Source organism: Sylvia atricapilla, chromosome 3 (assembly GCF_009819655.1).
Source record: "Sylvia atricapilla isolate bSylAtr1 chromosome 3, bSylAtr1.pri, whole genome shotgun sequence".
NCBI classification, from domain to species: Eukaryota; Metazoa; Chordata; class Aves; order Passeriformes; family Sylviidae; genus Sylvia; species Sylvia atricapilla.
This window is the reverse complement of record NC_089142.1, coordinates 62,018,548-62,162,726: the sequence shown is the minus strand read 5'-3', so window position 1 is coordinate 62,162,726 and position 144,179 is coordinate 62,018,548. Positions and strand designations below refer to the sequence as shown.

The 144,179-nt window shown below is 37.6% G+C and overlaps 2 protein-coding genes and 1 long non-coding RNA gene across 6 annotated transcripts in view; all 3 read left to right on the top strand.

Moving 5' to 3' along the window:
• Positions 1–427, top strand: part of VTA1 (vesicle trafficking 1) — a 113,301-nt gene extending 112,874 nt beyond the window's left edge. Inside the window, 1 exon segment of the mRNA XM_066315574.1 lies at positions 1–427. This exon segment is cut by the window's left edge and continues 1,750 nt beyond it. The gene's annotated coding sequence lies outside the window, so the exon portion shown is untranslated.
• Positions 428–31,690: 31,263 nt separating this feature from the next.
• LOC136358440 (uncharacterized) lies at positions 31,691–32,577 on the top strand. Its single transcript, XR_010743100.1, has 2 exons — positions 31,691–31,844; positions 31,972–32,577. It is a non-coding gene; the product is annotated as an uncharacterized lncRNA (long non-coding RNA).
• An 896-nt stretch (positions 32,578–33,473) lies between these two features.
• Positions 33,474–143,899, top strand: ADGRG6 (adhesion G protein-coupled receptor G6). 4 transcript variants are annotated; one of them, XM_066315572.1, is made up of 25 exons: positions 33,474–33,698; positions 39,320–39,420; positions 76,321–76,662; positions 82,296–82,916; positions 87,624–87,692; positions 90,662–90,745; positions 97,928–98,013; positions 99,262–99,314; positions 99,395–99,448; positions 108,289–108,431; positions 109,117–109,231; positions 112,336–112,397; positions 113,066–113,273; positions 113,742–113,907; positions 116,914–117,054; positions 120,128–120,244; positions 121,363–121,408; positions 123,109–123,215; positions 125,986–126,113; positions 127,424–127,692; positions 129,260–129,359; positions 130,388–130,671; positions 134,505–134,606; positions 136,706–136,858; positions 141,113–143,899. In XM_066315572.1, coding segments are annotated over exons 1-25 (3,732 nt in total). In that variant the 5' UTR covers positions 33,474–33,696; the 3' UTR covers positions 141,292–143,899. The 4 variants fall into 4 exon arrangements, with proteins under 4 accessions (XP_066171669.1, XP_066171667.1, XP_066171666.1 ...); XM_066315570.1 differs by lacking the exon at positions 90,662–90,745 and adding an exon at positions 139,025–139,071 and having other exon boundaries at positions 141,113–141,188; XM_066315569.1 differs by lacking the exon at positions 90,662–90,745.
• Positions 143,900–144,179: the final 280 nt, after the last annotated feature.

The following is a 144,179-nucleotide window of genomic DNA, read 5'->3' as shown; positions in this document are numbered from 1 at the left end:
AAGATAGATCTCTCACTTCAGTATTAAACTGAATTGCTGCAAGGTCTTCTACATATGTAATTGTTGGTTTACACTGTGGCACTGCTATAAAGTATATGCAGCATTGCTATAAAATAGTCAGAAGTTTCTTTCTTTTCAGGATCATATTACTGTTTTTTAAAACGAGCTTCAGTCTCCAGAACTTGTAAGAAGAAATTCAGTTTTCCTATTTCTATTTATAAAATGATAAAAAGAACTTTGGGGCTTGAATTTTACATGCAAAAATAAGTAAGCTATGATATAATGTTGTCTTGATTTGAGGCTTTTAAATTAAAGTTCTTGTGGTTTTTTTGTGATTGAATGATCTGAAATGGAATACGTAACTATGCCTGAAAATGAAAATTGAAGTATTTCTTGAAGTGTATAAAATATTTTCTTTTGCCCCTGATTATGTTGTACCTCTCTCTGTTGCTCCAGGGAATCATCAGTAAAAAAGTGATAAGCAATACAAAAGTCATAAGCAATTTGCTTGAATGATCATTTACACATCGGTTAACTTTCTTCTGCCTAGAAAGAAATTAAAGTTAGTGTTCCTGAGGGGAATAGAGATGAAAATGCTAATACAATAGTTTAAGAATTTCTTATAGAAGCTAGCAAGACATTCTTTCTGAAAATAAATTAGTGTTTAGAAGATTTACTATATAAATTTCTTGTAAAATGGAACATATCCTAACACCAGCCTTCAGACCACAATACCTGACATAGCCTTTTGAATTTATTTTGTGTGAAGTTATTTTGCTCTAATCATTTATTTCTTAATTGAGAAGTTTTGTAACAGCTCATAAAACCTGCTTTAAACCCCATCTTTAAGCTGCTTATTTTTGATGTAACAGACTGAATATTTATCATCTAAACCGATGGCTAAAGTAAATTATAGCAAAGCATTTCCTTTCCATTAAGTATAGCCTCTGGGACAGCTTTTAATACAGCAGATAGCTCAAAAGTACAAACTAGTGTTGCAGAACAGTTCGAAAAGTGTACATATTTGAAAATGTCAGGAGAATGTAAATACATAGGCTGTAAGTATTCCAGATTGGAATTTGTGACAAGCACTGACATTCATAGCCCCACTGTTAAATGTTGTGTGTGCTTTTAAGTGTTGACTGATTCATTTTACAGCCGTTCCGAGTGATAAAGTATCAACACATAGCTTCTCTCAAATGCTTCCCCACACAAACAAGTACAGTATTAAATAAAGGAGAGTGCTGATGTTGTTCCATGCTGCAGTTAACAACTCTTCCTTTTCAGTATGACTGCCACCTACATACTTGTTGGCCATTCTCCTTTGGATTGTGAGTTCTCAATCTTCTAAGTCTTGCTTAAGAAAGGACAGGGAGGCATCTCTCAGAATTTTATCAGGTATTCCATATAGTATTATAGTAAATATATAGTGTATATGTAAATAAATATAGTACATATATATGTAAATAAATAAAATACATAAATATATAGTATTTATGTAAGCTAGAATTTTAGTCAATCTGGGTTTGTTACTTAAAAAGCTTTATGGTTTTGTGGTTCTTTGTATTTTTACTTCTCTCTGAGGAAAGTTCCATAATATACTTCAGGATTCCTACAGAAGTCTTTAAAAAGTGTATTGCAGAGAAGGTCATCCTTTATGAAACAGTGAAGATTGTTTCAAGTGAATTGGATTTATTAATACCAGAGCCAGTGTTCTCAAATTTTTGAAGTAATTTCAGATGGAATATTTAATAGTGTCCTTTGTAAGTGAAGTTTCAGAAGCACAAACCTAAGTATGATTACATTCCAGAATGTGATTTTACCAGTAATATTTGAGACTGTATAATAGTGACCTACAAGAAACTAACAGCAGAGAAACTTCCTGCCTTAGAATTAGGGGGTGGAGGTGGTTTGTGTGCAGATACATCAGTGCATGTATAATATAATGCATGGAAATTCAATGGTGGGCTGTAGGAATGCCTTGAAAAAACAATTATTACCTTGTTTATAAGTATTGGGAAAGTGTCATATATAAATACACAGATACTGCTGACAGATGTTCTTAATGTGAGGTTTTAAATAAGCATAGTTCCAAAAGTTAGCATTTAATTGCGTGGTATTCCAAATGAATGATCTATGGTTTTCTTCTTTTTCATGTCAACTGTAAAATAGGAGCCCAGTACAAAAAGAATGAGAACACAGATTCAGAGGAGGTTAAAATTACTAACGATCAAGTGTAGTTTCTGTTATTGTAAAGTCTTTGTGCTAATGTTTTGATTGGGATTGGAAAGTGCCCATGCTTATAAAGTGTAATTCTTGCGTACTTTTACAATATCCTTTGTCGTGCGGTTTATGGAATTAGAGCCTGAGCCAGGATATCTGGAACTAGGAAAACCTGGACTTTGATGCCAAGTTTCTGAACCACCAATGCATCCTGGTACTGACAGCAGCTGTTTTTCACAATCACCTCAGTACCTATTTTTAAACATTGGAATTTTAACCAAGTTTGTTGGGAAAAGGAGTAATACTTCTTTCTTACTGCATCATCACCTTTCAATGCACAGCTGTAGTAACAAGAGAACTGGAGAAAACATGAATTTCCATTAGATATTTCACTATCCATCAAGAAAGGAGTATTAGTGCTGCCAGCAGAGCTCTCCTTGGCTCACAAGAGTATTGGAACAGTCTGATTATAGACACTGTTGTAATGCCCTAAATTATCTCAGAATAGGAAACTTATTTATAAGAGCATTGAAAACAAACCTGAAAAAGGGAAGACACGCGCCAGGGGAGAAAAAGAAATTGCATTCTCCACAGAATGAGAGAGTGCACAGAAGTGATTGCAGAAGAAATACTTAAAATCCCACATGGAATGGGAGCAGGACAGTGACTGGAATGAGTAGAGTTGTCTGATTTCTTAAGAACCGTGAAAGTGATGAGAAAAAATGCTAGATCTTAAGGCAGAAGATTACAGGGGGATAGGAGAGGTGGAAAGGAGCACTAGAATGACAGGGGAAAAAAACATAACTTTTTTTTTTTTAAATGCAGACTGGAGCTAATGTGACTGACAGCACAGGAGAAAGTTAACCTAGTTGACAAAATGATAGCAGAATCTTAAGTCTAGCTATAAAAGGGAAGCAAAAAAAAAGTACAAGTTGACAGCATTCTGAAAATGGCAAGTAGATCCTGCCATCCTAAGAATCTATGCTTAATAAATATGACATATTTATTAAGTAATTAAAATTTACTTGATGTGCCGTTTTGGAAAACTTGGGAGATTGCATAAGTTACTGCCTGGTATCTGCAGAGAACCACAGAGATCTGTTTGCCTTAAAATGCTATCTGCTGATTTTTGTGCTGTATTTCCTGTTTGATTTGCCTCCCCATTTCCAGTGTCTGTATTCAATCTGGTGTTCCCATAGGTGGGAGGTGGTTGCTGTAGTTTAATACAGTGCTAAATCTGATTGATAGTCTGCATGTTTGGGCATTCTCAGGTAATTTGCGAAGATTATCAGGTCTGGGTTTACCTGGTATGTGCTGTAAAGAAAGAGGTACTGATTGTACTTCTCTGAAGAGTTTCAGGGTCTCTTTGACAGCAGTATGACTTCAACATCTAAAGAAGGATATATGGAAATTATCTCTACTCAGAGCTATTTCACAAGTCAGAGCCCAACAAACTAATCTGTAGAAGTTTGGAGACTTCCAGCTAAGCAGTTGATGCAGTTGTAAACTTTCCTTTGCCTCAATTAGCCCATCTGTAAAATGGGATTATTTCGATTTAACACTTATTTAATATAGTCAGGGTTTTAGTAATTCTGACAAGTAATGAGAGAAGGGCTGATCATTGTAATAAGTGCTGCAAATAAATAGAATTTTTAGGAGAGGCAGAGAAGGTATTATTTTTATTTCCTTATCTCAACCCACTAGTTGTTTTCCATCTTGTTTTCTCTCCCCTGTCCCAGGGGAGTGGGAAGGGGAGTGATACAGTGGCTTGGTGGGCACTGGTGTCCCACCAAGGTCAACCCACTACAAGAAGAATGGAAAAAAAACTTGATAGGATTATTTAGGGAACAATGGGCAGAAATGAGAAGATTTGAGATACGGAAACATTGTAGTTGTAAATGACAGGCAAGAATTTATAGAATGTAAATGACAGGCAGGACTATATAAAGTAGTAGCATCTAATGCAAATCTTAAAATGTTGACTTTATTGGAGGTCCAAAATAAACTTCATTCTACAATACTGAAATAAGTGTAAATTCAGTAATAAGAACCTTTAATTGAATTAAACAACTGTACTTTTAAAAAAGTTGTGATCAACTTTAGACATCTTATTTTAACCACAAGACTAAACAAGAGATGACTTCAGATGGTGAATAAAAGTCTTGGAAGTTCAAACACAAGTATGATAGCATATCATGTTTCCTCCTTGCCCTTTCTTCCCCTCGCCCCAAGTGGTTTGAGAAACTGAGTTTTTAGAAAATGAATGCAATTAATTTAATTTACCTAAAATGAAGTAATCCTTGATATAAGGCTCTAAAAATACTTGGATGGAAATAGATTAACATGAGAATTGAAAAACAGATTAAAGCTGGTGGAAAAAGAGATTGCAGTAAATTGTAAATTATTTTCAGAATGGAAATGGAGAGAGATCAGCCTAGAGACATCCTGTTTCATGTATCAGGGATTTAGGTTGAGGTCACCATCTAAGTATGACATAATTTGTGGATGAGATGAAGTTGGGAGCTATGATTTTAACTGAAGGATTAGAATGGAGTGAAACTGAAAACACAAAACACAATGTAATTCACTTGTTCTAACAAGACAGTGGTTTTTTTAACAAAAACTAGGATACTGGAAACAGAAGCAATACTGATCATAATGTGAATTTTGTATGCATTGAATGAGGTTGTATCAGTACAAAAAGTACATTGTCACTTACAGTACTGGGTTTGATTCTGATCATTTTTGATGAAAGTTATTTACCACTATGAGATGAGAAGAAAAGCTGCTGAGATGATGAAAAGCTTATTTGTTGAAAAAAGATTACCCATGGGTACAGAATGGCTTTCTTAAGGTATTAATGATGAAGCTTTTATTTTAAGACATCTTGATAAATTTGTGGATTGGATTGCAAGACTGAAGTGATTCTAGGGTTGAAATTTCAGTTTGTCAAGGGCTTTTGGGACATTTTTTCTGGCTTCTGCTAAACCCTGAGTAATGGTCCATCTTCCAAAATAACTGGAGACGTTACTTTTAAAAAAGTTATTGCAGAACTTGAGACATTGTGATGACTTGATTTCCCCTAATGTTTTCCTGTGGGAAAATGTTTTACACAAAATTTTATCTTTATTAGGCCTAATATTTGCTACAATGCATTGTAAGCATTTTTGTGAATAATAGTGAGTGTGAGGTAGAATGAAGAGATATTTATAGATTGCATTAATTCAATGCTTAATGTGTGTTTGCTTGTGACTGTGAAAGAATATCCACAGTCTGCATACTTCTCAATTCAATCACCTTTTCAATTTGCAGTATGAAAAGCTTTTCCAAGATTGAGATGTATAGCATATTGTTAAGATATAGCACTGCTCAAGCTAGAGCCCATATCTCTTTGTGTGAATTCAGCTTTGCAGGAATGAGCCCATACTGAAATCTCTGTAAGCTGTTGTTTTCTTCTGTGCTGAAGTTCATCAAGTCTTGGGAAAAATACTTCATTCAGTGTCAATACTGAATCTGTGTTTGTAAAACAGGCATGCAGGTACTCACAACTGCACTTCAGCACTTCAGCTGCACTTCAGTTCAACGACTTTTGGTAATAGAAACCACACACATCCTACACTTACTTGCCTGAGTAACTCCATCCATTTTAATGGTCTTAGTGAGGCAATAAGAGTACTCATGTACGTAAGTGTTTGCTGTGTTCAGAAAGCTTTGCTTGCTGTTGAGTAAAATACAGCAAGAACAATGGCCAATGACATTAATGGATCCAGGTGCGGTATGCTGATAGCTCTCTAGAGTGGAGGTTCTAATCTCATAATCTTTATACTGACTTCTTTTTTTCAGCCGTTTTTCTAAACTCTCTATTAAGACTTAAAGTAGTTTCATGAAACTTAGGCATCAAGCGGCAGAAGTACTTTGCAAGGATAGTATGTTTCATCAGTCTGTATCTTGGTAGCTTCTTCCTTCATCACTCCAAAACAAAGGTCCTGCTCCCTGGGTCTCACTAGGTGGCAAGGTTCAAAATACTCAGAAAACCAGGAACTTTAACAAAGAGTACAAAAGAGTGCTGAAGAGGCTTGTTCTGTTTGTGTGACTTAACTGCTGAACTGAATGGCTTTGTTTCTATTAGGACCAGTCAACCCCTTGGTAACATTTGAAGACTCACTAAATAATTTCTTCTGGCATTTGGTAGAAAGCAATTGTCATGTGACTCCTTGGGCTTCCCAGGAGAATACCAGAGCACATGCATTAATGTCTACTCAGTGTGCATCCTGATTCCTGAAGAAAATTTATCATGCAGTGAGAAATCTTTAGGACCCATATAGTGAAGTGGTCACTTTGGTAAGGATAGCTGCTTGATACTTTTTGTCACTAGGAGACCTCCCTCCACTCTAGAAAATACTAAATCTGATCTTTTTGTTGAGTGCAACTCAAATTGTTTCTTTTCTGTGTGTTTTGACTTTGATCTAATGTCTTTTTGGATGCCATTTATCTCCAGTGTTTGACACCTGGTGATCTCAGACATATTTGAAATTATGAAACAGTTTTTTTCTTTGTCTGCTAGAACTCCTCCCACAAGACCCCCATTCTCCTATTAGACTTACTAACAGAATCAGGGGTTCATCGTATGTCATTACTAAAACAACCACAGATATTGTTCATGAAGATGCAATGTAAATTACAAACTTAATGTACATGCAAAATACAAAATGACAGAAAATTTCGGGGGACTATTCAGAGTCATCGTTTTTTTCCAGCTATGCTCTGGCTGTGCCCAGTAAAAGGACTTTTTATGGAAAGCACATCTCACACAAGAATTTCCACACAGAAGTGGACGGAAGAAAGGAAAAATTAACCCTAGATTCTAAAATAAAGCAAATGTTGAAAATGTAACTGCCTACATCTTCATTGCCACAAGTGTTTGGAGGGACATGCATGCTCATTTCAATACTGTGAGCTTCCAGTTTTAATTATGTGTGGGAATATGTGCTTCATGTAAGTGTAAAAGAAGTTAAGAGTTTTTAATGTAATTAATATTTCTCTCTGGCAAGATATACAAAATATTATGTATTTGAAGTCTCTCACTAGTAGAATATAAATCAGCACTTTCAGTAAGTATGTGGAATTCTCTGCAGAGAAGATTATGCAATAGGAATATTTATGTAGAATGAAAATTATTTTTCCTCTTCTGTTTATATTAATAATTCCTATTATATTTCCTATTTACCACTGTCTGCCTGCTTTCAATTACTGTTCCATGCATGCAGCCAGCATTGACATGTGTCATGAACAAGTCACATAAACAATTTTAAAGCAACCAAATCCCACCCCTACAATGTGGCAACAGGAATGGCAGGTACTTTGGACTTGTCAGTAGGGTTTTTTTACTGACATTGTGTTGTAGCAATTGTGTGAGTAGGCTGGTGAATAACTTGCTTTATTTTCTTGAGTTGGAGCACACTCATACAAATGTGTGCTGGTTTATGAGTTGCTGCAAACATGATTTCCTTGAATCCCTATAACTGCAACAGGAATGGTGGGTTCTTGGAGAAGAGACAGATACTCTTTGGTGATATGTGATTGCAGAACATGTAAAAGAGAAGAGAGGAAAAGAGATATGATTTGAGGATGCTGGAGAACTTATATCTAGATTGACTTAAGTGGAAGCAAAGATGATTAAAACAAAAACATACTCTTAAATACAGTTCAGAGTTTAAGACTTAATTTGTTGTGAAGACTTTAGCTCTAAAACTGTCCTCCCAAATGTTTTAAGACAGGTTCAAAGTCTAGAGAGACTAAATGTCATCAATGATCATCATGATTTTGTCCATTTCTTTTACAATACCAGGGTCTGGTATCTGTGGAGCACATAGTATAAAAAGAACTATGTGTATATTTAAAAAGTGCTTCTCTGTCACGTTTGTACTTGTACCTGTATTTGCCATTTCTGAGATTTGCTTGGGAATGGAAGTTGAATTGATAGGGGCTCTTTGGGCACTTGTGGAGAGTGCAGTGCTCTGCTTGTGCCATGACATTGGCATGCTCCAGATCTACTTTTTCATCGGATACAGGTTTCCACAACTTCTCGCTTTTTGTTTCAGGTTGTCATTCAAAGCAGCCTAGCTTTTACTGGAGTGATTAAAAGTCAGCAGACTAACCAAATGTGGGGGTTTTTTTCTCTTTACTGTATTTTGCTTGAACATCTTATACAAAACAGGCAATTCATAAACTGCAAGGAGAAAACTGCATCACTGCGGGTAATTTTTTTTTAATACAGCCTTATTCCACTTCGGCCAATACTATTTTTTCAGTTGTTCCTTCCACTGTAATTTTGAGAATATTATTTCTCAACAGGACCACATCATTGTTTATTTTCTCTTATTTCAGTTTAGGATGTGAAACTTAACTAATTTGCCAAAGTGACAATCCAGTGAACTCATTTAGGGGAAAGGGCAAGAATTGGTATTTTGCGGTGCAGATTCCATTTTGATTTGGTTTGGCTTTCTTTTAGAAGATTCTTGGATAGCAAATTCTGAGGTTCCAAACCCCATTTACCAAGGAGGGGGTTGAAAACAGGCCATTGTCTCAAGCAGCATCCCTGAACTTTGCATAGCTCTGGCTGTTATTACCCTACGTAACTGCAGCCTGCTTTCTAAATAAAGGATTTATCTATTCTACAGGTGTGCTGCTTTTATGTTTTGGGATTTGGGGTTTGTTTGATTGTTTTGTCTTTAGTCTGGACTAATTTCATTCAAACTGGAGTGCTATTTTCAAAACAAAATAAGATTTAAGGATTTATTAATTTAATCTTGGAAGCTGCTCTGATGGATATACAATAGCAGCATTTCTGGCCACAGTATGATGCATTGCGAAATTAACAGGATGTAAGCATGCCAGAGATTTACAAAGCCCTCTTTTTTAAAAATGGGATAGTACAAATGTGCTGAAGTATATGCAGTGTCAAACTACAAAGGAATGGCCATCCCTTTGCAGACTAATGATACTTCCTACTCTTGCCAGTTTGGAGTCAACAGTTATTCTGTACTGCTTCCTTGGCAAAACTAGGAGGCATGCAAAGAACAGGATCAGACAGAACCTTGACTTTCCTGCCTTCATAAAGGATCTGAACTTCTAAAGAGAGAGAGCTGTGCATTTTTATGTGATTACAAGTGATCACTAACATGGAACTAGCACCAAAGGGGGAGAAAGAAAAAAATTGCCCTTTACTTTGTTTCTATGATGGATCTATATTATAATATTTAAAGTTTTTCTTTTATTTTATGCTAAGTCCTCATTCAAGTACTGACCCTTCATCTATTAAACATGTTTTGTATTTTCTGTAGCACAAGCTTAATGAAACTGGTAAATTTCAAGAAAAGTTTCTGTTGAGGGGAACCAAATTCATAAAAGGTTCAACAATCAAGTGCTTCTTGCTTCACCTGATACAATATATTAATCATAAAATTCATTAATGGTGAAGTTCTAGTATATTTTACTATATTTTACATTCCCATAGGAACATGGCATTGGTGTACCAAAGATTATGTTAATTTGTCTCCAGAAAAGAGGGATCACCAAGCATGAAGAAATATTTATGTTCTAATATGTACTTTATATAAATGCAGGACCTTTGATTCTTCAACATACTACTTGCAATAATTTAGACACAAATTATGTCAGCGGTGAAGAAGGGAAAAACTGGGAACAATATATTCCCTCCAGGTCATTTGAGGACAGGATATCTGGGTAAATTCTTCTTTCCTTAACCTGTCATGGGTTTTAAACCTTACAGACGCACATCTAAAAACTCATCATTTCTAAGGGACTATACAGAAGACACACAGCTTGTTCCACGTGGCATTTGAGTTATCCAAATGTTAGGAAGAGAATCATAGATCATAGAATCATTCACCCAAGACTGCCAAGTCCATCTCTAAACCATGTCTTTACCATTCAGGCAAAAACCATAGCATGAGATTTGTGTCCATTTAAAAGCTTGCTTTATAAATGTCTTTTTTTTTAATAAACCTGGCACAACTGCATTAGAGACCAAGTAATCCATGCCTGGAATTAAATTAATATGGTTACTCCTCAAAGCCTAAACCAACTCTTCATCAATGTTTGTTCTTCTAACTTCGTACTGAGGCTATGCTCATGCTTCGAGTTTTAGCTGTGCTATTCAGGCCTGGCTGAGCACAATGACACAAATTAAGTGGAAATTATCACAATGAAAAATATGTAAACAAGTAAATGAGTGTAATAGGAACAATTGTATTGTCCAAGTGAAATAAGGAATGTCAGATGATACTTCTTTGACTCTATAGAATGACAATATTAAAATTGCATATTTTTAACACACCAATTCTGGACAGATACACAGAAACATAATCTGAGAATGACAACAGGCAGTGTAACGATTGCTTTTAAATGAACCAAATAAATGGGAGTTTTAATTGTCCTGCAGTTTCTCTCTTCCATGACTTGAGAATTTCATTACTATTTTCACTGGGGAGAATTAGCTTTAGTGACATGTCATAAGGTCAGACAGTACTAAATTTACTACACTTGTAAGAAAAGGATAAATTGCAAGGCCATAGTGTGAATTCTGCTGATGGAACACAGTATGGGGCTGTGTGGAATTTCTGGCATGTTTTCACCAAGAATTGGACTCATTTTTGTCATTGTTCTTATTTCCACCTCTTCTTATATCCAAGTAGTAAGAATTAATTATTCCATATATGACAGTATGATACAGTAGAGAATAAAACTTTAGAGTCATCATAATTCATTCTAAAATGCCCACAGAGGAGCAAAACATTTGCATTTCCCTGGTATGTACTATTAAAGCTTCTCTGTTTGCAAAATACCGGGCAGATTCCAGTTCAGTTTAAATTGCCTGTCTGCCCAGGTTGTTCTGGGGACCAGCTCTCATGTACCCCTACGGTTCTTAAGACAAAGTGAGGAAGCCTCAGCTATGTGTGGTTTATGAGAAGTGGAGTTGTGAATGTGTAGAATTTAGGGAAAGAGATTTATTTGTAAACTCTAGTGTCTTCTCAGTTACTGATCAAACACTGTCCATTCCAAAGGTAGCCTCCTGGTTTGATATTAACATTCCCTATCTCATGATAGTTTTAGTTGGCACTGATAGCTTTCTGTAGATAAATTCCTTGCATAGTGGTATTCTCTGATATCCCCCTTCAGTTGTTTCACCAGAACTGTTGCTGTTGTCATCTCACACCATAATCTTGCACAAACATGTGGAGAATAAAAATCAGTTGAGTAAGTGAGAACCTGATCTTTAAAATATTTCTCTACAGATGACTTGAAATAGATTAATGGCTCTGTTTGTACACATATTTTCTCTGTTTAGTATCAAATATAATAGCACTATCATTTATGAAAAATTATTAAGTGAGTACTTGTCATGTGAATTTACATCCTGTTTCCCTGCCACTTATCACAAAGCTGGAGGCGATACGCCATTTCTGGTGTTCTGTTCCCAGAGGAGACAGAGGTGCTATAGCTGCAGCAAATGTAAACCTGGCAGACGCTGGAGACAAGGAGGGGGAAGGAAGTACATTGAGTGCTGAAAGGTGGGTAGTGTAAATATCATTTTCCCACTCGCCATACTGTTGAAATCCCAAATACTTAGACAACTGATAAAGCCAAAAGAGAGCTCTTTGTTTCCATGCACAAAGCAAGGGTGTTTGAAGGCTGCTTAGCTTCAAGTGAGGGGCATTATTGCAGCAAAAGTAACCATGGTTTAAGTTGCCTTAATACTTCTAACACAGAACTGTGGCAGCTTGGGTTTCAGTGAGGCTGGTTATCCCTCCTGGCCTGAGAGGAATATTACAATATTCATATCTGTGTGTTACTGTTTATATAGTCAGATTATGCTTAAGTCATTAAATTAGACAGGTTTCTCTGAACAGTGAAATAAGTGTCCTCAATTACTCCTTTGTCTGTCAAATTAAGCATTTTGGTGATGGCTATTACTAAAGAAAAGCTGATTTTAGGAATATTATTTCTGTTACACTAAATCTGCATTTTCTACCAGCAAAGAAACTTTAATCGCTGATCGTGCTCTGTTTTTTCCCCTCAGATCAAAATGGTGTTTTTACTGCTATACAATAATAGTTAAATTTTTAAACTAATGTGCACTGGAGCACCTTTGGAGCCATACCAAATCCAATTTAGCTGCCCAAATGTTTCCTGTTTTTTTCAAAGAGTGTGTGCAAAAACACTTCTAACAAATAATATGTAGAAAATTATTCAGTATAAGCTATTTACTTCTGTAGTAGTTTCAAAATTGAACAGTTATTGTATAGCAGTAAAAACACCATTTATCTGTCACAGCTAGCTTTATTCCAGAAAGGTGAAATTTCTGAAAGTACATTTCTAATCCTTAGTTTCAGGTAATATGGGTGCCATCAGCAATGAAGTTTGAACCTGGAAATTTTGCTGAAGCTGTATCCAGTCTGCAAGAGGTGCCTGATTACCTGTTAGGCAAAGAACGTAATTAATTCTAGAGCAAAAGATTTTTGTTTTCTTTTTTTTTTCTAAGTGAGAAAAGATGGGGTTTAATTAATAATAATTAGGATGATAATTTGACTGTTACCTGAAGAAATGGGGAAGAGAGAAGATTTTGCCAAAATAAAAACCTCAACAAACCAAACCAAACAAACAAATCATTCTGTTCATATTTCTTCTAGGTGTTACAGTTCTCAGCTGTATTTTTTAAGGCTGTTTAGAAGCATGCTTTACTTTTCAGTGTAGCCTGATTCCCTTAGTTACACTGTTAGCCTTTATTTGCTGTCCTTTGAATTAAAGTTGAGTTTAAACTGGCTTTGTCTAGACTGCAGCCATCTCTTTATAACCAGCACATTAGTACTATAGTTTTTAGTTCTAGAGAAGGTAAATAACATGTTAGTTTCCAAGGAAACTGTAAAAAGCAGTAAACACAAATACTTTCATTAATGGCAGTACTCTGACATGAAAGATTTATAAACAATAACTGGAAATAGTAAATTAGGCAAGAAAAATAAGTCCTTCCTTTAAACTGCCTCTATGCTGCTCCTTAAGTCTCTTCTTATTGTGGGACTGCATGTTTGTATTAATTTAATAAAATCTTGGTGCTGAGGGCTCTAACATTCCTTGTTAATGACAGACAATAGTACAGACTTCTCTTTCCAGTATCCTGGCTTTACATACAGTTTAATATTAGGAGGAACAGTGTATCTGTTGTCCTGGCTCTGGATTTTATTGACTAATTGCTACATCAAATCCAGTAATTCAGTAGCTGATTTGTGTAGTTGAGATAGTATTTGGTAATAGCATTCAGTGACACCAGTGTCTGTACGATTTCTGGTTTTGGCAAAACTATGTAGGGAGTTACATCGACTTAATACCTTTTAGGAGCATCAATAGGCTTATCTTCTAGCATCTGGAGGGAGCCTGCCCTCCAGGTGGATGTACATTATTTCAGCATTAGCAGGTGAGGCTAGGGTATGATTTACCTGTTGCCTCAGTTGACAACATGCAACAATCTTTTTTAGGGGTGTTTTTTTGTTGTTGTTTTTTGTTGGTTTGGTTTGGTTTGGTTTTTTTGTGGTTGTTTGTTGTTGTTGTTGTTGTTTTCCTCCTTTTGAGTATTCTTTACCTCTGGAAATATCTTTATATTTAATTTCCCTCTTTTTTTTTTTTTTCCCTATCAAATCCTAATGAATAATACTGTGTAGTGTTTTTAAGTTGCAGCTGCCAAATAAACGGACTGGTATAAATTGATAGTTGAATCTAGCCAAAATAAATGTCTTTTACAATAAAACAAAGAGCTAAATGAAAACCAAGATGTGGACATGGATCCTAAATGTCCAGTGGAATGCAATGAAATCAATGAAATAATTAAATATTGCTCTTTCCTCCATAAATTGTATTTCTTATGGAAGCCAAGCAGTACATGCATCTATGAAATAGACTGCACCAGGCATTCCCAGCAGTGGAAAAATTCTCATGTGCAACAGGGAAAAGAACACAAATGCCAGAAGGATTGACTTGGAGCAGTATGGAGGAATAAAGTCAAGGAAGGGTCTAAACATGGACAGAAAACGATAGCTACTTACTTGCAAAAGTTATACTTGACAAGTATATTTTAATCTGTTGCAAAGTGAAATACTGTCACCTTTAAGAGCTTGACACTTGAGTACTGAAATGCACTTTATAAATTGTTTCACATGGCTATGTAATGTCAGTAAATAAAAAAATGGCCCATCACTTAGGTCCATTTTAGGTGAGAATTAAAAACTTAAATTCTGAACAGTGAAGTATTGGCAAAGAATTTTTTTTTTTATAATTTTATGTACAGAAGGATAGTTGAGGACTTCAGCTTACCAGAAGTCTGCCGGAAATACAACATAGCAGAAAGGAAACAGTTTGGAAATAGCTATCAAAAACAGTTAGGTTTATTCTGGCATATTCTCACACTGTCTTTCAATTTCAGCAGTATTTACATTTATTGCAGAGAAAACTATTTGTATTACAGGTTTATAGTCCTCAAAAAGGCCTCAAAGACAAACCTTCCTATCTCAGCCTTGCTATATTTCACACATTTTATTAGATGTATGTCTGCTCAGTGGGAAAATGTGGTCTTTGCATGTTAGTTCCACCATCCTTCAGCTGGAAACCTGACTATTAGCAGGCTACCACTTTGCATAATGGAAACCTGAGATATTTCTCCACTATATCATTAATTTATTTCCAATTAAAGTTGGAGGGAGAGTTCTTGCTGATACAGCTGGTAAAAGACAAGATAGAAATGCTCATCCATACCACGCAGATTCATTCTGTTGCTCATACTAAGGGGAGGGTTGTGTTGTAAACTTCGGGTCCTGCTGACAAATACATCCAGACAGAGGGCAGAATCTTGGCACACAACAGAGAAAACAGAAAAATAATTTCCTACAGTGGCAGGATAAAGTCAAGTAAATTTTCTATTCCCATGTGCTAATTTGTCATCTGACAAAGCAAAAAAATCTTCAGAAGGAAGCCCAGAAGTTTTAGAAGCTCTTCTGCAAGTCACCTAGACTGGAGCAAAAGTCTAGAAAATTAATCTCAAGAGAAAGACAATACCAAGAGTTTAGCCTAGAAGGAAGGATAATACAGACTTTCATTCAAAATATAGCTCTAATTTCTTAAACCACACATTGTATGCACATGCCTGCCATCCCATTACCCCTGGAAAGACCTGTAAAGACAGTGTCCCATTCATGCTTTTAGATACTGAAAATAAAATTTTAAAAAATCTGAATTTTTGATCATTCAAATGCATATGTAAAAGAAAGATCCTCTGATTTCCCAATAGTGCTTTGTGCCATGGCATTTTTTGAGGGGGCTGTGGCTGGAAGGCAGAAAAGGGAGCACCTTAACTTCTTGTCTTGTCCTGGCTGTCTCAGGCCTGAAAACCTGGAGGAAGAAATTGAAGATTGCACCATTGCTTAAAGCAAGCAACCTTAGCAAGGGCAAAGAATTTTCAAATGTTTTATTCTTTTGCTAATTTGTCTACAAGATCCCACAACCTGTCTTCAGAGTCATCAGGTTGTAGACTGTGTTTGCGAATGCCACTATGGGTAGAAGGTCTTATTGGGTTGTTGAGTACACTCACTCCCAGATCCACCACGGAAGTTTGGGCTCTCTTGAGATCCCATCATGGAATCCAACAGCTATGTCCTACGCAGCTTTCAGTAAATGTGGCAGGACTGCTGCATGCAGTGAAAAACCTGTAACAAACATGTTTCAAAGGCACTTGGTAGATAGAAAGATTAGGCAATATGCATTCCAACTGAAGAAGGAAGTGAGATTCAGTATGAGAAGGAGAGGTAAGGTGAAGAGTTAAGCCCTGGTACAACCCCTGACTCATGTAATTGCAGCAGCAGACTCTAGTCAGGAAGGTGGATGTAAGTCTGTGAGGGATTAGATGAAAACCCACTTGGCATCTAAGTGAGCTGGTGCTGTGTTAACCTGGAAACAAGTGGGTTTCATGGTGACAGAGCAGCTCAGAAAACCATTCAGATCCCTAGGAGCAGTGAGGGGAAAGAAGCCAGAAGAATGCAGTCTGAACAATGCATAACTTCTTTTAGGGAATAGTGTTCCTGAAGACTGAGACTTCATTCACTGTTTAGGAAAAGGGAAGTGAGATTGAACGAGGTGGAGAGAGCACTTGTACCTTGAGTTTTGAAACTGTGAAATAGGAAATTGAGACCAAAGGATGACTGCCAAAGCCATTGTGGAGATGGATGTGTTATTGTCTCCACAGACGTATTGTTGGCTTACTGTTATACTTTCCAAAAATGAAAGCCAGATTCCTTCTTCTCCTCAAATTTTCTTTGTTTAGATGCCAGTATCATTCTGAAGAGAGAAAGGAAATACAGCAATTGTGTGGGGTCTGTTTCCATTCTTTGCTTGCTGTGATTGAATTAAGTTGTGGTCTATTCTCTTTTTTGGTAATTCTTTAAAGGAATGAGTAGAAGTGGACAAACTAACAAATATTATAAATAGTCATTACAAGGAGGTTTTCCTTCTGTGATTTGGTGGCCATTTAAGAGAAGTCTAGTCACTTTATTTCTGTGCAGACAACACAAACTGCCCTTGGCTACTGAAAGGATGTGAAGAAATATTGGCTACCCATAGACTATCAACCACTTTAGAATAGTTTTTCCTGGAGTAAAAGGAGCTATGTGACTCTAAGAACAATAAACTCCATGACTAAGAACAATATCATAATAAGGGTGTACACACAGAACTTGTGAATCATTGGTTTATGATCATTCTGATTAGATTAAGCCTAAAGTGTTTGCACCAGGAAATTGCATTTTCCTATCTTAAAGTTCATAACAGAGTATGTCAAGAGTTATATGTCAAGTTCTTTAGTACTGTATTTAAGTATTCACTTCACATTTCACCATCTTATATTTAAAGCGCCATACTGTATAAAAATGCTACTCATTATTTTGAAAAATGACCAATAAAAATGATAATGCCGATTGCATAATAGGAATTTGGGTTTAGATGCTTATATATATGTACATATAAATGTAACTGGATTTTCATTAAAAGGAGCCTCAGTTTGCATGGAAGATTTTGCCTATGTTTTCTCAGTATGTGAAATTCAACGTGTTTATCAGTGGCATGCACACAGTTAACAAAATCAGTAGTAATTTAGCCACTGCAGGAATTTCTATTTGGTAGATTTAGTTAAGGTCTCAACTGTACCTGAAACTTTTTGAAAAATGCTTGGGATTATTCCAAAGTAGGGGAGAGCATTCTTGCATTCTTGCACGAGAAATAGAAGGGTAAGATGTAAGAAAATATTTACAGTGGCTTATAAATAAAAAAGGACTCTAAAGCTGTCACAGACAAAACAGTGCCAAATTGAGAGCTGCTCTGAGAAGGGCTTTGTTGGTGGATGAGAAGCTCAATGTGACCTGGCAATGTGCTCTTGCAGCCCAGAAAACCAATTGTGTCCTGGGCTGCATCCAAAGCAGCATGGACAGCAGGGTGAGGAGGGGATTCTGCCCCTCTGCTCTGCTCTGCTCTGGTGAGCCCTCATCTGCAAGGCTGCATCCTTGGGGCCCTCAACATAAGGAGGACATGGACCTATTGGCAAAAGTCCAGACAAGGATAATGAAGATAGTCAAGGAGCTGGAGCACCTCTCCCATGAAGAGAGTTGAGATTTTTCTGCCTGGAGAAGGCTCTAGGGAGATCTTACAGCAACCTTCAAATACCTAAAGGGAACTACAAGACAGCTGGAGAGAGTTTTACAGGAGCATAGAACAAGGAGTGATGGCTTTAAACTAAAAGCAGGCAGGTTTAGGTTAGATATTTGGAAGAAATTTTTTACTGTGAGAATGGTGAGGCACCAGCTGGGGTTGCCCAGAGAAGTTGTAGATATCCTATCCCTGAAAGTGTTCAAGGTTAGGCTAGATGGGGTTTTGAGCAACTTGATCTAGTGAAAGGTGTTCCTGCCCATGGCAACGGGACAGGAACTATATGCTCCTTAAGGTCTCTTCCAACCCAAAACATTCAATTATTTTTTTAAATTGCTTGTTAACTTAAGTTTCTAATAACTGATTTAACAATTGATTTTCCTTCCTCTTTCCTAGGTTCACCTTCAGTCAAATATAATTTCTCTACTACTCCTGGTTTTAGCTTTCCTCAATTTTCACCACCTGATACTGTCCCAGACTCTACAATGAGGCACTGCATGAAACTGGCATTGGTGAATAATGGTTTCTTTCTGACACTCCTTTTTTACTCTTTCTCCTCTACTCCACTTGCTGTCCTCTGCCCCAGTGTGAGCACCTTCATTGTTGGAGCACCTCCTCCCAAGAGTGTATCTCTGGCCATGTCCCAGGCAATGTCTCCATCTATTTCTTCCTCTGTTCCTCTTTCCCCTAGCAGCTACTGCTCTTAAATGTCTGGGCATGGGTTCTGAGTGTTCCCTTGCATTGGTGTGAAATAGGCTACCCCACAGCTTTCAGAGCCAGAAGGAAGGATTGTCTATGTGGGTTTAATAAACCAGATTAATACACCCTTCCCAAAGAACAGCCCACAGATTGGTTAAGTTCTGCCAGCTACCTTTCTCTCAGCTGGCTTGTGCCAGCTTGCCTCCTGCATTTAACAGATCTACCTGCAGAGTCTGAGGAGGCAGTGAGGCAGGCTGGGACAGAAAGTGTGTGAAGGAAAAGAGATGCTGTGGTCTGAAAAAAAAAGACAGTATGGGAAATCACTTGCTCCAACAAAGAGGAAAGCAGAATGGGAGAAAAAGAGGATTTAATGTTGCATTTCCCTAGGCACCTCAGGGAAGAGTGCTGTTAATTGGGACATGAAGGAGGCTGCAGGACTGGGGTCTCCACAGTGCAGCGAGGGTCACAGGAGGAAGAGGTTTTGTGAAGAGGAATGCTGGAGATAAGACCATACTGTAGGTATCAAAATGTTTCCTGACCATTTCTTTCACTGTTGGGTATCAACACCATGGGGAGTGAGTCCTGCATCTGTCAAACAGAAGATGATTTTGAAATTTTAGTGCTTCATGGCTGTAAGAAGAATGATTTTAATCATTCTACATTTTCCATGGTTCAGGCAGCTCAGAATACAAGGAGAGATAAATAGATAAAGCATTAGCTGAAGGAACATAGATTATTGATTAGACAGTGTTACTCTCACTTGGATTCCATATCTTAACAATTGTCTTGGTAAATTTACTCACTGGGCTGTGCAAGACTAGATTTTATTACATCTGTAATTTAAGTGAGTAATTCTATCATAAGCTAGAGCAAACAAACTTGAATATAGTTACATCCATAAAGACACAAGTGGGTTCTTAGTTCCTTTATTAAGGTAATATTTTACTTGAGCAATACACATATTAGCAAGATGTTTGTCTTTCCACGTTATTTTCAGAATACAGCACTTCTTTTATAGTGTGCATCTATGAGTTCTCAGTCTCAGTCCCTACACAGACAAAGGATTAATTAGTTATTATTAGTTATTACTCAATACACACATACATGTATATATGCATGAGTAGTTAGTACAAAAGAGTTCCTCTTCAGAGAAAATGTGTGTTATGACCAAAATATATTCACCTATATCCTATACACACACACATATAATACACACATGGACTTGCTTTTTCTTATGTAAAGCAAGTACAAAAGGCTTGGTGAGTTGCCAAGGAACTCATGGGAAAATAAATCCAAAAGACCAGGCATTCAAATCTACTATGCATTTCAAGTAAAAAAAAACCCATTCCATGCTAAAAGAAACCCAAATCAGAAGACCTGAAGTGTCATCAACTCTCATTTCATCAAGCAGAATACAAAAGCTTGCATCCAACTTACCTGCAACTACTTTTGCATTATTAATTAAAATTGGACTGAATTTGGCCCCATGCTTTAATAATCTAATTGTACAGACTTTTTTAAGGCATGCCATGATAAGGCAACCCTACTGTACCACCAAAATATTTTCCTGCTAAATTTGGCTTGGGGTGTGGCAAATGGGTTACAGTCAAGGGATTTTTTAATTGTGCTTCCTATCTGCTTTTAAGTAATTTTCACAAAAAAAAAAAATGTTGGTGGGAAGCTTAACTTTGTATTTTCTGAAGAAGAAAGCCTCAAGGGCCACATTTTTTTCAGAAGCTTAGACAGTAATGTGTAAATTGCACGTATTTGCTGACACTGGGAAAGATGAATGTGCTTTCTGGCTCAGAAAAGGACAAATGCTTTTCTCTGCACTGAAATTTCAGTCTTCAACTTCATTGCTTCCCTGTACCAATTTTTATTGAAACCTGGTTTTCTGGCAAAAATTATCTCTTTGTTATTTCTTAAAGACATCAGTATGTCACATTAATACAATAAATTTAAATTTAATACAGTGTCCACGTGTGCTGGTATTCTCTGAAAATTGGCTTGAGCAGAAAATGGTTGAAGACAAAAATTCATTGGTGGTCTAAAGAATACAAAATTTAAGAACTTAGAATGCCTAATATGGTTATTTCTATACATAGCCAGCCTATAGAATCATAAAATTATTTTGATTGGAAAAGACCTCTAAGATCAAGTTCAGTTGTTAAACCTGCACTGCCATGCTCATCACTAGACCATGTCCACAAGTGCCACATCTCCATGTTTTTGAAAGTAAGTCAGTGTGCTTAATTCTAGTCTAGTACAGAAATTGCTTTCAAGGTGCTGACCCCCTCTTTGTAACAATTTCAGAAAACATTAACACTTAGATTATTTAGAAAATTTGAAAACCAATGGAAAATTAAGAGAAACATTAGTAAATATAAATTGGATTTTTTTTTTCTGTGTCCCCACACAAAGCTTTTAGAAAGGTGTCTTACTATAATCTTATTAAAATGGAGCATTCAATAAGGGGATATTCCTTGGTCCTTAATATTCCCAAAATGGATAAAAGGGAGGGGTAATATTGGATATTGTATTGAAGAGGATGTCCCAGTACTTATGGTCAGAGTATTTCCAAAGAAGTACAGACTAGATGCTGATGGGGAATTCTCCAGTGTACACTCTGACACTGAACCCAAAACTTTGTTTATAGGAATTGTCCGTGGGTTCTGACACTGACTAGATCATACCTTCCTATATTTTGATTGTTGTTGCTGTGAGTAAAGAGTGTTTAAAACAAAACGTTTCTCACAAGTGTACTCACATTCTGTTGAATGTTCGAGAGCGTTCAAAAAAAGAAAAATTCAGTCTTTTCTCCGGTTTCTTTCCTCCTGAACTTTTTTTTTTTTTTTTTTTTTTTTTTTTTTTTTTTTTTTTAATTTTGTATGGGGGATAATTAGAGCTAAAAAACAAAGGATAGAAAACCTCCTCTCTTCCAAGAACAAAGCATTCTGAAATTCCCCATCTCTTATCTGGCAGAGCCCCAGATTCTGTCACCAGTATTTACCCTGCGCAGATCCTTATTCACAGCTTAATCCAAAGCCTGCTGAAGTCAGTGGGAACCTTTCCCTTAACCTCAGGGGGAATCACTCTGCTTGTGTAGGCAGAGCAGTTTCAAATTATTTCCACTGCTGATTGCAATATAAGTACTGGTTGAAATCAGTAACCTGTCCTGAGATCCAATGTTACAGCTAAGCTGATGACATCTTAAGATTCTATTATGTTCTTTTAGCTGTGCTTTCAGAAGCTTAAGTACTAACAGCTGCCAGAAAAAAAAAATCCCCAACAGATAAATAACTGAGAGCAAAGAAATTAAGAACAATGTTACAGCTTCAAAAGGCTGTCATCAATAACCATCACTGGAGACATGATGATTCTTCTTGTCTTTTGAAATGTCTGTGTCAATAATACAAAGTTATTTAGTTATTATAACTCAGGAAAAAAAAAAAAAAAAACCTTAGTTTTTTGTCTGGAGGTTGTTTTTAATGATAGAGGAAGTTCTTCTGATACAATATAAAGGGGGAAAATATGGAGAGCTACTTAATAGACACTCTTCTTACTGACTACATATGAATTTGAGGTGTTCAGACCTTTATGAATCTGAGCTGGCTATTTATGGAAACTCTACAAAAAGCGCCATTTAAGGTCTTGCTGACTATCGAACTAAGTGGTGTTGGGAGCCATTCCAGGCAGACTACTGCAAATTCAGCTCCATTTTCCTCATGAGCCTAATGGAAGTCTGCATTCAAGTTCATAAAAAAAAGAAAGGAATGAGAAATGGAAGGAGAATGTAATGATTGTAAATTCATGGCTTTTAATGATTTAGATTGTTCATCTTTACAATAGTATAGTGTGTATTATCTCTACACACACATTCTCACACGATATGTGTGATACTGAAGAATAGTGGTCTGAAAAGTGCATTTACAGTTACACTGTTAAAATATTTCCAAAAATACTTGGTTGCAGTGTATGAACTTCAAGTTTTTGCATATCTTTTTTATTCCCATTTTATTTTTATCTCATAATTTTAATTTTAATGAATTTAATGCTTGTTTCTTTTTTTTTTTTTTTTAGTTTTTCTGATTTTTCAGTTTAATTTATTGTTCTCCTTCTGTATCTTCTTCAATCATCTTCCATTCTCTCCTCACTGCAATGTCTCTTACCTTTTTTTACCCTGTAGCTGTATTTCTACTTATTGTCTCGCCATTATGTGGCCCTGCCTATGCTTCTTCTGTACCTATTTGGTTTATCCATCCAATCTTCTTCCACCAATTAAATTTCATTTTCCCTGCATCTTCTTTTTGAAATTCCTGCCTCCATAGATTTTCTGTATCTTCTTAGTCACCTTTAGGTGTTTGTCTTGTGCCAACTCATGCACTCACCCTTTTTCCTCAGCAGTGGTTAGGGGTTTGCACTCCTTTGTTTACATGTGCCCTAATTGCTCCGATGCTGTGGGAAATTCCAGTGCAGGGTGGAACCAGTTGCCTATTATTGAGCAAGTAGAAGGTGGAGGTGGAGTGCTGCACACTTAGGGTAAGGAAGGATGATTAGGAAGCCCCTGTGGGGTCTGTGGACATAGTGACACTTCCTTTTTAATCCTCCAAAAAGGCATGAGGAAGGGCAGAGAGAGTCAAGGGAGGAAGCCTGTTTCACAAGAAGACAGAAAGGGCAGTGCCCAGAGGAACACCCACTCTCAATATCTAAATGCAGCCTTTTGTGGTAGGATCATGTAGTGATACACAAAATAACTCTTCTAATGCATTAATATTTCTAGCACACTACTCTAAATCCTACGTTCTAAGGTGGTTATTTGAAAGTGGGATTCCAGCACTGAAGACCTTTTCATAGAAGCAGTTTGGGGCTGACACTGGTGCCTCCCCAGGCCATGGAGCTAACGTGTCTTGTCCCTAAGGTAAGTGGTATATGCTTCCCACAGGAAAGATGTTGGCCCAGTCCCGCTCACCTCTCCGCTGAGACTTTAAATTGAGATCCCAAGGCAGATGTTTGGAGCTATGACGCGATGGTGGTAAAACCAAGTCATTGAGAGCTGGCCTCCAACAACTTAGGACATAAAAGAACCTGTATATGAGATCATTGCTTTAGGGACATATTTGAGCTGATGAGTCATTAACTCAAACTGGTTTGCCAAATACCTCTAGTTTAATAAATTGCTATCTATACTTGTGTTGTGAAATTAATAAGCAGCACTAACATTCAACTGCCTGAATTTCCTTTTCAATTTGAAAAAATAAATAAGTACATTCAGGATAGATTAGACAAAGGTTAGCTGCAGGAAGACATTTCAATATCATAATGAAAATGGTGAACTTCAAAAGAATTACTGTATGTTTTTTAGTAAATCTTTGAGACTTATCCAAAAAAAGATTATTAAATTAAGTTCAGATAGTTTCATACAAGGCATTTCTTTTGAATTTGTTCTTTAACCCTCTGCATTCTCATGACTGCCTATTTCTAATGAAAATAATTTAAAACAGTAAAATAAGAAAGTTAAATGGGAATTATGTTCAAACATCTCTATCTGTGAATCTTGAATGTTTATATTTGTACATATATTTACATTATTTGTAGTGGTTTCTCTCTGTCACTGTTCCTTGTAATAGATTCCAGAGATTAAGAGTGTATATAAGTAATCAGTAATTACTATTACTAAGAGAGATTTTGCTCATTTCTTTTTATCTTGGAAGTACAGTAACCCCAATAAGTGCTATAATCTAAGATTTAGAGCATGTAAGAAGAAGCAACTCTCATGATTTCTGGTGAAATCCAGACCTTACATGTGAAAAACGAAGCAAGCCATGGGAATACTGAAGCATCCCCAATTCCTGTGCTCTGGGATCTGTTCTCTCCTCTGGTGTCCTGGTCTGTGGGCAAAGCTTGCTCCTCACTGTAGTAAGTAATGGGTGATTTCTTGCCACAGGCTGGAATTTGCTGTAGGAAAGCCATCATCTCCTACTGCAGTTGTTTCATTATTGAGGGCTGTCCCGTGGGCTGGGAAGAGGGTGGTGTGGGGAGGATTAAACTGCCAGCTACATCTGCACTTAAACCTCTCCTGGCAGTCAGGGGTCCAGCCAGCAGGATTATTTTGTATGTCCATATAATCCCTGATACTGCCCCATATCCCAAATGTTTAGGAAGTAAACAGTCCCCAGGTTCTAGGAAAAGAGTACAGGAAGCACCTCTGCTGAGGCTAGGACTGGTTTATATTTCCTAAACAAAGGAAAAACAGCACTTAAGAAATAAGAAAACGTTAGAGGTAAGGGTGGTTTGTTGTTTTTTTTTTTTTTTTCCCTCACACAGAAGCTTTCACTGACTGTTCTGGAATACAGTTTGTTCGTTCTATGATGTTTGGAAAGTTTCAGTACAATTCAGGGAAATGACTGAATATACCTAGGTAATACAAGCTTGGAGTTTGTGTTTTCAGGGTTTTGGTTTTTTTTCTCTTCAAACTTATATTAATCTTACTACTTTTCAAAGAAGAACAATTCAAAACACATGCTACTTTAAAACATGCTACTTTAAAAGCTATGTGTCATATTTTTTCATTTAAGTAGGTCATAATATAGAGTGAAGTTGAGTAACTTTTATTTTGGATACTCTAATTGAAGATCAACTGTTTGTAGGGGAAAGGTGCAGGGAAGTGGGGGAAAACAAGGTGGAAAAGAAGGCTCAAAAAATTTATAATTTTAAGAATAAACCACCAAAATTTCATACAGAGTTAACTGGAAAAATATGTTCTTTTCTCTTTGCATATTTTCCTGTGACTTGCCGAACACTAATTTTGAGTTAGGGAACTAGACATTCTTTATTTCTTTCCCCTTTCCACAAAATTTTCTATTCCTCAGTAAGGAACACAACCTCAACTCTTCTTCTCATGCACTCTCTCTTGAATTAAGGGGAAAAGTATTGATATAACCATCCAACATATGCCCCATAGAAATAACACTATAATATCACATTAATTCAGTTCCTGAGACTATATTACATGATGTTTTGCTATGTCTTACTATACAGTAAAAATATAAGAAAATGCCTGAAATTTCACACAGGATTTAAAATATTTCAAAAAGAAAAGTAAGTGTGACTTGGGCTATGACAAATAAAAAGAACAGCCTACAAACATAGTCTTAATTACCCCCCACTAAATGGAAAATTCAGAGGCCTGAACATTGACATTGCAGTAGGAATAGATGAAGTCTTGTTTCTATGATGAGACTCACAGCAGTGTTTCAAAAGAAAAAAATCAAAACCATGCATCTAGCTCAGCTTTCACAATGAATTGAACACGTTCAGATGTTAGACTAGGTCTTCCATGACAATTCTGAATTAAGGCTGTCCATAAAGCTTTGGTGTCTGTTTTTTCACTGCTGACTTTCTTTCCCTGTTTTGCAGCTGGTCTGTGGAACCGCTGATAGCTCTCATCCCCCACAATCACAAAAACATACTCCTGTTCCAGTAGCACTCTTGTGCCTTTGCTTTTCAGGGTTTTTTCACTGACTTTTACCTTTAGTTTCAATTACATTCTGCCTGTGAAAGGAAAAGAGAAGACACAAAGAAGAAATATCCAGGAGGTTAGCAGAGGTATGTATTCCTACATACAGAAAAGTTCAGGTTTAGGTGAGGCAAATAAACATTAACCTAGTGATTCTGAGCTCCTTTTGGCTCATCTCAGTGGTATTCCACTGAGTAAACAAAACCTGTTTCAGAGTAGCAGCTTTCCCTCACAGCTTTTTCTTCTATAGTTGCAGGATGTTGTATTTGTGTCAGGTTAACTTGGAGTATAGTGGCTTAACTGGCGGTTCTGGAGGTGGGTGATCCAGTTTCAAGTGGAGCTCAGCAAGCAGGGCATGGTTAAGTAGCCATTTATCAATATATATTGTGATACAACTTTTCAGTTCTCACCACGCCCTCCTCAAGGTTCCAGCTCTGTTCACTGATGGGAGTCTATACGTGCACCTGCAAGAATCACAATTATTTTTAGAATTTGAGATGCCCCTTCACTGCGTGCAACACCTGCAACCAGCAAGAAAAGGGGACGGACACATGGGAAAGGAGCTGAAGGCAGACAAAAACCATTTTAAGGAAGATATGAAGAACTTGTTCCTACTGCTGCCATAGTGTTTTTTAGATTGAAAAAAAATAATTACTGACACACTTCCACTTCCCTATTAATTTTTACTACAAGGAAGACTGAGCTCTACAGGAATGCATTTTTTAAAAAAAATCAGAAATGTTATAAATATAGCACAAAATTCACAAGGGAAAATAATACCTTAAGACTTTTAGGCTGGACGCTTATTATGGGGGTGCTTTTCTGTAATTTGGCCCTTAATCTCTCTGTCAGCTCCCTTTTTGGAACATTACAGTAAATCCATGCATTCACTCAAGGGTAATCAACCATTCAGATATAATGGTGAGGGCAATTCAAAATGTACATTGAAAAGTTCAGGGTTTGGTCTGTTTTTCTCAGATCATTCTTTTAATGGAAAGCACTTTTTAATTTACATTAACTGTTCTCATACTGACTGGGGCCTGCGACTCCAAAGCATGGATTTAATCACTACTCTGAATTCACACTGGAGTCTCTCCTACTTAGTTCAGCTTTTAAAGAATTCCTAATCATTCCATTTGAGGAGCTGAAGTCTGTCGGACAAAGTGTTACTTGTATCACTCCGTCACCTTCTTCAGGCTCAAGAAACTGTCTCATTTCTTCCTCATCTTGTGGAAGAGATAGTACATGCTTCTGTTATTTATCATGATGCACATGAAATGGAACTCAAGTTCTGAAGGCAGGTCAAATTTTCACATACTTCTGAAAAAATATTGAGTAGTTTTGTTTAGTTGGGTTTTCTGTATAATTTATTGAAAACTGAAATTGTGAGCACTTTTACTCATGTATCAAAAAAAAAAAATGACTTTGCAGTAATGTTTTAAAACATTGGTGTGAAATTCCTGCAGTTCAGCTTGAACGCAGTGAAAAGTTTCAAAAGACCTGTGGATAGCTAGTTAATCACAAATAATGTTAGCTCACTTTTTGTTTCGTTTTCTTTAAAATTAGAAAGGGGTTTTATATTTGTACATTTTCTGCTTTCACCCCACAACTCAGCTCTTTGAACCCTTCTTTTAATTTAATGTTGCTCTTGTGTTTATCATCTAATTTCCATTCTGCATGGAAGTATATTATTTTTCATGACATAGGAAGTAATAATTTGCTTATGATTAACATGCAATTGTTTCAATTTATATGTGGTCCCATGATTTTTAACCACTTGTGCCATTATTATAACGAGTGATGAATGAACTTCATGCAGTTCCCTCTGGCTTCAGTTCCGATAAGCATCCAAATATTTCAATACTTAAAACTTATCCAGAGTTTCCTAAGCTCTTGAGTCTGCAAAACTAGTCTGAACACTTAGTGAAGGGCTTTCCTCATGAGGTTTCCAGCTGTTCCACTAGTGGAACCTGATGGAAATACCATGAGGTCAGCTTTTCTTCCAGTTGTTCCAAATATTTAACATCTGGACAGAAAACGGAAGTGAAAAATGCTGCCCAGAAGTTGAATTAAAGGAAAAGTTGGGTTCTAAAAATAGGTTAAGAATGACTGTTTTTTTAACTTCTCCAAACTGGCCAAGGCATGACTGAAAAAAAGATCAAGACTCTAGAATTAGCAATGAATCAAGTCAACTGGCACCATAAAAATATAGCCTACTTAGCTGAAACATGTTGCTCCTTAGAATTTGGTTATTCATGAAGCAACATATGTGGAGAAAAATTAAAATTTGGTGCCATTTTAGAATCTTTCTGTCACGAGTATTTATTGCAGTCAAGTATTTGTTCATTAATGAGTAGGCTGTACACAGATCTTGGTGGAAAGATGGTCTTGCAAAAAATTATCAGTGTGTTTCTTCCCAGTACCAACACTCTGGGAGAAACTATAGCTATCAGTGTTGCCTTCTCTAAACAGCTCTAATTTCAGATTTGATTCAGATGGGGAAGTTTAGGTGGTGATGAACTCAGCATTGAAACGACTTGTAGCCACTAAGGCACATTTTTAGACAAAATAATTGGATAGATAAATTATTTTACCCTGTTGGTTGGTATCTATTAAGTTCAAAGTGTACTTGGGAGAGATGAATTCTCTCGTCAAAGCCCTTCTTTTCACTACTGAGCCTCTAACCCCCGTGCTTTGTATCACACCATGAATGACACATTCCCTTTGCATAACCTCTGATTATACGAGCTCACTCTTACAGTATTTACCTTGCTGTTTGAACACCAGACACCAGCTCAGATTCAGGCTGCTGATTTTTCTTTACTGATAACTACAGAGTCCTTTATAATAAGAGTGCATCACCATGCAAAGTGAGCACCACTCCCAAGTTCATTCATCTGAAGGCAGAAAATAGTTATGAGGTTCCTGTTCCCCTTTGCAGAAATGAAAGTTCAGGAAGCATGGACCTCCAGCATCTTCCCACCCCCACAGAAATGTGTGGAAGAACACCAGTGGCAGCATGCCCCAGCAGGCTGAGGTTCAGGACCCCTGGAGTGTTTGATCAACAGTAAGGAGCTGAAATGGGCTCCGAAAACAAGACACTGATCAAAGACATGAAATGGTTTCTAAAAACTATCCAAATTAATTTGCTGCCTGATCTGTCTATTGCTTTGTTTGAGGTAACAGACTTGACAGAATTTTATGGAGGGCAGTGTGTGCCATGTTCTCAGCACTTCATCAAAGACATCTCATCGGGCACAAAACACAGCACTCTAGCTGGTGGTAACCTCCCTGACAGGAAATATTTCATAGCCCAAGTTTTATATGCACATGAAAGCACATAGAGAAAGTACCAAATGAGATAAACATACGAGTGTATGTTAGCCCCTGAAATCCTGCACATGCATTGTAGAAATACATTAGTTACAATTCACTTTATGCTTATTTTCAGGAGACAAAAACTTAAATTCAAGAATATATAGGTCAGTACAATCTATAGGCAGTTACACCACTTATAAACATTAGTCAATACAGTCCTCACAATTCCCTTGTCTCCCAAGTCCTTAGAAAACCATGCTGGCTTGGTACTTGGTTAAGCATAGAAACTGTGTGTCATGTCCCCCTATCTGCTGGGTTAGCAGCCTCTAAAACATGCTCATTCACCCAGCATCCAGTCATTCCTGCCCAGCACTTAGGTGTAACCACTGCATCAAGGCCCACAGTGAAAATTTAATTGACACCTCTTCAGAGTCCTACTAATGAGAACAAGCCCTGTCTGGATGGCATTTTAAATCTGAAAGGAAAACATCTCTCCAGGAAACAAAACAAAACAAAACAAACAAAAAAACAGCACCAAAAAAGCCCCAAAAAAATCCACCACCAAAACCCTAACAAAACCACTAAATAAAGAAAAAGACACTCCTGATCCTGTTTGCACTGCATTTACACATGAAACAGAAAGGTAAGGCACTTACTGTCTCAGATAAGGGAAAATAAGGAAACATGAGCTGCTTAGAGACCTGAAAGTAGAAAAGCCAGGAGGTTTGGTCAGATTGTCAGATTGTCTTTTGGTCAGATTGTGAAAAATGGGTTCAGCTGTGACCCAGAGAAGGGCAAACAAGGCTGATTGGTGCTGGGAAATCTGGGAGCTATTTAAGTAGTCTTTAGAGGGACAAAAGATTTTCAAAAAGGAAAAGCTGCAAGAGAGATTACTGTATGTAATTTATGAGATCAGTTTGTCTAGAAGCATTGTAAAAAAGAGCTATGATGTCAAAAGTATGAAGAAATTACTGGATCAATGTGAATTCTTGAATCCTTTAAATTGACGTGAACTGTTGTTACCAACAATTCACATCAATTCTGCTACTTCACCTTTTAGATCCATGCCCAAACTTCTCAAAACCAGCATTTGGGATCTCACCTTTGAACTTTCAGACTCAGCTGTGAGTATGTAACATGTTTTCTTCAAGATATGAGAATGACCAGACATAAAGCCAAGAACAGTTGTAGAATGCAAAGCCAATTTTGTTTCCCTTGGAATTTTTGAGAATGCATATGACCTTGAATTTTCTTCATGAGCTTATGGCACTTTTAATGCACTAATATTTTCAGCTTCCTTTTCATTGTTTCAGGTTGTCTTCTCTTTTACAGTGGTGCAGCCAATAAAGTTTCAGTATTTGCCCTTCTCTAGAAAATAAACACAGATTTTCCTAAATGCAATTAATACGAGACTTTCAAAACAAAAGTTCATTAAAAAATCATGTGTCTCAAATATTAAAATGAAGTATCCAGATATAAAATTTGGTATTTCATGAAACATTCTTTAACATTCTTATAAGATATCTAAAGGAATTGATGCAAAGTTGCATGAAATATAAGGAAATCACCCTAGCTGTAAGTTTATAGAAATACGTGAACAAAGCCATAAAAATAGGGGCTTACAAACTCATGCAAAATATTTCACTAATCATCTCAGAATATTCATGAACCATTCCTCAATATTTGAAGAATATGCTACCCCTGTACCAAAGAATATTCAGATCCTACTTGCTTAAGGTGAAATAAAAATAAATGTAAAGCAACATTGTGATCACAGGTGTGGTAAGAAAATAATAAAAGGAGTTGCTTGACTTTCTGCGGGTGTCACTCACTAGATATGATATAAAGAACCCTTCTGGTTGTAGCACTGCTTCCCAGACTTCTGTAATTATTTTTGCTCTTAATCACATTGTGCAAAAGACAGCCTGCAATGTTAACCTGAGTTGGGTGCTGTAATGTAGCCTGCGGTTTCTCATGCTGAAACAGAGATCTTAAAATTACTGTGATCTACATAGAAACTCTCAGTCTTGCTAAGCAGCAGCCAGAAATGTAGCCCTCTCAAACTACCCACACCATGCCAAGTTGTTTCACTATTGATTAAAGGCAGATGTGGCACAGTGAGCTGCTGCCAGATAATGATCAGCATTTTCTCATTAATGATTGGGTTCCCTTCACTGCTCCGCAGCTCTAAGACCATCTTCAGAAACATGCTACTTCATTGTCCAGAAGATCTGCTCTGCACATTATCCCCACTGGACATCACAAGCATTTCCTGCTGGGCAGTGTTCGGTTTGGGATCCAGAAGCAGCAGTGCTCCTGCTGTGGAGGGGTAAGCAGATTGATGTTTGCAACAATGTATGACAGCAAAATCAGAACAAGAGAATTAACCAAGAAATACCTGAATAAAAACATGACGGGGGAAAATATATATATATATATATATATATATTTTTTAGCTTGACTGCAAGATTCTGGAATTACAGTCACCTATAATGCCTTCCAAGTAGGGAAGGAAGATATAAGTTTCCAACACAGCCAGGAGATAAACACTATATATGTATTGCTAATCTGGGCATGAATGGCAGATTGATTTCTTCCAGATGCTCTTGATTTACTGTGCATATCTCATACCATGTGAGTTCAATATGCCCAGGAGATACTGAGCTCATGTACGGTGAGTCCAGGGCATTCTAGAAACACAGACTTTGCTGTGCACATGAAGAAAATGCAATAATCTCCAGGTGTGCAATAAACTCAGCGGCAAGAACTTGTAGGTTGACACTGTTCCAGCCTGCACCATTGCCCATGTGGATTTGGCTAACCCAGTCCCAGCAGTTCTTGCACTCATGTTCAGTGCCAGGAATTTACAATGAAATCAAGCCTATAGATTTACTGGTATTAAGGACAGAGAATAAAAATTGACCAGAATAAGTGAATATTAATATTCAGTATAAAGTTTAAAAAAATATATTGATTTTTTTAATAGGAACTCTGTGCCTATTTAATGGCCATTGCATGCTGATAACTTCATTGAATGATTCACTGTGCCAGGTTTTTTATTTCCCCATCCTTTCTAACCCTACCTGCTCAGATCCATGAAGTACTGTGGAAATTTTTAATTTCTCTAATGACCTTTTGTTTTTCTCTTTCTGTCATTTCAATGCTTTCCTACCTACCGGTAGTGGAGTCCCATGTCCTACAGATTTTAACTGAGCAAACCAACTCAGGATCATTAGCAAATGGCGCAAACCACATCCTCCAAGAACGCTACCCAGGAGCGAGGTGTGGGCCAGCATTGTGTGGGAGCAGCACACCGCCTTCCACTCTTTAAAGTGGGTCAGAGCCGCATCACCTCCACCCACCTGTCTTGAGTCCCTAGTATGTTCCGTGCTTCAAAGGAAACTGACACACTTCCAGCGCCTTGGAGTCTGTGCCAGCAGCCCTGGGACACAGCGGGACAGTTTGTTTTTCTAGAGGCGGGCAGGAGGGGCTGTGTGCGCTCCCCTCCGCAGCGTGCTCGCTGTGCTCGTCCCCAGGGCCCTGCTGCCACCGGGATGCCGCGAGGTGCCACACGCTCAGGGCGCTGTGACCGCCAAGGGCAGCGCCCCCACGATGGAACCTTCTCGGAATTGGCCCGCGTCCTTTGCGAGCGGCTTTGGGCCTGCGGCTATCATCCCCCCTGAGGGGCGCTTGGGCACTACACACCCCTTTCCCTAACCAGCGAGCCGGGTGGCTGCAGGGCCGTGCCAGCCTGGGAGGTGCCGCCCGCGGAGCGCCTTTCCGGGATGGGCAGGGTGGGCACCCCCGTCCCCGGAGCGGCGGGCCGACGCCGCGCAGCAGCTCCCCGGCGGGGCCCCGTCCTGCCCCCGGAGCACCGTGGGCCGGGCCCGCCCGCGGGGCCGCCACCTGACTGCGGGGCGCGGGGAGCGGGCGGGGCGCCTTCCCTGCGCGCCGAAGTTTCCCCGACTCGTGCGAAGAGAGAGGCAGGTCCCGCCGCGGCGCGGGGTGGGAGAAGCATCGCGGCGGAGGAGGAGCGGATCGGCGCGGGCGGGGAAGAGAGGTGGGCAAGGAGCGATGACCTTAGCGAGGAGCCGGCGAGGGAGCGGGCCAGAGGCAGAGCGCGCGGCAGCGCGGGAGGATGATTGCTGAGACCCGGAGGAAAGCCGCCTCGTAATGTCACCATGTAAGTCTCTTCTGCGGGCTCCGGGGCCAGGGCTGCGGCTGCCGCCCGGGGCGCTGGGGGAGCGCGGGCTGCGCCGAGGGGCGAGGAACCCGGGCGGATCGGCAGGGCTTCCCCACCGCCCACGGTAGGTGGTGAGTAATGTCAGGGCTGAGCCGTGCAGGTAGGTAGGACTGAAAGAATGGGGAAACTGGGAAGTTTCAGGCCGGGAGCTCGGAAAGCAGGGCTGGCAGGGCTCTGCCCCGTCCGGGCTCCGCGTCCGTCGGCTGCTGCCTTGTCGGCTCCCGGGCGGCCGCCGCCTTTCCAGGGCACCCTAACGCCGTCCTTAGGACCGCTCTGCTGGATCTCCCCGTGCTTGCGGACAAGTAGCGAAACACTTGGCCCCGCTGGCCGCCTGCCCTGAGCGGCGGTGCCCCCGCATCCGCCCGGCCCGGCCTCTCGGCTCGGGACCGCGGCCGCTCACTTCGAGGAGCCCTGGCACCTTCACAGGCGGCCTTCCAGGTGAGCTGCCAGCACAAGTAGGGAAAAAGTAGGAGAAGGGAGAGGGAGGGCAGGGCGGACTCCACAAAGCATTCGCAGCCCCGCCGCCGCTGTCGGCAGCGCAGGGAGCGGGGGCAGCGCGGCGCTCCGCCAGGCTCGGGGGGCGAGGGGCGGGCCGGGGCCCCCCTCCTGCCGGGCCGCCACCCCGGGCCGGACCGTGCCCTGGCCGCCGGGCGCCTTCCCTGCACATTCTCCTTTACTGAAGGTAAGGCGAGGCTCTGAGGTTTGGGGTTAGGCGTTCCGCTGGTGCGTTCGCAGCCAGGAGCGAGAACCGGGGGCTGCACCCGAGGGAATCGGTGCAAGTGAAAAGGGAAGAGGTTCTCACACCGCGCCGTCAAGTTGAGGCAGAAATCAGGAGTTCCTGAAGGTTTAGTGTTGCGGGGCTACCGGGTTGGAAAGAGACAGCGGATTTGTCGCCTACAACTGGGAAAAGTTCCCTTTGAAAGGAAAGCCGAAGGACTTAGATGGATCTGATAGGGCTAATGCTGTTTAAATTAAAAGGCAATGTCTTATTTTTTTTTTTCATCTCTTTTGATGAGCATGAGGGTGTTTTCAAAGTTAGCTGTAAGAATAATTAGGAATAACTAGTGCTTAAAAAAAATGAAAGTTTTAAGGGGTATTGTGTAATTAATCTTTCAAGTCATTCATGTACTACAGTTTAAAGCAATAATTTCAAAGTTAAAATCAACTTCTCTATTAATCTCAGGGAACTAAACTGAGTTGCAATCATCTGTCACTTGCAGTTCCACTTGGGAGTGATTAAGCATAATATATTTTTGTTTACAATCTATGTGAGAAAAAAAATTGTGAAATTGATGTTATCTTTCTTTTCATTTTAAAGCGTCAGCAACATTTTTCCTTAATAGCTTTAGACGTATCAAAGACCAAAGAAAGTCACGTCAGTGTGCCTGAGGCAGAATTCACATCCTACTCCAGGGAGCTTTTGACAAAGTTTTGAGCACAGAAGATGGTGTATTCGAATTTGTATTGCATGTTTTGGGCTGGTACAGTCTACAAATGAAATGCTCCAGGATTATTCACATTTTGTGTATGTTGTCCTGCAGAGCTGTATATTCCCTAAAAGGCGATGCTGTTTTGTCTGCTAGCTGGCTGCTGGCATGTAGAGTAAAAGATTTAGTAGTTGGATGTAGCAAAACTCGCAGTAATTCCATCTTGAACTGTGTCAAGTTACTATCCATTTATGGTTTAGATAATTTACATGTCTATTTTGCTCTTCTGGAATGAATTGTGAATAAGCTCATTGTCTCCCTATGTTATAGGAAATGAAAGTAGCTGTGGACTAGAGTGCACTGAATTGGTAGCTAGAGTGCATAGCTGGTCATGTCACACAGTGTCTACACTGGGAAATGCAAGTCCACAGAAAAATTATTACTTCACACTTCAGAAAAATCAGACTCCACAGAAGGCCAGAAGGCTCAAAAATCCCCCAAAAGTGGAGAGGCATTGCTGGTTTTAGGCTATATCCATCTGTAGTAGATGTACTCCTACCATAGATGCCCTAGTAATTCCCAAATATGTTTGGAATATTTTGGGTCTGTGATAATTTAGAGTGATTTCTTCAGAGCTTCTAGTGTTTTACCAGCTTGGGACAGAACAGGGCTTTTTCATTTAAACTGATACAAAATAGAGAAGAAAACTCACTATGAACAGTGTTCACCAGTTTTTATGTGGCCAAAGACAAAGACTGAAATAATCCATATCTCTTCTGAAATCTTTGTTACAGATCCATCCCTTTGTTACAGGGTCCATCCTTTTGCTTCCCTAAACTCATGGTGTGTTCTACTACATTGCTGTTCTAGTATCCATTCCCTGTGCTGTTAATGAATATTAAATGACAGAACACATCTTTTTAATACCATTAAAAATAAGAACACAAGACCAAAGAGGTCTCTTGGGCCGTCAGATCAGTGCTTGCAGGGGGCCGTATCATTCCTTGATAAGCTACAAACAAGCCCAGAACTGTTTGTTGATTTTTCTATTGAATTATTCATGTGCTGCTTGTATTCACTTCTAAACGTTGATTAACACCAGTAACCAAGAAAAAGAACCTTAAGATAATTATGGTGAATAATATCTCCAAATAAGTTGTGTTTTTTTAAAGCCTGGGAAGAATTTATCAGTTATTACAACACCTTATCATAGCTGTCTGAAATGTCAAAAATATAAAAATATCAGGGATGGATTTTCTTGTGGAAGAGGCCTTTTTGTTGGCAATGTGTTATCTGACTTCCATCCCTGACAACTTCTTGCGTGGACAGGAGTGTTGTGCATCGGAGTGTAAGGCTGTGAAAAGTCAGCTTTCTGAATTTTGACTTTTTGTCTCTGCAGGATCCTAGGAACACATAAATAACTGATTTCCTCACTAATTTATAGCACTCAGCTAGTGGTTATGATTTGTAAAACAGTTCTTCAACAATCCTCTCCAAAAGAAACAGATCTGACTCATGGTGTCCACATTAGTGGAGTGTTTTGGTAGCATGAGCTTCTGTGTTCATTCTTGTTGGAGTTTGATAAACCTTCTTGTCAGCTGAGATGATGTGGTATAAAGAGGATTGTTTTGTCCTTCAACGGTGAGGGACAGAAGTGGAGAATACAATTTGCTAATTCTTTATGTATTTGTTTATTTATTTTGGTGGAGAATTGTGTATATTTCAGTCGCAATTATGTAATTATTTAGCTTTTTACTCTGGGGAAAAGTCTTTATAACTACTCCTTTCTGACTTATTGTTCGCACTTATTTCTGCTCTCCTCTGTTGTTGCTTATTCATGGTCATGAAATCTTTCTTGACTAGCAGTTTTTACGTGGGTGAGGATGAGGAAACAGACAATAAACTATCACCCTGGAGTACCTCGGAGTACTGACTTGTAAGCATTACCACAATGCAAGTAAACAGTAACAAATACAAATTGGCCAAATCAGCCAAACCTCTTTCAGACTAATGTAGATTTTTTTTTTTTTTTTCCCAAAAAGACACTAGAGGAAATGTGACTGGATACATTCGCACCAGACCTAATCAGCAGAAGCTTGTAATGTAATTTTCCCTTGAGTATGTCAAATGTGATGTCTTGGATTCTCCAGTCATTAAATGAGCAAAAACTTTGTCTGAGCTCACAGAGATTTCAAAAGTGATACAGAAAATTTATCAGTTTGATGAAAATCAACACAGATTTATTCTGAATTAATAAATAATTGTTTGTTTCCTAGTCTGATAACTGTGCTTGCTCAAAACAAGCCAGCAACAAAAACCTGTGATGCAGCCACTTCTACAGGTTTGCACTGGTAGATTAAGCAGCAGGATGCCATATATCTTATTAGTACCTGCAAACTCTTCTGTAGGAACAGGAAAATTTTTTTATATCTCTTGTGTGTCATGCTGTTAGCCCCAACACTTCCATTTCCCCCCTTAATGGGTATATATATGCATGCTGTATGTGCTTGTGTGTGTGTGTGCAACTGTTTTCATGTCTTCAAAGGACTTCTGTTCAAATTAAATTTTCTAAATTAATATTAAAGGTATCATGGACTTATGAATTATATGCATTGGAAAGTAACAGTTCCAAACCCTCAGCTTTCTGTTGTCTGAGATTTTAATGGAGATTTTTGGATCACTAAGTTGAAGGACAATAATTCTATTGTTTGATAATCCAGTTATTTTGTATGTCTGGCATCATCAAAGAGATTCTTGTATTTCAGAGCCTCATGTTTTCTGAGCTTGTCTTCAACACTTGTTAAGTTTGACTTTACAATCTCAGAAAAAATAATCTGCTTCAGATTCCTAATTTGATACAACTACCCACAAAGAGCTGAACTCCTTTTGTAATCAGATACCTGTGCTGTGTAACACTGCACTCAAGGGAAGCCTAACTGATGGCAGCAGTCTACTGAAGTGCCATTTACCTGGGCCCATTGGCATCTAGCCCACAGGACTGCTCTGATGAATTACCATTTTTAAAGCTGAAATATTACTTGTTCTTTTACAATGGTTTATCTTGCTGCATTGGTTTCCTCTTTGGGAATAAACAGAAGCTTGCACTGGAGAAGGTTTTATATTTGCCCCCAGCTTTTGCTGGTGGGTTCACAGCAATATATGTGGAGCAGAAGGAGGAATTTTGTTCTTATCTATCTCAGTATGGGTAGATATTATCTTACTGAACAAAAGCCAGTTATCATCATCAAATAGGAAAGGAAGGAGTTGATTTAAGTAATGTGTGTCGTATTTCGTTACTCGTTACTTCCTTCTGCTTGCTGCTAACTTGTTGAATAAAATAAGATGTGAATGTAGTGGAGCACCATTCATTTTGGGCACGTGGTTAAAGGTCTGAATAAATTCATTAAGAGTTTTGCTTCCTGTTCTGCCCACAGTGGAGGAAACCTTTTGGTTTAGCCGTTAAATATCCTCTAGGCTTTAAGGGAAAGGAAACTTTAATTCAAGCTGTAACTGATAAGAGACTTTCCTATAACTGCATTTATTTTATTAAATAATCAGGATGTCCCTGACTTCTTTGGCGGCACAGATGAGCTCCTAGATTTTGGCAAGGAAAGTTTCAGGATTTTCATAAAAGTCAGCAGAAAGTATCATAGCTGTCAAAAAATTAGAACTGAAAAATGGAAAGCCTTCTTAAGGGCAGAGGCAAATTATCATGCACCATCTTTCTTTAGGTAATAAAAAATATGTATATATTATGTATAGTTAAATAGAATAAACGTACTTGAATGTGTAAAATTTCATATTTCAAAAAAACCCCTACAACTTAACTCTTTTAGACTGTGCTTCTTGTTTCTTTTACGAAAATACCACCTAGCTGTATCTGCTTAAAGCCCAATGCTGACCAGTCTTCCATTTTGCTGTCTGCTAAGAACCAGACAATATAATTTCTGACCCTTTTTAGCAGACTTTTGTCTCCATTTAAGCAATACTAGGGCCATCCATAATTTTCACTATTTTTTTTTTTCACAATTTCACTTACTGCAGTTTACTAGTTTGGCTAACAACAGAGTCTTCCTCATTTTCTTGTCTTGTAAAATTCTCTGAGTTCTTGGTTGCTTTTCTTTTTTCCCACAGGATGTCACATGTAAGTGAAATGTGGTGCTATCACTGGAAATGGAAGCTGCAGCACTGTCTCTGCTTGTTTACCACATATATTATATGCATGCAGCAAGCAGGTAAGTCAGCAATTTATCTTCTTGCATAAATAAATTATCTAGGAGCCAAAGTTTTAATGACTGATGACTATGCTTATGTATGGCTGAATTCTGTACATTATAACATGCTGATGAAAGTGATGCAGTGTGATCAGTATTTGTGATTTTATGGCTTGGGTCCTGTGTTCTACTACTGCTGAATTTTCTATTTGCCTTTTTTAAAGTTTGCTGTTATTAATTGTTACTATTTTCCCTTGAATTTCTTCTTTGAATTCTTTCATTTTGTTCTTTCTTTGCAGTTACCTTGTTAATGCCCGCCTCTTGAATTTCTTCTGGTTGTTGAAATTCTGTGGGTAATCATGTAGTTCTTCCATTTTCCACAGTACTGTTTCTGCCTGCAGACTGTGTATTTAATAACCCTTCACTGTAGTTCAAAGTTGTTCAAAATACCTGCAGTGTGCTTATTATTTTTAAAAGCTTTTATGACTCAAGTAATAGAAACATTCCTCAGCAAAGTATGTGCAAGTTATATGTAAGATAACTGTACACTGTGAAGAATCATCAGTTCAAACCTGACACCATCTTGATCTGTGGTGACACTTCAGCACAGCATAATGTAACATTCTCACTGTTTTTTTAAACATATGAATAGGAGATTTCATTTAGTAAATGTCTTGTCCTAACCACTAAAGTGCAAAGTATTTTAGGAGATCCAGCTGCTTTGCTGGAAAAAAGATGTCTGGAGTTTATTCTGGAGCATATGAAAATTTTGGAGCAGCTTGCAGTGCCCAGCTAATTCTGTATCAGATGGGTAGTTCTGCTTTGACAGGCTTGCCATTGGAAAAGGATTGTTTATATATAGAAAGGGCTTCTAACTTCTTTGGTAATGTTTTTCTTTTTTTAAAAAGTGCTTTTTAATTTTTAAAACCTACACTTTTGTTTTTTTAAGAGACAAAACAATGTTGTCACTGTGCAGTAGCACTTTCCATATTCATGTCACTTTAATAGGTGTTTTCCATTTCCATTAAACTGTAGCCAGAAATGCATTTACGATCTGCTCACACCTGTGGTTCCATTGGCTGATGGCTTTTGTGTCCCTGTGTTCCTGGTCCGTACTTGATCTTGGGCCACACATCTGCCATTCTTAGCACAAAGTAAATCAGCAAAGCCTCCTAATTTACATCTGTGTGCTGTTACCTGGTGACTAGAAAATTAGGGCACCAAAATTATTATCCTTATTTCTATATCCCATATTGCTGATTCTTCTTCATGACAGGTAGTTGATAACTGAAAGTGCAGGTGACACAGTAGCCTAAGCCCCCTAAGCCAGAGGGTCCCAGCCAGTGTGCTGTGAGGACAGAGAAAGCCAAGCACAAATTCACCCAGCTACTTGCAGCACACCTTGGCTCACTATGCTGGTGCTGAACAAGTAAGGTCAAAAGCCCTGTGCCAAACTCCAAAATACACTTCTTTAAAATCATATATGCCCTTGCCTAACCTCTTCAGCAGTAAAATGATTGGTGCCATTGGACTGGTAAAAGTTCCAGTCTCAAGTGCATCCCTGTGGGGGCTTTTCGTTTCTTTGCCTCCACAGGAATAGATTTGAAATCTTAAAAACTTTCAATAAATGGAAAATATATTTCCCTGTCTGCCTGAATGGTAAGTAGATAAATAGAGTACACTGGAATTGCCCAGGTTCAATAGACAGTTTGCTGTTCAGCAGTGAAAGAGATGATAGGCAGTCTGCTGTTAATACTTGACTGAAATGAAAATGAGACATGTACCTTTACAGGAACTTGTCATTTGGCAGTACTTGCCTGTAGACCTTCAGGGTTCACATTTCTTTTTATGCTGGTGTAAAAGTATAGGCTGTGCTGAAAAATGGAGACTTTTCATCTGCTTTTTCTAATAGAGCAAGACAGACAAAGCAGGAAACACTGCTGCTCCTGCATTTTTTTCCCTGTGTTCTTAAAAGGTATTGGTCACTTTGGCTGTGGATTCATATGATATTCATAATCTCTCTGGCAGCTTAAGCTTGACTGAACTTACAGTAGGAATCTCATAAAAGTCTGACATTCATCCAGATTCTCTAGTGAGCTGTAAGCTTAGAAAGCTATTGGTGCTTATTAAGCTTTGCCCAGAGGAGGTTACATTGCAAGCAAGGGATTAAGATCATCAGGTCCAGGTTTTATGGATTATTTAAGGGGCTATTCATAAGGATAAAGATAGCAGTCACACTGTGACATGGAAAAATGCAAAAGTAATAATTTTATAGTTTAGCTTGAGGAAAACTACAGTACTGGGCCTGCTTTCAGAAACAAAGCTTAGGAAAGGGATTACACAGCAGAAAACTTAAAACAGGAGCGGGATGGTCTGTGGAAAGAATGTTCAACCATAAATTGGTAAGGTACTGACAGGCAGGTGCATAAGTGGGGTGCAGTCCAAAAGCATCGGTCTGATACCTCAAAGGAATCAATGGATGGATTGTGACACTTGAAAAAGAAAGAAATTATTAAGAGAAAAAATTGATAAAAATATAACAGGTCCTTTAGTTAAAATCTCAGTAGCGATAAGGGTTTGGGCATTCTGGCTTCAAGTTCTGTGTTGTGGGTCAGAGTGAAGTTACTGCACAGCTCAGTTAGTAACTTGTCAGGGGTCATTCCTTTCTGGGCTAAATGTCCTTGATGGTCTTATATGGATCATTTAGCTGTGCCTCACTTTCCCTGTGATGAGTGTGTCTTGCTTCCCTTGTAAACAGCTTGCCTATCTTCCAGTGAAAGGGCTGCATCGAAGCTGAGATGTTAGAATGGGGATGTTTTAAACAGAATTAGTTAAATCTGCTTTTATGGGAGCCTCAGATGTTCCTAACTTTTTGTTTGTATGTACATTTCATTAGTTTCAGAGAGCCCAGAAGAGAACAAACGGAGTGAACAGAGCTCTCGAAAACATGACTAGTGAAGGCAGACAGAAAGAACTAAGATTTTTTTGATCTGTAATAGGCAAAAGAACCAATGCATAAGAATTCAAAATATTTAAGCAGGTTAGATGCAGTGGGAAGGGATAGACTGATCTTTACAGCCAGTTGAAAGGGCAGAAAATAAATGGGCTTAAATTACAGCAGGATAAATGAGGGGAGGACACCTCATCAAAAGGTTTAGATAGCAGTGAATTAGATGTCAAGGAAGTCTGGGAAATCCCAGTCCCTGGGAATGTATAGTAATATCTACCAGAAGGGGTTTAAATCTATAGGGCTCCTACCTTTGGCCTGAAAAGTACATTTTATAATTTCCAAAATTCCTTAATATCTATAGATCTTTCTTAATCATTGGCCTGAATCTCTTTTGGTTAAAAATCTGGGAAATGAGCAGACCCTTTGGAAACTGCACTTCTTGGAATATGACAGTACTTCTGCTGTGCCTAAAAAATTGTCTTGGTGTTTGTTCTGTCACAATGGCTTCAATTTATCTGACATAAAGAAGCAGCAGTTCAGTATGGAAAGGAAAAAATCAGGTTGCTTCAGGTGTTTGAAACTTCACAAAAACGTTTGCTTTAGTTCCTCCCCCCCTTTTTTTTTTTTTTGCTTTTCTGCTGTCATGATAAAATGTCTATTGTTTCAATATGGTGCTGTCTTTTGGAGTTGTCAGCACTCTCTTTGGTAACTCAGGAGCAGAACTGGAGTTTTCTCAGTGACCTTAAATGCAGATTGCAGTTTGCGTAATTATTTTCCAGTGTAGTTTTCAAGTGTCTTGTCAGCACTGGACTTTCAGACTTTTGAACACTTGAGCATTTGAGGAGACAGCAACATCCTCATAGGAGTTTTCACCTTCTTATGTCATTAGTAGACTTCTAATTACATAAGAGTCAATAAATATTTTAAGTTTTGACTACTGTGCAACCGTATTTAGTTTTATTCAGAATGTGGAAAACATTTATTTTAATACAGCATTGAGGACATCTATAATTCTTACTACACTATTTCTGCATTATGCCCCATGCTGATGTTATCACAAAATTACTGTAACTATAGCTAATGCCAGAATGAACACTTGTCCTTTTGGTCATTCACCAGTAAAGTGCACTGGTGTCTCTAGTCACATTTCCATGTCATCAGGGCAGTTTAATCAATTCTCAGGAGCTCATCAAAGCATAAATTTCCATTCTGTTACAGCCCCTGGAATCTTAATTTTAGTAGTGATTCAAGCAAAATTTCCTGCTGTATTTAATTCATCAAGGAAAAAAAATCTGAAGGCCAGTCCTTCACCTACATGTCCTATGATGATCCACATTATAAGACCATTTTTGCCAGTTATGCTCCTTAATTGCATCTCTGTCCATAAAGGAGGGGTCAAAGTCCTCCTTTGTTTCTGGGAGCGTTTCAGAGTGAATCTGTGGGTCCAGGAGCCTGATAGGAGATGGGAAGTCAGTATGATGGGAAGTATTGGTCATGCCACCAGCGCTAGTGGCAAGAGTTAGTGACACAGTGAAAACAGATTGGGCTTTATCTGGCACAGCCAAGTCAGGAAGTGGGGGATTTTCACCACAGGTCCCAAGCTGCCTAACCCAGACAGGGGCCAAAGATGCTATCACCGGGCAAATGATGAAATGGTTATCTGCACATTCCCTTATCTTCCTCTTTCTTACCATGTGCAGAGCAAGAACTGAAGTGCCAAGGCATTAATCCAGTCAGTCAGCACAATCCTCATGTACAGCAGGGGGTGGTTTCATGAAGTTCCTTGTTACTGGTGCTTTGTCGAACTCTCATGGCATCCCAGGGGTGGGAGCGGGTGTACATTTATTGCTGAGCAGGATAAATGTGACTGATAGTTCTGTCCCTGACTCAGGCATGGAAATTCTTATTTCTGAAAGTTATGGAAAAAGTCAGGAAATTTAAAAAGTTTGGAAAAAATACTCAGTCTGGCAGTCTCTTTCCTTACAGAGGCGTACATAAATCATGAGTAACTAAGAGATTAGTCAGAAGGAATCTGTGTATTTAATAAATAGCCCCAAGGTTTTTTTAATTCTTTCCTCTTTCTCTGTCAGGTTTTTTATTCATATATATATATATTTGAATTTAGCTTAAATAAAACATATAAGCTTCCCTTCTGTGTTCTGTTTAGTATCTGTTTAGTATTTTGCTGGCTTGAGGCATGGGTTTAGAATTTGTTTTCATACAAATCTTGCAGAGGAAAAGTTGCCAGTCAGCTTTCTTGTTCTTTCCCCTAGTTGACAGTTTGTTAATATAAAAGTAAATTACTGTTGAAATGAATTTTACAGGAACCTGCCTTTCATTACCTCTGTTTACTTTATTTAGCCATAATCTTTTGATGGTGTTGATAATTCTTTCCCCTTAAATGTTTCAACCTCATTGCATTAACCATGACTATACCCAATACTGCCATAAAAGCACTGTCTTAAAAGTGATTTTCTCCCCTCTTATATGCCCTCGCAGCCAAACCGATATGGAATGTGCTCAGGCATTTCTAAGCTGACTACGACCTCATTGTACAGGGTCTCTCTGCACTCCTTTATTAGAACAAAGGCTAAATAACATACCTCTCTGTAAAGAATATTCCTTCAAAGAAAGAACAACCTGTCACAGGAGGTCCAGTCTTTACAACCTACAGTATTTTAGAATCTGTTTATAGGTTATTTTTTTCTCATTTTCTCTGTTCACTGTTTGAAATTAAAATACATAGCCAACAAAAACTTGAATGTTTGTCAATACTGTTTATCACAACACATAATAAAAGTACCTACCTTAGCAGTATATCCAGAAATTGTCCCAAGATGACTTGTGGCCATCTGGACTGTGCTTTACAAAAGGCTGCCCTAATAGAGGTTTTTATGTGAAAAAAATAATTCTTTGTGGTATTTGTCAGTTGCTCTCAATAAAGTGAATGCAAATTTTAGAACAAAATGTGTTTCTGTCTTATTAAAAAACTGAATGTTGTGAATGGCACTTTTTTTCTCCTGTGGATTACTAATGTGAGAAGCTCTGCATCCATGAAGTGAAGGTGTTAACTAGAAATGGAAGTTTTCCAGGTAAAAGTTCCTAACATACAAGTCTAGAAATTGTGTGATGTGCATTTCAGTATGTATCACAATTAATACTCAGTAATTAAAATGATTGATTTAATATCCCAGTGGATCTTTTAGAAGTGAGTAATTACCACTGTAAAGTCAGCATTTCTCAATTAATCTGAAGGGCTGGTCTTGCAGATTTTAGATGCCTATTTTAATGTCTATGGTTATTTTTGCTAGAACTTAGTATTTGTTTACTTAGTGGGATTGCTTAAGTGTTTTGCACAAGGTGTAACATGCAATACTTACTAGATCAAAGCCTCAGTTATCACTTTCTGATAAAAAAAGAAATTTGCGTTTTCACACAATCACAACACAGAGATGTCTGAGATAGATATACAATATTAAAATAAAAAACCCCATATATGATGTTTATTTTTCAAGAATCTTGGAAAAAAGAGAGTTGTAGCTATGATTTAGTAAGTTACTGCAATATAAGAAAACTTATCTGGATAGTTACATTCCTTGTTAAGACTATGTATCAAAAATACTTGAATAAATTTTTCACATGTACTGTTTCTGAATTTCTTTTTCTCATCATGGAAGAGAAAAATATTTCTCCTGTGGGAAGAAAATAAAGTGTTTTAGCTATAGACTGGGAACATTTTCTACAGAGTTAACACAAATGTTAAAGTAATAATGATAAGTTACATCGGAGAAGTACATCTCTTGTTGTGATACACGGAATCAAAACTACTCTTCCTACCCTAGATATGATAATACCAGCATGCATATCAAGGGAAGGGAGGGCTTCCAGAAACGCCTCTTGTTTTGTCTGGGTTCAGTGCTTGTTGGTCTGCTCAGTTCCTGTAAATGACAGACTAAGCTTTAACTCCTGCTGCAGTACAGGAAAATGAATTGTATAATTCAGAGTTAGAAGTCTGCCTATGTGGTCTGGCCTCCAGATATCTTTCAAACACATAAATTTTAATTGACGTCTCTGAAAAGATCAAGCCACTTTCTGCTCTAAATCCAACTCCAGTCCTGTATCTTTGGTGCTATGAACTTGTGCTCTTCTTTTATGACCTTTCGTGTTGTAAGTTTTATAGAGTTTTTTGGTTTATTTTTCCTCTATTGTATGGAGCTATAGCTGCTTGAACAGTATCTTGACTGTTTTCAATTTTTTGTTGGAAGCAATTTTGCTAATTGTTAAGATTTCAGCTCCCAGAGATGTTTACCAATTCCCATTCTGCAAATTTCCTTTTCAGTAACTTCTGAACATCTTTTCAGTTATTTACTCGTTTGTCCAAATTCCAGTGTAGCAAATAGTCAAATTTGACAATAGAGGCCACAGTGGTAACTCAGATTGCATAATCCTCTAAAACTACTGCGATATTAATTAAGATGTAAGACAATTAATATTGTATAGAAGTGTCAGCATGGCATATTTCCAGGGAAATTAATGTTGAAAAGTTCTTGTAGACTGAAAAAGTGCGTGTTGGGAAATAATTCGTGTAAAGAATGACAAAAAGTTAGTTCCTATTTTTGAAACCATTTTTCTTCTGAATATCCCCAAAGCAGTCCAGCTGTCTCCCAGTACACTGTAAAGCAACTGCTTTTTTTTTTTTTTTTCCAGAGCTAAATAGCTGCAAGAGCTTGCCGGGTAGATCCATGAACACAGTGTAGATCCATGAAAAGATTGTCATAGAGCTAATACAATTTTTGAAAGGACACAATGCAGTCAGATTTTTTTTTCTAGTTCCAGCTTTTTTCACTCATGAATATGCTTCTTAATGGGTGTCAGACAGAAAGCTGCAACTGCCTGTCTCGAACAGAGTTTGTTTTGTTCAGATGCATGCTCTGGCTTCTCAGAGCTCTTTTAATTAAGAACTGTGCAGTGACAAATCCATACTATGAAACTCAAGGCATTTTTTAATCAGAACTTGCTTTTTAGGTGGAGAGAAAGACCTCATGGTTGAAGTTATCACAGAGACATTTGTATAAGTGATCCAGTCCTCTGTGACTTTTTTTTAAGTGTGAAGGCAACTGTTTTTTCTCATTGTCCTGAATCTACAGGAGAAGTTTATAAATGGGTTTAAATTTTGAATGCTTTCTTTCTTCTTCTGATTCTGTCTAAATATCTTCCATATCCAAGTTATGATAGTGAAATACTATACTGCACTTTATAGAAATTCAAAGTGTGCAGAGAATCCTGAAATCATTTGTCTGATGAGTTGTTAAAAATATAGAAAGGAATGGTAGTATGTCTTTTGCAATTAAATCTAAAATAACAGAATTTTCATTCTGTGTGTGGGTGCCCACCTATCCAGTGTTTTGAATAACAAATCACCCAAAAGGTGCTAATTTATCTTATGTTGTTTCATGTATTGATGTAATATACACAAAAAAATAAAAGGGCAAAATGCCGATGTTGAAAAATGACATCATTTGTAAAATGGGTTAGAAATTGGGGTGTTTTAAAAAAAATCTGATGATAAAGGTACTTAAAGGAAGTGTCACAATAACAATAATGGGCCCCCTCCGTCACATAGGTAAGCCTGGTGCGTTAGATGTGCACTAGATGCTCTGGTTACAGTTTATTATATCACTGGTTTATAATTTTTTTTTTCTTTGACAAGTCAGATTTTGGCAGTATACCATTTCCATGATGTCCAGTATTTTGATCTTATTTTGGATTGGCTCTGCTTCTGCTAAAATCTTGTCACTGGAACTGGAAAAGGCATTGTATATCACAAATGCCACCAGTCAGGCGGTCCCTCTGTCTGTCTCTGCATATGAGAAATTGCTCTACTGTTAAGTGATTATTTCACTACTTTACAAGTGAATTGTATTTAACCCTTCTGCATTCCTGGAAAGGTCTCTGTGGAACTCAAAAAGGCAGAATTGGTGTAATAATAAATTTCTCCTTCCTGTGACACATGGCAATCAAAAGATACTACTGAAAATTAAAAAGGCAAACATCTCTCTATGTATGTACTCTCGCTAATAAAATATACACATATTTTTCGTGTGGGTAATACCAAATGATAAATTTCTAAATCTCTCACCAAAATCTAGTAACTTAGAAGTTACCTGCATATAGTATCTAACATAGTTGTCTTTAGTTTTGAATGGGTTTCTTTCCCTCTTTATTGGCAATGTTGATGTATGTGATACAAGTATTGTTTTACACAGCTCCTGTGCTTTTCTGACTCTTTTGGCTGTTATCTTCAACAGAAGTATCTGAAGTTGTTCTTTTTTTTTAGAGCTTAACAAAATTGAATTACTGGCAATTTAATCATAGAATCAATAGCTGAACTCAAGATCTTAGGAAAAAAATGCTTGGCTGCATAAATCTTTTCTGTGTAGCACATCATAGCAATGGAATGTAGCAGATGCCAGAAATGTAGCTGAGAAGAGTCCAGTTTTTAAAGCTATTGTTTTCAAAACATTTATCGTCCTAATCCTTGCCTTATTGGCCTAATAATTTTTCTGGTGTAATAAGTATTCTGAACCTGAAGGAGAAAATAACATTAGTTTTAAAATTTTGTCATGTTCTCTCAAAAGCTTTAATTTTCTTAAATAAGTATTCTTTTCAAGAAAGTAAGGGAAATTAACTTACTGATAACATGATTGAGAAAATAATGAAATAATTTCATAGAAGGTGTGCACTTTGCTTTTATGCTTAGGAATGATGAAATTGAGACAAACGTGCTTTAGTCTTCAAATAGTTTTACACAGCTTCTGGACTAAAATATAAGGAAATCCTTCAGTCGCTGTTCAGCTGTGTATGTTCTGGTCGTTCCTCCATGAATTGTGTAACATTCATTTTGTGGGGTCCTACCAAAGTCAGTGCAGGTTTTACTGTCCTTGAATAAGAGCAGAGTTGCATCATTGTGGAGCCCTTTGGAAAATCCCTCCCCAAATGTTCAAACAGAAACTATTTGGAAGTTTGTGTCTTCACCAAGCGAGACCTTGCTCCTGTATCAGAGGAGGCTGAAGTTCTGCCCTGTGGCTTTAAAAGATTTAACTTGCATGATGCTGCATCACTGTTCAGTGTCCAGAAAGAAAAAAGGCTAAAAGAACGAAAGAAGAGTTGCTGTGAACATTCGGTAATGATTATATGTTGTAACTTGTGGGTTTTGTCTGCAGATTACTGTGATCTCATCCAGTGAAATGGAAGAGGTTTTTGTATTCTGTGTTTTATCTGTGTAATCCCCATGTCATGTGAATCCTTTCTTGGTACTTAAGAATTGATTTGAGCTCCATCAAAAAATTCAGATGTACAAACTCTTCTGGAACAACTGATACTGAAAGACTTTTTCTTCCAACACTGTTCCTGCTTTTTCTGGGACATGATACCATTTGTGGGAATCACAGCACCTCAGATTCCCAGAGGTTCAGTGTTAAATGAATATTCTCAGCACTCTCAAAAACTGAGCCTACGAGAAGCCAGCATTTTTGCTCTATCACTCTCTTTTTCAGCTAGATTTACTACATCTGTTTGGGGTTTGTTCAGTAACTCTGACAGTCAGGTAAAATATCATAAGAATCCAGAAATCCACTCTGGTTTTTAATCCTAATGCACAGAGGAAAGCTTTGTTTTTCCTTTTGAAGTGAATTGCTTTTGATTATAGCAGCATGATTTTTTGAGCTTCCCTCTTATTGTATTTTAGTGTGTGTGTTTCTAGTGAGAAGACAGCTCAGCCTCGCCAGAGTTTTAATCTTTAGGGTGAGGTCTACAATGCTGCTTATCTTAATCACCTACTGTGTTTATTCACTTGAAATATGTGGAAATCTGAAGAAAGGTCCTTTATTAGCAGAGATCAAGCCAAACTTAAAAAAAAAAAAAAGTCAGGTCTTTTTGCAATTTGTGGTATTTCAGATTAGATTTTGATTAGTTTTCCTTTGCAGAGTTCTATACAAGAAATGGTATGGAAGTATGGAATGAAAAAATAGTGTTACGCACTGTAATAACAAGAAAAAAGGTCTTAGAATCTGGTCATCAAAACTTGACCATTGTGAGTCACAAACATAAATTACTTAATAGCAGTTGATGAAACTTTTTTTTTCTCTTGCCAGGATGCTCTTCTGTGGTACTTGTAATTTCTTCTTTTACTTTGTCGTAGTTTAATTCTCTTCATGTTTGCGGTTCAGTTTTTAATATTGGCCCTTAAAATGGTTCTTGTCTATTCCTCTTATATCATTCCTCATAGTAATTATGGTGTCAGTGTGTAAACTTAGAAGTGTGTCTACAGATACTGATGGTAACAAAAATGACAATAAAATGTTGTGCAAGTAGACTTTGTATGTCTGAGATGCTATATACATTCAAGAACCAGTTGCTTGGCAAGCAGGGAGGTATTCTGCGCTGTTATACCACTGTTGGGCTGTAAATACCAATTTGTCAACAATTACGAAGAACACCAAAGACCAACATACCCAGTCTAAACACTGATCTGGGAAATATGTTCCCTAATGGACCTTTTTTGGGGTTATGGTATGTGTTGCACATACAAAGCTTTCAGTAAGATTAACAATTTGCCTGTTACGTTTTTAAAGCTGTAATGCAACTCAAAGAGCATTGTCCACCTAAAGTCATAAGATTAAATACCACCATTACCACCATTCCACCACCATTAAATTAAAACCACCAATATTAAATATTAATAATGGTGGTATTTTATTATTTTTCTCCTTGTAACGAGCTTTCATAAGTTAATGAGTACTTGTTAGCATTATCACTGCTGGAGATACATAGTCTGGAGGTAGCATCAACCATTACCCTGTGCTTGTGTACTACCATAAATAAAACTACTGGACTTGTTATTTGATGTTACTTTTAAAAATGCAATTACTATAAGTTATAAATTATAAAAACTACTGATAAAAACGATCCTAAAACATTATATGTTTATGATACAGCTTAAACTTTAACAGAAGCAAATGTTGAACTAACATTTTGTATCAGTTGAAGGACAAATATCCATACGGAAACAGGGTATTGTGTTTATTTGGACTGTGCAGGTGGATCTCCTGTGTGCGCTGACAGATTTATAAATCCAGCCACAGAGCACAGAGCCTTTGTCCACACTTTAAGTAAATTATGTTCTTGAGGATAGGCTGCTTTGGTCATGGAAAAATATATCTGTATGAGATGTGAATGAATAATGGCTTTCAATGTGGGCACCTCTTTATCAGCAGCAATATGAGAGGTTTGAGTGAATATCCAGGCTCCCAATTAAATGTGGGTAATGTCATATCCTTGTAATCTATCTTTTCTAATTATGACACAGTATGTTTATTTCTGAAATGCCACATGCTATTAAATGGCTCTTACTTGTCTGTTACTGCTTTAAGGTAACACAACCTTTTAATCACGCCGGTTCTGACAAAGAGTAAGACATTCACATGTTTTTATTTTGCAGTAATTTCCTGTCTTATGTGGAGGTGAGGAAAAGCTTAGGATTCAGCTAGCGAAACAGAGAATTATAATCTAGAATCAGCAGTTGCTAGTTGAGTTGGTGTGTCAGACACCTGTGTGGCAGACCAGCAGGGAAGGTTTCTTTTTATTGTTTCACTAGGGCAGTTTTCAAATTTTACTTATTTAAAAAAATAGAAGAAAACTTCAGTAAGAAAATATATAAAGAGAAGTACTAAGGCTGGAAAGCTGGCAACCCTGTAATTAGGAAATAAGAGATTTGAAGAATTCAGCTTTCCAATGAATTTTTTCCATTTTCACTTTCATGGTGATCGTGCAGGGTGTATTACAAAGCCACCTGCTTTTTGTCATTTGCCTTCAGTTTTGTGCAAAGTAGACATGCCAGGAGGCTGAAAACAAGCATGATTTTTAAGGTCTTTGTTTAAAGTGTGGCCAGAGTTAAAATATGTACACTGAATGAGGAAGTGGATTGCAAAGAGATCTCATGGCGAGGGTGGCTGAAGGCTATGCTAGAAAACTGAATTCTGTCCTATTTTCTCATACGGGTAGCTCAGCAAATGAATTTGATCCCTGTCTTTAATGTATCTCAGTTTCTGTCACTAATTTAAACCTATAGAATGATTTGCATCTCTGATTGTAGCTGAGGTAAATAGGAACTGTCTTTGACTATATTAACCTCTATATAATGCTGCAAATCACAAGTTGATTCTTGCATGTCTGAGACACCTAACCATCAGAAGGTTTTTCTGATCTTGATGTTCCTCAGATATACTTCTGTAAAACGAGTTTAAGAATGTTTCTTCCGTCACAGCTGTATTGTAAGTTATTTAATAAAATAACTGTTAGAGAAATGTTCAGATGTTATACTAATGAACACCACAGAAGAGCTCATGAGGAAGTCGGTGATAATGCCTCAAGAGAGAGCTGGAATCGCTTCAAGGCTGAGGGTAACACATCGAAGAACAGAAGTAAAGCAGGATACTGCAAAGTTGCTTATTTCATGGGGTTTGTCCTTCCTGTGCACTCAGTGAGATCCTGCAAAAACAGTAGTATGTGATTATGTAAATGAAGATTTTTTTTTCAATTATCTGTGCACAAGGGCCAGAGGAAGGTTAACTCAGGCATTTCCTAACTTCAGTCGTCCTTGATTGTGCAACCCTAATGGTGTCTGACTGTTTCTGGGAGGGGTTTATATTGTTGAGAGGTCTGTGTATATGTAGATAAAAACTATAATTAGAGATACGTAGTTAGAATTCTAATGTATCCCGTATGCAGAGCAGAAAGTTCTCTTAACAAAATGTTATTTACTTATTTTTCTTGTTTCATTCATTCCTACTTAATCAAGATGCTCTCCACTATATTTTTTAGACATTTTAATGAGGCTGAAATTGACAGTGATTGGAGTAATCAAACTACTTCCCTGTGAAACAATTTGCTTAGGACTAGAACTTCCTTTTTCATTTAATTATTTATTTCAGCCTTTGAATGATCCAGTAGTTAGAACATCTGCAATCTGGTTATGTACAACCTATATAACTTCAGAACACAGTATTTCATAATTAAAAAAAAATAGGAACAGAGAGAGATTCTGTTGTTGTACTTCCACCATGCTCATATCAATTCAAAGACTTTCTTTTCACTTCATTTTTCTATTCTGTGCATAACTTCGGGGGAATTTCTGATTACATGCTGGAAAAATAATATTTCTTCATCTTCTCTGGTATTTTCTCCATGCATCTGTGATGCATGGGTGCAGTTTGGTTTGGATTTTGGAGGTGTTTTTTGCTTGCTGTTTTGCTTTTTCGTGGGTTTTTTTTGCTTTTAAGGCAATGAAACTATTGTTTATTGCTGATTGATTTGTGTTGTCCTGTTGGAAATAGAAAACAAAACACTTAGCATTAGGAATAGAGAATTCAATGTTACTCTTAGCAAAAGAATGACAAGAAAATATCTATTAAGTCTATTAAGGGAAAAGATGTTAAGGCTTTTACTTCTGCACTGCTGGTTTCTGAAGGAACATCTGGGGAGTATTTTAGTCTGGATTAGCAGGTCCTGTGTGGACTGAAGTTTGAGGGAGGGTGGCATTTTTCTAAGAAGAGGGGTTCTGTGAATTGCATACAACCTTTCTGTGTATCTGAGGTAATGGCAGGGTGCCCAGAGCTTTGTGGAGAGATTCCTACTTCTTCAGCAATAAATAAAGTAAATAAATAAATATAGTTAGTAAAGGGTAGGATATCTTTGATGTCAAGATAGTCTGCTAGATGAAAGACTGGAACTGGCATGCAGTGCCAAGTACCCCATGCTTCCTTAGTGCCTTTGGTGCCAACATCCTCAAAAGAGCAAGGATCGTAATCCTTAAGACACCAGATTTGAAAAAGGATTTCCTTTAGAGCTGAGGTTGTTTTTATTACTCTCCAGACTTGTAGCTAGTGGTAAGACAAATGAGTCTTCTAGAAATTATGAAACATTTAATAACTGTGTCAGTTTTCAGATTACAGACTATATTAAATATTATTTTTCCTATAACTGGGGACAAGGGCTTGTTGCCCATCTGCCCTTGGAACAGAAGTAGGTCTGTTACTTCTTCAGGATGGTGTCAAACCAGCCCATTGTTCATATCTGGGCGTCTAGAATAGAAGAGTTAAAGCAAGGCCTCTGTACTTAATACTTTTCCTCCAAACTCTCAGTCTTCTACTCTTTCCATTTTGGAATGCAAATCTAACTGAGGCTGGCATGGCATGCTTATTTAGTCTGCAGTGGATTTCTGCCAACTAGTTGCCCACTCCCTTTGAACTCGCACATCCACAGTTGTCAGGCAGGGAGTGCCACGTGTCCATTTCCTGCTGTTTGAAGGACCACCTTGTTCTCCTGACTTTTAACCTGACTTCTGTAACAAAGGGTCACTAAGTGATGACAGTGAGCAGGTACTCCTTATCTCTCTTTTCCCTGTCACCTACAGACCTTTTGCAGACCTTTGTCTGTTCTCCATTACATTGTCTCTTTCCCAGCTTGAGAGTACCTGGCTGCTCTCTGTTTTGCCCTGGCCATCCGAACGCGGGACCCACACCCATGCATCCTTTTCCTGTGGCTCAACAGCTTCACTAAACCCAGGCTGGGACATCCACATGTGTCCTGGACTGTCACCTGGCTGGGAGCAGTGGGAGCTGGGGTGCCCATGGTGGAGGAGGATCTGGAAGCCAGGCTGACCCCGGCACAGACAGGGTCCTCACTGACTGGATACAGTCTCACCCTGTCTGGGCTGGGTTAATTGACAGGGTGAGGTGAAGAAGCAAGTCCAAGATGCATCCAGAGAGTCTTGTTAGGAGCAGACAGAGACAAAGGCCAGAGACAGATACACGTACAGCATGTGTCCAGCAAGAACTGAAAGCCAATTAAGGGCTTTTAGTGCACTCAGGACACTGTCATGCTTATCTATGTTGAGTTTTATCTGTCATTTTTGCCTAGTCACTCTGGCTTAAAAAAGACTAATTTTTCTGTTCTCTACAGTTTACCTTCAAGGTATCTACTGTCTGGAGCAGCTTTCCATCATTAGCAAACTTTGCCTGTATGCTTCTACTGCTTGCCAGATATTTTCTGGATCACTAATTAGTGTGGATTCCAACAAAGACCCTGTGGGACTCTGCTGGTGCCTTTTTTGTGTTTTTACACCTTCACATTTGCTCCAATGCCCTACTTCTGAACCAGTTACCTATCTGCACCAAAACTTCGCTTTTTAAACAATGGCTTCTTAGTGGCCTTTAAAGCTTATGGTGAAAGTCTTTGCCAGAAACTTTCTGGATATGCAAGTGGAATATGTCAGCTGGGTCATATTAACCCACATAGCATAACTGAAGCCTGCAGAGAACTCCAGAGAAGTTTATAAGACAAAATGTCACTTTCCAGAAGTCATGTTGACTCCCCAAATAGATTTTATTTATCCAGGTGTCCACTAATTCTAGCATTTCTTGTACCACAGATCCTTTGTGGTAGCCAAGGTACTGGTCTGGTCAGAGAGAAAAATTGTGGTAAACTGCTTTTACTTGACTGCCTGTTACCAGCAAACTGTACAGGTGTTAACATTATTAGCAAATCTTTAGGATGTATGACTTGTAATTACGCTCCTGTTCCAGTGCTCTAGACTAAGACTGCATCTGGTAAAAATGGGCCTGAAAATAATAACCTGTGTTTGATCATGTTGGCAAGCAATGGAAAGGACTGAGTGGTACTTCAGGTCCTTTATTAAAATGTAATGAAAGCTTCGAGTGGCTCATTTGAGTGGTAATTCCTCACAACTGTGAACATTAGCAGAACAACCTTTTCAGTTGCAATGAATAGCTAGACCACCCTCTCACACCTTGGTGAAAGTGTCAAATGACTGGTTTTCCCTCAGATTGTGAAGAGGTGAAAAGTACCATCACTGCAAAAGGAATGGATTAATTTCTTCTTTCTTCTGAAATGCAGAACAGACAGAAAGAAAATGCGATGCAGAAGGAACCGAGATAGTCTGCAATTCACTTAGTACTATAAGTTCTTTCTCACAAACTAGGAAACAAACCTGTTATTCTGCATAGTCCCATGGCAACCAGATTTGCACTAAAGACTTCTCCCTAAAAGGACAGAGCCTTTCCCCATATCCTCATATCAACTCAGATACAGTCACATAAATAGATTATTTCCTATTGGTGGGCAGTTCAGCCATCCGCTGGTTCAGCCATCAGAGGTTTTTAGACCTTTCTGTTTGAAAGACCATGCAGATGTCTTTCAAACATCAAACTGTAAGCAGAAGATAACTAAGGTTGTGCTGGTTTTGGTTTTTTAGTAATCTAAATGCCAAGAAACTTCTGATACTCTTACTTCCTGTAAAGTAACTGCTTTCTCAGAACAGGGCAGCTTGTTGCTTGTAAATGAGGTAGCAAGGTTTTCATGTGCAGAAAAACAAAATTGGCTTAAAGGGGATTTAATTATGAGACAAAATAATGTTAAATATTTGTACACCGTATTTTTTTATTGTCATCATTTTTCATGAAATAATAACATTTCAGATTGCATCTGTGCTAAGAGTCACAGATTACAACCAGAATAAGGTGATTTCACATTACAGTTGCTGCTTTGGCTTTTGAAATGAAACTCAAAACTTTTGTTAGTGTTGGGGATACAGTCCTGGGCGAAGGACTAGCTTCAGGCATAGCAGAGAGTTGCTTTGAGCAGAAGTCTGCTGTAAGTAGCAGACCTGCTGTTGTCCTGCTACATCACTCAGCCCACTCTGTCCCTTATACTTTCCTGAAGCACCTTCCTCACAACCCTTTCTCTACAGACAGGCAAAGTAAGACCATTCTTATGCTATCAACAAGGTTTAAATATAAGCATGGTTGTATTTAGTTTTGTTGATTTATCCCTGCTTGGAAGGTTTGTATGATCAGCTCTTTCAGGCTGAATTATTTTTATCTTTCTCTGTGTTATTATAATGCATTTGTTTCATCAGTTTCCTCAGAGGTAGTAGCACTTGTGTCAGCAAGCTTGAGAGAAAAGGTGCAATTCTCCGTCTAGCTATAAATGAACTCACTTCTGGCAAATGTTTGCAAGTCATAGGTGGTGAAGAATCTAGGAGCTGCCTGATTACTTACAACCCATTGCCATTTCCATAACTAAAAACTGCTTAAAATTGCTGCTGGCACTACATTGTAGTTATGTTTAGAGTTCAGGCTGAAGCAGACTTTCCAGATGATCTGAAAAAAGTTGTAAGACTGTCACCATTACTACTCTGAATGCAATGTAGTATCTTCAGTAGTGGAATAGGTGACCAGAGTTTCAGAGGCATTTGGATCAGGCTGACATCACCTTTTTGTTTTTATGGCATTGCATACATGCTAGTGGTACCAGAGTGGTTCTGTCAGAAGGAATGTATTCCACCCGACCCTTGAGCACTGCTCTGCAGCTTTCACAACTGGTCCAGACTGAAGAAAATATGCAAGCAGTTACCATCAAAGCTATTATAAGAACTTTTCCTTCATGTAGTTGTTGCAGCCTGATAATAATGACTCAATTACCACATGCTACAAAATGTTGTAATTGCTGTTAGTCCTGCGTGCTGTCAGAGCCTGTTTTGGCTGTTCTGGCTGAATAGTTTCGAGTCTGACTACAGGAGGTGAGCCGAACTGCCGGGATGGAGAAAAGCCAGTGCTCATGAGAGTCACAGGAGAGCTGTCTAGCACACCCAAAAGCTTTTCATACTACAAATGGATCTCCCAGCACTCTGTCTCACCGCAGAATGTGCTGCATAATAACACTTAAGAAAACTACAAAGAGAAAGAAAATATCAGAGTTACTGGGGAGCTGTTTGGATGAGGAATTGAGTTACTGTTATTAAATAAGGTTGGTTTTTCTCCCAAAAATATATTTGTTTTGTTGAAACTTAAAGGCATATTAATTTTAAAGAAAATAACAGGATAAAAATTCTAGCTTAAGCATTTTTATGGAAAGAAAATTGCTCTGAAAATCAAAGATTAAGCAACTGTTTTGAATTTTCTTCAGTATTTAAAAAAGGTTTTCCTAAAGTTTTAAAGGCAATAACAATCAAATTTTTTGACACTTAGCAGAAATTAATTTGCAGAATATTTTTGAAGGAGATTTATTTTTTCCTTTTTTTTTTTTTAAAAAACGGCTTCCCATCTAATTATTCCTACACTACTTATTTTCAGAAGGCTGATTCACCTATCATTTTTTAATTTTTCAGTTAATCTTTGCTGCACCAAATTAATGTCTGGATCAGCTGACCAGGTATAAGGTTCATATTAGGTTTAACACTTGCAGGTATTAAAACATTTCTCAGCTTTTCCATTGCGGGGAGGCTGTACTGAAACTATCCTGAACTATACTGAGGAGTTCCCTGTTGGTTTGCATGCACTGCTCAGCAACTTTTGCTGAAAAACTTGCAATGATTGATGCTAGTGCCAACCACACAGCTACTAAAATAGATTTAATAGATTTCATAAGAACTAGACGATCTGGAATGGCTTGTCTCTTAAGGAAGTAGGTACAAGAATTTTTTATCTCTAGGCCAGCAGTGGTTTTGCAGACATTGGCACTAGGGTCAACTGGAATAATAAGAATAAGAACGAATACTTTCCCTAAGGAGCTCTTTATATTGATTGTAGCTTAATTGGGCCAATAGCTGAGAGTCCTTAATAGAAAAATGCTGAAGAAAAACAGTTAGTAAGTTTTACTGAGTGAACTCCTGACCAAAGTCAGATGACTTGCCTAAAAAATCTGCCATTCTTGCCGTGGGAGTCTACCATAGTTCTGGGCTTAGTCATTGGCTTTTGTGGAAGAGATAATGCTATTACAGGACAATCGCAAGGTGGGTTTAGATGAACATGACTGTAGAGTAAAATGGCTGTTTGGCTATATGCATAGGTAGTGTGAAAGGAATTTTTCAGTTTTTCTTACCCATAGCAATTAGACACCATGGTCAGGGTGAAATGCAAGACCTCCTTTGTTTCCTCATTATACAGGCACTGTCCTTTTTGCTCATGGTTTTGGACTCTTTCTCCTTGTTCCTCTGTGCTTTGACTGCCTGTCCAGCTTAGTTCTCCTACAGCCATGGTGTTGGACTAACTTCTGCAGTGCTGTTATGAAATCACTCATGACTCATTTGTCTCTTGCTTCCATGAGTAAAATATGCCGTCTGAACAAATCTTATGGTATGGCGAGGAACACTTACCAACTTGTTAAGTATGCTGAGTTGTGTCTAAGCAGGTCTATAAAGTGGGTTCCAACCTATGCAGTGCAGCATTAATATGCCCATTTCCTAATTCCTAGCAGGATATAGGATATCATATTCATAAGGAGACACTATAAGAGACAGGGAGAATCAGATACAGCCCTCACTTTTTTTCCCACTAGGCTTTGTCTGCTTTTTTTCTGATCCATTCTTCTGTGAGTGCAATGATATGATGAGTTAGTAAGTAAAGTGGAGTTTTGCTGTGCTTTACCTTATTTTCAGTGTCTGTAGTTTTCCTTTTGGGACTCTGTGTTAGAGCCAAAACTCAACAAACAACAGTTATATGTTTTTAGGCCAGGTCTTGCCTTTTCTGACACTACCTCTATAAAGGTAGCACATTGACCAGAAGAGGCTTTGTACTTATGTTTTTCCTTCCCTCCATAAAAATGCTGTGATCTGCTTCATTATCTTACAGTTTTTATTACTTCCTGCATTCAAGTATATGTTAGAGGACACAAGACAGTGTTGTTGGAACAGTTTTTCAGATTACTTCTTGTTTCCGCAGATTTTTTTCTTCATTGTGTATGCCTGGTAGGGACCACCTTGAATAATGATTCAAAACTAACACTGTAGATTTATTAATAAAAAGAACTAAGAAGAGCTTTCTCCACTTGTTCCCTGCTGTTTTCTGGTTGGATATTGTAGCCACTTGTAGGTAGTGTGATTTCCATGTAAAAACTTGCCATGCTTTAGGTATTCACCTTAAGCAACTTTTATATTTCTGTTGAACTTGGTGTGTGAGGATAGTAAGGTAGGTAATTTGTTTCTATGACAGAAACTGTGCATGACCAGCACTTAGGTCACTTGAGGTTTTGTTATTGTCAGTTACAGTTTTTCATGTTTGAGGCTGTGGTCCAAATCCTGCTGCGAGGACATTTCTATTGAGTTTTGAATGAAGCCTAAGACTAGATGGTCTGGCCAAAGATGATGAAAGGACAAAAGCTTTTAGTAAGCATTAAATGTTGAACTAAAATAAAGATAATTAGATGTATTTGATGTGTTATTTGTTTAATATATTTAAACATACCCGCTTTTTCAAAACTTTTCAACTTATTACCCTGAATTCTTATTTTAAGTGTTCCTCTGCACTTCTGGTAAGATGTCTAAAATATCTGGGTGAACAAAAGTGAATGGAGTTCATGGTAACTTTTTACTTGACAGTGTGATAGGATGCAGATGTGAAGGATAGCCACTGTTACCAGCCAGTCTCCTCAGACTGCTTTTGAGCACTGCACTGATGTGGTTCAGTAGCCCCCGAAGTACTTCTTCTGTGCAGGGAAATGATCACTGAGATAAACACTAAAGGAGCAGAGGTAGAAGTCATTGATGGGTTCATTTATGAGCTCAAGTTTACCGTTTGCAGTTTAATAGTTTATGCAGCATGTGTGTACAAATTAGGAAAAAAAAGAATAAAAAAAAAGAATCCCAAGAACATTGCTTTATTCTAGTGTTGTAGGAGGTGAGTTTAAACACGTTGCTGCTTTGCTTGGTGCATTTTGAAGAGTCATACTGGTAGGAACATGGCATGTACCATAGCAGTGAGCATATGCTTTATATTTTGCTGCATTTTTATTAATTGTCACATATGGCAAATTGCTTTTCTGTTAATCACTTTGTTCTGTAACACTGAATATTTATCCCTGATTCTCCCTCCAAATCTTGCAGTTAACTCTTCATAAATATACCTACTTTTAACTATTTGCTTCTTACTTTTGTTATTGACTGTTATTTCCAAGTAAATCTACATTCAGGAGGCAAAATCCCCTCCCTTTTTAAGAGAAGTAGGCTTATACTCTCCATGATGTTATGTTTCTATCTTGGGGCTTGCACCATTATTTGTTTAAATGATAGTTCAAAAATTATATTAAAAAATAATAAAATATTAAAATTTTCAGTATTTGCAGAATCAGAGTAATTGCTTGAAAACTGTAGTAAAAGGTAAGTGACGTGAAGGCAGTGGGAATTTTAAGCTTTCTTGGAACTTCAGAGCCGAATTTTCAGTATTAGAATTTGATTACTGTCCCTTCCATATTTACTCCTTTCACTAGGTCCAGTTTAGTCTCTGCCAGTCTTCATCACTGGAAGACCCAGGACTTGTTATCCTGAAGGGAGTCAGTCTTTGTGGGTTTGAGAATTTCAACAAAAGAAAACTTACAGTCAAAGTGGGCTTCAATCCTAGAGGTCCAGATAATGTCTAGATACTCAAATTACTTCCATATTGTTATGAGTTCATATTTGGGTGCAGAGACAGAGAAAATTGATAAATGGACTCCAACTCTAAAGAAGAAGATATCTTTTTCATTGTCATTTTGAAGTAGACTTTCCTTGAGAGCAGTTGAAATATAATAATAAGTGGTGTTGGAAATGGTGTTAAAGAAGGAGAGTGCCACGGTCACTGGTGTATGCTGAAGTAGGTTTTGCTTAAAGATTAGCTGAAAAGTTGCACAGTGAGGATGTTAAGTTTTGAGATGATGACACATGTTGGCATGCTTCAAGTTCAGAGCTTTATTGAATACAAAACAATGGCAGAGTTTAATATTTCGGGAAAATATTTTAAAAAATAATCTCAGACAGAAGGAATATGGAAGCAACCCAGTACTTGGCTTTCTTTAATTGAATAGTTAAGGCAGTTAATGTAGTACAATGTGTTAAAGGTCAAGTAAAGGGACAATACTTGGTTGTAAATGTGAGTGTATAGTCATTTTTAAGAACAGTTTGTTCACTTAGTTTCGTAGAAGGATGATGCCATAAAATTTTCTCATACTCACTTCCCGTCTCATTTTAAGGAACACTGTGCACCTGTCATTATGCTGCCTAATCTTTTAAAACCTCCTTTAACAGTGTCTCCAGAGCTAACAAAATACCTTTTTCCTGTCTGCTTTATATGTAAATAACAGATCCATGAAAGAAGTTTCCGTTGCTTGATTGGCTTGGTTTGGTTTCAGAAACTGCAGAGCAAGTCAATTGTAAAACTGCAGTTTCCATTAAATGGCAAGTGCTTTAGATGTTTCCAAATAATGCTGATGACTGCAGAACCATTGCAGAAAATAAATTCCTTCACATGAAAAAAGTTCTGTTAAGAGTCAGAAAGCACTCTTGGTCTTATATTAGGCTGAATAACTTGCTGATTTTGATTTGGGGAAACAAGAAGTTTCCCCAAACAAAAAGTCTATTTTCAGAATTCCTCTTTCAGCTGAAAATTGATTTCTCATGGTATTTGAAATATAAGCTGTCTAGTATTGTGTAACTAAGTGCTGTACATGTTTTTAGACAGAGATCAGTTTAACATTTTTGTAGACATGTTTAAAAACATCCCATCAATATCTGTAAACCTGTTGTTTAAGATGTGGAGTAGATAAATACTAAAAACAAGACAAAGCATTTTAGAATCTAAGAGGCAGGTTTTAAAGACAAATTTAGTCAAGCTTATAATAGTTTTTCTTGCTTAAGGAGAGAATATTTTCAGGTTTTATGTGGTAACTAGTCGTAGTTGCAAAAAAAAGACAGTTAATCAGTTACTTATTTCTGATCACTGTAAATTTGGGGGTTTCTTTCAGTAAAGAAGCAAGATGCAGAAAGGGAAGTGGGGCACATAGTATCCATACTCAAGGAGTTAAAGGCATGTAGTTTGATCAGAATCAAATTCCTAATTTTGAAGTCCATTCATCCATGGAATATTTTTCTTTGCGGAACTGGAAGAAAAAGGCTTTAGTGTTGGAAAAAGCACTGGAATGTGTGGGGAGAATTTTTGATTGATTGCAGTGGGAGTTCAGCATCTAGAGCAGTTGCAGTACTGGGTAGAGGTTAGAAAAATAAATTATATTGCCCAGACTGACAAAAAATAAAAGGTGTAGGTATAGTCACACTAAGATCATTGTAAGTGTAATGGAAGCAATAAGGAGACACTTGGCTGTTCAGTACAAGACTTTGCAGTCTGTGTTCACAAAGTTTTCTTTTCAGCTGTTATTACATGAGGAAAAATACACCAATGTACCAGGGGTGGAAATTAATAATACATCAGTGACAGAATTACTATTTTACTTAGGTATGCCAATCCCTTTCCATCTTTACATATGATAAAAACAATATGATAAGAAAGCACTTTTAGATGCTGTGCAACTTAAATTTTTCAAGATTATATTGAATGGCTTGTTTAAGAATATAGAGCAAAAAACAGCCTTAGAGATATCAGAGTAACATTAAATGTTCAAAATGCACACACTTCCCTAGCACAATAGATATTATTCTGCCATGTTGTACACGGCATTATTCTGTTCTCATCAATGAAAAATATGGAGAAGTAATTTCTGATCTCACTCATACTTGTGTAGCTGGACTACTTCCAGAAAGCCCCTAAATGAAGTAGGAAGGTTGAAATCTTGGCTTAGCAAAGAGGCTCTAACTGTTCCCAGTCGCCTCATCCCTCCATTGAAAGTGTGCAAGAAAATACCTGATATCGTCATTCAGGACATCTTTTCAGTTTGGTCTGGGCAGAACTCATTGAATAAGATGTGTTAACACTGAATATGTTAGTGTCTGTGGAAGCTGGAAGAATGGCAGATTTTCTGTGATGGGGTAGAACAGAATGTTTCTGCCAGTAATACAAAAACTCTTTATTAATTTGTAATGTTAAAAAATCCCAAAGGTTTTGACTTAGGTTGCTACAGCTTGCAGATCAGATGAGACAAATATATTACCAACAGCACCTATTTTTAATAACTTAATAAAAGGACACAGAAAACACTAAAGCACTGAAATATATGTAGCCCAAATACTACTGAAATAGATACTTTGAAAACTCATAGACAGGACAAGTAATAAAATCCTTAAAGTATTTCAAAGGCTCTGTATGAAATCAGTTTTGAGTTGGTGTTTCCCAGTATGTCTAGAATGCCTTGGTATTTTATTATAATAGGAGTGTAAAGTAATTCTTCATAGTTTCTGTAATTTGTTAAACAACAGCAAAACGTTCTTTCAACATCTGCTGCAAGAGATCTGTGTAATTAATACTGGATTTTCTGGAATTGCTAAAAAATTATTTTAAAAAATCTAGACACAAAATTTGGCCTGTAAACAGACAAGGCATGAAGAATTTAATTGATAAACCATACAATAACCCCACTATCTTGTGTCTTCTAGAGGCCTTCATAGGACTTAAAAATGATGCCTATTCAGAATACTGATAGTAGTAGCCAGAAATGACATTTCAACATTGAAGCCTCGGAAAGAAAACTCTGTAATTGGACTATTGCAAAGAACAAACAATTGAACCTTTTGAATGCATCATGGATCAAATGGAAACTACTTTTTGGATAGTGGGTGTGTGTTGGATTTACTGGGTAAAGCGGCTGATGAAAATGCAGTATTTTCTACTTTCACTGCAGAGAGTATTTTGTTATCCAAGGATTTAATTCTTATAACACCTTTAGTCTGTTTCCAAGGTATATGTAGAAGAAATGTGTACATCTGTATGACTGAGGTTTACCAAGATCTCCTGTGCCCGGTTGTAACATTATTTTAACTCATATCTGCGCAGTTTGGTGGGAACTCAAATTCCTACAAACCACTCTTCCTCACTGAAAGATTGTCATCTGTTTTCCCACTCTTTTTTTGACTACTTCCCAGAGACGCATGACATGTTTGCACAAGTGATACCTGAGAATGTATTTAGCCATACAGCTCTTCAGTTTGTGCTGCCTGGTATTGAATCTAACTGCGCCCATTGATTTACTCCAGCTGAGGATGTGATCCTCATTGTAACAATGCAGCAGCAGAACAGCTAGAACAGCAGCAGAACAGCTAGCAGCTGGATCTTCTTGCTGGAGCAGACAAAAGTACAACATTCTTGATGACCATTCCTCTTGTAAATCTTAGCACAATTCGTGACGGAGTGTGGTATGTAGATCCCAGATTGAAAAACATTATGTTACATGCAGCAACCTCACAAAAACCCCCTCACCTGTTCCCCTTTTCTTTCCCTGAATTTTCTTTTTACTTACATGTATGCTAGCTTCTGTGCATGTTGTACTCACCTGTTACTTACTAGTTAGTGCCTTTTTAACCAGCATATCTAAACTGAACTGTCAATACCTTTTTTTGTCCCAAACTTCTGCTACTTTGTGGAAAAAAAATCCAACTCAGGCCAAAACTAGCAAGTCAATTCTGTTATTTTTATAAGATTATCACAGGAATGCCAATGAAAATATTCTTAAGTTACAATGGGTGTAACACAGGATTTTCACATTACCCCCTCCCTCTGGGGGAAATCCATAACTTTGTCTACAGTGTGAACTCCACTCATGGGTCAGGGCTGATTTACCCAGTCAGTGTGTTTGTTTCCACTTCCATTTTCATTGGAACGAAACCAAACAACTAAGGGGAAACAGGCAGTGCAGGGCCCCCACCCTGGCTCAGAATGTATTTTCTTCTATTGTAGCTGGTTCCCTCAATTTCCCAGATCAATCAAAACCTGCTGGAGTCACTGCTGTGATAAAGTCAGTTGCTGTCAGGGGGTAGGATATCTGTGCTAGAGTGATCAAGAGGGGTCAGAGCTTTTTTTCGTAGCGAGGATAACCCACAGAAATAAATACCTTTAGAATTCCAGCATGAAATGGGGCCTGGGGGCAATATGGAATATCTTGAAAGACAGTGAATCTCTAATGGTCTCTGTATTGTGCTGGCCTCCCACTCAAGAGCATCAGCTCTGACTTCTCCAGGACTCTCATAAAGTTTTGGAGATCCAGCACGTAACAAATACTGATGTCAGTACTTGGATGACTCCTTTGAGGACTGGATAGGATCTTAGTCTTGAGAAATCAAGACGCTAGTTCCCTCAAATGTCCTGTCCAAAGTGTCAACAGCTTGCATGTGAATGGTACACCTTAAACCTGTGTAAATTTCCGTCCATCGATGCACCTAATGAAAAGACTAGGAATCAAGCTCTGGTTTATGTATTTATTTATGAAAAACATAGTACACTCTCAGTGTAGGACCCTGCTACACAGTTGTGTCAAGAGGAAGTGCAAATCAGCTTCTGCCATTCTGATTTTAGCGAAAAACCTGCTTCTGGATTTAGTAGTAGGTGGTTACTGCCTGTGCTAATGGTAAATACTTCCTGAGTCAGTAATTTACTATTCTCATGTCTGCTTTTCTAATCTTAAACCTAATTTGAAAATTAAGCTTAGCTCTTCCTGATTTTTTTGTACATTATTACTGTTACTGACCTAAAGTGTATCCTGAAAGATGATTTTGATTATCATGTTAGAAACAGGATGTAATACCACCTGTTTCTCCCAGATTTCTGTGTAGTGTTTGAACATCAAAACTAACAAGAACTGCTCAATTGGCTCCTATGAAAGATACACAAGATAGAGCCTTGTGCTTGGCCTCACATGGCTTTGTCTGCTTTTCCACACATGCAGTGGCCACTTCTACTCCAGTAAATGTGATACGCCCACAGCTGCTATCTGCCTCAGAGGCCAGCTCATGTTGTGTTTCAAGTGCACACAGTTACAAAAAACTAGGTGTCCTGGTTTAGGGCAAAATCGGAAGAAAACCCCCAAATAGGGTCCCTCTGGGAAGCAGACCTAAATGGCCCCTTCCCCTAACCGGTTTGGAAAAGAACTTCCTTGGAGAAAAGTGGAAAAAACCTGTTTGTTTAACAAACAAAGTGCCCACAAGCATAAAGAATGAATAATAAGAAAAAAACAAAACCTCTCGTTCTGGACTGAGATGGCAAATTGAGAAAGTTCTTGCCACGGGTGTAGCTTTGCTCTCTTACTCTCTTATCAGTCCCTCCGGAGGTCCAGGCCCTGGTGGGCTACAGGTGTGAGCTCCCGGTGCTCCTCTGGGTCTTTCAGCCTAGTGCAGGTTTAAACAGTCTTAAGAAAAAGAGAAACAAACAGTCCAGGAAGCTTCTCTGCTTTTGCTAGCTAAACTTACTAAAAGCAAAGAAGATCTCTGTCCTGCGGTCTGTCTGAGCCTTAGCCGAACACACGCCGGGGAAAGAATGCGTAGGAGTCAGGCAGCTTTCTCAAAAACAAACTCAGCGCTTCTCCTTCTCCCCTGCTTCACTCTCAGAACCAGTCTCAAAGGCACAGAACTCAATATACAGCACAGACAGAACACACGGCTGGGGTTACAATCATCATAAAGTCACCCTAGGGTAGCTGTATCCCATTTCCAGGTTACATGCTGGGAATGACCTCTGACCTGTGTTGGCTGCTCAGCCCTACCCAGGAAGGTTTTGGAGAAGACCTGTCTGGGCTGGCCTTTAGCTGCAGCCATATGGGCGGGAGACTGGGATTGTGTCCACAGCCAAGATGGAGCTATTAATACTGTTCCTAGACAGTTGGTTAAAATTAATTTTAAACATAAGCCATGAGGTTTACAATTTTTTACAGTTATGGCTCATCAATTATTTTATGTCTGGAGGGATTCAGAGATCCTATTAGATACTGAGAAAATGTCTGTGCATTTTCGGAGTTTTATGTTCCCTGCTTTAATAGTTTTCAGGTCAGAGTTCCACAGGCTGGCGTTGTTACGTAAGAGAAAATATTGTCTTTTATCAGTTTTCAATTTGCCAGGTATAATTTCATTAATTAAGTGCTTTGTTCTTGTTTTACAAAAGAGACAAAATAATCAGTTCTAATTCCATGTGATGACACATATAATTTGTTAATAAACTGATAAGCAATAAGGGCTAGAGCAACAGGAAGCAGGAAATAATAAGTGATTTCATAGACAACAATTACACTTTCATATAAGTCTCTGTACTAGCCTGTAAGGAGATTTTTTCCGTAACATTTTATTATTTCTAGGTGTGCCAGCTGGTTCATCCATTTAAAGCATATGTTGCAGGACATAATGCATCAGCAAATGATGATGCAAGGCAAGCTGATAGGACTGGCCAGGGCATAGTACGCTCTTTGTCTCCTGGCTTCAGTGGCCAAAACCCAATTGTTGGATTATTTTGTGAGGGCACAATCTTGTCTTTCATTGAATTATAAAAGACACAGCCAGGGTTATGTGCTATTTCCAGTCAGGAATATGGAGGCTTTAAATTCTTCCTGGGTACAGGGAGTGCTGAGAAGATGAGGCAATGGGAATGATGCAGAATGAGAGTCTGGACTGAGGTTTTAGTAGTGCTTAAAATAGTGATTCCTTACAAATCAACCAGAAGAGTCACATTTGCAAATGAAGAATAACACAGATACAAAAGGTTCTTGCTGACTACAACTTTATTGTACTTGTGCTCTGCAAAGTACATCTGATTATGAGTTGCAGAAGAATAATGTAAAGTGTCACTCATATAAAGCTTTTTAAAATTTTATTTTATAAAATACACTGGTAGTGTTACTGATGAGTCTGTGCAGGTGATTCTACAGAAAAGCTTGTAATGTTTGTCCTGTTGGGAATTCTCTGTATTCTACAACTATTAATAATAATTTATAAAAAATTCAAGAATGTTTTAGAAAATTATTTTAATTTTACTAACTGACATTTTTTGATGACCCACATTACACTACTTGGGATTTTTGTGATCTGCAGTTTGACTGTTCAGTGTTTGGAGAAATTAAAAAAATCCCAAGGGTGAATTGAAATATATTTCTCCACACGCAAACTGTTCAGCATCAAAGCCTGCTACTGATGCCTTTGCAAAGCTGAAAGTTAGTCTAACATCCTACTGACAAAGGATGGTGGATGGTTTGAGCCCTACCCAGAGGAATAATGCTTATATTTTTAAGTAGGGAAGCCAGGGAATAAAAGCACATTTTTAGAAAGTCCATGGCTGACATAGAATTAAACCTTGCCTTTCCTAGTCTTTAAGCATAAAGTAATTTGGTAAGGAAATTCAAAGTCCGGAAGGAACTACTTCATTGCAGTTTGGTGTAAAAAATCTACCTCCTTCTCCCCCCAGATGCAATCAGCATTACTTAATTAGATGGTAACCGCATTTCCGTATGCATCCTCTGTGTCTGAGAGTGGATCTCTTTTTCTCCCCGAATGGGTGTTTGCCAGTGATGGTCTAGTTACTACTCCTTTCACTGAAAGGAAAAGAAAATGGTCAGAACTAGAGAGTATGGCACAGCCTTCCTCTCTGCTCGTGCCTCCCATGGGGTTTTCAGACAGCAGCAGTTACAGAGTCATGCTGTCCCCTTCAGCCTTGAGGGAGCTGCAAAGCTTCAAATACAGGACTCAAAGACACTATTGTGCAGGAAAGAACTTCAAACAGTTGCTGAATTTTAAATCCATGCTTAAATTCAAAGCGTATCTATGAGGTTATAGGATTTTCTCAAGACTTTTGGGAATTTAGAGCTGTGCACATTGTAGAAATGCTAAAGTAGATATTGTTCTATATGGTGATTACAAATCTGGGGATATCTGCATTTATTTACAATCACAGCCATATTTCCAAGCAGTAGACCTTAACCTGGTAACATTGTTTGTGAAGGGGTAAACTTTTCTACACATCAGAATGAGTCTCGCTTCCTTTCTATTTGTTGCAGAGATAATCCTTTATTTTATTTTTAAATCTGAATGTTTAAATGATATTTGTCTGTTTAATTTGATAATTACAGTACTTGCAAACATTTAACCAGGTTTGGTGCATAGTATTTTTTTTATCAGCATAGTGTAGCAGAATAAAGATTTATTTTTTTTTTATAGCTCATACAGCTCCTCCAATTCGGAGAGTAAATAAAGGAGCAAAAATAAACCTGCCACATCTCCTCATTTGAACTTTCCCAGACTGCACTCAATCAAAGTATGGGTTGCACAGAGAGCAGAGTACATGGTTTGGTCTGTGGAGGCCCCAGAAGAGTGCTAAGCTTCCTGTTTTGCATAAACAAATTGAAGAGGTTTTATCTCATTACTAGCTTGAATGTGAGTAAGCAGAGCAGAGTATTACTTTGTGTTTGGAGTGAATGATGGGACATTTCTTATTTCCTATCAATTAGGAAATTTGCATATGGACATCTTTCTAGATCTAGAGATTGCCTTTAGGCTCAGAATGGTTTTTAAGGTGAAGATAAGCCTGTGTCCAACCCTGTGCCATAGGATAGCTGTTTTTGGTTTGGTGTTTGTGTCTTGCTGGAATAACATGGGTTTGTTTGTTCTGTAGCTATTCCAGCCCACCCACATCTTGGTGGTTTGGCCCTTCCTTGTGCTTGTCTGCAGGTGTGCCCATTGCTGACCTCATTCACCCATCTATTTGCAGTCATAAATACATCTAACCTAATGCTTGGCTATATTTGTGTTGTGATATCCTTGAAATAGAAAAAAACCTGAACAATTAATTGCTTCTTACACAGCAAAACCTTCTTCCACTTAAGGTTCATCAGACTAGGTGTTTTTTTCATGTTGTGGCACGAAATGATTGTAAAGTTTCTCTTTTACTTTGGGCATCACCACACACTTGCAAGTGCCTCTACTATGTCACCTGCCTCTGCTTTCTTAGTTCAAATTGCCTTCCTTGTTAGTACTGCCTTTTAAAATATATATGAAGTGCTTAAAAGTTCTCAGACATCAACATGAAAGCAAATTATAATTAATTCTGTACTTGTTTTTATGTCTAAAGTGCTAGGAACTCTAGCTAAGATGTGCTGTGGTTTAGAATTGGCCTAATGTTGTCAGGCAGGGGGGATTTTTAAATTCACTTGAGTATGACTAGAGTTAACATAAAATATTTGGGGTTTTTTTCTGAAAATTCATTTCCAGAGCTACATAGATTTATTTCAGGATATTTTCATATAAAAACTGTATCATCCACAGAGACAAGTAGATTTAATTTTTATGCCAAAATGAAATCCGGCAGCATTCTGTTTTATGAGGGAATCTTTTAATATATTTTTAAAAAAATACTTGTAGTGTTAATATAATGCTCCCCAGCTGTCATTGGTACCCTGTGTCACTGCCTAAGGATGTGGAGTCATTTACACTACTTTGGAGTCATTCCCACTAGGTGGGAAATGCTGCATGTTTCAGCTGTGGAAAGAAAGCTCCAGTGCAAAGTGCAACTTAGTTTGAAAAAAACCTGCAAGTATGGGCTTTTTTTTCCCACAGTGGCCTTGTTTTCATTTGATCCTGACCTTCACAAAATTTGAGTCTTTAAGGCTGAAATAGACACTTCCAAACTGAATTGCTTTTGTGCTCTTATAAAAATTCTTAGCCAAACAAAATTTGTTGTCCAGCACTTCACCAAGGCTGGGTAAGTGCTGAAATGAAAGCAGGTGGAGAGGCAGAAGTCAGAACTCATGCCTGAGAAAGAATTGCTGAGTATAGTAGGACAAAAGATGGGGTTTAGGGGTAAACAATGACAGAGAGAAGTATAGAAGTGTGAGAAATTATAGGAAAATATTAATTTTAGCAGAGATTTTGGAGGCAAATGCTGGAATGTGTTAGTCATTCAAGAAATAAAAAGAAGTTAAAAGAGAAGTACAAACTTATGGGATAAGATTATATAAAAAATATTTCCTTCCCAAATCTGCAGTTAGGCATTGTAGCTCTGTGTCTGGCTGTGGCTTTAGCTTCCCACAAATGACTCAGGAAAGTCACTTTTGAAACTGTATTTTTCAGTACTTACAGTTGTCTTGATGAGTTCATAGGATGAAATTCAATCCTGGGACTCTAGAGAGGCAAAATCAGTGGACAGAATGAGCTGGACAATTAGTTTTGTTTCATAGGATATGAGGTCTGTATGTGCACATGACTATTTGTCTGGTGTAATCATTAATGAATCAGCTATGTTTTTCTTAGCCCCTTAGTTTTAGGGCAGTCTTCAGATGATTCAGCATGCTGTAGGAAAGACTAGGATAGGGTATTTTCTGCCTCACACAAGTTAAGAGGTATGTATGTATAATAGTCAGGAAACTCCTAGAAGAGAGTGAACAGTTTCATAGTTAGGAAAACCGGTAACCATGAGAATGGGATTCTATCCCTACTTTTACTGGTAAGTTCTTATTAAAAGTGGTTAGATTGTTTTGACCAAAATTTTCCGTTGGTCACTAAATATTAAATTTTGGATTTGCTACAGTGGGGCCAGATTGTCAAAGTGCCCTCCCAGCTACAGTTTAAAGTCGTTGGTAGTATGCACATATAAAACCCTGTACGATACAACGTATTTAAAGAAAATCAGTAGTTTCATTTCACTGATGAAGAACCTAAAATCTGTGGTAAGTTCTTCCATTTTTGCCCATTATCTCCATCCCATGATAGGAAAAAGCCATTTCCTCTACAGTCTATTCTGCTTTTGAAGTCAATTAACATTTTTGAATCATTTAGATAACTATGATAAAAGCTCTAATTAGCTCCAGAGGAATTTATTAAATTCCCTTTTCAGTTTAGTGTTGAAGTATCACACTAAGTATTTAAATATTCTTTACTAAAGGAGGTATTAGTATGATGCAGGAAAAAAAAATTGATTTTGAAATGAAAACCATACTCCAGTGTATTCTCATGAGGGAAACAAATGAATTGCCCAGTGAAGCTTTCAATTTAAGAAATGTTGAAATTAAGCCCTTGATTTCACTATCTGAAAAGGGTGTTCATTTTGGTTTGGGAAAGAGTATAGGGGGAGAAGGGGAAAGGCCTTTATTGTATAAAATATATTTAGACAGTGAATTTCCTTTGGTCTGTGGTGGTAAAAATTACTTGACAGGCAGATTCTGGATATGTGGGGCTCCTAACCAGGAATATCATAGCTAAATTTGTTCCCATTAAAATCAATAAAATATCTTGGATTGCTCCTAGAAATGTTTGTGGTGTGTATGGTAACAAGTATTCATTCTCCACAGTTCAGAACTGCTCTGGGCCAATGGGATTGCAAAATATCTGTCAGCTTTGGCCGACAGCCTAACATTGCCACAGCAGTTTTTCTCTTTAATGAGTAAAATAGGTGATGTTTATAGAAAAATAACTGTCTCATGAGAAGCTGTGCAAAACATTCCATTTAAAACCATTCTGTTTATATATAGTTTTGTTGTTTGTTTTCTTTTCTTTTTACTTACTACTGTGGACATTTGCATGAAAACAGGATATTTCTCCTTCAAATTGCAGTCATGGACAGAATAGGTACTATGCCAAAATGGAGCCAACCCACTTAAGAAAAAAACCCAACTATTTTACTTACCAATCTGTTTATTCTGTGCATGCAAAGTTTCGAGCACTTATTTTCCTCCCTAAATTTAGGGGCTGTTTTTTTGTATTACTACTGTAAAATCAACAAAGCAATATGGATGTAATAAAATGTAAAATACATTTCTGCAAAGACTAAATTATTTTAAAAATTGTTAATAGTATTAATTTTTTGATATTTACAGTGACATCAGGAATAAAAGTATTTTTGTTATATGTACTGTCTTTTTCTTTTTCACAGCCTATAAACAATAATAAATAGCCAAGGGAGAGAGATAAATAGAAAAGCTGAGTCCTGTTTTTGGTTGCTGATGATCAATAGAATTAATAAACACAAAGAACACCAGAGTTCTCGCTGATGGACAAATTTGACTTTTCCAGTCTCAGGTTGAGTGTAATATTCTAGCAATTATGGGCATACACTTTTACTGACAAATAGCATATTTTCTCTGGTTTGGCAATGTCTTGTAATGCCCTTAAGATTGCTTTAGGTGTCCCAGGCTGGATCAGTGTACATTAACACCTATGTTCCTGTATGTATTTACATCACTTAACACCTTAGTCCCTGGCTTTATGTCCGAGTGCCCAAGGAAAGTTCTCAGCTGCCCAGAGAGCTCTGTGTCATTTATTTCTCTGGCAGGAAGGAGGGTGAGTGAGGTGTGGTGCCAAATCCCCAGCCCCTGTAAGCCCTCATCCTAGCAATTATGATCCTGGACCACGGAGCCATTCCAGCTGGAGACAGCTCCAGCCAGAGCTGTCTTACAGGTGCTCTGCCCTGTAGAGGTTCTCTCACCTTGGACTAGGAGCCTGCCTGCAGTGGCTTGTGGCACAGAGCATGCTTTTCCTGTTCCTCCTCCTCTCAGTCTAAGGTGGTTCTCTGAAAACTGATACCCAGCTGTGCAAAATCCACTGGATGAAGCCGTCATCTGTTTGTACAACTGCAGGATTTATAGTCACCGTACTAATAAGTCAGTATTCCCTCTCTGGTTAATAAATGGAACTTCAGGGTTGCAGTGCAGGTGAGCAAAGTCTTCTGACTGTAAAGATTTTCAGGGAAATTAAAAATGGGCAGGCTTTTGCTTGTACTACACAGATCAAGTTTTCGAATTCCAGGAGCACCACTTCTTCCCAAAGCTGGTTGTAAGTCATTCTTACAATCTTTCTTTCTCATTTGAACAAATAAGCTTCCAACTGAGCTTTCCTAGTGTAACCAGCCTGCATTTGGCTGTGAGAGCCCAAACAGTCTCTTTACCTCCTTGAGGTCAAATGAATTCGTGCTTTGCAAATAAAAATTATAAAAACTGTGTAAAATATACCTCTCCATTCTAACTGCAGATGTAAACTGCAGTTTTGGCATGCAACTTCACAGAGTCGGGATCCGCTTTTTTAGGCCAAACACCATTTAAATGTGACTGAAAAATGTCAGGACCCTGTCTGGAAAGAAACATCAAGGGCTCTTTGGAGAAATTTGTTGCATTTATTCCTATTTTATACCTGTTCTGTATGTAATTTACAGTCAACAACTTTTAAGTTGTTTTTAGTTTGGGCAACTAATAATGCATATTTTTTCATCCTTGTAGGACTTGACACAGGATTGTGGCTTGATGAAATATTTGCAAAGTAATTCAGCATAAATGGGCCAGTTAGTTTCTTTGGTTATCTCTTGCTGATATTCAGTTCCCACCTATTTTGTTCAGGGTTGCTTTGGCAAACTGTTACAAATTTTAGCAGCAGGCAGTTCACGGTAATCATATCATATAATACACTAAGTAAATACATGATAAATGAGCAAATGTTAACCAAACAACAAATGCAACCCTGGGGACTGCAACTGGGCTTGAAATTCTCATGGGTAAACACAGCAGGTGAGCAAGGGAGTATGACAAATAGGGTAAGAATTTCTTAAAGCCTGGCTGCCACAAATATGTCAATGGAGCTGAGTCAGCATGGGAAGAATACATTAATTTACTGTTGATTCAAAAGCCAGTAGCTCACTGCTACTCTTCTGGGTGATGTGGAATGCATCAGCTGGAAATGCAGATGACTAACCTTTGGGGGTTGCTGCTTCTGCTGCTCTTCAGCCCAGCTCTTGTGCTGCTCCTTTCCGGGGACACTTCTCTGGAAACAATAGCATGTCATAGAGCTGCTGGGATGACCTAGAGTCAGCATCAGACTAGCAGCCAAAAAAGCATGTATGATAGCAGTCATCTTTTTAGATTTCGCCTTTCTGAATTGAAAAACATTGCTTTCACTTTGCCTTTATCAGGCCAATATACATGGTAAATATATATATCATGTGTGCAAATCATTGTTTAGCAATATAATTTTTTTTTTTTTTTGCTGTAGGATTCCTTGCATCAAATATGCTTTTGCTATACTATTTCTCCAACATTTTCCCCTCTAGAAACAAGGCCTTTTTCTCCCTTTCTTCCTCCCATCTCTATTTTTCTGCATAGAAATACATTTAGTTATTGTGTTGATGGTTACTTTATGCTTAAGGTACATCTCTGCCTGAACTCCAGCTTTTCTCTGTTTTTATCTTCAGCTTATGGATGCTATGACTGTAGGACCGTGCTGACTGACCCCTCTGGAGTTTTCACTTCTCCCTGCTTCCCCAGTGACTATCCTAACAGCCAAGCGTGCAAGTGGATCATCCGAGCACCTCATGGATATATCATACAGCTAACATTTATTGACTTTGACATTGAAGAAGCTCCAGGCTGCATTTATGATTCACTGAAATTAGACAATGGAGAAGGCCCAATGAACCTTTGTGGCATCACTGCCAAGGGATTATCCTATAATTCTACCGGAAATGAAATGATTGTGTCATTTAAAAGTGACTTCAGTATCCAGAAGAAAGGTTTTAATGCCAGCTATGTACGAAGTAAGTAAGTCCAAAGCATTTAATCCCATTATAGATGTTAGAAGGAAGTGTCCTATAAGGATTAGAATGACGCTTCCCAAAGGAATCAAGTCCTCCATGAGAAGCAAATGAATGGGTGAGGCTGTACTTCACAGAGTTATTCTGTATGTTTTGTTGGCTAACTTATTTTTCTTTGAATCAAAATTATTTTATTCCAGGAAATAACAAGAAGTGTGTCAGAAAATCTTTTCACATGCAAAGATTTTAGGCCTAACAGTTCTCTCCTTGTCAATTTATGCTGGAGGATTTGGAAGCAAGATATGTGTCCTTCACGTCAGCACACCTGCAGAGAGACAGAAACCTAAAGGAGAGCACAAGAGGGAGCTTAGTCGAGCCAGAAAGACTTCTGGCCCAGTGTAACTCCCAGCAGTGGGGAGAAGCTTGTGCAGAAAGCAGAACTTCTCAGAGTGCATCCTGCCTCTGGAACAAACTCCCAGGAATGAACTGATGTTGCAAAATGGCTACCTGTCATTCCAGTTCCTTGACCTTTCTTTCCCTTCCCTGAATATGTAAGAGTGGTTTTAAAGGTTTTAAAAAGATATTAATGCTCTTTACCTAGAATATAAGGGTACAAATAATTTCTAATTGGTGTTTGGCTTTTAGTTTAGGGCATTAATTAGAATTAATTAGACAGTAAATTAGACAGTAAAGGGCAGTGAGGGAACAAAGGGCATTAGGACAGTCACTGACAGGCCTCATGTGTGGCTCACTGTTCATTCCATTTCAAGGTTATAGTTTCCAGTTGCATGCCCTCAATGGACTTCCTTTTTATAGTGGTTGCACACCTTAAACTGAACTCTAGAATTGCATTTAGCCTTTGTATTATTGTAGCACAGTTATGTCCTGCAGGTTGGCTGGCTGTAAAAATGCAGAGCAGAGGAGTTTGGAAGTTCTCTCTTCAGTCACAAGCGTATCTTACCTGTGATTATTTTAGAATATTTATTACACATTTCATATATTTAAAAATAATTAAGATAGTAAATCCCAGGAATCATAAGACAAAGCTAGGCATAATTATGTCATCAAAATCTCTATGCAGTCCAGAAAAGAGCAAAGGTAACATTAGAGAGGAGCTAAAAATACTTCTCTTCACTGAGGTCCTTTGATGCTGACAAAATAATGTAGTAATAATTGTAGGAGCACCTGTTTTATTATGAAAGTCAAAGCAAATTTTCTGAAAGGTTTCTCTATTTGAAATTAACAAAACTCTTGTTGTCCTGTAAGAAGTTGTAAAATCAGGTGGATCATAAAAAATCATATGCAGTCAAAATAATTTATTATTTTATTCTCTAATATTCTAAGTTTTAAGTATCACCGTAAGAGATGAGTTACAATTAAAAGATGCAATGTTGACCACAGCTGTGTTTAAAAAGGAGATGAAAGGTCCACTAACATAGGCAGAGAACCCATTGTGTATATATACCTACAGTACTGTATTGTTATGGAAGCAGGAGTATTACATCCATGACAAATAGAACCTTATGCTCATGGATAGTACCATCAAAATTGAATAGTCTTGGAAGAGAGCCTTTTATTTTGAAAAAGAAGGCTATTTTCCAGTGTGAGTAAAAGTATCGAAGACCTTCACCAGTGACGTATATTTTAATGTTTCATAAATGTGTTCATTCAGAAGCTCTGTGTTAAGGCTTGCTGTTAAGCACCTGGGTTGAGGCTGTGTTCATTTGGTTTCATTACTCCAAACGTTTAACTTTCACCTGTTGACTGTGGATGCTGGGAGAGCTGTCTGTATTCTTCTAGGGCAAATTAGAACTATATTCTACCTATTGCTCACAGTTGTGCGGTTAATTGTGTTACGTTCAGAACATAGTTACAGACAAAGATCGTATTAAACCTCAACCTGGAAATGGATACAGAAAAGGGTCTTGGAAAAGGGATCATAATGTACTGCTTTCCTTTCAAGTTATAAATGCACATGGAAACTAGGACATCAGTGTGCATACACACTTAAATGACAATGCATCCACATGGCACATGTCAGTACAATGCTCTGCTATGCTTGCAAAGAGTTCCCAAAGCCATCCAAAAGATTGCTAACCCCTTCAATTCAGTCATGTGAAAAATTGCACAACCCCTCACTTCATATGAAGTTTCAAAGCTTGTACTTGAGGGTGACACCATCTTGAACTACTGAAAATGTGATAGGGGAGCAAAAGCATTAATTTCTCCCAGGACTAGGGGAATGCTGTTATATATATTTTTTCCATTTCTCAGAAATTATAATTTTTATATAATAATAAAATTAATTTGTTTGTTCCACTTTAAATTTCACAAACTAATGCAAAGTTGGAAAGTAGGAAAAAGCAACTCAAAGACACACAATTTGCTGTCTTGAAATGTAGTTTAAAATTACATTAGTGATACATACATCCTAATATGAATGTACACAAGACAAAATACATGTGAGAAGAGACAGACATACGAGAGTTAATTGTGGGAGGGAATTAGTCTAAGAATAGAACAGCTTTTGTGTGACATCTCAGTTTTCTGTAAGTTTCAAACTGAGTTTTGCAGAGTCATGTTGTCCATATCAAATTGGCCACCCACACAAATGTTTGTTTCCTTCTTGCCAATAGCAGATGGATGGACCATATCCTCAGCTTCAGTAGACCAATCCAGCTATGCCAGTCTTAGGGGAATTATGTCAATTCACACTAGCTAAAAAGCTGTCATGGTAAATAATTTCCTAGTAACACTTAACTGTGTAAGTAACAACTCCACCAATAAGTAAAAGTCAGTCACCAAAAGGGGAGGAAGGAGAGCCAACAGACCTGTGTTAGTACAGAAATGCTTGAGGCAATTTAGCATACAGTTAAGCAGAACTGCAGTAGCCCAGCTTAAAAGCACAATTCATTGAGTGTCTTAGGTTGTAGTGACAAAACACTCCCAAACATACTTGGTATGTGGACACTTGAAGACCTCATTTTAGTTTGACACATTTCTTCCAGCATCAGTGACAAGGCAGATGTAAGCAGGAGAGCTAGAAAGAGCAAAAGGCACCCCCTAAGCACCAAACTATACTGAAAAGCTCATCAGCTGGCAGGAGACCAGTGTTCCCTGCAAGCGATTGTAGAACAGAGCCTAAGGACTCCTGGCATGCTTATGTGTGAAGGGGTGTATGAGATGTGAGACAGTGAGATGCAAGTAAGGCAAGTATTTGTGTGTTATTCATAAGAAAATGTGTCAAAAAAACCCCATGCCCATTGTAATCCAGTTACCATGGAACAGTCTGAGTTGCAAGGGACTCAGAGGAATCAAGTCCAGCTCTGGAGTGAATGGCCTGTATGGGGATCCAGCCCACAACTCTGGCTTTATTAGCAGCATCCTCTAACCAATCGAGCTAATATCAGGATCTTCTTAACATCATTCTGAAAGTATTCTGAAACACTTGGATGAGTATTCCAAGAGTATATGTATATTATTCCTCAGAGAATAACCACTTTCTCTGATGCTAACATTTAAATTCATCAGTGTGATGACTGACTGTGCAACAGCAATCAGGAAAGAGATCTGCACTTAACAATGATGGCAGGATTCCATTTTCTCCATGTGGATAAAATACTTGTCAGTTTTGTCTTTTTAGTGCATGGAGAAGCTACCAGTAGGTAAATCTGTACAACGAATACAGCAAAACTGAGTTGACTTCTTCAGTTTGGGAGCAAAGTCCTTCTCATTTATTTCTCTTTCTGTACTGTTTAAATGTGACCAGGTGGTCCATAACTTTTCTGACCACCTGGTCTGGATAGTGCTCATATGAATAATCTTTCCTCTTTTTCGAGTCTTGGATCCTTACGCTTCTTCTGGAACAGTTTCCATATTACGTAAAGGAGTTTACGGTATAATTAACCTGCTAAAAAATGCCCCTGTTTTCAATGGAGAGTTGAACGCATTTTCTATCTATAAAATTGTTACAGCATGCTTTTTCCCTTGGGAAGAAAAATAAATCTATGAAGTAGATCCAGTAACTATAAAAGCCCGTTTTTTTTCTCTCTTCCCTCCCATTATGCAGTTGCTGGGTTGGCGGATAATGTGCAATGCTTTATGTTATTTTACTATGTAATATACTAGTCAAATGATTTTCTTGTGTATATCCAAATATGGTAGTTTGGAGCTCAGAGTCTTTGCAAGCAGCTGGCAGAGGGAACTTGCAGTACCACAGACAACACAGAATCCTTATACACCGTGTATCTGTGTCTTTTTCTTTTTACTGTGGCATGACAGTCACCCTGCCCTCATGTCTCACACTCTCGTATTTGAAAGGGTTTTATTTCGTTATGAGAAGAAAATATGTGTAGTAATTAGTGTAAGTGTTGTGACATCACTGAAGAATCCCAGAGGAGACTGGGAGTTAACTACTGTGGCAGTTATTCTTCGGTTCTGCAAGGAAGAGTTTCACTTCCAGCTTATACGCTGTGAAAATTTGTGAGAGATGGTAGACATTTGCAGGAGATAAGGGTCTGAGGCAGAGCTGAGGAGCCAGAAGTAAAACCAAGCTCTGTTGCAATCTGTATCAAGACACCTTTGCATGTCTGGTAGATGGAGACTTTTCTGTGGAGAAATCTACTGCAAGAATTGTGCTGCCATAAATGTGCCAATAAAACTGAGCATATTAATATTTTATTTTGAAAAATAATGTTCTCCAAAATACAGTGGACAGAGTTGTCATTCATGTATTCATGGAGAAAAAGTATGTGTCGTAATACTTTCTCATTTGGTGGCTGCCATTTTGCCCATGCAAATGAGAGTACTTAACAACAATTACAGCAATTCTGCGTAGATACCCTTACAACAACACATAAATTGCTACAGGACTATAAATTTCTAGATAATTGTGCAAAGTCCAAAACTGCTGATCCAACTGTTAGCAAATAGGGAACAGTTTGGATAGAAATATTCCTGAGCACATGATTGCAGCGTTCTACTAGAAAGCTGCTGAGGACAAAATGAGAAGATGCCTAATGCTGTGCAGAAATACCCATTAGCTGAATTCAGCAACAAAAGGCTTCAGTTTGCCAAGGAATGTAATAAGGGCTTTCTTCTATTGCAAAATTTAAAAGAAGGAAGGCCTGAACTTCACTGGTGTAATGCAGTCATGCAGACAAGTAATTAAAATATTATATCCTAAAAGCAAGTGTTTTTCACAGTATGAAAAGGATAGTGTGTTTTCAAATAACTGGTTTATTCCATTGCATAATGCATCCTCACTAGATGAATGAGAAGTAATTTTTATTAAGTGAGCTGAAGCAGAGTTGGAAGTCAGTAGGTAATATGTCCTAATATTGCTCTTAACCCTACTTATGGGGTGGTTAACTGGGTTCACACAGCATTCTCTGTGCCATTGAAAGGATCTCTGCATATTTTCAGCTGAGTGCACTCCCATGTCAAATTCCCCTTGACACTGATACATTACAGTGATATTACTATTGATATATTGCAGTGATAAAAACTGCAATTTATCAAACTGATGAATGTTTGATGTAATGAATGCTGCTTTAATCCCTGCTGCCAGTCTGTCTTTATTCCTATATAATGAATTTGTTGTTGTTGTTAATTTACTTATCTGCTCTTGGTTCTAGTTGCTGTGTCTCTGAGGAATCAGAAAGTCATCATTCCCCAGGTTCCTGACATGGATGCTGTGTCTGTGGCAGAGACCGTCTCAGTGCCAGAGCTTAGGCAGTTCACACTGTGCTTTGAAGCAACCAAGGGCAGCAGCGACGATAATGACGACTGGAAGGTTTTCTCCTACACTGATGAATTGTTGAGAGAGCTCTTCAGCTTTGGGAAGACCACAGAAGGCCATTTTCTGTCCATCTCAGGCACACAGTGCATCCTCAAGAATGCATTGCCCCGAAATGCAGAGTTTTTCACAGGAACCTTTCAACAGCTGTGTGTTGTATGGGATAGCTTCTCACATGCTGTAGGTGTATATGCCAGAAGCACCTATCATGTAGTGAACTGTCCAGAGATCTTTCACAGAGTTATCCCTGGAAATGGGAGGCTGGTGCTGGGCTCCAACAGCAATGAAGTGAGCTCTCTAAATGGGGACATTTACAACTTCCGCCTCTGGAATTTCACCATGAATGCGCAAACACTGGCCAACCTCAGCTGTGATGTGAAAGGAAACATTGTAGACTGGGAAAATGAATTCTGGAGTATTCCAACTTCAGCACTGAAAGCAGAAAACAATTTGAGTTGTGGTGAGTCTGCCTTGCCAAAACTTTTTTGCTTATTTCCCCCCCACACTTCTGTATTGTGCTGAACATATCACATACCAAGATAGAAATAAAAAAAAAAAAAAACAGCATTCTCGTGAAAGAAAAATAGCGGAGTCTTACCTTTTATAAAAAAGTTTAGCTCAACTCTTACCATACACAGGGGCTTTGCAAGGATATGGAGTTGATTCCTTAAAGGAAAAGAGCAAGTCCTGTAAGTGTATTGAGTTGCTGCTGGAAATGATCTGCAGATCAAAGATTTCCTAAATACTCCTTATTGGGTCGTACAGAAGGGGGATAATGGCAAGTACCTGCTAGCCTCAAATAAGATTACTGTGGTCTCTGGAAAAAAAAAAATATATGTTAGCTAATTAATTACTAAATGTTTTTGTACCTGCTCTTTGGCCCTTTGATTAGCCAGAGGAGCCCATGCTAGCCTTGTGCTGTATATGCAGAGCCAGCAAAAGCAGTGACAAAAGCAGTGCATAGGAGACAGGAAATTAGAAGAAAATATGTAAGTAGAAGGGGTGGACAGGAATAATGAGTTTGAGCTCAAAGTCATGATATTTTTTCTTCATGATGACAGATCATCAGTCCTTTTTTAACTGGTACTTACTGAGGGTGTTTTTTCCCGTAGATTACTCCAGAAGATAAATTTCAATGCATTTAGCAACCTAATCTCATTTTATGGCTCAGACACTTGATTCACATAAATGTCCTGGAGTATTTTTTGTGTGTGTGACAGAAAATCTGTCAGCATTCTGAGAACTCTTAGTTTAGAGGAGAAGCTGCCATCACTAAGGCATACTAGTTTCTGTATCTAATAGTTCATGAGGGATTAAGGTGGCTAAAAAAGCTGCTTTGCTTGCTTTATTTTACTCACATAAAAGTGTGGGATACTCATTCACAGCTAGAACTACTGAGAAAGATTTCAATATGCCTCTGCTAAAAAAAAATTAAGCAACACCTGTATAAAACCACAAGCAACTAGGCGCCTTCACCTTTCTACCAGAACAAAGGAAAAGCTGATCTGACCACAACCAATGAAGGTGTTCTGGACAAAAAAAAAAAAAAGTTGTTTCTATTTCATCAGTAGAAGCTGATCTATCTGTTGAGATAGATAATAACTGATAGAGAATAACTTCCCAGAAAATCTTCTTACACTGTACTCTTCTTACACTGTTACATCATGTGTCTACCATAACACTTTTAACCAAACAACCTATCTCTGCAAAAGCTGCAGTCTAAATTAAATTTGAGAAGAGTAGGAGTCTTGTTCTTCTTTGTGTTGAAGACTGTACAATCCTAAGACACAAATATAGTATCTCAGCTATGGTCATAGAAACAGTAGAATTATTTTCATTCCACAGCTTTATTCCTTGGGATGTGAGTGATCAGTAGTTTTCCTGCAGCAGAACATTGTTTTAGAAAAAGTATATTATTTTTCCTACTTCAGGCCTGGTATCTGTTCGACTCATTTAAAGTGTATCTACGTATAAACATTGTTGTTGCCTCTAAATAAGCCTATGAGGAAACTGACTCACTAGCCAGCCTTTTTCTTTTCTTGGTATGAAATCACTCTCTGTGATACAGGCTTTCCTGAGCCAGAATATTCCTAAAAGAAGATTCTAGATGCTGTGCCATTTCTTAGATGGTTACTAATCCCAGAGATAAAATTGTTAGAATTGTCTTGCCTTCCTCCTCTCAAGTAAAAGCCTTCTTTGTAAAACCAGCCTTCAACAGGAGAGTTGATGAGTCAGGCTATCAACTATGAATAAACCACTGACACTGGGGAGCTGACTCTGATTAGGCTTCATTTAACAGCGGTGAAAGGATTTATGCAGAAAAGAGTTTTTCACACAGCTCCAATAATGCTTCATCAGGAAGTGGCCTGTAACTTAAAAAAAGTAAACCAAGCATTTAGTGGTGATCTCAACATAACTTTGCCTGAACAGTGCTTACATTTTCAAGGGGTATTATTTTCATGGTTTTTTAGACAAGGCTTTTACAAGTAGATTTATGGAGCATAAAACACTGGCAAATTGTTTCAGATAATCTTTTCATAGTTTTACCTTTTATTAGTTTATTCCTTAGAGTAATGTTTTCATCACTGTGCAGTTGTGGCGAGGTGTTTGTGTAAGACTTGACAGAATTATGTTTTTATTGCCATACCTTCGTGTGGATTGCATTTAAAGGTATGCATACACAGCCTAGATATCTGGACTCATTTTAAAATGAGTAACGTAGGTAATGATAGAAGTATGGCTATTGACCACCAGTTCAGAATTTAGTGCAGGCAAACTGAGGAGCATTTATTCAACTTCTGGTTCTGATTCTGAAGCCTGCACTGCCTACAGCTGTAGCAGGATACCATCTACTCATTTTAAGGGTAATGTGGCCACGTATTTGTCCATGCCTGCAATTGTTTTGTTTTTTTATGTGCGTTTCATAGGCCCTTCATTCCCAAAGGCCAAAGGAATCCTTAATTTCACTCTCAGATTTAACTCAGTGTGGGATGTGTCTGCTTTAGGCAGCTGGACAATCTTTCAGGCTAAGATAATTGCCCTCAGTGCTGTTTATGAATAGTGGAATCCAAAAGGCTATTCCACAGGTCAGTGCATCTCATGCTGGAAAAGATGTCTCAGTGAAGTCAAAGTTCTTTTGCTGTAGGAGTGCTTGTTCCCCTCAACTGACTAGAAGGTCTAGCATGACAAGCAGATACGGATGTCTGAGTTTTAGACATTTGGAGTGAGATGCATCACACAATGTGTCTGTAATACAGGTTCATGGGGTCACAAGTCCTGTCAGCAAACCTGCTCCAGAATGGGCTCCTGTCTTCATGGGTCCACAGGTCCTGCCAGGAGTCTTCTCCAGTGCCAGCTTTCCGTGGGGTAACAGCCTCCTTCAGGCATTCACTTGCTCTAGCATATGGTCCTCCACAGGCTACAGGTGGATCTCTGCTCCACCTTGGACTTCCATGGGGTACAGGGGCACAGCTGCCACACCATAGTCCGCACCATGGGCTTCAGGGGAATCTGAGCTCAGACGCCTGGAGTACCTCCTGCCCCTCCTTCCTCACTGGCCTTGGTGTCTGTGGGATTTTGCTCTCACATGTTCTCACTCCTCTCTTGGCTGCCATTGCTGCTGTGCAGTAACTTTTCCCCCTTCTAAAATCCATTATGCCAGAGACACTACCATTGCTGCTTACAGGCTCAGCCTTGGCCAACATATCCATCTTGGAGCCAGCTGGCACTGGCTCCACTGGACATAGGGAAAGCTTCTGTGAGAGGCCTCTGTAACCCCTTGCTGCCAAACGCTTACAATGCACACTTAATGCAATAATAGTCTTCTGACTTAAATGTTTTTGTTAGTTTGGATTTGACTTTTTTTTTAGCTTCACCAAATAAAATCACAGTCTTGTTTTAAATACTCAGTGAATATGAACACCCGTGGTATTTCCAGCCAACTCTTAGGTAATCTTTCCATGTTCCAGAACAGGGTTGAAACTTAGACTAGGTTTTGATATTGACTGTTTAATGTTAGAGAATTTATTTTGGAAGAAAAAACCCACTTCATGCAGGTACACTCACTTAGAACATCCTTCATGGAGTTCATGAGAGGTATTCCAAGAAAGTGAATTTGCCTCTATCTCTTAATCCATTTTAAAAAATTGGTAAAACTTAACATTTGTTGAAGATCACTTGTTTTAATTATGCCCTACATTTGCTGGCAATACATGTAGCGGTATCTGTGGCATGATACAAATTCTGTGTCAAAGCTCCATGCTTCATTTGTTCTTGCATCACAGGTAATATTTTCTTAGCTGACTTTACAAGCTGATGGGTGGTGCCTGTTTAATTTTATGGAAGGATAGTGTGTTTCCTGAGAGAACCTCATTGAGTCAATATGATTCTGAAGTGGTAAAGCAAAAGCCAAAAGGGCAAAACTTCTAGTGGGTTCACATTTTGCCAGAGCTCTATGGTCCTATTATGTTCAACATAGTGTGCAAAGGCAGCTGTATCTGCAGCTGAACCTCTGGGATACATGTAATTAATGCAGTTGCACCAATTCTTTTTCTGTAGCCATTCTCATGTGCTTTGATTTTGTCTCCAGATCATCAAAGTGTAATGCTTGTTCTTATGAATAATTCTGTAGAGATACAGACTTATAACATTATCTGTTTATAAATCATGCATACCAGAATATTAATCACACCCTCGCCCTGGGCAGAGGAACAAGTTTAATCACCTTTTATCTGGTTGGTGTCTGTCACAGGCAGATTACTCAGAAATGTGTTCTGGGTTGCCTGTGCTGCAGCAGCAGAGCGTAGTTGCTCCTCCAAGGCACGTGTTATTATGAAAATCACATAAATCCCATATGGGGCCATACTGACCCCTTTGCTCAAACCCATTTCATGGAGTACACACAGGCTGCATTCCTTTAATGTGATGTTATTTAGTGAAAGCTAAGAAAACCACGGGAGGATACGTAAGTGACTCTAACTTGCGAGTCAGCAGGGTTTTCACGGATCTCTGAGCTGCAGAGGAAACTGAAAACTTGTAAGTCTTATAGGAAAATGGCAATGCCAGTTTTGCCACTGGGAGAAATTACAAAGAGGAATGTGCATGATATAGTGTGTTTTAGGTGCAGTAACTAACCCTTTCTAAATTATTTGATTTTTTTCTTTTAAAGGCTCATATCTAATTCCCTCTTCTTCAATTGAACCAACCAGTTGTGCAAACCTAGGAAGCCTTTGCCAAGGTAAGAAGTCCTTTTCACAGTTTCATCTTTGAGAAATCCTTATTTGCCTTGGGGTTTTATTCCATTTCTTTTTTATTATTGTTTATAAATGGGTGAGTGGAAATAAAAAATAGCGAGGGAATGAATTCTTTATTCTCATCAAGTATGTGGGTGTCCTGTACATACAATATGTGGAAAAAATGTGATCACTCCCTTGATAATACATTTTCCAAATAGTCTCCATTATATCAAAACTGAATTAACTGACCGCTTTCATTTATTTCTCCACTTCTTTTCCTCCTGCACATTTTCACAGTAAAATATTAACTAGTGCAAGTAGTAGGTAAATCTGTAAAAAAATAAAAGAACTAGCTTTTATTCAGATTTTTTTTCAAAGCTTTTTAGAGAAAGAAACACATGCTAGAACACTTAGTGATGGATTAATAATCTAAAAATCACCACATGTAAAGATTCATTAGGTGCTTTTAAAGATCAGCTCAGTTGAATGCAAGGAATGGGTGAATGCTACAGATTTCTATGTTACATGACTCAATGGGCATACAAGGATGGTTAATTTGTGCTGTTCTGCTCAGATGTTGAAGTTCCATAAAAAGTGCATGATGTGAGCAACATCAACCCATTTCCACAATGCCTTCATGAACACGGGTCTTACAGTGTGTTGGCACACTATATTAAACTTTAATTACAGCAGCAACTGCACCAAAAATATCTAGCTTTGTAACCCCTTTCCAGCTGAATGGTGGAAGAGAGAGACAGGAGAGAATGAAATGTAAGAGGAGAACAAGAAGTCTCAGAACTCTTTCAAAACCAATATTTGTAAGTAAATAGGATTTAGTTTAAAAATAAAAGGGAAAATGCACTCTGCTTGGAAAGCTAGTAAGAGATCTGTGTCAGTTTTCAGTGTACTTTTCCCAGGTTTTCCTGAGGTAAATTTGGTTCAGGTTCTTGGAGCATATTGTACTGGTCTCCACAGGGACAGTGAAATGCCATTAATGTCCATAATCAGATTTTAAACAGTAATTTTCAGGCATCATATTCACAAAGCACAGTATTATCTAAATACTACTACTCAAATAGTTTGGGTAAATGAGGCATCCACAATTATTCAATATTAGTGTCTTTATATGTAAAGGGTACCACTGTGTAAATATCTTCGTCCATTCTTTTGGAAGATGTGTGAGTGTTTTCCTCCATTAAAATGGCATGGTATGAAAGGGAGAGAATATCTTTCATAACATTAGCTAATATGGCTGCAGAAACAGTCACACTTTCAGCTAAACAAACCTACTTTTCTAAAAGCCTCATCTTTTGTCCCAGCTTTATTAACTTGTCTAGTGGTAGATATTGTCTCTGATAAAAGATGCTGCCTTTCAAACTTGCCTTCTTAACTTCTTTGACCATCAATAAAGACTTCAATAAAGACTATGAGTATTTTCCTGAGGGTAATATTTTTTCCTTCTCTAAAAAGTGTCCCTTGTGTTCAGTTTGTCACTTTGGAGTAAGATCCCAGATCAGGTTTATCCCACTCAGCACCATCATAATTATTGTCATAATAATGAAAATCATCAAAATATGTCTGTTGGTCTATTTCTGCCTATGCCACAGACTTTGTCTAAACTGAGAGGCCTGTTTGGGTTCCTTTGTTTCTTGTGTGTTGTGCAATAACAACAGTTAAAAAGTTTGTGGATGCCGGGTTATATCAGCTATGTCTGATGAAGGAACTGATTTCTTCATTATGCTTAGTAAATATTTTTGTTAATTAGGTGCCTCCTTTAGCAGCATTTTCTGGAAGACACAATCTATAAGAAACCTTGTAAATTATTCCTCAGACAACATAGCTCTGAAGTTTCATGGAAGAGCTTTTTCTATATTTTAAGGTGTCACTTTATATGCCTACCTTCCCAGGTAGAATCTGTTTGTTCCAATGTCCAGCTTTTCCTTCTCTTTCCCTAATTTTCTTGTCTCACTGAAACCTGAATATGAACCTGCTCCCTAAACTGTGACAAGTTTGTGATTTTTTGACTCAAAAGGTTAGATAAATCAACCTAGCAAAACATAAAAAGTATGTGATTTCTTGCCCAAAGTATAACTCCTTAACCTTCCTAGGTTGATTTTCGGTCAAAATCTTCCAAAGCCATGTAACACTGGGAAGTTATACCATACCGACCTTCAGATTTTAAAAATGGGTTTTCAGGAAAAAACTTATCAGTGACTGGATTTATATTCTCTGGGAGTCCTGCACAGAATTAAATTATTTTCCAAACCATTATTTGAAAATTTAGTGCACATACTGAAAATTTTAGCACATACAACCTCCCCATCTATCATGGAGGAAATTTGCAGCTTTGGTTCCTCCTTCTAATTTTGAAAAGTGTTCAGCTGGTTTTCCAGGATTTTGTGGAGTGAGTGCTGTTGTTGTCAGTGGGAAAAGTACAGCTGAGTTCCTACATAAAGTTTTCAAAATAGATATTTTACTTCACCTGTTGCAAGTCCTATTTCAATTCTCTTCGTTGTTCTTAGTTCAGTGGAGTTAATTGAATCCTTACATGAGTGTTTTAGTTTTTCATTTGTCATATTCAGTCTTTGAGGAGGGACAAAGACTCTTTAACAAGCAGCATTCTAAATGCATGCATCTTAGAACTTCTCCATATTCTGGTCTTCACACAACCAAGGCTCTCAAGAGCCTCATGAAGATTTTGAGTTTATGAAGGGAGTGCAGGACTGATCCTGCAAAATTTACACTGGCAAAATTCCCACTGAAGTCAGTGCAAGTGAAGATTGCAGGATTGGTGCCTCAGTTTATATCTATTCATCACTTTGTACAGAAAAAATAATGTGTTTTTTTAACATTTACGGCATTGTGTGTGGATGGTTTCATTTTACATTGTCATGCATTGTTCCCATTTTGTCTTACCTTATTAACATTCATATTTCATTCAAGTTCACCTCTTTCTCATCTTTATTACCAGCTACTGTAAATGCTACTACTCCTACACCACCCACTGTCACCACTAACATGCCCGATACTAATAGAAACGATAAGCCAAACAATGGTAAGAAATCCTGTGTTACATTTTTCCTTGTACTGTGTCTAAAGCAAATTTGTTGTATTTTAAGGTGTGTTTTTCCTACCATCATAATGTCAAGGGTCATGTCTCAGTTCTGATCTCATTTGCACTGAATAAATCAGGACTAAGTCTCTGGACCATGTCAGAATGGTGCAAATGAGAACAGAACCAAACTCAGTGTTCATTTATTTCGTGTTTACTTGGCTCTTCTGTGAAAGGAACTAACTTTGTGTCACCCATTGCATTTAACGATGCAAAGAACAAGGGAGGGGAGAGGGATTTTTGGAAAGGGTTTGAGAAGAATCGTGCTGTTAAAGTGTTTCAAGGCTGCAGATTCTCAGACATTGTGTAGCTCCTGCTTGTGCAGCCAGGGTGGTAGTATGCTTGGATTGTCTGTTCCTCACTAGTTCCTCACCATTCCTAAGACGCAGGAGCCAAGTGGAACCATTCCTATGGAGCAAAGCCACTTCCACTGAGTCAACAGAAATCTTTCCACTGACTTAAAGAGGAGCTGGATTGGACTTTACTAGGGAAAATGTTGACAGTATCGGATATCGTTTACTTTTCATTTAGAAAGATTAAGGGAAAAAGTAAGGTAGTAAATGAGCCTATTATTAGCACAGGAATAAAGCCAGGATTTCTTTTGAGGCTTTCTCAAATTTTGTGATATCACTGTCTCCTAAAGACTGAGCATCATTTTGTGAAGTGCTGCTAAAATATTTATTAGTTTGTTAAAGCCGCTTGTTAAACACAGAGATAGATTTTCATCACAGGCTTAAATGTATATTTTTTTTTAGAGATTTATTTTTTCAGAGTACTCCACAGAAATAAATTAGAATCTGGGTGGGGTTTGTGGTTTGGTTTTTAGGTTGCTTTTTTTGGTTGGGTGTTTTTTTCCCCCAATCCATCAGTTGTTACTGTAGGATTTTAAACTTGGAGTATTTTTTCTCTTGGCAGATCATTTATTGTACACTGGCAATCAGGCAGTACAGTACACAATGTGAAAGAATTTATATGAATCCAGACTTTTTTGTTTTAATAAACTGTAGAAGTAAGAAGAAAATGCTGAAAATTTCTTCCAAGTACTGTTTGCTTCCTTTTTGTGGAGCCACTCATGTTCACCATGTTCACTCATGTTCACCATGAGCAGTTAACTCTGATTTTTTTAACAACAGAATTAATTAAACCTTATTAATATTAATATGAATAAAAATTGGACAATTAAGTCCTTCCTCTAGCTTTGAGAGTCAAAAGAAAAAGTAGAATGACTATGAAAATAAGCCAAGTTCACTTATGGTAGAAGCAAATGAAACTTTCACTCAGCTAACAGGCATCATTTTCCACTCTTGGTAAGTTGATTTTTAGACCAAGAACAGACAGCCGAAAACAGAGAGTTAAGTTACATATATTTTCTTTAACCATTAACTATGTGGCTTGCTACACACAGACCTGCAGGAATTCAGACTTCCTGCTACCATTATCTTCAGAATGAAGAGAAATTCACCTGCATTTTCCCATTCACGACCACAGTGGCAGCAAGAATCTAAGATAGAAGGGATTAAAACAATAGGAATTATCTCAACCCCAATTATTTGGCCAGTGAAGCAAAGGCCTCTGCGTTTCAGTAAAAATTCGTCAGATGATAACCCAGAGGAAAAAAAACCATACAGTTTGTTCCTTCCTACTTTGCCCACACCAACTCCTGAGGAGATCGGCAACAAAACCTTGTCCGCATTTACAGCAAACAACATAGATAATACTGTAATCAATCATTTGCCAAATGAAAATACTTTGAATTATTCTAGAAGTCCTTTCCATGGTACTTCTGGTGCAGCAGATGCAGTTACAGAGTCACCTGTGAATGCAGCAGTTCCTCTTCTTCCTAGCAGAAATCCTAATGCAGAACTAGCAAGGACTTTGGCAAGTAGGCTCCATCATTCTTACTCTGGGCCAGCATTCTACTCTCCTGCTAGCAGCAGCAGCAGCAGCAGCACTGCTTACAGACACAAAATAGAAACTCTGCAGATTGCATCCTCCAACAGCGACACAAACAATTTCATGCATACAAGCAATGTCTTGGAGCCTGTGAACTGGTGGAATGAGCCTGCATTTCATCGCCATATCACCTCTGACGTTCAAGAAGACAGACATCATTTTCTTTCTAGCTTGTTTGTATCACCTTCGGATGAGAAACCACCATTCCAAAAAAGCAGGTTAGATTTGCTAGACTTGGCACCTGAAAATTTTTACCTGGGAATGATAGAAGGCAATGCTGACAGGAAAATGTTTTCTACACTAGCAGCAAAGAGTGCATTTCAGTTTAGAAAATCTATGCACATTAAGGAGCATCACTCAGGAGGCATTACAAATTTAACCTCTGTGGAGATTCTACATGCAGAACCAACAAGTTTCTTTCAGAACATGAAAAAAACCTACACACAATTTATGCGTGACAGCCAACTGACAAATTCAGTCCAAGGACAAGGACACAGTAGAGAACTACTAACATTTTCAGCATTTCTGGTAGAACCAGGCTGGACAAGCTCAGCATTTAAAGATGTTGTAACTACCCTGCCTATTTATCAACTGCTGTTGACTGACACATATTTGAAAAGTGACAGCATATATATATATAGTAGTAATTACTGGTCTCATTATTTACAGCATTCATTATACTTTCAAAATCCAAGTGAGACCCTCAGAAATGGAGCACTGGAGAGCAGATTACATGCATTTCATGGTAGTAATGAAAATGAAGAGTCAGCTTTTTCCATTTTAGAGCCAGAGAACATTAATCCAGTTACTGACTCCTGGGACTCAGATTACGTGGAATTTCCAACCAAATATGTAGATATTTCCCCCTCTTTAAGACCAAGCTTCTGGACTGTTTCCCATCACTTGAAAGAAGCATCTCAAGTGTTTTCTGGGGAGCCATCAGAAAATTTCTGGCTCTCATTTAATAAATTGCTTTCTTCCCCAACAGAGGGATTGCTGCCCATTAGTTTATATGCTAAGTCTGACAGTATTTCTGAACAAACCTTTGCCATTAGATTTTTAGGTCACAAAGCTGAAGAAATTAATTTTTCTAATCATATATCAACTTTGGAAGGACAAATCTTTAATTCATTTATTCCAGGCATTTCAAAGGGAATTTCAGAAAGTAATGGCAGGTCAATATCACAATTGCAGTCAACAATGAACTTTGCACACCTAACTGTGACTTCCAACAGTGAATTTTATTTTGATTTTCCTTTCCCTTCCCTGGAAGCACATTACATTCAGTCCACTGTATGGGCACAGGCAAATCCTTTTGATCAGGTACTTGAAAACTCTCCAGATAGCTTGCACATGCAAATTGGAACTGACATAGTAAGTGATAAAACTGACATGACCTTCCTAAACAATGGACATCAGTCTGTTTCTGTCTTTCCAACACATTCAGGAACCCAGCCTTCCAGTTTCAGGGATAGCCGAGCTCTTTTCTTCAACAATTCACTTGGGACCCAGTTTACTTGGATAGTTGATAGTTTGATAGGCAGTACAGGAACACACAGAGTGCCACAGTCTCGAAGTCTCCTGGAGAATAATGCTATAATGAATACCATTGATAAACCAAGAAGTAAAGTTCAAAAAGATACAGGTATTTTTTTAAAAAACATCAGTTCGGTGAGTTCTGACTTTCTTCCAGTGTCTTTGGAATTAAGGCAGCTTCTTCATTCAGACTCCAAATTCAGAGACAGAGTACCCCCTAACAGCTATTCCACACCTCCACTCCCACAAAGTTTTCAGAACCATCTTGATAGAATTTCTCCAAGCCTGCTCCCTCAGTGGGATGTAGAAGAGTTAAACTTGCCAACAAGAGAAGCACCAAGAAATTATCTAACTCTTTTAGGACAAAACTCCATTGAAAATCAAGTGGACAGTCCTAGATACTCTCTCTGGGCAGAACGAGAAATCATCAACAGTAATAAAGACATGAAGGATTTTGCTGTTCTGACATCAACAAAAGTACCAAGGCTTTTTGAAAGGAATTCAGACGGGGAGGTGCATGGATCCTTTATCGGGAACAGAGAAGCAATGTCTATCATTACTGCTAATGCCTTGGATTTTGAAAATGCTGATCATGGACATTTTGCAACTCTCTCTTCTGTTGTGGAGTCATCAAGAACTGCAATAATGAATGACATGGTACCTCTGCCACCTTCATATAGCAGAGTTTTTATTCAGCACAAAGAGACCATCTTGACAGGCACTCTGACAACAGCTGCAGCAGCCATCCATCACTCTCTCATGGAGATCCAAACATCACTTTCTTCTGTGCCGTACCATGAGTCATCAGTTTCAGCCCATGTTTATTCCTTGGCCAATTTACCATCTGGGACAAGCCAAAACAGCACCTCTTACCCACCACCGAAGCATCTGATTAGCTCTGCTGCAGTCCTTTTGCCCTGTTTGTGTGACTCCTTCACTGAGCTGGGCTGCCTGTGTCAACCTGAGTTCCAGTACAGTATGTCACCCATTAAGTTAGATGTAGAAAAACCCCTAGAACATCCTATCTAGTAGATACTCAGTTTGTAGACTACTGAATATAGAAGTAGCTGTCTTTTGTCCTCTAGATATAGGACCATTTAGAGTATCAAGGTGGCTTGGAATAATAATTATTACAGTAGAAGGGAATTTGTAACATCTTAGTGATAGTAAATGTAATCAATGTCTTATTTCTAATATTTGTGTACTTCTCTAAGATAGCTCTCATGAGACTGTAAGGATAATATATTGGTTTCCATGTATTTTATATAATTTAATGCCAAGTTATTGTTTGGGAGTGTATGAATGTTTTTACTGACATATTTTTGAGAATTTCACTTTCAAAAATACAAGTAGGCTTTGGGGTTTTTTTTACTAAATGTTTAGATAATTTTCCAAACCGAATTTTAAAAAATGCTCACATTTAATTGATCATTATAATTTTCGTAGTTGGTGGTGGATATAGGAATCATTGTTTTCAAGGCTGTTTTTTCCTTTTTTTTTCAAATTTTCTTCGGCTAATTTTCACCAATTTTATACTTTTTTATTATTATTATTTTTGCATTTTGAGGTGGGATTTCAAGTGTTTAATTTGAAGAGGGATAAATAAGTTTTAGATTTTACTGTCTGCCACTGCAGTCTCCTGAGAGTATTTTAAAATGCAGATTAGTTCCTGTTCTTTTTTTTTGCCTCATTAAAACGTGCTTTGGGTCACCATCTGGTGGAGATCTTGAAGCTATTGCTTAATTTGATTTTTAAAATACTTTGCATATTCCTATATTAAGGTGATTTTGTCACTCTACATAATTATCTAAGTAAGGTTATAATTATATACGATTTATAATTATATACATAATTATATACGATTTTGTGAGAATATATGTAATGTACACTTTCTGTATCTGTGTATCTGTATGACGCGTTTAAAAGGTACGTTATAGATTTAAAATTGAACATGTGTTTATCCAGAGATATATACATATAAAGGACATTCAGGTCTTGCAAGTGTTTTCAATTTGCCCCAAGGCCAAATTTCCACTTCCAGACTTAATTTCTTAATCTTTTTAAATTTATTTGAAACTATCACAGTAATAATAAACTAAAGTATATTTTCACATTAAAATACGCACCAAATTTGTGTGTCTTCTAAGGAGAATTAAAAAAGAAAGTAAACAAAAACAAAGTTAATTCTCCTCATATCAAAAATTTAATCATAGCTTTCCAAAGAAGGTATCTAGTAAACCATCTTCTTTAGCGTTTTATCATAAAGGAATTTATCTCAATATTCATATAATTAATTCCATATTGTAAAGAAAGAACAATACTCCAACCATTTCATGAATTGTAACCAATGCATGCAGACTTAAATTGGAAAATACTGACTTCAAACCTTTTCCTGATGCCTTCCTTTCAAGCTCTTGTACAATAATTATCTTTGAAGTTGTAAAATTATGACAGTTGCTCCACTTAGAATAAAAGGTCTTTTCTTTAGATTCCAAAATACAGAGCAGTTCTTTTCCAATCAGAGACAGAAGAGGATTTCTGTATAATTATTGTCATTTCCTGCTCACTCCTGTGTAGTGTCTCTGTAAGATTTACATAAGATTATATAAATGCATGTATCTGTGATCAAGACCCACAGCCTTGGTTACAGCCCAAAAGCAAGCAATGTCACAAATGCACATACATGCAAGTGAATTGATCCAGAACTTCTTAAACCTCCCCCACATCCTGGGAAATTTTACCCAACTAGAGCTTACAGAATGTTTAATAGCTTAATGAAAAAAAAACAGAGTTGTGGAAAGTACAGACTTTTAACACAGAGCATAACTATGAGATGAATTGATGTTATTTATTAGATGTGAAATCTTGCAATGCTGCCTACCCACTCATGAGCTTAAAGAGAATTTATATTTACCCAGTGCCATTTCAAAACAGTTTTCTGAATATAAAATTGCACTAAGCCAAGTGTTACACATTTTGTGACTGAAAGATGGTTTGTTCAGCTGCCAGTTTTGTAAAGCTAATTTGGGTTCTTCTACTGTCTGGCCATTGCCAGGCCTGAGAGCAAGACTACTTTGGAAACAAGAGCTCTATATCCCTTCTCACACCTAATTCTGTCCTCAGTTACCTTGCCACTTTTAATTGATGAGCTTTATCTGTTCTCACAATATTTAAACTCTAATCTGCAGTGGTTCAATTCTGGAACTTATACTAATATTATAACAATATGCCTAGGAGCAGAATTTATCTGTGTTTACAGAGTTCATTAGTCATAATAATTTTTTAATTTCCGGACACTGTCATGATCTTGGTTTTACACACCACATAAGAGGCATATGCAAAATACTATTTTGATGTATGTTGTTTGTGAGTTCCCATGTCACATTTCAAATGCCACTGAAAATATGGGGGGGGGGGGGGGGGTGGAATTCTTGTCAAAATCAGCAGGACTAGTGAGAATGGGCCCAAGCCTGCAGGGCTTCTTCATTTCAAACTTTAAATTCCAAGAAGAGTGTGAGGTGGCCTTTTATCTGGGGTTCAGCACAATTTTTATATTAATCATCAAGTTAAAGTCTCATTATTAAAAAGCTAAATTTGCTCAGTTTCTAACATTATAATGCTGTTTTAAATGGACAGGTGGGCTATTCTACCGGATATCTATAGTTGTCTCTAGTGTCAACCCCAACTCCGTGTCGAAAGTACATGATGTTGTTGCAGAATGGGTAAGTTAAGTTTTCTATCCACTGTCATTACATATATGAATCTGGCCCATCACTGTTATCAATTGGGGGGAAAAAAAAGAGAGACTACCTAAAAAAAGCCTTCACATGTATTCTGCTAATATCTTTCTTTTATTGATTTGTGCAGTAATAAGTTCAGGTCTAGATGGGGCTCTTCATCACTAGGGATGAAATTTGAAATGTTTGCACTATACTAGCTAGCTTCTTAAGAAATGTAGATAGTAGGTGAGATTTTGGAAAATATGGAGAAATCATAATTGTCCACCAAAAGAGGAACGTTTCTGAGTTCCAGCATCAGTCTACAGGACAAAAACTTTCTCCAGTGCTAATATGGTTATGAAGCTATATTGTGGCAGAAGTCATAGAAACACCAGGCATTGTTGATTTGTGTGAGGCAATAAACTTTTCCAATTTATCCTAATGTTTGGTATTTCAAAAGGTTGCTGCCATACGTCTGTTGCTGAGGTTTCTAGTAGTTCCTGGGTTTTCAGCCCATTTTAGCAGACATAAACTCCTCTCTGGATGAGGGATTCTTGAAGTTCTTGCCTCTAAAAGTTCTTGTCTGAATAAAGATATTCTCTGTCCTTTTTGACAGTTCACATAGTCCCACTCACACAACTTGTAAAACCTTTTTACTAACTACTTACGCAAAAATATGTTATCATGAAATGCGGCTACTATTCTTTATTTTTCATTTAATTAACCTGGAGATTTCAGCTATCAGAAGCTAAGGAATTCATAAACCAGAATATATATGTAGTAATCTACAAATATGTCTCGTGAGGGAAAAACTGAGGAGCTGTTGAACACTCAGAATAAAGAGTACAAAGGTCTGAAAAGAAGGTCATCATAAATTTGAAGACTTTCAGGTGAAAATTTAACCAGTAGCTTTTTCAGTAAATCTATTCTATTCAAAGTATATCTGAGAATTTAAGATGTTGAAGAGAGGGAGAAAAGTAAAAGGTCAGGATCCCGTGGAGTCACTTATTCATTCTGTTAAGATCTTACGCAGATTTCCTTCTGTCTACAAAAAAGTCACATCTCTCACTACCAGTTGTACAGCAATCACCTCACTGAAAAGTGGGTGTTCTCTTTGCTTTGCAAAACTGAAGGGGATTTCTTAAGGGGCAGAAAGATTAAATTCTAACACAACTTCTTTGTAGCTTTAAGCTACAAAGAGCCCCATTAACATCTCGCCATTCATGTGATCAATGTCTTCCTGTTTTTCAGCTGAACCGTACTTTCCAGAACTGGAATTACACTGTGTATGTGGTCAATATCAGGTAAATTAAGGAGGAAGATATTTATGCTGTATTCTGTTAGAGAACTAATCCACCCTAACTAATGTCTGTTTCTTTTATAGCATCCACCCTGCCTCTGTCAGAGAGGGAGCAAGACAAAAGAGAAGTATTAAAAGGTAATGTTTTGAAAGACATTTTCTCAATATAGGTGGCAGCTGCTATTGCAAGTGGCTTTACAACAGGCTTTATTGTCTATTATTGGATTCATTGCCTGTTATTTGGCATATGCTGCAAGTCTGTAAGTATATGACTGCTAGCAATCTCAGTGTTCTGAATGTTCTTAGAAACCTAATACTGGTTATCATGTTTGTTTTGGTTTAAACCTATTGAGTTTTAAACCCCAACAGGTAATTTTTTCAGAGCTCAGGTTTCATCTGTCACAAAATTGAATAGATACAGGATATTATTTAAGTTGTACAATACACCCAGCTTTCTTTAGCAACAAGCTTTGGAACACTGCTATCTGTCCTTTGTCTCTGCATTTGTTCTCTTGAACCAGACACTCTTGAGTTAACAGACATCCTACTAGGTGGAAAACACTGAAAAATCATGCTAGCATTGAAAGCTAAACGAGTGTGAGTTAAACTGTTTACCATATGCTCTCATTTCCTGACTTCTGCTGGGCTTGGAGGCGCTGGAGTTGGAACAACCTCAAAGGCAGCCACAGAGTTAGATGGGTCACCCCCCCTGAAAATCTGGCCTCCATGGGCTTCTTTGAAAGCAGCAGGCTAATTTCTGAGGGATGTCTGGGGAGGGAGGGAATTTTAGGACCAAATTAAGGTGAGGAAACCAAAACATTATTAGTCTTACGAGGATGGGGCAATAAGTGGTTATGGGTTGCATCTGTTTGCAGTGCAGGCAAAAGTCCTGTTAAGAAAAGACTTTTAACTGCTGACTCTTGAGAACTGCCATGATAATGGCAGTAAAAGCTGGACTTTTTAACATCAGAGATAGCCCAATATTCCCAATTTACCATACGGAAATAGTGGTGCTTCCAGTTTTCAAGAGTTTGCCTAGATGTGAAAAGATCTGTAGAGAGGTAGTATCTCCTTCCCACATAGCCACAGCAGAAAGACAGCTTTTATTGGCAAAACCTTTTAACTGGTACACTGTAAGCCCAGTCTCTGAATGGGCTATTTTGCTGCTTGACCTACATTTACAGTAGGGTGTAGTGATGTGGGTAGGATTTTTTTTCACACTTCTAAATGATATGGTGATGCCAGCAAGGCCTTTTAAGTGGAGACCACACCTCGGGTCTTACCAACAATCCAAGACTGCTGAGGCATGTACAGCTTTCCACATCCTTATTCCTGTGGTTTTTTATGCATCTAGCAGCTGAGCTGTACACCTGATTTCTTCTTGTCTCACCTTCCCACCATCATGCCTTCTGGGGCTTTTTTCTTCTCCATAGTCTACCAAAAAAAAAAGGTTGAAGGGACAGAAACTATTTTAGTAATTTCTGTTTCGCATCCCTTTCCTTTCCCTCCCTTTTTGACATAAAGTGAATATGCTACTAAATTACTTCTCATAATGTATTACTCTTATGGGGAAGTAACCCCATCTCTATTGCTTTTGTTCATTATGTGTAATTTCAGGGGCAATGCAATTACATGTTCATAATATGTAATTTTTCAAGGGAGGTCTGGTCTAATGAGAAGTTAGTCTTCTCGTGGGCTCTAGGGCACTTTTTGTCAAGGTCAAATGACATTTTTTCATTATTCTGAATAATTTAGTATAAATGCTGGTTATGTCACACCAAATTTTAATGCTTTCCAAATAATCAGGAGTGTCATCCTGTGAATGTTTTCTTAGCAAACAAAGAAAACCCGAAAAGACAAGTCAAGATCTTGCTCAACCTAGAAATCCAGATGGGTAATGCAAGGATAATTAAAAATTCAAGTGAGCTACATTATATGTGACTAACAAAAATTACACTTTTTACACACTGTATATGTACATACAAATATACAGAAATAGATATACACATGATTTTCTGCCTTTTTTCGTATAGCTTTCATGTCTTGAATACATTTTTCATTTACCTCTTTCAGAAGAAACATTTAAGAAAAATTGGTTGAAGCATCTTTAGGTCTTACGTTTTCTGTGTGTGTATACATATATATGCTTATGCATCCTTCTCTTCTGAAACCAAATCAGCTTCCCAGTAGTCTTCAGTGTTCCTGGGTTTACTCACCGTTCCTTAATTCTTTGAAGTTCACTCATCTGTTTCTGAATTTTGTGGGAAAGTAATCTGTTGAATTTCTGAAGATCCATAAAGTAAATCTTTTTCCCTACTACTGTCAAGATTCTTTGTTAGACTTCCTTGGATTTTTCCTGGGTAGGATTATTAGGAAATCCTACAAGAACCTAGGGTAATGCTCAAGAGTATAAAAAATCAACAGTTTGGAGGTTAGAAATTCTAAATACCTGATGGAAGTACTAGTAATTCCTGATTGCCTAGGTGATTCACTGAAATTTTATGGCTGAATTCATGTAAGTTGCTCACAGTGTGATTTCATGCAGTTACTATTAATTTAATGTTCCTATAAATTATTTCTGTGAAAAGTTGCCCAAATATTTTCTTATATCCTCATTTTGGATAGTCAAGGATAAGTCTGTTGCAGACTTAGGCATTGTACTATTTCCCTTAGTTTTTAAATAATTCTTATTCTAATAACCTTTATGTTCATCTAAACAGAAATTCTCATAAATCCACAGTTAAAATTTAAGATCTAACACAGAAGTATCATGGCTTTAACTTGATCTTTTACAGAAGTGAACATAATAGTCTTAACTCTTAACTCACTAAGCCTTATTTCTCTTTTCTGAATTTTCTGCAAGATGTTTGATCTTTCTACAAGACCTCTGAAATAAGATTTCTTATTTCCAGGGTAGTATAATAATTCTTAAAAATGTTCTTTGAGAAGGTTCTTCTTCTCTTTACATGAATTCAGTCTTGTAATTTAGATTGCATGTTTTTTGCATTCCTTTTGGATTTGTATTTTATACATCAGTTAAAAAAACACCTCAAAACCAACAAAACAACATCCCTGAGCCTGTTCTATGTATTTTGCTTTGCTCCACCCTTATTTACCACACTGCTTCCTCATCAAGGAACTTCAGCTGTCACTCTCCCCACCTAGTCTTCTTGCATGTGAAAGAGGAAGAATTGGTAAAGGGAATGATTCAGAGAAGAAATAGTAGCTGGAAGTGGGAGGTAGGAAGCTGGCTTTTTTTGTCACATCAAAAATAGGTGTTTTCCAAAAAAATATTTTAAACTACTGCATTCTGGAGAAGAGAAAAACAAAACAAAATTATTGAAGTGGATTGTTGCTCTTTCATTGCTGTGTTGTATGAGCTGCAGAAATCCAAAGTACACTGTGCTTTATGCAGCAGTGATAAGAGACAGTGCCAAGTCCAAAAGTGCGTATTATTATCAGCATCTTTAATACTGTGACATCTCTGGATGATGGCAGTATATATCAGGTTAATACTCAGGTAGTTTATTAACTACTTTAATTGACAGAATTTTATCAAAGCTATATTTGACTTCATGTTGCTGTTCAATTTTTCCTCTGGTTGTACTGTTTCTGCCTCTTAACGAAAGGGCAACTATTCAAAATAGACAAGAGTTCAGCATGGATATAGCTATTTCTCTATCCCCATTATTTTTGCACAAACCTTTGAAAGTGAAACCAATTTGTGAATTTTATCCAAGTGAACTAGTTTTGTGGATGAACTATAAATGTGTTTGTTTCTTTCATTAATTCTTTGCCTTTTATTACTCTGCTTTTAAACTTTCTGTGACTGCTGGTGCTGCTTTTCTCAGACAAGTCCTACTGAGCCTAGGTTTTGTCAGATGACTACATAGGGCTGCCTCACAGCAGGGAATTAGTCTTTATTAAAGGTTTCAGCTCCCTTGCTTCTCCTTTCTTTTATTTTGCAAGCAATTTTGAGAATTCAGGCCCAAATTAATTTGTGAATTTTTCTCCATTTAACATACAATAAGGTTATGCTTGTTCCAACTTCCACTGCATGATTGTCATAATTTTGGTCTATTTCCAGTGTTAGGTTGCTCCTTTTTGGGAAACAATATTAATGTTAGTATGGTTAAACATTACATCCAAATTAAAAACCGTCTGCGTAAAAACTACTAAATCTAAACAGAAATCCCTTGTCTTGGAAATGAAAATAGAGAGGAAAGCAGGAAATCAGAACTAACCATGCCTAGTTCTACTCTTTTGAAGTCTGTGGGAGTTTTGCCACCAGTGTTAGTGAGGCATATTCAGGCTCCTGCATGCTGTGTTCTTGGATGTTATTTTGCTTAATGGAAAGTTTAATGCACTTGGACAAAATGTTAATTAGATTGTGTAATAGTTTTATACAAGAGTTAGCAGAACTAGAACAGCATAATTTTGCTAATAAAGTATTAGGCTTTTTACATTCTTTGTAGATCACTTCAGATTATTTTTTATGAAATAACTTCGCTATTCTTGTTATAAATGAACATACCTGTAATGTCTGTTCCTATTTGAAAAGTTTTCTGGGTTTCTAGCGGTGAGGTTTTAGGAAGGACTTGGACCTGGCCCACCTCTACTCCCCATAACTTCAACTTCAGTGTTACTGAAGGTAGTAAGGGACAGCCTTTACTGGGGCTTAGAAGCACTTTAAAATGCCACATAACATGCACATTATATGTAATATTTCTATTTGAAAAACCAACAAAAAAGCACCAAGTGAAAATCCTCAGGTTTTTCTGCAGCACCCTGCTGGCATCGTGTGTCCATGACCTGTGAAGAAAGCTTTCATCACAGATGGAAGAATTTGGGGTTTCCTTTTGAGTGACTGAAGGATGATCCCTTCTTAGTCTCCTGCCGAAGCTTTCTGCTCTTTTCCAGCTTCCAGTGACTTCCCTTGTCTTTGCACTGACTTTGACTAGATTTAGTGTAGATCTGACATTGTTAGATGCTGTTTATAGAAAAGCAGTGCATTGGGAAATAGGGAATGGGAGTTTTCTTCATTGTTCCAGAACATAGTGCAAGTGTAACCAAAAACTCATTTCAGCAAAGACCAGCTGTTCCATGTGAGGGATTCCAGTCCTTTCTGGTTTGACTCTGCAACATTCTCTAGTAATGAATAGCCTTCATACCAAATTAGCACATATTATAAGTGCTTTCTGTTGAAAAGCTGTAGTTGATTGTATTCCCACACCAGATCTGCAAGGAGGAGCAAGACTCAGAGACACAAGCCAAGGCATGAGGCATGACCACAGTGCTTGCAAAATTGTTCTGCTACAATGGTCATTAACTTAAAAGGAATACTTTAGATGCTTTTATTTTTAGTAGTCCAAAAAGTAGCTGCAATTTTTAGCTTTGTGTCATGAAGTCTCAGATTTTATATTCTAACTATAACATCACCTTCTCCAGGGAAAGGAAACTCTTCATCCTTGACACTTCTTTGAATGTGTCTGTTATGTCAAGTCATATGTTTTGTACTCTGTTTTGAACATTTTAATGTATTGCAGTCAAAATCATCGCAAGTAAAAGATTATTCACAACTCAGATGCCTCTGTGGAATGCTTTTAGTTTCCCTCTGCTTTACTTTTGTCTTACTCTGTTTTCTAACATTTTGTCTGCTTTTGGTATTGCCTCTTCACTGAGTGACTTAGGGAACAATCAGCTCTTTTTTGTCTTTCCAGTTAATGTGAAGTAGTTAAAACCTCACAGGGGACCCTGTGGGCCTACCTGTGCTGCCAGTCTTTAGTTATAGCTACCCATCACCACCTATCTTCAGAGACAACATAACCTCGAGATTAGTAAAGAATTTAATGTTGACATTTGAAAACTATTTAAAATATGCCAGGATAGTCAGCACTGAAATTCCCAGTGACTTTTAGTAAAAATTTAGATTCCGTAAGTATTTAGGTTCTTTAAAACTAGTTCTTTACATTCTTTAAATCATGTTATACTAACTCTGAAAGAAATTAATAGTGATTTGTGAAACAGTTTGACAATGACAGTAATTCAGTGTTAGTTCAGTTTATCTAATACAACAGAGAGGAGAAGTGTGCATTGCTAATTATCACCTGCATCCCTCCAGGTGCAAGGCTGTGTGTGCTGCAGGGTTGGCGTGGTTTGTTAATCCTTCCTTGGGGCTGTTCGCAGGGCGCAGCAGCGAGACCACAGCCCGTGTGTAGGCACACTGTCCTGGAATAGCTCTGAGTCACGCTGCCCGAGAAGAAAGCTGGCTTTGTGGTCCGGGCTGTGGCAGCACAGGCTGCACCACCGCCTCCTGTGCTTCTGATCAGGATGCAGCTTCGAAAACTCCTCACTCTGAGCCAGCCTAGCTCAACAGACCAGGACAAAGTGGGATAGACACTGGTCTTCCCAAGCTTTCCTGCTTGCTCCAGCTGTCACCAGTTCAGTAAAAGGAAAGAGAAACATACTAATTGCCGTTGTATTTACCTACACCACTGTCCATTTTTTTATTGTATCCATGGCAGCAATGTTGGCAGTACAGGTTACTGTAGATAATGTGTAATTTGTAATTGATTACTGCTGTGAGAATCACTCTGCCTTTATATGTCACACAGTAAAAGGTTTGAAGTTGGATGTAGTAAATCCAGTGACACTAGCAGTGCACGGCAGCATTGTCATTTATTTCAGTGCAGACCTACTGTTTCCCAAACTGAGAATTTGCTCTTCACCATTATAATGTTTTCTTTCTGGGATCTGAGTGTGACAAAAGTGGAAGGAAGCATTCAACTTCGTATTGCGTCAGCTGTCAAGTTAAAAGGTATTTATTTACCCTGGGAAGCTAGCATGAGTCATTCTGAAAAGTTTGTGGAAATTGTTTTCATCATATTATGGAGGAAGCTCTTACTATGCAGTATACATGACTTGTGCTCTAAGAGTTTCTCAGAAAACAAGAGATTGGTTTAAGGGATTTTTTTTTTATCTGTGCCTCATAGTCAATACTTTTCTCTGTAATTTTTCAATATAACTGTAACAGGTTCTACCTCATCTATCATTATCCCTTCTATTTTGTTGGCAGTATCCTTCTTCACAGGTATGGATACTAAATATCATTTTGGTTAGTTGGGAATTCTGAAACAGGCAGCTGAGCAGTAGTGGTGACTTTCAGAACGTCTGTTCTGCAGCCAAAGTGCTGAGGTAGGGAGTGGCATCAGTATATTAAGTTTTCCTCTTCTGAAGTAAACGGAATAGGCAAATGAAGCCAGAATCTTTTAGGAAAGATGGTTATGTGCCAGGAGACTCTGGGGCTGAAGTACTGGAGGGCTGAAGGAATTGGCAATCCCGTAGGCAATTTCCATACTTCTGCTAAAAATAAATGCTGTAATAAATTTGTGCTTCTAACATATCTGAGGTATACAGCAAAAGCCTGCTAATGCATATCCACCCTACTGAGGCTGTTTGCCATATACATATTAAACACTCCACAGAGACCGAAGGAATGTTAGGAGGAGCTCAGTATCTCTGGGAGCAGGGAAGGGGTGACCTGGTCAGAGATAGCTGGAATTTCTCTGCTAAAATACATCCACTGGGAAAAGAGAAAGCCAAACCTGCAGGTGGTCACATTTTTATCTTTCTTCTCCAACATGTTACCAGTAAAACAGTGAATATGTCAAGAAAATTAGGCACATCTGGAAAATGCAGTTCTGAGCTGTCATCATGGGGATGTCTTTATGAAAGATTTTTTTAATTGGTGTCCTGGTCTGTCTAGGAAGAAGTACCTGAAAACCGTACTGTCCCTCTTCATCACCCCTACAGATTTTTTTTCTGCTACACTTCTTCCTGTAGACCTTCAGCTCACTGTTGCTTTCTTGCACAGGAGGCCACAGGTGAAAGCACCCCTGATGGGTGTGTGCCCTGCTTACTGTATGTGTGCTGGCAGTGCCACTGTTCCCCAGGCTGCCAGGAACAGCTCACATACTCCAAAGGTCTGTCATTATTCAGGCTGATGGGTATCCAAGGGCAAGGCTAAGATGAAGACAGCCCAAAGCATGTTTGCTTTTTCCTTTTTTCAACATTTTGGCTGCCATGGACATCCAATGTTCCATGCTTTAGTGGCTTACCTCCTACTAGCCAGAGCCAAGCAGTGCTCTTGGGTACCAACATACTCTCATCTCCAACATTTCCCTTTGTCCCAGGAGGAAATTTCTGTGCCTTCCACTCTGGGTTTATGTCCTGTGTCTTGCTAGAACTGGTTTGCTGTTCATGATTTCCCTTCCAGAAAAGCTATGTTTTTGGACAAGGGTGGGGATTGTTTTATTTTGTTCACAGGAAAGAGGTTTGGGCACTTTGAACTACTTCTTATGCCCAAGAAAGTAGCAGTGGGCTACAGTGTAGAACAGCTATTAGTGCTCAAACTTTGATTAGTCATCTGAGGAACTCGACTTTCCTAATTATGACTAAATGCTTCAGAAGTATGTCAGGGTGTTTTTCTCTCCATAAAAAAACTTAAGAGATTTAAATTTTAGGCATCTGTTCTTTGTTAATCTCCTAGTCTTTCTCTGTAGTCATTTGTAGAGGTGGATCCTCTGGAAGATGACGTGTCCCACTCTGACAAGTTTTGTGAGGTGGGATGAATCAGCTCTTAAGTTCCTATGCCATCAGCAACCAGGGTTTTGAAATTAATTAGGCCCATTTAGAACTCACAACTCTATGGTTTCATCTTCTGTACTCTTGTAAAAATAACATTTCTTAGCTCTTTTGACGAGATGCTTCTTTAAAGGTAACCAGAAGATGAAATTTCCCAACCATATTTTCTTGTCATGGCCCTATATATAAAAAAATATTAATTTACAGCTAATGAGCAACACTGTTTTGGTGACACTGTTCCATACTCAGAAAACCAGAGTTTTTCAGACATTTTTATTTCCACACATTTGGCCTCTGATGTTCTGACTGAAACATTTGGCTAATTTTCTTCACAGTTTTAGTGCTTTGGCTCTTCTGGTTTATAATTCTACCAACAACATCAATTTAGAAGAGGAAGACATCCGACAGAAGCTCATAAGTAATAATCGAACCATGGAAGAAGGATATCAACTTCAAACTGTGGATGTTGATCCAGTGGGTAAGTAGTGTTCAGCTTTTTTACACAACAAATTTTTTTTTGCCTGTTCATAAATAAGCATCTTCTGTGTTAAAATAATCACACATTTACAAACAGTGTGACTGTTTCAGATTTTAAATTGTCTCTATAAGCCTTGTTGTTCCACTAATCTCAGAGAGCCATGATCAAAATACCACTTTTAACAGAAACAAAGTTGTCCAGATTGCTTTAGTCAATGTATTGCTGTCTGGTTCAAAGAGGCTGGGACAGATCCTGACAGTTCCTCTTGTGCTTTGAGGATAACAAAATATGCTTTACAGCCAGAGCTAAAATGAGACATTTTGGACCTCCAAGACCCCTCATCCCCACTTCTCAATGTTGTTTGTATTCTTGACAGCTGTTGCCCTTAATCAATCTTTTAGCTCTCATCTCTTCCCATTCATTTGAGAGGGAGAAAGTGGAGTGCACTGGATGCTGCTGGAGTGCAGATGGATGCAGCATGCACATTCAAGTCTTTCCTTTGAGCAGCAGCAGCACGTGTGATCCCCGATTGTGCACACTTCTATTACCACTCAATTGCAAACAACCAAGAATTTAATTTGAAGACAATTTTGTACTGTAGACTGGTTGATGAGCTGAGGACAAGAAATGGAAGATGATTAGGTGAAGAAATTTACTGTTAACACCAATATACTCGTTTTTGCAGAAAAATGTTTAGCTGAAGAAAACCCTCCAAATTATTTTTGGCCAGACACCAGGCCTACTGTGACCAACTTCACATTTTGCCATGGGAGCTCAGTTCAGACTGCATCAAGAACCTGGTAGGTGTTCAAATATCTGAGAAGCTGAGTTGTTTCAGATGCTACTTTCTGGTTATATATAATTATTTAGTTATATATGATGGTTGCCATTGGCTGGTATTGTATTTCAGGAAGATTTTTTTTATACTGTGAGAGATTAGGTGAGTGCAGTAATAGTATGTATTTCATTGTTAAGAAAAAAAGACTCATCTACCACTTCTATAGGACATATTGGGGCCCACAATCAATACATGTTCAACTTGACTATAAAAATAACACCTTCTTAAAGAATGAAACTGTTTTATTCAAGTCATAGAATCCTAGGATGGTTTGGTTTGGAAGGGACCCTGAAGTCATCTATTTCCAAACTCCCCTGCAATGGGCAGGGACACTTCCAACTGGACCACTGAGAGAGTGAGAGCCCCATCTATCCCATCTATCTATGGAACACTTCCAAGGATAGAGCATCCACAACCTCTCTGGACAGCCTGTGCCAGTGCCTCTCTTCCCCAAAGTCAAAAATTTTCCTAATACATAGCTGAAACCTAATCTCTTTCAGTTTAAAACCATTTGCCATTGTCCTGTCACTACATGCCTTTAAAAAGTCCCTCTCCAGATCTCTTGTAGCCCCCCTTTTACGTGCTGGAAACTCCCCTAAGCCTACTCTTCTCCAGGATGAACAAAACCAACTCTCTCATCTTCTTCATAGGAGAGGTGCTCCAGCCTTCTCGTAATCTTCATGGCCCTCCTTTGGACTTGTGGAGAAGTCCACATTTTTCTTATCTTGGGGCCCCAGAGCTGGATGCAGTTCTCCTGCTGAGGTCCCATGAAGGCAGAGTAGAGGGGTAGAATCACTTCCCTCAGCCTGGCTGCCATGCTGTGTTTGATGCACCCTAGGATATGGTTGGCCTTCTGGGCTGCAAGCACATATTGCCCAGTCTTACCAAGCTTCTCTTCAGCCAATATCCATGAGTCCTTCTCTTCAGGGCTGCTTTCAATCCATCCTCCTCCCAAGTCTCTATTTGTGCTTGAGATTGCCCTGACCCACATGCAGGACCTTGCACTTGGCCACAACCTTTATGTCACAGTACCCAAGCTTCACATTTGCTACCACTCCACTGCTACAGTCTGAATTGAGTAAGAATTAGAATAAAATTCTGTGAAGATGAGATGTATATTTGGTTTAATCCAAAACACCTCTTCTCATTAGGGGAAAAGTAAAAGAAATTGTGAAACAAATATTTTGCCAGTAGTTAGTTATAATTGAAGGTGGGGATAATCTTCTACTCAAAGATTTGAAATTGAGTTTTTAAAGTTTAAGAGATCTTTACTAATGTAGTTTTTTTGCAAATATCTACAAAAGACTTTGACTCTGTATGTCCATTTCCCATTTGTAAAATGGAAATATTATTACTTCTGTTTAAATATTACCAAAACATTATGGCTTTGGTCTCTTTTGAGTGCCTTAAACATGGTTATGATGATGCAATATTAATTAATTCCTTCATTATTTAGGATGATTACTATTAAATGCAATATATTAGTCTTATCCACCCACATTGGATCTGGAACATGTTCTGAGAAGACCAGATCTTTTACTTTTTCCAAACAGTATGGCAACATGGATATGAATCAGCCTCGAGGTTCAGTGCCAAACAGGAAAGCAGCCTGCATTATATTTAAATAAGTCACTTCCTCAGTCTCCTAATATTGTACAAGAGTACAGAAATCAAATTGGTTTTATGTCAGAGCCTCAGAATCATTAAAAATTAAGGTTTCTGGCCTTTGCTGTCCTGGTATTGCTTATCTTTATTATTCATTTGTGGTCTACACTATACCATTGATTGTGTACAGCACCTTAAAAAAAAAACACAACCACTTCTGTCTTCTGCCCTGTGCTGTGCCTTCCTTGCCTCTGCCTCCACTAGCTTTTGCCAATATGGAGCACTGGTGGGATTTGTTTTGAGAGAAGCTCTTCTAACAGTCTAGTCATCTTCATTCCAAGTTGGTGATTACCTGTGATCTTATAATAAAAATCATAAGCTGAGGAATAATGTTATTTTATCATGTGCTGAGTATAGGGATATTTTTTCCCATTTACTGTCCTGCCTTTTTCCATTCTGTGACAACAGGATTGTCTTTAAAGAAAAACTGAGGGAAAAAGTGTATTTAATTTTGGAGCCATTTTTGCAGGGTGGCAAATGTGATTAAGAGATTGGAGCATGTCTCTTACAAGTAAAGGCTCAGGGAGCTGAGCCTGTTCAGCCTTGAGGAGAGATGACTGAGGGGGGACATCATCAATGTCTGTGAGTGTCTGAAGGGAGGGTGGCAAGAGGATGGAACCAGGCTCCTCTAAGTAGTGTCAAGCAATGGGACAAAGGGCAGTGAGAAGAAACTGATGCACAGGAAGTTGCACCTGAATGTGAGGAACATCTTATTTGCTATGTGGGTTGCCAGGCACTGGAATAGATTGCCCAGAGAGGCTGAGGAGAGTTACTCCAGAACCATCTGGACTCAACCCTGTGTCATGTGCTCCAGGATGACCCTGCTTGATTTGGGAGGTTGGACCAGATGACCCACTGTCATCTGCTCCCTTCTAACCTGACCTATTCTGTGGTTCTGTGTTTTGTTAATGTCAGGCTGTAAAAAAAAAAGGAATCTTCATATCTGCCCCTCACTTTGGACCTGGGCCTGATATTGACTTACCCTAGTTTCCATTGGTGGAATAAATTTGTACCTTCACGTGGCTCCTGTGCATGTTCTTATGAGAGGTATTGTGGCCTGTTATTGACTAGATCAAAGCCCTTTATACCAAGGAGAAATTATAGAAACAGCATCTGACTAGGCCAAAACAGGGGAGTAATAGTTGTTAATATTTGGGTCTTTCCTGAAATACAAGACAAAAATTTCCACTGAAAAGCTGGGGTTTCTCTCAGCACTATCATTTAATCAAGCATATACTTTCACTGTCAAATATATGTATTGTGTGTATGTAGGGGCCATGTTGCTAGGAGTATTGGGAATTGAGAAAGGTGGACCACTGTGACACCTACATAAGAATTAGGAAATGTTCATATAATTTTGTTACTATATTTAATGTGGATTTTGTCATTTTTCCTCTTTAGCTATTTGGGTCTGCAGAATTATACATCATACTGGGGTCAGCCTGATCTTAGAAATTGCACAGGTGGGTATATTAGTGTTGGTTTTGCAAGGATATATTTTCTCTTTAAGCTAAGTTGTTTAAAAATAATTCTAAAAAAAATCAGTGCAAAGTACATAAACTCTGGGAAAGAGCACTCCAGTTCAATTCAGCTCACTAATTAAAAACTCTGGATACCAGTTACTAAATTAAATCAAACTTTTCAGGCAATTTAATCAAGAGTACAGGAAGGCGGTATCTTACCTCTATTTTATATTCAAGTTAGGACAAATTTTTTAAATATTCCAAATGCCTGCCAGGGGAAAGACTCCTGCTCTCTTCACTGGACTGATAATCAGACATTTTCAGATTTCTTCTCTATTTCTAAAATAAATCCTGATGTCATTCTGGCTGTGAAAGAGTAATAAAATAACAAGAAAACAATGTTACGGTCCCATTTTTCCCCCAGTGAAAAAGGAAGAATAGCATAAGGAGAAAAAAAGAGAGAGATAAGGACAGTATGTAATCAGCAGGCCCTATATACTTCTAAAAAATTATAAATCTGACAAAATAATGAAGTCCTGTGTGTTCACTACAAGTACCATACAACATAGTCTAGTGTTCAACAGTGCTGATAAAAATTTGTATTTCTGGTTTGCTTGAGGACTGTAATGCATTATTTTCTCTTTTTGCTTGATTCTGTACGCTCACAGAAAATGCAGCAGATATCGCCAATCAGCTTCTTAATCTCACTGGTGAGGGGCAGCAGCTGACCTCAGACAAAGTAAATGACGTTGTGCAGAAGCTCAAAAAAATTGTGAATGATGAAGAAATTGATGAATCTCTGGGTTCTACCGTGGTGACAATTTTTTCCAATATTCTGACCAGTTCAGACAGTGTGTTGGCAGCCTCGTCCTCAGAGTAAGTATTTCTGCATTTGAGAAAAGCTCTTGAGAGCAACCTGCAAGGCTGTAAGGATTTATCCTTCCATGTATAGACAAACAAGAAAATCAAAATTTTCTGATTTCCATCAAAAAGAATTTTCCAAAATAGATACACAAGTATTTCTTCTTTTAGTGTGCATGACAAAGACAAAGTATTTGGATGGAAAGGAAGTCCTCTAATACATGACACAGCATAGATATAAGTATTGTTGGAAAATTCTTTCAGGACCGGTGATACGTAGTCAAACAGTTTCTGTCAGTCAGAAGCATTTGTTTTCAAGAGAGATACATAAATTTACAGTCTGACAGTCTCCTTGTGAATACACAGATGGGTGACAGAAACACAGTACAAGAGGATCATCCTGTGATGTGAGGAGTATGCACAGCATTGGTGGGAGTTTTCTCTGTGTTCATTTTTTGGAGTAATTTTTATTTCTTTTTTTAGAGCTCTAAAAACTATTGATGCCTTGGCTTTAAAGATCAATTTTGCTGGACCGTCCATGAGTATTTCAACACGAAATCTTGCACTTGGAGTGTCTTCTATAAATTCAACATCATTCAAAGGTGGTTCTTTCAGTGTCAGTCCACAGAATAATGCATCTGATTTCCAGGTACAAAGCAAGCAGTTGTATCTGAACATGAAATGTGCCTGTTCCAAGTGTGTTTACTGTGGTTCCTGTAAATCCACTTACACCTCCCAGTTCTCCCCCTACTTTCTATTTCCTTTTTCCTACAATCATCCAAACAGATAACAGATTAATGTAGTATTTCCTTGAGTGACAGGAAACACAGATAAACTCACATTCCATGCAGATAAAAAGTAATTTGGCTTATAAATCCAAAACACACTTGACCCTTTTTTAGTTTTGTGGGGTTTTGGTGGTTGTTTTTTTTTTTTTTTTACTAGTGTAAAAGGAAATTAACCTTTAACAATCTGAGGTACTGACCATTGTACAATATCTAACAACTCTTTTGATGTCTTTCAGCTTTAAAATAAGATACCTAGTTATAAGTATCTACATATAGATTTCTGTAGATACAATAGTTCTTCAACCTTCCAGTACAGTTTAAACATTTAATGCTAAAAACAGACATCTAAAAGTTTGAAATACTATTTGAGATGCACATGAGCACCTATAGGATTTCCCAAAGGTTCTTTTGAAATCAGTAGTAATGAGGTGCCAAAAATTTATAAATTTCACTACATGCCTGTTAGCATCTTAAGGCACCTAACTGGTTTTAAAAATTCAATGCAATTTAATTTTTTATCAGTTAAATAGGAAGTGTGTAACAGAGGTAATGTAGTATCAGTTTCCTGGGTGTTTCCCCATTCAAGTACAGTGAGTCTTACTTGGAGAAAGACACAGAAAATATTACACAGAAAAAGAAAAAAATCTGCTGTCATTTGGGCCAGAGGAACTAAAACTGAATTCAACAAAATATGGCATTATAAAAACAGTTAAAGACTAATCACTAGAGTGTAAGTATACTATGGAAACTTAATTCCATTGCCAAACTGGCAATACAGCAATCCTAATAAATGTCTGATCATTTTAAAAGACACTGTATACTGTAAGAATCAAAACAATAATGAGGACAGAGAAGTCTACTTTGTAGAAAAAGTAGTAGTAATATAGTAGGCTTTAGGACTTGTGCATGTAGACTTTGGATTTTGTTTAAATAGATAAAAATAGATTTAATGTACTTTCGTTTTCACATATTTATATTCCTAGATATTTTAGCTAAAATTTCTTTGAATCAATTTTGTCAGAAACTTATGATGATTGTAAATCTACTTTTGTTTAGCTCTCATATTAATGAAGCTCAATAGCTGTTTGTGAAGCTGAATAGTTCTTTGTTATCAAAGGAATGTTTCTCCTGCAGATTTCATCCTTTATTTATGGAAAGAGGAAAGGAAAATTCTAAAGCCAGGTTTTGGTTGATCACACATATAACAGGAATTACCATCTGTGACTTGAGGACATCAGGAATTTTCTCATCGTGGAATAATTTATTAAAGCACTGCCTAAATAATCATAAAATCCAAAGTCTGTCAAATTATTTATAATGTTCCTTCTGGAACACAAGCTTCTTCTCAGACTTTCAGCTTTCCAACAGCTGATTGAGAATTCTTAGCATCCTTCCTACCAGAAAAGTTGAAGCAGCTGTGGGCACTGTTTATATTTTCCATGCCTGTCAGAAAGATATTTGCAATCCCTGCTGAAGGGAGATTCCCTTGTGAAAGCCCAGGTTTTTCACCAGGGATGCGATGATCTATCCTAGGTTCATCAGGAAACATTAAACTCTTCAAGCTGTATGTCAGAATGTTTCCAGATTTTTTTTTTCTTTTGTAATTTTTTCTTAAAGTAGATACCAAGTAAATTTATCCATGGCAATTTGGAAAGATTCTATTTCAGTTCCCTGTGTCTTTATGTTTCTTGCCAAACTTTTGACTGTTAGGTTTTGGTGATTCATATTATGAAATTATTCCTGTAATATATCCATGCTTCTTCAGAGAAGCCACTTCTACTCTATTTGTAGACAATGCCTAATGGGACATCTTTATCACATATAACACATTTTCTATTTGCTGTGGCAGAATCAACCTCTGAAAACCTAGGTTTGAACTACGTTTATCCCTGTCAGATGTCTATGAACTGCTTCTTACTGATTTCCAAGGGTGAATAATCTGTCAATAGCCTATGACTTTTAACTTTCTAATAGCTAATGGTGCTTTTAGAATTACACAGTTGTCCATGAGAGACATAAATACATGACCAAGATGCCTCTGGGGAAGTCAGTAGTGGGACTCCCATATATCTCACAGTAAAATTCGTAAGTGCTTTTAATATAGAGGCACTGTGAGCTGGCTTGCTCCCTTTCCTTCAATGCATATGGTGGCACACCTTGAGTAGGCCATGGTGGGGAGTTGATCAGTCACAGAATTGCTAACAAAATGCAGGATTGCATTCTCTTTTATTTCTTACTCACTGATTACATTCCTGGGCCACAGAGGTCTTTTAGATTTCTGATACATTGCCAGTAAATATATATATAATTATATAATGTCAGAAAGTATTTCTTTTGGGCTATGTAGCACAATGAATATGGAGAAGTAACACTAATAATTTCTAAATATCCTTTCTTTAACAGAGAAACTATAAAAGTTCATAAAAGAATAATTTCAGATGTGCATATCAAGCCAACTAATACAATGTTACAAAGAAAGATTCAGAGCATATTTTTGTAGTTCTCAACATTGTTTGCTATGAGGAAAAGTATCTTGAATGTTACTGAAAATGGTTACGACTGTCATAATTATCATCTCATTATTTCTCAAATATCATTATAGCAGTGGAGGAGCTTGTTTATTTGTTGGTTTTTCTAATACCTTTTTGTAGCAGAAGGCTGATCTCATGCTGGAAAAGTGGGAAACCTCCCAGCCTTTAAAAAAATTATTTATTGCATCAACTCTTACATAGACACAAGTCATTTTAGTGTTGATTGGTTCTAGTCCCATATCTAGATATTTCTGTGTAGGAGTGTGAACCCAGTTGTGGACAACAGATGGTTTCTTTATTGTTTGAACATGTTCTCCTGTTGTTTTTATTTAACAGATAGATTTTGACAAGGATCAGACAAGTGCCATTGCTTCTGTTGTTCTGCCACCAAGTTTATTGAAGAATTTAAGTCAAGATGAATTTGAAGTTATATCCAGGGCTCAGTTTACTTTCTTCAATAAAAATGGTCTTTTTCAGGTAAGCAATCATGTGCATGGAGTCGTTTAGATAGGGTGAATCAAAGCCAGCTGCCAAAAGTTTCCTGTAGTGTAATCATTTCACAGTATTTCATGAGTTATAGGAATTAACATATGACAGCAAATGTAGGCACTAAAGACAGTCTTGTGTTCAGAGCAGCAAAATAATTGAAGTGTTCAAGTTGAGTTGAAGTCAGTGGTTTAACTGCAGATTCCTCTCACATGTGAAATAAACCTTTTCTCAGGGAAATCTATGGAAAACTGTATCCCAGCTGCTTAAAATCAGAAGAAAGCAGCAAAAGCCTTTTAAAAAGCCTTTAACCTCTGTTAAAATGCATTAATATAGGTCCATGATAGTCAGTGGAGCCAGGTTCTTTTCTATCACGAGGGAATTTGGCATATAACACTGCCAAATACTCTCCTTTCCTTTTAGGAGCTGGTTAGCAGTCATATCCAGCTGACTACTTTGTATTCACTTGGAATCCTTGGGCTGATGGTTAGCAGCCAGAGAACTTTTGCTCATATATAAACACTATACATACCTATGTTCTCATAAGAATACCATATTTTAATAGGAATAAGGATAACCATACTTTAACCTGAGACCTAAACATGCTCAGGTAGATTTGATGTTTTATTTTTTGGGTCTTATCAAATGGTAATTGTAAATAGTGCCTGCATGGTAGGTGCCAGAAATACTAGGAAGAGTTTGCAGCTTGGAAGAAGAAAACCAAAACCACACTTATTTGGAAAAAAAAAAAAAAAAAAAGAAAAAGGAAACACAAAAGAAACAAGAGTTAATTAAGAAGGAAACATTGTTTCATGGTGAACTGTAGAATGTGTCTCGGAAGACTTGCGTTTGTTTTCCCATCAATATTTCAAGTGACCTTTGGCTCTTGTGCATCCGCAGAACTCTGTAGTATTGTATTGTCCCTATATTATCATTTTTATTGGCAGTGTATCCAGATTCTTCAGATAATCTAGGCAAGAAAATACCCATGACCCACAGTTGCCTTGTGAAATACACCCCAAAGTATTTTAATTTTAAATTGTGTTTGTTTTAAGCCTGCTTTTGAGAAAAACAGGATGGATATCTTTAATTTTAAAAAAACCCAGAAGAATACAGATGGAGGCTGATCATAATGGCATAAAATCATATGAAGTCAGAATGTGTCCCTTAATGGTGCTAGAGTGCATTTCTAACTGGTACTTAATAAGCCATTGAAAAACAAAAACCATAAAAATTGCTCCTTAATTTGCAACTAAGGTGCCTTTCATTTTTTGTGTGTTTTTCAAACACTTCATGAGTGATGTGTTTGTCACACATGAATTAAAAATGTGGGATCCTCACATTTTTAGGAAGTCTAAAAATAAAGGAAGTTAAAGAAAAACAGGATTAAAATAAGGCCTACAAGTAAACTGATCCACATGCCATCTCAAACCAAATCGCATTATCCATTAATATAAGAGTATTTCACCTTTATTGCATTTCGTATTTCTTCAACATGCAATTACAAATATCTGAATGCAATGAGCTGTATTCCTTAAGAGTACTCAACGTAACAGTGGAACATAGTTTGCAGCTTTGGAGGTGATGGGTTATTTTATAGCAACTGAGAGAATTCTAGTAAGTTTTGTTTTGTAATTCATTAAAGATGGTTCCATTACTTAGAGGACTATATAAAAGCTGTTCAGGGTGGGATTCCCTTCACCAAAGGCAGGTATGTTCAGTGTAAACATCTATGCCTGAACTGTTGAACTTCAGCTGAACATAGCCTTATTGCTAAATAAGTAGTATTTAAGAATAAGATTAAATTGCATAACATAAGAATATATTAAATTGCCTTCCCTAAAGAGACCAACTGTGTCTAGTTTTTCTCATCTGCTATGGACAGAATCCACTGAAACCTGTGGAAATATGTCAAAGGACTTTCACAGACTTTGTTAGATGTCTAAATTTAGATGGCAGCCAAGAGACTTTTTCTTGTCTGAATAATCAAGAACTGCCTAGAAATTTGCATTTTCTTTCCTCTTCAGTTTTTATGGTTTTAGGAAATTCTGCCATAATAGTCCCGTATAATCTGAATTACTGTGTCTGAAAATTCTTGGATATGGTTCTTAAAAAAATGAAATATTCTTCTCAGGATAATATGCACTTAATAACTGAAGCTGTTGTGTCTCTCATGAGTGGTGGGATCTCACAAGCCCGGTGCTGAGCTGAAACCTGACAACTTCTTATGTTAACAAAACTGCTGAACAGAAGGAATCAAGGGTTCAGGAGTTTGGCAGACCAGATTTTGGGAGGAAAAGTGAGTGGCAATAGAAGACTTCATTTGACCTAAGATCTGCCACAGGCAGTGACCAAGCTTCCCAACTGGGCATCTAAACATGCAGGTTTCAATAGAAACCTATCAAAAGAAAATAGCATTGCCAATGCACTTCCATTTCAATAAGTATTTAGTTTCCAAGAAAACCTTCTCTTCTGGAAAATTGTGATCTGCAGCTTAAAAATTCTTCTGGTCAGTGATAATGTTAGAATTCTATTTAAATTCCTATCATATAAGACCTCACAAGAAAATGCTATCTCCTTCAGTATGTAATATTGCTTTGAATTTGTTTACTACTTCACAGTCATTCATTTTAAGGTGAAGGTTGATTTAACAACTATATGCAGAAAACAGTTTATTCTCTAAAAACTTTGCGTTTACTAAAGGACAGTGTCAACAATAAGATAAGTGAGCTCATTCATGCTTGTTTAGGGAAATGAGCTAATAATATCATGGGTTTTTATCTGCCACATTGTTTGAGTTATAATTTTGTTTGCCTTCTAACCTCTTTCTATAATTGTGCCTATGCATGTTTATGGCTACAAGGAAAATAGGGAAGCTTCCACGAGGCTAACCCATAATTTGATTTTATGAACATAATGTTCTTATATTGTGTGATCAAAAGTACAGAAATGCTGACAACTTACTTATTCTGGCACGCTGCAAAAATGAAGCTGTGTACTCTGGCTTTTATGTTATGTTATGTGGCATGTAAGCAGTTACTATGTTTTTCTTAATTTTTTGAAGGATGCAGAAAATCCTGCCAATTTGACCAGCTTTGTGGTGGCATGCAGTATTGGAAACTTAACCATTCAGGATCTTCAGGATTATGTGAAGGTTACAATCAAGCATACCAAAATTCAGGTAAAACAAGACTGATTATTCAGAAGAACAGGAATGCAGATTATATATGGTAAAGGCTAAGATTGGCTAAAGCCTGATTTATATGGATGGATTTTGACTAAGATCAAACTCAGATTGAAATTAAGAAGTATAGAACAAAAGCAAGTAAACAAAAAGTAGAAACAAATAATCTCTCCAATCCTCATCCATTGTACTCCATTCATGACCTAACATTTGTCTGCAAGACCATTGATTCTGCCCCTCAAAAATAATTTCTGTGCCAATAACTGTGGATGAAACCTCTGTTAATGACCATATTTATGAGCAGAGACATTATTTATTACACTGGAACTTCATAATTACTTAAACTCTTTGACCAAACATCATTCACTTTATTAATAGTTCCCGGAATTATTTTGTTGTTATGCGGTTTTCATCAGAAGAATGGACAGAAACACATTATTAAAAGATGAATACAGTAAATCTAGGGAAGTACAGACCAAATGAACCTTTTGGCACATACTGTTCCAGTTAGAAAATGTGTGAGCTTGACTCCGTTCTCAGTAACTAATCCAAAAGAGGCAATAGCACTAGAAACGTTAAAGAAAATGTTAAAATGCAATACCTAAGTAAATTGTTCATGTAATGATAACCTGGTTTGTAATTTTCACAGCTCGATTAATTTTATCTTCCGTTGCATTACAATGAATATTTTAAGGTGAGGCAAAACAACATACACTTGGGATCAGCAGGCATTTGCATATTTTCAGGCTTTACATAGAGGATTCACAGAGAAGCCCTAAGGAAGTAAACAGTAGTAAGTATTTAGATTCTGTAAAGACATCATATTGATGGATAACTTCAGTAACACAAAAAAACTTAATTATTCTGAGGATGTGCAAAAGGAGCCATCGAACAGCACATAGAAGCAGTGCTCCAGATTTTGCAATTTGGACAAACCCATCTTTCTATCAGAAAAAAAAACTCTAACTTGACACTAGGCAAGTTTTCAACAACCTAATGATGTGGATTCTTCTGCTCATTAAATGAAAATATATGCATTACAACATCTGTTGTAAATGTTGATGAGATTTATGTCTGAAGAGATAAACAAAGTCTGCTTTTACATCTGTTCTTAGGAGGATCCTAAACCTACCTGTGTCTTCTGGGATATGGACAAAAATAGTAAGTTTAAAAATACTTTAATTCCTTTCATGAGGAGAATAAATGTGTCTGAATTTTAAAATTCGTGCTAGTATTGGCTATTTTGCTTCCAAATCAATCCCTGCAGGATTCAATAAAGTCCACCCAATGAAGTGTATAATTTCTTCTGGTTAGTATATTTACTTGTAACAGCAAAAGTTAAATACTCCATTTTAAAGCTTGTTTGTAATGTAAGATTTTTAACACTTTAATTTTTTCAATTAATTTTTTTCACTTTTTTCCCATATCTTCAGTTTTTCACTTATCTGTCTGTAAAAGCAAATGAAATATAGTGCTACTCAGACAGGTGAATAGTTCTTAGCCATACTTTTAACTGTTAATTCTTTTTAAAAAATGGGTTGTGTAGGTGTAAGATTGTGACTGTTACAGATCCTAAGCTTTTTTGGTCGCGTGCAGAGACACGCATTAATAAGGCAACATTTTAGGCCGTTCTTCATCAAAGAAAGGTCACTACTGCCAAATCTGTGTGTGATGTTTTACTCAGTCTCTTAATCCTTTGCACAAAGTTATCTGGGATGGCTTTCCAGATCTTTCTGTTTTGGAGATGAATGCTGAGATGTTTCTGTTCTTTACAATGAAACAGATAGAGCTGTAGGATTTTGGATGGGGAGGTTCAGTACACAGAGTCTTGCAAGAAATAAAATTTGCCATCCAAATTTGTATTTCGAAGCAGGAACTACAGACAGAACAACTGAGGAGAATGCAGGAGGATAAAAATGAGCAAAAAACCACAGAAACTCAGTAGGAAGCTGAACTTCAGAATCACATTAAAGGAGAAACACACAGGGAAGAAACTATTCCCAGTGGCTGCTTAAGTGAAAGAGAGTTTTAAGGGGTTTTTTTTGGAACATCTTCATAGATGAAACATTTACACATTTTGAGACAATGTCTTGAATTTGAGTGCTTGATTGTCTTGAAATTACAGAGCAAATTATGCTGAATTTTGTCAAGAGCTGTGAGAAAAATGTCTTTAAGAGTCAGAGAATATGAATGATTTCACAAAACTAGGTCATATTTCAGCAGGGAAAAAATAAAAAAAACCCTCAAATTTTACTTTTTAGCATTTAATTTTTAAACCTAAAATCTTTCTACTTGTTTTTCAGAATGACCTTTTCAAATGGGGTGGCTGGGAATAGCTCACTTCATGTTTCTTTGTAGGGCCACTGGAGATGGTTGAGATTAGGCACTCTGACCTTCTGCATTACATGCTGCCGAGGGGAAGGGCGGGACCCTCTGCTCCTGGGCTGTAAAGGCTCTCATGTGCCTGAGGATATATGAGTGGGAGACAGGCAGGTGTAGACATCACATCAGTGGGGCAAAAAAGGAGTTCTAAAACCATCTTAGTATTGGGCGAAACTAAGGTGCGTCTTAATGCGTGACCCGCGTAGTAGATCTTCATGACCAAAAATCTCCCTACCTTTATTATATATCTCCATCTATTGTTTCTGCTCAGTAGTCCATTTCTGAGACCCTCACCTGAGGCAATTCTGTGCAGAAACTAGGAAGCCTGATGCTTACTTCTCTCCCAGTTGCTTTTAATGCTGGCTCATTCAATTTGAGAAAACACTTCTGCGTTTACACAAGATGAAGTGAGGAATCTGCTAAAAGAGGGGGTGACATGTATGTGTTGGACAGCAGTTTCTCATATTTCATTTCCACAGGTGGCAGTGGCGGCTGGAACCCTGAAGGCTGCTACGTGGATGCAGAGTCCAATGAAAATGAAACTGTGTGCTTATGCAACCATCTCACACATTTTGGGGTCCTAATGGTAGGCAAACTCCTTTCTCACCAAATTACCTTTCCCAGGAACAGCACTGCAGCTTTTGTCCAGTATCAAGACAACTCTCATTTTTGCTATTTGGGTTCTTTGTTTTGCATATAATTTTTAATAATAATAATACATGGTTTTCCCCCTTGTTATCAAAAAGTTGTCTTTTCATAACAAAATAGCTAGTTATAAGGATTCAGGAATGAGGTAATGAATAAAGTTAGCAATGGAAGAATATTATTTTTGTTATTATTATCATTATTAAATTCTTTACAAGAGAATAAATACTTTTAATACTTAAAATATATCCATGAGATTTTTTTTTTATATTTGAAAAATACTGTGCCACAAAAGACCTGAGATTGAGACTTCTGAGTGATACCAAAATGCAAATAGCATATTATAACATCCAACTTAATACAACCAAGGCCCAGTACTAACTTTTTCACTGGAGAGACAGGAAAAAACAGTGATTTTAATGAGTCCTAAGTTACAGGGGATCTCTGACATACCCCTTAACAGTATAGTCTGACAAAAAAGACCTGCAGCTGAGGCAGGAGGTGTATAATGAGAGAAGTGAATAAGAAAGAAGTCTAAGTATATTTGAAATTTCCAGATTGAGAAAGAGAGAAGTTAATTCCAGGGAGGAGGGAAAAAAAAAAAAAACCTCATGAGAAATAGTTAGAAATGCTGGTTTCAGAACAAGAAAAAAATTAAAAAAGGACACTCATTGTAGGGAAAAACAGGGAAAGAAAAACATTCTCCAGACAGTAGAAATAGTAACGAGGATGAAAAGTCAAGGAAGCCAAATAATTCTCTTTCATCCTTAGATCAAAAGGCTGACTTGTCCCTTGCAAATCTAGTTTGCAAATTTAACAAGATTTATCTAATGTCATAAACTATGAAGTGGCACCTTTTGCACAATGTGCAAACCCATATTGGCTGTTTTCTTACTTGGCTTCAGTTAGTTTTGGGGATGCCTTATATTACAGACCTTCCCTCAGAAAAAACTGCTCACGGAGCTCTGGTACAGAACACGTAGTCCTACTCTGTCAGAGCCTTAAGCAAAGTCTCCAGACAGGGCGGCTGGCAGAACAATATCTATCCAGGAGATTAAAGAGGAACCATATGGGGCACTCCAGCCTCAGCAGCATAGCCTCCAGCCTTCAGCTGCCTCCAGCAATTTGCCCTTGTGAAGTGTTTTTCAGAGAAAAAAAAAAATCCCAACAGGAAATAATGGCACAGCGCTGTCTTTTCTTAAATTTTGGCGGTTGTTTATGCTCAATAATGGGCTGATACATTTTTTTCCCAGCTGAAATTAACATTCTTTGGCCTGTATAACATAGCTGCAGAAAAGATGTGGCTCCTGGTCGCAGCAGGAATAATTCTTAAGTGGAAGTATTTGGGATTTGAAGTAACTTCAGATTTGGGGTTTGAAGTGGCAGTGTAAAGTAGGACTTAAACCACACTGGCTTTTTCAGCTTTGGCCTTCCAGACCCTTCTTAATAGAACTGCTCTCTTCACATCCTGCTGAGATGAATATGTGGATAAGTCACAAACTTTGTGTCTTCTTGCAAGCTAAATTATGGTCTTGTTCCACTTTTCATCCCCAAAGGGATTAAGAAAAGGCTTTCTTTAGGATATATTCAGTGAACCCCTCTTCTTCCCTGAATGTTTTAGTTGAAATTAGGCAGTAGGAAATTAGGCAGAAGGTCATTGAATTTGGCTGCATTCTAATAGATTTTTACACAGTTTTGACAATTCCAGTTGCTTTTCTATTTTAATTTAGTATCTAAATAAAGTCAGAAGAAATTATTTCCAAAGAACACTCTCCTTATACATAAATAAACTGTTATATAAGGCTGGAATGGACAATAAAAAAACACCTGCTTCAGCCTTTTCCTACAAAGCATACAAAGTTTTGTAGCATTTAATGTTTATTTTTGCTAGTTAGTTTTGCTAGTGACAACAGTGACAATGACTGTAGGGATTGATATCATTATCCCTAAGTGATTGCTTGCACTTCCTCCACAGGGATATAAATCAGAACATTCTCATATTTTCTTGTCCTTAAAAAAGGAAATAACACTGGCATTTATTCTGAGATGGTACCATGTGGCAGTTACAGTTAGACAGAAAAAGAAGAAAATCCTTAGAATATTCCTACTTCACTTCCAGTGTTTTTTCTATTGTCTTTGCCACTGCTTTTCTGACCAATTCTATTTAAAACTGTGGTTCTTATGTCAAAACAGACCCTAAGTCCAAAAAGCAGTATCTTGCCCTTGGTTTCACCTGTAGATGATTGGTTACATTGACTCCTATGGATTTTTAATAACAAAAAGGCCAGAAATACCCTACAAAGTTGCACATTTCAGTATGAATACATTTAAGTTACATTTTTCTACATCTTATGTCTTCTGAAAAAGAGCTGTAGACAAGCAAGGGAGTGAAAAAGTTTGGACAGTGGAGACTTCCAGAGAAGGACATTTGAATTCCCAGTACTGAATTATAAGGACCAGAATCAGGCTCTATCTGCTGTTCCCAGCAGTTAAAATACTTAAAGCACAATGTTTTGGAGAGCTGTGGGAAGGAAGTGAGAGGTGTAACAACTGCAGACCGAGGACACACAGTAAAAATGAACCCCAGTGTCAAGGTTACGGTGGTATTGCCAGAATGCTTTTCAGAATGCATGACTAATTACCAAGAAAGAGTGCTGTGCTCACTGCAGAGGTGCTGCCCACAACTGGTGTCTCTTCCTTCTCTCTCACAGGACCTTCAGAGAAGCGTGACACAAGTTGACACACAGAACAACAAGGTCCTGACCTTCATCACTTACATAGGCTGTGGAATATCTGCCATATTTTCAGCTGCAACTCTTCTGACATACATTGCGTTTGAGTAAGTACTAAGTCTGTGAAGAACATCACAAAGAAGTACCAGTATGTGCAGAATAAAACAAGTTAGTTATGTGGTTAGTGTGGTTTATTTGCCTAGGAGAGGAGGTCCATGTTTGAAAAAAAAATCAAACCTGCAAAATCAGGGTCACAGTGTTGTGGAGTGGAAACTTTTTCAAGGGGACATAAGTTCAGAGTCTTTTTTTCCAGTTTCTAATGTGTTGTGCTGCTCAGACCAGGGAACAAGGTGAATGTGTATCAAAATTTTCCTTTTGGCAAGACAGAATCTTCTAGATTTTGAACAGATAGATACTCTTTTTAAATTGTTAAATAGGCTTTTTATAAAAACAAAATAAAACTTGCCTATGTGAGCATAACAAGTTCCAAATTTAAAAAGAGAAATTTCCAACTAGAGCAATTACATTCTATAGCATTTCAGAAAGAATAGACATAAGATAAAAAATAAAATAAATTGTGAAGTGTTACAATAATTTCAACAGAAGTCCTGCTGAAATGAGAAAGTGACTTGAGAGAAGGCAAAAGTTTTGAAGTGATACAGTTCCACGAACAGTGAAAAGACAAAATGAAGTCATGTCAACACAAAGAAAGCATTCTGTCAGTAACAGGACAGGACATAGAAGCTGCTAAAGGATAAATTTCTGGGGACAGGATGGAGAGACGAGGCTGGAGAAGGGGGTTTTTAAGTTTTAAATATCTTCAATGATTGCATTCCTATTATATTACCTATGGTATAGTGCTCTGGTTCAAGTTGGTAGAAATTCTTTGCTGTCCCTCATTACCCGTATTTCAGTGGGGATCAGTAAAAAAAAATTACTTGTTCATCAGGCTTCCTAAGATCCTATTTAAAAGCAAACAGAAAACCACATCCACTGGACAATATATTCCAAAAATTAAGTTAACATATAAGACCCCATATAAAATGGTCACAGGTGACCTTCTAGTCAGCCATACTTTTTTTGTTTTCATTTAAAATAAAAAGTACTAGTTTGTATTTCGTTTGAAAGAGTTGTTTTGGGGTTTTTTTTTGTTAATAAAAAAATCAGTTACCAAAATACTGCAGCAGTTAATTGACTCGTTATGGACCCAAAGAACTGGTAACTTACCCCACCACACCCAGCTGAAGCCCTGGTCACTCCCACACAGAAAGACACATCACTATGTTTTACTGCACAGACCCAGCTGGCGGGAGTTCCTTGTGCTTTTATTGGCCTTGTGAAGGGGTAAACCCAGCTGCAATAGGGGCTTGTGTGATTGCAGCCAGTTAATCATGTGCGCCTGTGTTTCTGTCATTAGGAAGTTACGAAGAGATTATCCATCCAAAATCCTGATGAATCTGAGCACAGCCCTCCTCTTTCTTAACCTGATTTTTTTGCTTGATGGCTGGATTGCATCCTTTGATATTGATGGCCTCTGCATAGCTGTAGCTGCACTTCTGCACTTTTTTCTCCTGGCCACCTTTACATGGATGGGACTGGAAGCTGTTCACATGTACATTGCTCTAGTGAAGGTGTTCAACACGTATATACGGCGATACATACTGAAGTTTTGCATCATTGGCTGGGGTGAGTTCATTAGATGCAATATTTGCATAGCATGTATGCTGCTGTATAAAATACTCCCTGTACAAATGCTACCATATAAAAGCTCTCTATCAGAAATGCAGAGTAGAATTAATATCAGTGTTGTTTCCTTCCCCTGGCCTGCAGCAGTGCTGGAACGCAGCCAGCCCTCTCTGTCACTGAGGGATTCTGTGTAAATACACTCTCACTGGCACTCTCCACCCAGGGCAGCTCCCAGCCCCAGAATGAGCTGAGAGACCAGATAAACTGGTCTTGTTTTCCAAGGAGGCCAGGGTGGGAGAGGGGAAATACAAGTGTCGTGGCAAAGGTGGAAAACTGTGTCACACATTGAATGCAGCAACTTTCACAGTTACTGCAGAGCGTGTGGAGGTTTTGCATTGACTTTCAAAAACTTTGAGTCCAGGTTAAATTTTCTTGCCAACTAAACAATCAAAATTTCCTGAGATTCAGCACAGTGTTCAAACCACTAAGAGATCCTGGCTGCCCTAAGCAATGGTACACAGCAGGACAGAAATGGAAAAAGTAATACTGAAAAATAACTGCAAGGCTCAGGCAGCAAGACTTTTATTCTTCATTTTTGTCAGTATCAGGAATCTGTGGTTTCTCCCTGAATGCACATATTGTGTTTGAAATAATACAACACAATACAAAGCCATTAACCTTACGGCTAGAGCACTGACCTCAGTACAGCTGATAATTGATGTCTTTCCATTGGCAACTAGCATCCTCTTTGGCAACCTCAGCAGAGGACGAGGACTGAGTGGTCGGAAAAGCAAATTAACCTCTTCCCCTTTGAACATGTTCTGTTATACCAAGGATAAGACATGTAAATAAGGCATATCAGGAACATACATTTCTTTTGTGTGAGCTGTACCTTTCTGCGAAGTTCTCTTCTGTGTAGTTGTCTGCTTTCCACAAATACTCCCTCTGCTTTTTTCCTAAGAAATACCTAGTTTGCTTTATGGAAGCAAGGGGACCACATATAAGTAAAGTATATATAATATGTACAATGCTATAGAAGATATATAATATGGTATATATAATATAATGTGGTTGAGAAAAGCAGTGGAAAGATTAGAGGTTATAGTTCATGTTCCCCACAGTTACTAATGAATTCTGATGAGCATGAAAAAATCCCTCAGAAAATTCCTAATACCATCCCTCCACTAGATCTGATTTTTGCAATTTGTTAATCTTCTCACTATATAATGAAAGCCTGTGTGCAGTTGCAAATTTAACTTTGGGTGATTAAGGAATATTATTTTAGTTTATTATTTTACTTGAATTTCTTTATTGAATTTCTATTACATATTAAACAACTTCTGCCATACAGAACATTACAAGACTTATTCATTAATCCCTGTTAGTTGCTTTGCATTCAATATATTTGTACTGTTTGAAAAATTGTGTCCTTCTACCTTCTCAGTGCACTTTTCTCAGGATGCTCTCCACTAAAGCAGTAGGGATGGAGACATCAGTAATTCAGCTTAGCACAATGAATTTGTAAATTAAGGAGATTCGAAAGCTCACAAGTTTTCTTGTGTTACAGGTTTGCCAGCTCTGGTGATAGCAATTGTTTTAGCAAGTGCTAATACAAATGCAAGTAATGTTTATGGCAGAGATGCTAATGAGCAAGGAGGAGATGACTTGTGAGTATTTCTTTAGATCTCTTAAAATTTAGCATATATGGTTGCTTTGGAAAGGTCGATGGTGCATTAGAAGTGCAAAACTGTCTTCCAAATGGTTAGGAGGATCTGTAATGTGAAGAAGGCTGTTAGAAAAATTAGAAGGAAATCTGCATTACCCAATGTGAGGTACAAACATGCCTCTGGCAAAAGAATACCTTATAGGTTTTGTCATGAAAATAAAATAAAAGTACTTGTTCTCATTTGTCTTCAAGGAAAAGTATATTTTCTAGGTAAGAGCAAAGAAAGAATTTGTATAAAAAAGTTTCCTTTGTGAATCAAACAGCCTTTTGCCAATGTAGTTCAATAGTCCTCTATGTTCTTCTCTTGATGTCGAGATAATAACTCCAGATGCCAGAATTTTTATGTGAGTGCTCTTTTCCTTGCCTGGCAAAGGTTCATCATGATAAATAAAACTTTAATTTTTTAATTTTATTACAGTATCATGCTGAGCATTCAGGCCATTTGCTGCAAGAGGAATTTGTTAGAGCTCTCTATGGCTGACTATCAAATGGCTACCTCAAAAGTCCTGCTACTTCTCCAGTCATGTTCAAGTTCTTCTTTAGGTTTAGTGGTAGAAACTTGAGATTTTGACCCTGAAGATCCAAGTTTGCCCCTTCTGTTAATAAAGCACTTAATGCTTCACACAGATGACAGCAGTGATTTTTTTTTTTGTACTGAATCTAAGTTTTTTATGGGATTGCAGTTCCCACCCCTTCCCATTTTTTAATTAGTTTTGACTAAAGTGTGGCACAGCCCTCAGATTTCTCATATGCTAATACTGCAGTCCACAGTCACTTAAGATGCCTCTGGGCTTCATCCTGTTTCTAAACAGGAAATGGACAAAAGTTTAATTTTACACTATAGTTCTGCATCAGTGGATCAGTGGTATCAGAAATGGGCTCATTTTCCTTTAGTCATATAAATAGTTGGAAGATAGTTTCCATTAACCAGAAATGATCCTTTTTTTTTTTTTTTTTTTTTTTTTTCAGCTGCTGGATCAAGAATGAAGTTGTCTTTTACGTGACTTGTGCCGGCTACTTTGGAATCATGTTTCTGATGAACATTGCCATGTTTATCGTGGTGATGGTGCAGATCTGTGGGAGAAATGGGAAAAGAACCAACCGGAGCCTGAAGGAAGAGATCTTGAGAAACCTCCGCAGTGTGGTCAGCCTGACCTTTCTCCTGGGCATGACATGGGGCTTTGCCTTTTTTGCCTGGGGTCCCTTAACTCTTCCTTTCCTGTACCTCTTCTCAGTTTTCAACTCATTGCAAGGTAAGGTGAATTTTTGTTCTGTGAACGAATAATACTTGATCTGTGACTGTTCTGGGGCATACTGTGTCCAGTGATTGGACCAGGGAACTCATGTCGGAGCTCTCTAGGTTTTCCTTTGAAACTAAACCATCGTTAGTTTCCTGTTATGTGGAATAATGATACCAACTACATGTGGGTTGAATATCTTACATAAATTAATTACAGTTTCAAGGTCCTTTTCCTTAAATAGAGCTCTTTCTAGCAAACAGTCTACAGTGTTCTCTGTTGAGATACATGCTGTATGACCTTCGGCATTTCCTTTCACTGATTATAACAAATATTGGAAGCCTTTCTCCTTAATTTATTCCTGTAGAGAATCTGTAAAACTCATAACTATTCTATTTAGGTATGAGAAACTCATAAAATAAAATTCACTCCTGTCTGTCTCAGTGTGCAGAGATAGCAGAGAAATATGGGATAGTCTTTGCTTGAGAAAAATCCAGTGACTCTTACAGTCAGCATATTTTTCTTTCCATTACTCAAGTTTTCAATATTTTAACTTTCCAGTTCATCTTTCTGAAAAATGCTGTAAATTGTAATCGAATGGTTATAAATTACAGAATTATGTAGCTGATACTTTAAAAAATTCAGCTCAGGGCTAAAATTTGCGTATGTTTCAACTGCCATAAAATTCTCTACCAGTGCTTTCCCTACCCACCTTAAAGATTGACTGAATACATAATGAAGAGAAAATCCAGAGGTCATTGAAAGTGCATGTGTTGTGCACATACACATATTGTCATAAGAATTAAATCTGCCGGGGGAAAAAAAACCACACAAAACCAAACCGAAACATAAAAAAAAAACCCTCAAGAATATAATTGAAGGAGTGTTTGTTATGCAACACAATACTGAGATAAAAATGAAATTTTCTTAGGGTCAGAAAAATGTCTTCTCTTTATGGAAAAAGTACTTAATATCGCCCTGTGTGGATTTTATCTGATACAGTTGAGATGTATTTCCTCTGCTGAAAGATTTATTGAGCTTTCATGGAAAGAGAATCATGTTGTGGGTTTTCATTTGGGTCATTTTCAACCTAAAATCCTAAGTAAAATGACAAGAAATATTTGGATGTGGTGTTCTTACTAGAGAGTGTTTTTTCGAAAGGACAGATTCTGATATTCCCCTAGCAGCATAATGAAGTATTTACTGTATTATGTCTGTGTTAGAAATTCAGACAGGTCTAGAGAGATCAGAAGTATGGGAAGAACATGAAAAAAGATTTAAATTCTGAAAACCTTGCCAAGGATCAAATTGAACAAGTTCTCTGCAACCAGAATTTCCAGTGCAATCAATTAGGCTTTTTTGTGCAGAGTGCGGACAAGGTTGACCAACACTGCTTAAGTGGGTAATAGCACTATTAAATGGAAAATGAATATTTGGAAGGCAGCTAAGTCTGAAGATGAAACTGAAAAAGACAAGAAGTAAATGTAACAAGAAGAATCATGAGGTTTTCATGGATTGTGGTAGCAATCATGATGCAGTCTATGCTCAGGCATGTTTTATCAAGCAATATGAGATTAAAAGGCTAAAGAACATGGGGAGAGGATGTTTAAAAGCCTGTGTAACTGGTGCAGTGTTCATGTAGCAGTAAGGGAATAGAATGAGGCAAATCTGTATCAGGAAGCATTTCCTAGCAGCAAAAAACATTTCAATATGGCAAGTCTTTCATCAGTGTTGGCATCTTAATTATGGAGATGTTGGTAAATACATCTAGTCTCTCTCAAGTTTTTGAAAGCTGCATGAGTATTTCAAGCTGTACCAGCAGCCTCCAGCAGCAGTTGTCTGTGCACTGGCAGTGAAAAAGCAAATTGCAGCAACTGCTTGTGTTACTGTACTTCGCTGTTTCATCTACAAAGGAAATTATTTTTCTCTCCTTGACACTCAGAGTAAAAAATATGGGAACATTTCTTTTTTGGCTGCTCATTTTATATATATGCCTGGGCAAGCCAAATACTTTCAAGTCAGAGCCAAGCTAGAACCAAGCCTAGGGTCTGATTTGTCTCTGGGAAACAAAACCAAAGCTGTACTACTAAAAGCACATTGTAAACTTAATGAATAATGAAATACAGAGAAGAAAATTCTGGAGACCAAGCCCAGACAGGGCAAAGGCAAAGTACTTAATGCAGTACATTTGTTTTGCATTACTATGGAACATGCATTTTCTCTTTAACCATTCAGAACATTCACTGCAATTTAACTAAGCATCATTTTAAAAAGTTTGTAAGCTGTGTAAAAGCCCTCTGAAGAACTCTGAGCCACAAGCAATTTCATATCTCCAGCCTTGTAAGAGCTGCTAGTGGTTGCATTGGACTTGTTCTGTGCTTTAAACAAATCATATAGAAAAATATTTTACCAAATGCAAATAGAGTATCCATAATCCAAGAGAGGTTGCATTTGAGATGCATTAAGTTGATGCCTTTTTAAAAATGTGCTTTTCCTTGTTTTCCCCATCAGCTCTTGAAAAACTGTGGAAAAATTGTGTTTCATGACCCAACGCCTACCTGAAGTTAACTGATTCCAGAGGTCTCAGCCTGGCCTGATAAGCAAATACAAGTCCAGTTCAATGGCATGAATTAGTGCAAAATTAAGCCTTAGCAGCTTGGAAGAAAAAAGATAATTTGATTCTCAGGGCATTGTTATCCAAGCTATGCCCTACCATTGTGTTGTGACATCTGAAACATAGTAGGCATTAGTATACAGAACTATTCATGATGATCATAAAGGAATGGTTTTAGAGGAAGCCACTTGACCATGTTTGCCCACATTATGTAGCATTTATTCACATTTAAGGTATAATCATGAGGGATCTGACAGTAACATTTTGCCATCAGGTGTTCAGCCTCAGCTTGGCACTTTCACTGACAATACAAGTGAAACAAGAAATAGGCTAAGCCACAGAACAACAAAAGATTACACAGCTGGTACCTGTCTGAGAAGAGGCAGGAGCATGTGAGCTTTCCAACTATGGTATTTAGCTCCAAAGTACATCTGTAGGTGATGAAATCATACAATACACCCTGTTAAGACCTCCCTTATCATGTAAGGTCTACGGTTATCTTGAAAATAAAAACTTTAAAATTGCACAAGATAAATCAACTCTATAAAAACATTCTTAAATGCATTTATTACAATTGCATATGCAAATCAGTTAGTTTTCCTTGGAAGTAAGTAGCTGGACTCCTAATTAGTACTTGTAAACATATTCTTACCATTTTCATAATTGTTTCAAGTACATGCATGTGATACATGTAAATCCAAGTGTGCTTTTTCAGGACACCTCTAAGTGCGTTTTACAAGATGATTGATTTTAAAGAAAGCAGCACACTGTTCTGTACATATGGAGCCATATCCAGGAGATAAAATATCTGCTTGCTAATATAATAATGTTGGTACTTATTTTGCAGTCTCTATCTTGCAGTCCCGTTGGGTACAGTTGCTTCAAAGAAAAGACATTTTAATAATTTTCCTGCAAGAAAAACAAAAAACAAAACAAAACAACCAAAAGAAAAAAACCCCACTGAGCTAAATCAACAATGCCAATTAAACAATTAAAGGCATCCTAATGTCTGTATTCTGGTATCCCATACACTTATATGGCAACTAGAGGATGGGAAAACTGGTTAATTTCCATACCTCTTAAATGATGCATGGATGGTAATAACAAAATATTAATATGATAATAATAAGATGATTTTATTTTTGTTTGTACTTAATAGTCTTCCAGTTACAAATTTCAGTTGATCTGTTTATAAATACATGCTTCATTTGGTGTTTATTTGCTTTTGTCACAGGTTTGTTTATATTTGTATTCCACTGTGCTATGAAAGAAAATGTGCAGAAGCAGTGGAGGAGACATCTCTGTTGTGGCAGATTCCGACTGGCAGACAATTCAGGTAAAGGCAGTTCACAGCTCCCCTCTTTGGGTGCTGCAGTTGTCTGTAAAAGTCCAGGTAAACAGCTTGCTGTGTTATTTTTAATATAATGCAAGGTAAGCCAGAGATGTGGAAAAATAGGTGAATCATAGACTGTCACTTCAGTACTAATAATTGCCAAGGGACTTTTCAGATACCACTTCATAAAAATTTTCAAATCATTCAAGGTTGCATTTAAGGCACCTGGTAAATTTTGTAGTGCTGTGGGCATGGTTTTAGAAGGCCCATCAGACCCTAAAAAAAAAAAAAAAAAGAATCCAGAGATTCAAACTTCATCATTTCAAACCCAGTCTTACTAATTTTCTCCTATATTAAAGTATGTTGACTTTGAATTTTGTGGACTGTTAAGCTGATGTAGGAGCAATTCTTAAAAGTTGCATAGAAACATTCTGACTTCTTTTACTTTTATCTTTGCCTTTTTAAACTGTCCTGTCCTTTGCCATTGAATTCAGAGAATATTAGAGACTCAGAAACATTGAAAATTCCTTTAACAGAAGCCTCTTTAGGCTCTAGAACTGAAGTTTACGTTCATCTGCAACAGTCAGAGTGAAAGGAGAGGTGTTGGTTTGGACATATAAAAAGGGCAATGCTTGGGCCACTATACTTACAGTTTACTGCACCTTTGGCCATCTTGGATGGTGTGAGACTGCTGTGTTCAGGCAACTGGCTCTTCCTTTGCTGTCTGATCTGGTGATTTGGACCATATAATTTTTCTCATATGGTTCTTGTTCAATGAGCAGTGTTCCAATCTACAGCTGTGGCGTAAGCTCATTGTTTTCTATGGTAAGCTTTCATTTTGTAGTAAGAAAACTTCATTCATTATTTCAAAGAGTTAATACAAACTAGGAAAATCATATTCATTCTGATAAAAATCATGTTCAGTCTGATCCAAATTGCTTCATATGTTCAGTTTCCATGTGATTTATCCTGTAACTCCTGAACTGAAAAATAAAGATGGATCAAATTATTTTCTTTATTTTTTTAATGCTGCTGTTGGGCAGCTTATGGGTATAAATATGGTAGGAGTAAAAACATGAAGGAGTTGAATATTTCAGTGGTATAGTTAACGTGATATCATTATGTCTGGCATAATGATGTCAGTTTGTCTCCATGGGCTGGTTTTAATCTCCATGAACCTGACACTGTTTTCAGGCAGAACTGTGAAATGTAAGTCAAATTTCACAAATGTGAACTTGCATACCTAAATACTCTAACAATAATTTAGTATAAAGTGTTTGTCTTGATTCAAATCAAAACTAAAGTGGCCCATGTGTCTTTGGCTTTGGCTTCCCTTCCATTTTGTGAATTTCACTGAAGCACAGTGAATAACATCAAGGTGACTAAATTGTGAAACGTCCTGCACTTACCCGCAATTGTGCAGTACAAAAGTAGTTAGATGCTTTTATTCTACTGCTATTGGGACACTTGTGTTGAGTTTTTAAGTGTTAGTTTTCTTCAGTCAGTTTATTGGTATTAGCCATTCAATTTAATTTTGGAAGCTGTTCCACAATAAGACCCTACTGTATTAATAGTTTGAACAAAATTATTTTAATGTGAACTACTGAATAAACTTTATTATATAAATTGTGGCCAGTATGATAAACAACAAGTTAGTTGTTAGTATGTAGTATCTTCCTCAGCAATAGCAACATATCAAACCTTCAGATAAGTTCATTGTAAATGATCCTATCTGTCCCTTTCCTATCACCTTTGGATTTTGCTATTCAGGCCAGGAAAGTTTGGTATCCATATACTGCTACAAAACTTCTCTGCTCTTCTGCGTTCTGGAAAGGCAGGTCAACTTGCAGTTCTGCTGTCCAGGCAAATTATTATTAGAATGTTAGAGCCACCAATTTCAACTGCTGTGGTAGAGTAAATCAGGTTGGAATAATTTTATCACTCTTAAGAACCAAAAGGGATACCTAATGGGAAAAGAATAAGGTATTTGATATAAGCAATATTAAGAAATGCATCAGATATTTGAAATAATAATAATTGAATAAATCAGGCATTTATTGTCTATGGTAGTTATTTATGTAAAACTTCTCAATCATTTTTAGATTGGAGCAAAACAGCAACCAATATTATAAAGAAGAGTTCTGATAATCTTGGGAAATCCTTATCCTCTAGCTCCATCGGCTCCAACTCAACCTACCTAACATCCAAATCAAAATCTACGACAAATACATACTGCAAACGAAACAGCCACACAGGTGAGTTCTTGCAGTGCAACCCAGTGCATCTGTGAGCACGTAGGTTTGTGTTAAAGGCACAGCAAGCGTTTCTACCCGAAGGTTAAAGAGAGAAAATATAATCAATTTGTATAGTGTCAGTATTTTTAAAGTACATGTTACTGTTTAATAAGAATCATTACCTATGATGTAATACATCCAATATATAGATCTGATCTCCATGTGTTCCCGTATACTAAATGAAATAGGTTTGATGAAAGCAAATTTTGCTTATTATCCTATTGTAAACACAGGGTAGCCAAAGCACAGAGAGATGACGTTCTTCACCCAAGGTAACAGGAAAGCTGGCAGTACAGCTGGAATTAGGAATCAAGTCTTCAGAGTCCAAGTCCACAGCTGATTGTCTTGGTTAAACTCCTTTCATCTAACTGTAAAACATTTATGGGTAAAACGACAAATGGAGCCTACTCGGAAATGGATACTGTGTTCCCAGAGTATGCATTGTTTTGCCCTTCTACAAATAGCCATATCTACTGCTTATTTATTTAGATGTCAATGGTATATGTAATAAAAGGCATCATCTGTATTCCACTCATAACGTGAAAATGTGCTTAAGAAGACTTTAAGGGAGCAAAGAAAGAGAGCAGCTGGAATGATTTGCAAGTTTGATTGTGTCTGAGATAATATTTCAGAGATTCACTTATATAGTTCAAATTTTTTTTGTTACTCTGTTTTTGTGAGAGCATGTTTTTGTCCTATGTAAAGTCACATAGCATTATTATACGATACTCTTTTATAAATATAGTGGAAATAAAATCTGCGCACATATTTAACTCAAAGGTGTGTTTACTTACTTTAAAATATTTATTGGAAAAAACGTTTAGATATGAAGTAGATGATTTCCTTAGAAGGAAAGTTATGTTGTATATTAAGTATATAATTATTTTCATTAAGCCCCCGATGTTTCATTTGTGATGGCACACTCTCCTTTCTTGATGCATGACATAGTTTCCAGGAAATACCTTCTTGTTTTTTTATTGATGATCACTATCGGCTTCAGTTAGGCCAAAACACTTCTTTTTTAAAATAATTACACTGTTTTCTCACTGACCAAGATTCAGTGCATCCATTAGCATGAAAGATTGTACATCAGGTATTTTAAGAGTTTAAAACTTTATTATTTATTGAGAACACACATGAAGTACATCTGCTTTGAATACAGTAAAAATGACAGCTATCTTAAAAGTTCTTAATAAGTGATAGCACCTGAGCTTGCTCTCAGGACTGCTGTTCACAACTGCGCTGGGAGCACTTGGCTGATGCCTCCCTCCCCAGGCTGCCTGTCCCTGCTGCCAGGTCAGGTTTGGTGTGCAGTGCACAAAGCTGCCCTGACCAGGCTGTTCATTCATGTCTTCCCTGCAGGAACACTTCTGCCAGCAGTCTTCCACAAGCAGCATCTTTAACACCCACCCATCACTGTGCTATTGTTGATTTAATAGTAGAGGTGGACAGCATTGTGCCCTTTCTGCAGCAGATGGAGAATTCTCTTTTGTACTTGTGGCAGACCAGGCTTTAGATCCTTGATCCTGGGAATAATGATAAAAATATGCTTAAACACTTTTTTGGACTCAGGGCTTTTTTTCAGGCTGTCAATTAAGTGTTGGAGGTTTTGCAAGGTGTTCTTGAAGTAAAACAAAGAAACTGTTCCAGATAAGAAGTAGTAAAGTTAAAAGAAACTTGCCTATATATATTCTTCAAAATGATGAGCTTAATCCCATGCTTAAATTATTCTTAAGAAGGATTGCAGTTCTTAATGCAATGAAAGTTTTTTAATGTGTTGGTTTACTGGACATTAAGGAAATACAAAAGTTTTCTTTTTATTTTTTGGAATTTTAATACATTTTACTTTGTTCTCTAAAAATAACACATCTTACTGTGATACTCCACAGGAATTTTTGATAATACCAGGTTTTTAAATACTGACATATCTTCTTGTGTGTAAAAATAATAAAAGTAATAAAAAATATTACTCAGATTCTGATCGTTAATACAGCTGAACTCAGTTTGCCAACTTAGCTAAATTGCAGGCAAAGAATGTCATAGCTACATGTCTTGGCAAGTCTTGTTGATAATGGTTATGATGTGCTCCCTGGAATTGACACAAGCATTCATGTGTTTGTGGTGTAGATAATGTCTTCTAAGGCCCTTTCCTCATCAGTGGTGGAGCATTACAGGTAAAGTGAGAATTGCTTTTGTTGAATGCATGGTGGATCAGGGTGGAGGGATGCTTCTTGCATGATGTCCTCATTGATGCAGAGGATTTTGCTAATCAGAAACGCCGCTTATTTCTATTACATCTTGCGCCACTGATGCTGAATCAAAGGACAAGCATGCTTCAGACTCTGGGTGTCTGCACTCTGCATGGGGCACGAAGCATTTAGAAGATACCATTTTTTAAAATAGACCATGTCCTGACATTAATGCCTGTGTACAGTAGTCTGGGGAAAGGAGATTATCCTGACACACCCATACCCGAGGCATACAATAAAAAGCAAAAACAATCTGTTTGAGTTCCAGAAGATTGTTTAGTATTTATTAGAGGAAAAATTAATATATTTATATTTGGTCTAGGGCCATTACTGGAGTAGTCTTCTAGACACTGAGATTTTTGTACCCAAAATTACTCTGAATTATGAAATATTTATGCCTGAAAGCTGTCCTATGAAGGCTGCATGAATACAGAACGCACCAACACAAATATTGCATGGACCCTCATGGGTGAATGAAAGAGGTCACTACAGCATCTTGTGCCCCAGCTGTCTACAAACCCAAACCAAACTACTTGTAGAAAGCACTTAAACACCCTCTAACAATTCTGTGAATTAGAAGTTAAGACTATCTCTGCAGAGAATTTGGTTATACAACCCCCACTTACTTCAGGGGTACATGATTTTAACCCTGTACTTAGATGTGAAGCCATTGGTTAGTAAATGCATACATTTGAAAGGCTCTCAGTACTCAGATGTTTGCTGCCATTGGACATGGAGTTGTTTGCTGCAATTCATGAACATTCTTGCGTGCTTTGAAAAATCATCCTGATAAGCCTCAACATGCCTGTTTCTGTTTTAATGAGTGAAACTGTTTTGATTTCTCTGTCTGCAACTCGCTTCTCCTTCACAACACTTTGTGCTCTTTTATGGCTTGATATCATGTATTTTCCAGGGATTGGTTACTTTTCTGTTTATTTCCAGTTGGTTTATTTCTAAGAAAAGTTTTTTTATGAAATCATAGTTCAAGTAGTATGCTTAATTCTTAAATGATCCTTGAACAAGGAATTTTTGGAGATGACTTCACCGAGGTCTTGTAAAAAGCTATCAAAAATGTGACTTGTAGAACACATTGCTTCCCAGGATACTCAACCTTACTGCTGGCTTGCAGTGGTAAGATCTCGCCCAGGTTCAGGGAATTAATTCCAGCTTCACTACAGTGGAAGAGATAAGAAAGAGAGCTCAGTTAGGACAGCGTACTTGAGAAAATGAGAGGAAAGCTCTTTCCTTCTCATTTCTCGCTACATTAGCTCTACCTACTGGCCATTCTCTGAACAGCACTAATGCGAGCCACTGAACCCGGCTTTCCCTGTCTGGCTGGGGATTGCCTTGCTTCTTTACCTCTTCTACCCTTGACCTCTATCTAGCTCATGGACTCTGAAGGGAGGCCCAGTTCTTGCATCTTTTCCTCCCTGCAGTTTTCAGCCTGCACCCTCCCCATTATGTAAAATAGAAGATGAGGCTAGGCAAGCACAAAGTTTTGGCTCTGGTTGTCTGCTTTAAGATGAAAGACATTCCCTACTACATTCAGCACAGATTATATTATTTCTGTGAATAGCTCAAAACATCTGCTGTTGAAATAAAATCTGTTCTCTGTCAATCTACAGTACTTTATTATGTGGAGATGCCATTTATGGAGATCCAGTGTTATCAAAATGTTTGTGGTTTGTAAGATTCAGAGCATCAGCAGTAAATTAATACATTAGAAGGTCACAGGACCTTTAGGCAAAGTAATAGTGGAATAATTTGAAGAGATACCTGAAAGGTCTGCCCAAAAAAACAGACATCTCAAAAGAATTTAGAAGAAGCAATCTCAAGCCAGAAAGTTCTTTGCTGACTTTTAGGGCAGTAGTGCCAATGGAAGGCATATAAATGTGGGAGTGATACATCTTTTAAACTGTATTTGCTTAAGAAGCCCTAACTTCTTGTTGCTTTTTCCTCCTCTTAGAGAATCTTTTTCTTGACAAGCCATCTTCAAAATTTGCCCAGGAGGATGGAGAACAGACATCAATCATCCCTGTCCATCAGGTTATTGACAAGGTCAAAGGATACTGCAATCCTCACTCTGACAACTTCTATAAAAATATCATCATGTCCGACACATTTAGTCGCAGCACAAAGTTCTAATTGGGTTTCTGATTTACTGGGTTTTTTTAAATCAAAGGAATACAAAAAGTTTGCCTGAGAATATTGGATGTCATAGAATGTGACCTGTTCAGTTATTTTTTCCCAGTTTATAGTGTTCTCCTGTGAACAGCTTCCACTTAAGGACTGATTTTTATTTTTTTTTTCAAGTTTTTACTGTTGTGGAAACCAACAATTTTCTACCATGGTATTGAGCTATTTTTAAATGTGTGCCAGACAGCATGATGTCTGGACAGCTAATAGTAATCCTGTGTAAATATCTTTTAAGACTGAAGAGCTACAAGCCTAACTTTAAATTGTATAATCCAAACAGAAGCAAGTCTTGAGCTGTGGAGAAAATAGCAGACATTTCATGCAGTACAGGCAAGCTTTTTATTGAGCTGTTTGCTGATTGTCTTTTTCTTTTGAAAAATGTGGATTTTCCCTATGACACTTGTTAGATTTTTGCTTCTTGAATGTCTAGTTCTGTTCTCTATTCATAAGTGAGTAAAACCCTAGCAACACTTAAAAGGTTATTTTAAATAGTTTTTGCCTAAATAGACATGATCATGCAAATCTTACTCACCAAAACAGTATGTCTTGTAGATGCAGGCCAATTTGTATCCACATACATAGAAAAACAGTTTACACAAAGCTATGTTTCAGCATTTATTTATTGGTATGTGTGAAATGCAGTGTCTTCCATCTCAAGTCTGTGTTTAATGTTCTTTTTTCACAAAACAAAATGACAAAAAGACATTCAGCTATATATAGATATATAAATACATTCCTAGAACTCTCTCTACAAATATTTTTATAATAATACAGTAAGTATGACAACGTGTACCAGAGACAATCTAAAAACTATGGACGGTGCTAAAACTTTAGTTTAAATATTTAAATACAACATGAAGTCTTTGTAAGCCCATGAGTTTGTTGATCCCTGTACTTCACAAATAGTGTAGGTACAGACACGTCCATCAGATGGCATTGCAACATTAGGATAACATGGAACATGTTTACCAAAAATAAATAAACAACGTCTTTCTGGGCACATAACGTTATCAGCATCCCTCTGTTGCCCTGTTGGATGGCACAATTGAGGTTTTTTGGATGCAGAGTTGAAATGGTGTTCAGGCGATATTAAGGAATTTCACGTTGCTATACTGTGTCCATAATGACACTGAGGGGAGTGGGCATGTGTGTGCAGAGAACAGACAAGAGCATAAAATGCTTACTTGTTTTACTCTCTATAAATGTGTAACATATTAGCAAGTGACCTTGAGTGCCAAAAGGGCGTCTCTCCTCATGAACCATGTTTCACCCCATGACTGGCTTTATTAAAATTGTAGTGTGACATGTTTCTCAAGGCATGTGCTGAAACATAAAAGGTTTTTTCAAGTACTGCTTTCAGAGGAGGATGTCTCCTAATGGAAGTTTTAATTTTTAAAATTGTCCCTTTTTTTAATTAAAATATTTTTAGCCACATATTTAATTATTTGAATTCAAAGATCGTGAAGTTGTGCTGAGATGCTTCAGTTGCCAAGTAGGTGGGTGCTCAGAGATTAGGGATGTGGATTTGTGCTTTCTCTGCTCTTTGCATGTGCTTTTGTGTGCAGAGATCATTTAATGCTGTGACCGCACAAATGGCACATTTTCCCTGGCTGCAGCCACCTGGTGGGAGGAGGATGTTGTGATGGTATTCCACCAGGAACACTGCTGTCACTACACGGGCCTGAACGAAACCTCAGTCTCATAACTGCAAATACATTTGTGGTGTATGAATGGAAGGCCGCCCCATTCATTCAGACTGTAATTAATAACAGGGATGAGTGTTGTCAGATATCTTTAATAATTGAAATAATTTACAGAGAGATCATGTACAAGCATTTACTGAACTTATATTTTATCATCCCACTTGCTTAACTACTGTAGATAATAGTGTTCACATAGTAGCTTACTGTGAGATTTCTACCTGATTAAGATGTTCAAAAGTGAAGAGAAGGAAAACCAAACGTTCCTGAAAAAATGAGGAATCAATAAAACATAATACATCAACAAAATATAAATAAAAAAGAAAATACAGTATCCTGAATTAAGCTGAGCTGTAACCTATCATTTTTAATGTACATCTACCTGTATTTTTGCCGAATTAAGATTTTTCTCTCTTTTTTTACTACCATGTAGTAATCTTTAACTGTCTGTGTCACTTCGTTGCTCTTGAATGCTCTCAATTCTACAATGTAAAGCTTCTGTTTTGTAGTTGACATGCTGTAACCTCCCCTGTACATATTTATTTATTTGTGAGGTTAAATATGTCAAATATACTTAGCACTATAATGTTCTTGTTACTTTAATGCTGAGTTTCTGCTTCATCATAGAAGAGGGAAAGAATAATTTCTTGTATGTTTTTTTCTAAATAACTTGTGAAAAAATTTACTGTAGCTCTATCTTTTGCAACTTTGAGGAAACTTATCTGTGTAATTTGTGATACTAGTCAGTGAAATATAGTGTAACAGATATGAAGATGGACTAAAATGGAAAGAAACCTTTTCAAGTAAACATTCTTTTGTGTTAGTGTTCCAAATAATTAAAGCATTTTAATAGTGAATGGTTGACTTGTATTTTTCATTTTTTAGTGTTTAATGGCAAAAATTACACAGTGGAATTCTGGAAAATAATCTTGTGGGTTTTAAGTACTTGAGACAGGTACACACCTGGCCAGAATGTTGGAAATAAATGAGCAAGGCTAACTCCACCTCATCAGGGGAACACATTTTGCAGAATAAGCCTTTCCCTTCTGTAATTTACTCAATGCCACATTCAGTGAATGATCTGGAAGTTATGCAATAATAATAATAAATGCAATCTCATTTATTTACAGTGGCAGT

Coding starts and splice junctions, on each gene's coding strand:
- ADGRG6 (XM_066315572.1), top strand. Junction 129,360..130,387: donor GAGCAAGGAGGAGATGACTT/GTGAGTATTTCT, acceptor TTTTTTTTTCAG/CTGCTGGATCAAGAATGAAG. Junction 130,672..134,504: donor AGTTTTCAACTCATTGCAAG/GTAAGGTGAATT, acceptor CTTTTGTCACAG/GTTTGTTTATATTTGTATTC.